Genomic DNA, 104,096 nt, shown 5'->3' with positions numbered 1-104,096 from the left:
AGAGTTAATGCTAATCACCTGTCTTTGAATCAGCAAAAATTGTTCTCTTTCCTGATTCTATAGTAGGGGTCTTCAAATTTGGCACTTTTATGATTTGTGGACTTCAACTCCCAGAATTCCTCAGCCAGGCATGCTGGCTAAGGAATTCTGGGAATTGACGTCCACAAGTCATAAAAGGGCCAAGTTTGAAAACCCCTGCTATAGAGTGACCATTTCAGGTTACTGCCAAATAGTGCTGCTCTGATTATGTGCCTGCAATGCATGGTTTTGGCTTTGCATCTTCCCCTTCAGTTTGCCACCAGTCAGAGGGAAAACCATCTGCACATCAGAGCACTATAGTAGGATTTTTTTTTCTATAATTTCTAGGCTTATTTTTCTATGTTCCTCTTCCATTTTGTCATAACCCAAATTCAATAAAGTGAACACCAAAACGGATCCGATCAGATTTAATAAGGGAATTAAGTTATAAGCAATACATACTCCAAAATTTTCTTCCCTTCGTTTTTCCTTATATAGACAAATACATGCAGACTTCCAAATTTCTCTGTGTTCTGTTTAGGTTGCAATGATGGTGGAGTTCTAACAATTCAACATTACACTAGTTGAGCCTGATATTCTATTTCCCTCATACACAATTCCACTGTTTTGCTACCCACCTTTCATTAAACATTAAAGTTTAATACTGTAAAGCACTTACTGTTAATAAAGTAGTCTAGATCTGTTTTGTAGTTTTGATCTACCAGCAGCACAATGTTGCTATATACAGGTATATGCAAAGATTAATTGCAGAATGACAGCTAGGAACTAGAGGGGAAGGGGTATACCCATATCTGCCCGAAACGACAAATAAGAATTCTTCTGATTCCATCAGCTGTTGATTGCCTGGCTTTACCTGCAGAGTAATGGTTGAAGCATACAGATTTTAAACTTTGGACTACAGTTGAAAGCTGTTGGTGTAAGAGAAAGAACTTATGCCTATTTCACACACAGAGAGTGGAGACAAGATGAATACAACATCATGGTAAAACAGAAGGAAAAAAAGATGTTGCCAAGGCATATTGGTACTGTTCCTAAGTGAAAGTGGGAACAACCCAAAGATTCTTATCACAACTGTTGCCACCATTGCTACCATACCTCAACTTAAATGTCAGTGGTGTATAACAACATATAACTGGTAGCAGTGTCAGAAGCAACCCTTGTAAGTTTTTCATATTAATTTTTATGCTTGTTGAGTTTGTAATTGTTTCATCATGTTGGTTATTAGCAGTATTTTTTATTAAATGGATCCAAGGTCATAAGCTGGTACTGCATATATGCAGAGAGAGTTTCACAGTACCAGTTTTGGAGAAAACCCCCAACTATGATTGTAATTTAATTTTGTACATGGAGTCTGAGAAGGCACTATATTGTTCTAAATTTCTGGCAGCAAAATGGCTTGAATTAGCTTTCAATGGATTACACTGTTTTAACATATATTTTTATTTGACATCTGAACCCATAAACCATATAAGATTTGATCTGAATTTTTGGTAGTTCAGAATTTCCAAGATAATATCCAAATATCCTGACAAAATTAAAAATCCATATTCCATAGGTTAATTCATATGGAATTAGCTTTTATAAAGTTGGTGCACAAACTATTTTGTGAACTCAGAATTTGCTAATAAATTTGTCTTAATGGGAATTTTATTTTCCTCCCGGTTTGTATAGCTGTTTATATTAATTCACTCCAGATGAACACTGCTTTTGAAAACACCATATTTAAGATAAGTAGCATTAAATTTAAGTTTATAAATACATGAAATATAGGTCAGACTGATAAAACGTACCTTTTAGTTCTCTGGCATTTCTCCCAAATATTTTGGAACTTAAATTAATTTGAAAAGACTTCTAAACACATTTTGTCAATTGGGCTGATTCTATTGACAACTGTGTCTTTCTTGTTCCCCAAGAATATTGCCTTTTACTGCCATTTTGTAAAGAATCTGTAGTCCAATTTGCTTTGGATGTTGGTCAGTAAAAACAAAATATTGATACAGAGAATTATTCTTCTTATTGGCTTTTTTTGCATTTTAATAGATTCAAAGAAATAAGAAAAAGATACAAAAAATACAGCATATTGAACAGGATACAATATATAATTATCTTATATGTTGCATCTATCCTTAATAAAAGAAACAACAAAATTAGTTCCCATAGTAAATTGTATCTTTCTCTCTGCAGCATGATTTCTGACAAAACTACTTCCGCTACATTACTAAAAGTCTTAACTAGTGATAAATTAAAAATACAATCACCTAATTGGACAATAAAGTACAGTAGAAGATATTGGCTGAGATTAATACTTCATAAAATAGTTAGTGAAAGAAACTGGGTAGTCTTCACAATCTTTCCTAGCATTCTCAGTGCATAGAAGTGGAAGAAAACTCTTTAAGCTTAGATTCATAGCAGTGGGAAAGGGAGATTCTCAGAATTACACTTTGTAGCAAAGTGGGCAATCTGTGACCTGCTTACTGTCCTTAATCCCTTCCTTTTTTCCCCCTTCAGCCATGAGTCTCCAGAAATTAGGCCACTGAAATTTAGCAGCAATTTTTTTTAAAAAAAGGAAAGAGCGATTGGGGCAATTATTTTAAACAACAAAAGCCAAAGACAACTTTGGGAGAACTACATGTTAGGGAGAAGCAGACTTGGCTTGGACTACCATAAACTATATCTAACTTGTAACATAAAGAGTAGCTACAGGAAAGAAGCCATATTCACAAGCAGCTCCATAGCAAAGGAGCTGCTACTGAGATTGGTTCCTTGTCTCCCTCCTCAACTTGTCACAGAAGATGGATTTCAGCCTCTGCTTTCAGCTTGGGCAAAATGGATGGGCAGACTTTGCCTGAATCAACCATAATGGACTTTAACAGGTGATAATCAGTATTTTGAATTGGAACCAGAAGCCTACTGATAACCAGTGCAGTTCCTATTAGATTGATTTTATTGCGCTGAACTCCTGGACCAGTCACAGGCTGGCAGATGAATTCTGACTAGTTTTAGCTTCTGGGGCAAGGCCATGTGGAGTGAATTGCAATAATCCAAATATGAAACGGGAAGGACAAGAGTTGATGTCAGAACTTGCTCAGCCAAAAATAGTTGTAAATGGTGCCCCTGGCTAAGGCTAAGAAAAAGCCCTGACAGGAGCCATGAGCTTAGGACCTCCAAATTGCATTTTTTTTTTAGTGAGAGTTCTACCCTATCCATAATTTTAAAAATGAGGAGATCTGTAACACAAGATGGGAAATTTAGAAATATTTCTGCTGTTTTGGAATATATCTTATCCCTATGATCAGTGGTGGGATTCAAATATGTAAACAACAAATTCTCTGGGTGGATGACGCTTCCCAAAGTCCATTCTGGGCCTGGGGAACAAAAATTTAGCTACCGGTTCTGCCGAAGTGGTGCAAACTGGCTGAATCCCACCACTTCCTATGATAATTTATGGGCTCAATTAGCAGGTTTGAGGGCTCTCCTTCACCCCATCTGTCCCATAAGCATGCAAACTGGTACCAAGATGACCTTAAGATCAGCCACATTTCCTTCCCTCCACTAATCCCATTGACTAAGCAAGAACTGTGAAAGCTTTTCTGTTTGGAAACTTTATAGTTTTCACATCCTTATTATTGAGGCCCAAACTGGTTTTTACATAGAAAAGTAGATTTGTTTTTCTTAATATGATGTAACATTTATATATGGAAGCTATTTAAGCCTGAAATAATGGCTTCATGCCTTTACTGTTCTCATCCGCACTTTTACTGCAGCAGCACTCCCATGCTGCCTATTTTTACACAGGGTGATTTCATACATCCCACTAAGCTATCATAAGCTGGCTTTGATTTTGCTCTATAAAAACCAAAGTACCTCTTGGCCAATTCTACATATTACAGGGTTTGGTGTTTTTTTTCAAACAGCCACTCTCTGTGTCAATCCTTCCTGATGCCCAGAACTTTTAAAAGCAAACTGAGTATGGCAACGGGGTGGGGGGAGGGGGAATCTGCAGCTCAAAGAAAATACTGTAGTCCAAATCAAAGGCCCCATTGGGAATGTTTTAATAGATGATTCCAGGAAGAGCTACATAGCTCGACTCTCTGAAAATTATGTTTTTTTCTATGTGCCAAGTTATCTTGAGAAAGGTGGTGGAAGTATCAAAGGTGATACTAAAGGCTGACGCTAAGAGGAGACCATTGGCAATGCACCCCGCGCTACCCAGGAGTCCGGAGAGTCGGAATTAGATTTCAGGGCTTTTAAGCACGCGCAGAGTTCTCTTCCCCGCCTCTGGAGCGAGCCTGGAAGGTAGGCGGTTTTACCCGTTGCAACACGTCGAAGTTAGACTTTGCTTCTGCCCTGCCAACTCGCGGCTGCGACCTGCCGCCTGAGTACGCTCGGTGGCGGAAAGGGGGCGCTGAGAAGACAGCAGGCTGGAGAGGGCGGCGACTCGGGGTGGGCGAGGCTGAGCTCCGGGCCGCGGCTGCTCCTGGGGCCAAGCGACAGGGAGATCTGCTGGGCTGGAGCGGCCGAAGGACCGCGCAACAGGTAGGGGCTGGCGGGGACGGCAGAGGAGGAAGGAAGGATCTCGCGGAGATACCCCTTTCCGCGTCCGGTCTCAGTTTCTCTGGTGGTTCAGTTTCGCTCGCGTTCAAAAGGTTCTCGCGTGGAAACTCCTTCGATGGGGCCCCAATTGTCATTTCATGGCTTCTGTAGTCCCATTAAGCGGCGCGGTGCTGCTTCGGTCACCTCAGCGCTTCATCCACCGTGGGAGACCCCATCTCCCCTCCCCCCATCGCGTCCCGCAGGCTTTAGAGGACGCGTCGGACCCGCTTCCTGTACGATTCGTCCCTCACGAACACACACTCATTCTCTGGACATCATATTTTCCCACAGTGCCCTGGTGCCATTGGCCCACCTGGTAACCATCCCTCTCCCAGGAAGAGTGGGAATACGACTTTCTGTCCCTTGGTTTTGGTCCTATCGATTGGAGATTTTGCTTTACTGCTCATCTTATATCAGTCCTGCAGGTACAGGAGTTACTTTAAGAATATAGACTTGGAAGCAGCACTCGAGAGGTGACTGTCTCTTTCCACTTTTCCCTTTTCCTTCGTGTTGACAGGGTTTGTCAATATCACTCATTCTTTAATGCAGTGTTTCTCAATCTTGGCAACTTGAAGATGTGTAGATTTCAACTCTCAGCATGCTAACTGGGGAATTCTGGGAGTTGAAGTCCACACATCTTCAAGTTGCCAAGATTGAGAAACAGAGGCTTAATATAAGACACAACCTACATCTAACATTCATTCTGCCTTTTGGATAGTTAATTCCAGCATCATAATTACTGATGCTTGTTGAGCATTGTAAATCTGAGACAAGATTCAAAAATTGTGTCATAGTTGCCTATCTTTTCTGACAATTGAACTTGAAAATAAAAATCAGTGTTGCTGCTATAAAATTATAAATTTATGTTTGTAAATTCATTAATCCATGATTTGCTTAATCATGATTTAGTGAACAAATGACAATTGCCTGGGTTCACATGATACTTACACTATAAACACTGGTTAACAAAAATGTATTGACTTGATTCACATAACACAGTAAAATACAAACAAACCAAATTTGGTTTGGTGTACTGTGTAAATCCAGGCTACATGTTGACCAATAATAAAATAGCAGAAAGGAATTGGTTGATTAAAGAAATGCTAATTTTATCTGATGTTACTAATATAATCACTATCATATGCCCTAGTAGAGATAACTGGGTATGAATAAGGTCAAAGAGCATAATACAATTGTATGAGTCTTTTAAAAAGGTATTTATAGTTTTTTTAAAAAATGCTGCAACAAAAAGGGGGAAATTCTGCAAAAAATTATTGCCATTAGGAACATGACCTTGTTTGATTTTGGCTTGATACTTCAAGTATTTTTTGTTTTTAGTTTAATATCTCAAAAACTAGAATGTACTGAGCTAAACTTTTCAAAAAATACTTTTTTTCCTTTAGATAATAGTACCCAGTTAACATAGATTCATGCAGCAACTTCTTAGAACAGGGATGCATTGAGGTCTCTTGAACCCCATGTTTCAGGGGTTTTGAATTGTTGTTAGTTGCGAAGTTGTGTCCGACCCATTGCAACCCCATGAACAACGTTCCTCCAGGCCTTCCTGTCCTCTACCATCTTCTGGAATCCATTTAAGCTCACGCCTACTGCTTCAGTGACTCCATCCAGCCACCTCACTCTCTGTCGTCCCATTCTTCTATTGCCCTCAATCTTTCACAGCATTAGGCTCTTCTCCAGTGAGTCAAGGTTTTGAATACATGTCTCTTAAAATGATGTTGGAGTTTAGACCTCAGTTCATATTTTCTAGGTTCAACAGTCCAAACCAGTGAATGTTCTATTAATTGTAACATTAGTACAAATATTATTGTATCTTAGTGAACTGTGAGAAATACTTAAGGCCTCCATTACCAAGTTAAAATGCCACCCACTCACCACTGAGTCAGTTGTAAACAATGCCAGCATACAATTTGCTACCCTTATTCCTTGTTCCTGTCCTGACTCCCTCCAAGGTAATGGAAGATAGATTCTGATAAATTTTACAACTGAAGATGACTTAAACTTATTTCATTTGTGGTATGGGGATGAGATGAAGGCAATACTACAAAGGCCAAGCATCAAAAAATGTTGCCAGGGCATATTTATGCTGTGAACATAACCTTAGATATCCATCTTCTTGAAATTGCATCATGTATTGTCAAATTCCTGGTCTGGGCACCCTTAAGCATTTGTTATGATGATACCCATGCTTTTACAACAGTTCTCTTGCAGGTCTCATTTCTGTTTCTCACCATCATTTGGGCCTTGTGGGCCTATCAGTTCTAGAGCAGTTAATTTTTTTCACATTTGATTTTCAAACACACTTATGAATGTACCAGAGATGGCACTTTAATAAGTTTTTATCTTCTTCAGTTAAGCCAATTCCTTCACATACTCTGATAAATTTTATCCTGTGACAGCAAGTTTATCATGGTGAATATGCAGCTGGGTAAGCCTGCTTGCTTGGAAGTGTGTGTATGAGGGAAAGGGTGTGGTGGGAGCAGCAATAAGATTGCAAGGAGGCCAAAATGTCTGCGGGTGCTGAAGGCCCCACCAGTCAGGCCCTGTAAACATTAAGCATTGGGCTTTTAAATGTGTATGCCACATGTTACATTATGACCTGCAATTTCCATGTAGAAATTTGTTAGACAGTGAACTGATCCTGATTGGCCTAAGTTTTTATTGCTTTTCTGTAGCTGTTCATCTGTACAAAGCAATTCCTTTGCAAATTTTGGGAGAAGTTGTAAAGAGTTCCTAAACCTGGGTTGTTGCTTATTCAGTATTTCTGAATTCATGCTTCACAGGTCTAAAAGTGGCATATAAGGTGACAAAAAAGGGAATAACATTTTCTTCAGCTTATGTTTTGTAGGCAGGAACCTCTCTGAGGTTATAACTAGGAACAAATTTCTCCACAGAGTTTTGTTAAGCATATTTTCTAGAACAATATTGTGCCTGTTGATTGCTTGTATATTTGAATGGTGTCACTGGCACCATTTTAAAGGACATCTCTCAGTGTTTGCCTCCTTCATCCCTGGACTTTTAACAGATAGCAGTACATCCATTTATTTAATTTGGAGAGCCTATTATAGTAATATATGATCCTTTCTTTTTCTTTTTTTTTTTTGAGGAAAAAATAGATGGTTTCTGGGTTTTGCAGGATTTCCCCCCCCCTTTTTCCCCCCAGATACTAAAGTTATTCACTAGTCTTTCTGTTATGTCCTGTATCAGAGGCAGTGTGCTTCTCTAATAACCTCTGTGTTAATCTAGCAGGACATCTCTTATTTATGTGCTTGCTTGCCTTCTCTGTTTCTAGTAACTTTGTTTTTAAGTTTGCATCCTTGGCTTACAAGAAACTAGATACAGTTGTATAGATCTAAGTATCCAGGAAGAAGAAACATGTAACTGTTGCTTCACTGTTCATAGCCCATGAAATCTTTAACTTTGGCAACTTAGCACTTCTATCCCTGACCATAACTGGCTGGTATTAATTTTAAGGCCCAGATCTACTGGAAGGCATTCTTGCAGTTGAGCTTCTCAGTAAGAAGTGCCCCTAAAGTTTGTGATGATTCCACATAGTTTTTGACTTACCATCATTTGTTTAATGATGGTTCAAAGTTATGATGGCCTTGGAAAAAGAAAATTGCAACTGTGCTTATGACTGTCACATCATGCCCATGGTCATGTGATCATTATTCAGATGTTTGGCAACCAATTCGCATTTACGACTGGTTGCAGCATCCTGCAGTCACATGATCATGATTTGTGACCTTTTTTGCTGTTTTATGGCAACAATCAGCAAAAAATGCCCCATGGGGAGGGAAACTGAATTCATTTAACAACTGCATGATTTGCCTGAAACAGTGGTTCTCAACCTGTGGGTCGGGACCCCATTTGGGGTCGAACGACCATTTCACGGGGGTCGCCAAACAACGCAGTCTGCCATTTTTCCCCCTTTTCCTTAGCTGTGCTACTCCCTTTTATTCTATTGGCTTTTGAAAGCCAATAGAATAGACTCTCTTGAATAGAGTCTAATTCTATTGGCTTTCAAAAGCCAATAGGAATTGTCCAGGCTGTCTCTGCCCTGCTGAGCCCGCCAAAAGTCCCATTCTGCAAATGGTGTTGCACCAGTTGAGTAGTCCTCAACTTACAACCGGTTGAGTAGCCTTCAACTTACGACCGGTTGGGGGTCACGGCATTAAAAAGGTTGAGAACCACTGGCCTAAAAACTGTGGCAGTTTGCGTAACAACCATCATAAAGTATTGTTGCAAAATTGGGTCTAATTTGACTTAACAACCACAACAACTTACATTGGCAATTCCAGTACCAATTGTGGTCATACGTTGAGGACTACCTGTATTATGATTCCTGAGGGAAAATTGCTTTTGTTTCTCCAAGTGAGAGATGCTTTGGGTTTCCCTGATGGGGACCAAGCACCTCTTTTCTTTCCTCAAGCTAGTTCTTCCTAACCAAGTCAATGGAGTGGGCTCCACCAGACGGTGAATATAATTATTATTCCTTCTTTGAATATAATTATTATTCCCTCTTTGCTTTGCTAGCCAATGATATAAACTGGATTTTACAAGATGGCTTGAGAAACTTAATGAAAACAAGTTAAATAAATAAGAGCCCTAACCCTTACTCTACCCATAAGATCCAAGATGGAGAGAGAGATGCATTTTCTACAAGTAGTCCTTGACTTACGACCACAGTTGACCACAAAATTTCTTTTGCTAAATGAGACATCTGTTAAATGAGTTTTGCCCATTTCACAACCTTTCTTGCCACAGTTGTTAAGTAAATCACTGCAATTCTTAGGTTAGTCCCATGGTTGTTAAGTGAATCTGGCTTCCCCATTGACTTTGCTTGTCAGAAGGTCACAAAAGATCAGAAGATCTCATGAACCTGAGACGCTGCGACCATCATAAATAGGAGTTAGCCAAGCATCTGAATTTTGATCACATGACCAGTCGTAAATGTGAAAAATGGTCATAAGTCACTTTTTTCAGTGCCATTGTAACTCTGAATTCTAAAATGAATTGTTGCAAGTTGAGGACTACCTGTACTTTGTGGAGAAACAATTTCTACATCTCATTTTTTTTAAATATGGAAATTTATCTCAGGGCTGGAAAAACCCTTTCTGTGGTGTTGTCAGATGCTCTGTATATCCTATTCCACACATGCATACATCTAACCGTTATCAAATATAGAATACTGAGCATAACTTTGGTGTGTTGATAGATTAAACTGTCCATCCTCAGCATCAATTCCAGATGTTTGGACTACAGTTTCCTTTAGCCCCAGCCAGCCTAATTGATGGTCAGGGTGATCGAAGTTCCCTATTTCAGAGCCCTCTAGACCAGTGGTTCTCAACCTTTTTAATGCTGCGACCCCAACCGGTCGTAAGTCGAGGACTACTCAACCGGTCGTAAGTCGAGGACTACTCAACTGGTGCAGCACCGTTTGCAGAATGGGACTTTTGGTGGACTCAGCAGGGCAGAGACAGCCTGGACAATTCCTATTGGCTTTTGAAAGCCAATAGAATTAGACTCTATTCAAGAGAGTCTATTCTATTGGCTTTCAAAAGCCAATAGAATAAAAGGGAGTAGCACAGCTAAGGAAAAGGGGGAAAAAATGGCAGACTGCGTTGTTTGGCGACCCCCGTGAAATGGTCGTTCGACCCCAAATGGGGTCCCGACCCACAGGTTGAGAACCACTACTCTAGACGCATTGGAGTTCATTTGCCAGCTGTTTGGAAGACATTAGGTAGAGAAGGTATTGACACTGAAAGCTTTTGGAAAGACACACATAAGAAATATCTTTTATGGCCCATATAAGGAATGGTGTTATTCATATTTGGGTCAGTAGTGCAGCAAATCCCAGGTGTTACAACTTTGATGAAAATATATAAGGAGTTGGGATAATGGTTTTTGGATTTTTTGTGCAAATGCTTTACTCAAATTTGCTGACCACTCTTAGTTATTTATTTAATTTATGTTTAATATCATGGCAAGTGTTTATTGTCCATCATTTTGTATTTATGCTAATATAATGCTGTTTTCCAAATGTGGAACACTTGGGAGGAAAACTTACCACGACACAATTGGCAGATAGCTTATAGATGCACTATCAGACTAGAAAGTCACAGCTTTGTTTCTGTCTCTCATAGTGTTTAAGTTCTGTGTGCACATATTCATATGGAACAGTGCACATGTACTGATTTGTGGAGGTAGTTCATTGAAAAAGACATGGATCTTTTGCCTAGGAAAATAAGTGATTAGATCCTTCTTTAAAACCTTAATTGGTCTAATCGCAGCACATGTTGTCCACCATCTTATCTCTGCTTTGGGGAAAAATTAATAATCAAGCAGCTATTGTAATTTTGAAAATGTTGCTGGATCATGCATAAATTTGTATTCCTGCTATAATTTGATCCAAAAACTGCATTATTAGCATGACTGAAGAATATTATTTTTCTGTGGATGGGTTGGTTTTTCTGGACATGTCAGCTCTTTTTGTTATGGCATATTAATGGTTAGGAATAAGTAGCTATTCAACTCCCTATGTCACATTAGGTTACTATTAATAATTGCCTTGTGCTTGTCAAGTTTAGTGTTTGATAAGCATCCTCATTATCTGGCAATCAGGTTTGCCAATCATATGGATGGTTCAGCTTGCATTCAGTTTGAGTAGGAGCCTAGAGTAAATTTTTTCCAATCTGGAAGGGCTGATTGAAGTGACAAGGATGGGGACATTGTTTGGCATACATTCCCACAATCCTGCTATAATGTTAAACTTCACAAAAGCTGGTCAAAGTTGCAAAGACTATGGGGTCACGATGGGTCGGACACGACTTCGCAATTAACAACAACAACAACAACATTTCCTTATACCTAGGAAGAAGAGGACTGGAGCAAGAGTCAGAGAAGGTTGTTCTGTGACTAGGGCAACTTTCTACATAAATGGGAAAGAGATAAAGGGTTTATTTTCTATTCTATGCTTCCCTGGTGTATTCTCCTGTTAAACTGATACAGACATTCCCAAATTGCAGAATAAGAATTATGGAAAGTTTGGTGAGAGCTAAAAGTGGTTAAGTCCAAAAGCTATCCAAGATGGACTTTACTGTTGTCCAGCCCACAACTGTTGAAAAAAGATGCTTCCTCTGAATTTCCATAGGTCTTGAAAAAACAAAAGCCACCTTTCCCCTTAAAAGACCTGCTACAGTACCGGAAGTCTGGGTGCCTGGAGCCCAATGATGCTGAGGTTGCTTACACAAACTTCACAGAACTGCAGTGTTTCAAAGATGACTCCAGGTTTCAGAGGCAGAGAAAAAACTGATTCAGTTCATATATTAACTGATGTTATATGATTGCAGAGGTCTGAAACTGGTTCAAAATGGGTATTGAGTTTGTGTGGAAAAACTCATAAACTTTGAAATGTAAGGGTTAGTAACATCTATGTATACCTTTCTCAAATCTGGTGCTCTACCAATGTGTTTTATTTATTTTCATTTATTTGTTCCTGTTTTTCTTCTAGAAGCTGAAAGTAACTTATACAAGGAATATATCTTCATTTTATTCTCGCAATAGCAAGCTTTAGAGGTAGGCTGGATTGAGAGTGATTGGGTCAAGTAAATGTTTATCACTAAGGGTGGAGTTTGTCAGGTGCCCTGTGTTATTTTCAAAGATAATTGTGACACTTTTAGCAGAAGAAATGGAAGTGCTGCAAAGGATAATCTAAATCTGTTGTGTGGGTTTAGATTAGCATTACTGAGGGAACCATGGAAAATTAAATTCAATGAAGTCTTGTCTATCAGCGTCTTCTGTAGACCGGAGGAATCCAGTCATCTTGCATATATAATAAATCTCTCTGAACTTATACGGCAAAAGGTTGATAGGGATTCTTCTATTATTTCTATTCTTTGTGAATGTCCCTGAAATAAGAGAGGAGGGATATTGGCAGGGGTTAAAGCTGGTGACTCAGCTATGGGCCAAGGTTTGGGTACATAACATGCTTCTCCACCTCCTCTCCCCTGGATTGCCTTTTCCTGCAGCACACTGGCCTGTTATGTTTGGACTGAATATTGCTGGTCAAGAGAAGGAAGCTGGAGGCAAGAAATCTGGGAACAGTTTGCTGTTTAGGATAGAAGGCTAGGCTCTCTAATGAGGCAGCCGGATGAAGCTGAGAGATTGTTTCCTCCCTCTAGGCATTAGTTTGGAAGAAAGATTGTCAAGCAGATGTTCCTGAGGAGACAGCGATCTGTTGATGTTTTATCATGGAATAAACAATGGTTTTTGGAGCCAACCTACCAAACACAAGGGAGGGCTGGCTGCAGAAGACACTCCTACACAATGAAAAAAGTCCCAAGAGCCAACCCTCTTGTAACTCGCCAAGCTACAAGTTATAGTATGCACATATTGTTATTCTTTTTGTATGTACCTGTTTGCATAATTAATATAAGATATGAAAGTCTTTGAGCAATCTTTTACATTTATTTTCTATGTTACAGTAACTAGAGGGTTGTCTGCCATTGGCATTTCTTGTAATCATCATTTTTTGCTCATTATTGCTCCCCATTCTTATGCAGCTGATTGAGTCCTTTTCTTAGCAGGGTCATAATAGTACATGGTTTTTTTTATACTTTAGACATGATTGGTTGACTGCTGTCAAAATAGTAAAGTAACACTGGATGGCTGTCTGTCATGGAAGTTTTAGTTTGGATTCTTGCACAGTGATGGAGTTTGCACAATGGTCCTTCTATGATTCTATGCTGCAAGGCCACCTTGATTTGTATTATTATATCTTTGGAAGGCAGCAGCTTCTGTCCTAGATTATCAATATTTATGAGTTAGGACACTTCCAAATCTATTTAAGCCTTCTTACTCTTCTTCTGGCATCACAAGAAATCCTGCCCAAAGGAAAAGAGTATATCATGGACAGTTTGCAGTACCAGAGCAACCTTCTGTACAGTCAAATCTACTTCATTACTGTCTGCACTGACTTTCTATTGGTTTGTCAGAGCCTAAAATGGAGTCCAACACCCGGACCTGAATCTAAAGCTTTGCAAGCAAAGCACGGAATCCACCACAGAATTATAGCCCTTCTATATATTGTGCCAGTTTGGTTTTTTTCTCCAAAGTGGAGAAAAATGTGCTTCTTTTCTTATCCTCTGTAATCATTTCAGATTTAATATTCTTTATTGGCCTTGTAATCTGTGTTAAGATTATTATATTATTTATAGCTCTCTCTCAGTGGCTGAGTATTCTATAAGGTTGTGATATGAATAAAGAAATACATATAAATAAACAAATAAATAACAAATTGCCATACATTTTAGTCACCTTTCCATCATTAGCTTGTCCACATTGTCACTGTGAATTTGCAGCTCTTTTAGTGCTTTTATACTTGCAAGGTAATTGCAATTGATGCACTCCATTGTGACTCCTTTACACAAAGAGTGAAAAAAAAAGCTGAATGAATTGTTAACTCTCAGTTCAAAGCTTCTCAAATAATCCAGCTCTTTCGGACTGATTGTAAAGTGTTGGAAATAGTGTGTGGTTGCCTATGAATGACATTGTGCCAGTTATGTGCAGGGATTAAGTGTCTGGGGTGCAAAGGCAGGAACCAAAGAATGCCAACAATGCTATAGGTCAAAAAGATGGCCAGGTAGGCAGGGAGAAATATGCTGTTCAGTGTGTTAGATGACAATGCTCAAGATAGCTTCTATTTAAGCAGGCTCTGCTAAAAGATCTTAAAAGTGATATCAAGTATTTTACAATTTGAAGAAAATTCTATATGATCTTTAAAGAAAAGAGTGGTGTTGTTCTAGGTTAAAATCCTGCAGTTGGTAGTCATCTGGACACTTCAGTTCAGTAGAATACTACCAAATGGAGTTTCTTCTCATTGCTACAGACTTTGATTGGAAAATCAATTCTTAATCTGGTAGATCCTTTCATCCCGGAATCTCTAAAACAGGGTTCTCCAAAATGAGACATACAGTATTGACTCCCAATAGTAGCATTAGTCAAGATTTCTTAAATTATTTTCGTATAATAAATATTTGGGAGTCAATAGACAATCTGGAACCATGAAAGGGTTGATGAGCTGAAGAATTTGGGGACTTCTGCTTTATATTCCTCATACCAGTTGCTTCCTTTCTAGCAGAAATATAGAGCACCTAAACCAGGTGGTGGGATTCAGCCGGTTCGCACCACTTTGGCAGAACCCGTAGCTAATTTTTTGTTGCCCAGGCCCAGAATGGACTTCCGAAATGGCATCCACACAGAGAACTGGTTGTTCACATATTTGAATCTCACCACTGATCTAAACTCTTCAGTTAAGATAGATAGATAGATAGATAGATAGATAGATAGATAGATAGATAGATAGATAGATAGATAGATAGATAGATACCAATCTTTCTTTTATCCTTCTAATAGATATACATTTGTAATCCTCATGGGTTTTTAATTCATGAATTACTGAAAAAAATAAAAAACCTGGGTTATATATTGCTTCATATACCAAAGCATCCCAAGGGAGTTTATAGTAAAAACATAAGAGCCGAGGTGGCGCAGCAGTTAGAGTGTAGTACTGCAGGCCACTTTAGCTGACTGTGTTCAGTAAGTCAGCGGTTCAAATCTCACCGGCTCAAGGTTGACTCAGCCTTCCATCCTTCTGGGGTAGGTAAAATGAGGACCCAGATTGTTGGGGGCAATGTAAATATATATATATACATTGCTTACTGGTGTACACCGCTTGGAGAGTGCTTGCACTTAAAGCGGTATATAAGCCTCATAAATAAATAAATAAATAAATAATCAATGAATACATTAAACAATACTAAACAACAATGTAAGAACAATATTCAATAAAACACACTCTTTTATAAGATCAGGAAGGGGAAAAATATTTTAAATATATATATATAACTTTCATATCAGACCTTGGTGGAGTTTTGAAGAGGTGGCAAAAATATCCTCCAATGCAAGGATTTTCAAACTTTTTCAGGCCACAGAACCAGGTTTATTTAAGGGGAGAAATTCCTGATGAAAAACAAAGCTCTAAAGATAGAAAAATGGTTACCTTCAGGTGAACCTTTTCTCCCGTGTTGTTTTATTGAGTCATTTTGGATCCTTAGAATTCTGTGGAACATAATTTGATAAACTCTAGTCTGGTGGCTGCTTCCTGTATTTGAGGGATGAGCATTCCAAAGTTTGGGGAAGAGCTGTTAAAGCCCAACTGCCTAATGACATTGAGCAGCCCTTGTAGCAAGATCTTTAATAACCAACCATAATGGAAAAAGCAATTAATCAAAATCTTGGTCTTAAAACCAAATCTTTGAATCTGACAGTCAGTGCAGATGCTTCAGTACAGCTAGGGGTGCCCAAGCAGGTTCCTCATTCAGTAACTTCTCTACTGCATTCTGTAGGTTCCCAGTTCAAGAGCAAGGATGGTCCTGCACAGACTATATTACAGCTATCTCAGCGTGAGCCTATTTGTTACACAAACCTGACTTGCCTTTTCTGTATTGTGGTCTGAGTTGTCACATATCTATGGAGAGGGCTTGATTAATTGAGTCTCACAATGAGGCAAAATACATGGAGATCTCTTATAGCTGTGATTATTTTGTTTCTAAATATATCTATTGAATTCTCCTACATTTTTTCAATATATATCAGCAGCTGTTTTACTGGATGAAGTTATCTTTTAAAGTTGATGAGGCAGCAAGTATTCATTTGATGCAATCCAGTCTAAAAAAAACACAAGGAAGGATTTGTTTTATATACTGCATGTTGCAGTTGGGGGTCATAGTTGAAATACAACTGGTAACATTGTTCTCCATCTATCAGCAATATAAAAGCTAGGAATTGCCAAGGCAGCATTTCTGAAAAAGGCAAGCTTCACATTGTTGCCATGTCAAAACCCATGCCTGGTAACGAAGCAATGCCATCAAAACAGCATATTGTTCTCTGCAGTCCCTCATTCAAACTTACTTCATCCTGTTTTGTGGGTTTTGATACACATTTATATCAATACACATCCAGTTATTTCTTTTAAGAACTACACAGCTAGAATTCTGCATGTGCAAATGGACACTTCCCAGGCCTGGCAACAATCGGGTTGGGAGTGGGGGACATATAACTTATTTATGGTCTAAGAGGGGGCAAGCATGTCACCTTATGAAAGTATGTGCTTTCTCCCTCTTGATTTCTAATGCTGAGGGCACAGGATTGTAGGAAAGTCCTACATAAGCCTCATGACATACAGCAAAGGAACACAGCCCGTATCTTTGGCACAATACAGTATAACCCCTCTTTTTAAAGATTTTTTGGAGATCCCTCTGCTCAAAATTGGTGATCTGTTTTCCTGCCACAAAGGAAAAAAATATACAAAAATTGTAAGCTTCAGAATTGAATCAAAACAGCAAAAAAGAAAGATCTCACCCCTCCCCCCCAAAAAAAACACTCTAGGAAAAACAACCTTGGAAACCCACTCATCCAATGCAGCCTCTTAATACTAAAACATTGTCTATTCCTGGCTTTTTTCACTATTTAAACTAAAGTTATAGTGACTAGGATAAAAGCTGGAAGACTAGAACCGCCAACTTTCCAGAAGCATCAGGAGAAAGTTTTTCATACTAGAGTAAAACTGCTCATATTAGTGGAATAAATGTTGTACGAGGGATCCTTGGTGCTCTCTGAGCTTGCTTGTTTTCTTGCAGACATTTCATTATCCAACACCAAGGACCCCTCTTGTCAACCCTGAATATTCTCCTTTATTAATAAATGTTATAATCTGCTATTATTTTCCAGTCCAGTTAGTTAGATAACAAAATTGTTGGAAAGGTAGAAAAAATGTGATAGCCAGATTAGTTTTTTCCTTCTTTGTGTCTATTCTCACCAGCCCACAGTCCAGTGCGTCAGGGAAGTGCTAAGCTTCCGTCCTTGCTTGCCCTTCTTTCCTGTGTGTCATGTTTCCTTCACAAAAGCTCTGTGATTTTGGAATTTGGGGAAATGTCTATTAAGCTGGAGCTCACAATAAAACAACAACAACATAATACTGGCTGTATGAGCATTTGGAAACTTTCCACATACATCTGACCCATCAGTAGAATTGTTCATTCTCCACATATACTGTGATAGAGCTGAGGTAGCCCTGTTACCTTTCTGACTAAGCTCACAAATAGCATTATGCTGTGGTTTGTAATCCATGGTTTATTGAATCTGGGGGGGGGCATGAAACATGTTAAATCATAAGCACAGTTCACAAATCATAAATGGTTGGGTTCATAAAATATTTTAGTAGTATATTTGAAAAATGAAAAAACCCAGTTCATTTGAAGAAATGCATTCCTTAACCTGGGAATGAGCCAGAGAAAGGTATGCCAAACAAATGAGCCTCTTCACAAGCTTTAGACTGGTTTGGTAATGGGAGAGGCAGATAGGCAGAACCCAATCCTTTGGGGTGAAATGATAAGAATTAAATTACATTATAGCTTAGTGCAATGTGAGAATCCCATAACTATATGCTTGGGTCACTCTTTGCATATTACACCCAGTTTTCAATACACAAACTTTTATCATGTCACCATTTACAGATTATGTTTAAAACCTACCTATATATTTTTAACAATATGAAGTCCTAATAGTTTTGTGATTTCTGGACCTAGTACATCCTTGAGATTAGGTTTCTCTAATCAGAAGCTTTCCAGGGTTGTTGAATTCCATTCCCATAATCCTAAACCAATGGGTATAGCCCGTACATTTCAACTTGATTCATATTTTGCAGTGCCACCATTTTTAAAAATATGATTTATTGAATAAGTGTCAGTGGTTGAACTCACACAATGTACTACACTAAATTATGGCTTAGTTCAAGGATGCAGTCCCTGAACCCTTTTACTTGGCTCCTGAAGCCTCCTCTGGCGGTGAATTTTGAAAATCCAAAGTATGGTTTTTCTACTGTCTTGCACCAGAACTGTTGTGCAACCTCTCCACACACCTTTAAAACTAATGAAAGACTTGAAAACGTGATCAAAAGCCCTACCCAATTGGAACAATTGCTCTATATAGCAATTGATTCTTAGAAAGTGATTCCTTTCTGACTGAGAAGTGTGTGTGAATTAGTAACAATTTCACGAATGGAATGACTCCCACAGACTTCTTCCTCCCCTAGTACTTTTATGTCAGCTTTTCCCCATGATCTTTATATGCATTTAAAAAACTATTGCTTGGGACTGGGCAGAACAATTTATCCATGGGCATGCTAAATCTGTCATGGAGCTCATCAGTCCTGTTTAACTAATGACATTTACCAATGAAATTTACACCTACATTGGTCAGTAATGTATAGTGAGCTGATTAGGATTTAGATTGCAATTGTATGTGAAATATTTTCAGAAATCTTTACCAATCTTCACTCTCAAAATATTTTGGCTGCAACCACTACTTTTCTCAGAGCTGCTGATCATGAGGAAATTCACCTAGGACTCTAGAGAAGGCTGGTCTAGGATAAGATAGGACTTGTGTCAGATTATTCATGTACATCTACCTCGTAATTCCCACCTCATGCCAGAGTAGTACTTCTCCATTTAATATAGTACTGCTAGTTTCATGGTACATCAAGCAGATATCTTACATATCACTAACTACAGATGCTAGAGTTTGAATCTCAGATTTATCTTATCTGAAGCAGATAGTTTACTTGTGAACTTAGCTCCTTCTCCCCATCCCTGTCCTTAGATGTACATGGTTGATGTCGAGTCTTCTATGAAATTCATCCAAGATCAAAGTGAAACAGGAAAGGATTAGAGGAAGTGCTGATTGAAAATAATACTATCTGAAAGCAACTAGGGAACAGAGGAGGCCAGAAGGCCAGGAGGCAGATGATATCAGGAGGAAGTAAAGCAGAAAGTAAGGCCAGGATGATGAAGGGCAACATCTTATATGAAGGCTTTTTATTAAAAAAAAAATAGGAGTGAGTAACTAAGAAAAGGACAGAGGTTTGTGGGAAGAGACAGATGAAATGTATTTATCTTTTATTTATTTGACTTAGATGCTGAGTGGTAGTTACTGGCCTAGTAAATCCCTTGTGTGATTTACTGGCCTAGTAAATCCCTTGGATCACATAGGCTTGAGATGTAACAAAGATACTTTACAACTATAAATCCATAGGCCCAGTATGATAATGTTGTCCTTTAGCAATCAGGAATGTATGCTGAAATAATTTGTATGACTGGACTTGAGAGTACCTGAAGAGCACTCTGGCTGGCTAATAGTGCTGGCCTTATAGTTTTAATGCAAGACAATTAAAGGCAGCAATTAAAAGTGGATTCCTTTGGTTGAATTTCCTTTCCTTCTTAGCCTCACCTGCCATTAGGAAAACCAACTGCCTGTTGCAAGGTGGATTGGATTTGAATAACTGAAGGCAAGGGCCTGGGATGGAGGCTTTAACCATTTTTCAAGTTGCTAAGTGACTGGCTGCCAGTACAGAGAATTTCTGCCCTCAGGCTACAGTATTTCTCAACACGGAACTCGTATTCTTCTGAGCATTTAAACCCATGTACCAAAATAACTTGACAAGTTATTGGAACAGGGTAAATATTAAGATTGTTGGGGGCAAGAGGAAGAAATATAAAGATGGTTTATTTGACCAAATTTAAATTATATAGGTATTTCTGAAAATTTTTAATGGATTTTTTTTAACCAGGACTGGATGATGATATTTTAAGATTTTGTTTATTTGCTATATTTCAAATTTATCTGATTAAAATTAAAATAGTTGTTATCTCTGATAATTTTTCTTGGTTTTCTTACTGTCTACATTTGGATGATGAAATTTGTGGATTTGTTTCATTATAAGAAGTGAGATATAAATGTAAAATAAAGGAATAAAATAGGCTCATTAGATCAAATTTATAATATATAGGTTGTTATTTCTGGTAACTCTGAATGAATCTTTTCCTGATTAGAATGGAAGATGAGGTTTTAAAGTCTTGTTTATAGAAAATGGGATGAGAGTATGTATGTATGTATGTATGTGTTTGTTTATTTATTTATTTTATTATCAAAGTTATTGGCCACCCATCTTATCACAGCATAACTTTAGGGCACTTACAATATTAAAAATAGAACTATGTAAATAGAATGCTACACAACAATAAAAATATAAAATACAAAATATGATAGCTAAAAGATGGGGAGAGGGGAGTTGATGTCGGATGAAGAGGTTGTTTATTTGTATTTTAAGAGATGGTAATAAGTTGTTATAGATGCTTATACTTTCTGGGAGGAAATGGGGAGTTATTTCTTTTCTTTTAATTTTTTTTCTTTCTTCCTTGCACTTCTTTCTTTTTTATTTTGTATTATCCATATATTGCAATATTTAATAAAAATTATTATAAAAAATAAAAATAGTTAGCAAGGCATTGTTGTGCTACAATTAGCGGGATGTGGAAATATATTTTGTGTTCTACAAAAGAATAACTGGCACAAGACTTTGGATGATTTCTGGAACAAGATGGCGTTCTTGCATTTCTGCAGCCAATTACATGCCTTTTTCAATCTGTAACATGTTGGCATTGCTGTCCTAATCTGGATTTTGTATCCTTTTATTGCAGATTCCAAAGATGGAGACAGGCTCTCTGGTTCGGGCTGTCTTTGATTTCTGCCCGAGCGTATCTGAGGAGCTGCCACTGTTTGTGGGGGATATCATTGAAGTGCTGGCTGTCATAGATGAGTTCTGGCTCTTTGGGAAGAAGGAAGGAGTCACAGGTACTCAGGTGTTCAGTTTATGAAGTTGGTTGCGTCAAAACCCAAAGGTGCTTTTCAAAATGCAACTGGACTTTCTTTGTTTTTTCTTGAAAACGTTTTGCTTCTCATCCAAGAAGCTTACTCAGTTCTGACTGAATGGTAGGGAATGGAAGGAATTATGTTCTTTGTAGTCAAGGGACATAAATCCTTCCTGTCCCTATCATTCAGTCAGAACTGAAGAAGTTCTTGGATGGGAAGTGAAACATTTTCAAGAAAAAACAAAGAAAGTCCAGTTGCATTTTGAAAAGTCCAGTTGCCTTTTGACCTGGATGATTGAGACTCTCCATAGACGGTTGGGGTGAAAGTGCTAGAAAAGGAAATATCCTAAATAAAGATTTAAAAATCTTAAGCCTTTCTTTATTACTATGTAGCGATTGATAGGTCAATAACTCTGATGAAAAATTAGAAAAAGATGTGATTGGACATACATAAGCACCTCCACAATGCCCTTTCTGCGTGTTGGTTAGTAGTAGTGTTTCCTGCGGTTCAGGAACTGGACTTTCATTCAAGGAAACCATCAATTCCTGCCTTTATAAGTATTACATGGTAGACCTCTGCAATGCAACACAGCCTCATTCTGATATGCCTGAAAGATATACTGCGCAATTTATGCTAACATAAACTCTTTTTGGTTCCAGGACAGGAGGAAAACTCAGCAAAGTGATTATATGGATGAGGCTATAGTCTTGTAGAGCTGTTCAAGGAAAATTTTTATCCCCTCCCTCACCCTTTTTTGAGGAGATGTTTTGGTTTCTCTATCTAATACTTTTTGTCACTTCTGTAAATGTTTGGGCTCCCGCACACTTCCTGACACCTCTCTGTTGTACTGTTTGGTCTTGCAATTAGAGAAATGAGATAACTATTATTATTTCAGAAGCTTCCTTCTCTTTTTCTTTTTATAATTCTTGGTTTCCTTAACCAGTCAAACGGAATATAAGTCTCAGTATACTCAGTGCTTCATGACATGGGATCAGCTTGGCCACAATACCCTGAACAATTTGTGTTAGTTTTTAGGGCATTGTCTGCTTTGAAAATTACCAAAATGACCTGAGATTCCTGACCTCATACAAGCACAATACCTCTCTATCTTTCATTGGAACTGCTCCACTTTCTCTGTGCAAACCTGAAAGATAATTATAATACCGTACTCTTGGTCAAATTTACCTTATGGCATGTTTAAAGGGCATGGCCACTCATAAAGCTCTCTCTCTCTCCCCCTCCCCCATTCCACTACAATTCCTGTATTTTGTAACAATGCAAGTTATTAATTGCAAAAGAATTTTATTATATGGAATTTTAACTGCCACATTAATAAAGGAGCAGGCTGGTTTGCCTTCTCAGAAGGGATAGGGTTCCTTTTATCTAAACCTGTTATGAACTGCCAGTATTTACAGTTCACATGCAAGTAAAAATAGGGGATGCTGAGATGAAAAGAGACAAATAACAACATATACATTGTGATGCAAGCTTATTGTATTTGTATCATGATGTTACAAGGAAAGTTAGTAACAGAGTTTTCCTTGTGACACCACAAGGTCATATTTTATTAATCTGATGAAATCATAGCTTGCTGCAGATGCCTCTGGCTTATTGCTTTCAAAAGAATTGAATTGTGGAAATTAATCATTAAATATGGAGATAATCCTGAAATGGTAATGTATTATTTTGATTTTTGGTGTATAACAATTGTTCTGTTATAAAATTTAAATTATGAAAATTATTTACAAAAAGATGAGTGTACAGGTATTTATGTTATGAAACAGCAATTCACAATAATTGTTACAGTTCAGGAACTTAATACTGGAAAAGCAGGACAGAACAAAAATTTGTGGAACTTTTTGCCGGTAATTATTATTCCCAGTGTGTGTGTGTGTGAGGGGATGCGCATATGTCTGAAAGACAGAAAGAGAACAGATGAAATAAATTAAACGGGCTGATTAGTGAACAAAAATGGTAACCTATGGATATCATGTTAATTTGCTGAAATGAACTGTGCCTATAAGAAGGCCATTTTGAAATAGTTTTCTCAACATAAGAAAGAAAACATAAGAAAGCAACCAGGAGAGGGAGCCATTCCCAACTCTCTGCATTCATTGATTGCTCAATCTTGTGGCTCCTCACAGAATACAAAATTATTTAAGATGTATCTTGCCTTTTCCACTAACAGATAGGGAGAGCTAACCATCAGCTGAACCACTTGATTTAATACATATATTCCAGAACCTATTTTTAAATGTATTAGAACTAAGACAATCGTTAGAGATATTGACAAGTACAACATTATACTTGATGTCCTGGCAGTCCCACATGTAGACAGAAAATATCAATGCTTCTTCATGGACAAAAATTCTAGATATTATCTACTGTAGATGAATCACATTTCCAGTAAAAAGAACAACCTGATAATGGATGGAGGGAAGAGATTGTCCCATACAAAGGAAAAGCAACATATTTCTCTTGTGTGACAATCATTCCTTTGAACCTAGAAGAGAGTGCTTAGAATTTTCTGTAAGGGTATTAGGAATCAGATCCTTTGTTTAATTATATTTCAATCCTTCCATGCTCATTATGGTCATCTTGTTTTATGCCAAACTGGATCTGACTTATGAATTTGACTCCCATTTTCTTAAGAAGATGCTGGGAAATAATTTCATCATGAAGGATGGGTTAGATCTAAGCAAAATAGAAGCCATACTAAACATTTCTCATTTGTCATCCAGTTACGAATGCTTGCTATTCTAAGAAAAAGAGGATTAATGTAGAAACTTAACTTGGTGCTTCTGTGGAATTTTCTGTTTCAATTAAGAAATTTTAATTTTCCTTAAGGGTACAATTGTGATAGTAGACAATACGTAAGTAAGGTGGACCAATGATCTGGTAAATCATAACACATTTTCCTTACATTTGCATACTGAGAATGTTACCAATGGGAGTTTTCAAAGTTTATCAATTCTCACGTAGCAAAACTCAATTCATGTTTGAGGTTTCCAACACTGCGGAATTTCTTTCTCTTAGCAAATGCATATTAAATGAAGAAAACAGTGTACAAATCCCTCAATTTTATGGAATTGACAACAGAATAGTTAGCACTAGACAATGTACTATACTGCTTTATTTCCCACAATATTTTCAGTGTGAAAGACTGGGAGAATCCCGATGAAAAGGATGGCAGCAGGAGAAAAATTTATGGTGTTTGTATGTCATGATGAAGACTGAAATACATATTAGGGGACAGATCCATGTGTATAATTTTCACTATTTAGATTTTTTTTTCTGTTCTATTGAAAATGCTCTTTGCTCTTACCCATTTTAGGTCAGTTCCCCAGCAGCTTTGTAGAACCTGTGGATGTTCCTGTTATGAACCAAGGGGAGAAGCTGTTTGTTTGTATCAGCAACTTTACTTCCCAAGAGCCTGGCAGCTTGGCCTTGCAGAGAGGTACTGGCAATTTCCATGCATTCCTTACTTGAGCAAAAGAATACTGTAATGCACTGCTCTTCTGTAGATCTCTCTGTCCATCAAAAGGGATTCTATTCTGTGTCCTTTCTCCCTTGCAGTTCCAATCATAGTGGCTTTCCAGGGCTTTCTGCTTCTGTACCTTGGTAGTCTTGCTATATTTGGAACAAAGGTCTGATAATCTCCTCAGTCACTAGGATAGCCGCCATTTTCCAGCACATTTGGTCTAGTGGTTAAGGCACTAAGCTAGAAACTAGGAGACTAGTCCTAGCTTAGGCATGAAAGCCGGCTGGGTGACTGTTGTTGTTGTGGAGAACTAGGAGGAGGAGGGAATGTTGGATTTGTTTGCCTCCTTCAGTTATTCATAAAAATAATAAAGGCAGACTAAAAATAAATAAATATAAATGTAAAGTTGTTTGTCAGATGCCTTGAGAACAATCTTTATGACTGCCTGCTCTGAGTTGAAATCTCAGGTTGGGCTACAGCCATTCATTTAGCAACCATTTGAAGTTACAACAACACTAAAAAAAAGTGACTTGCTCCCAGTCCTCACACTTACAATTATTGCAGCATCTCTATAGTCATGTGATCAGAATTTGGACTGTTGGCAACTAGCATACAGCTGTGACAGTGTAGCATCCCAGGGTCATGTGATCACCATTTGCAACCTTTCCAGATGGCTTCCGACAAGTAAAATCAACAGAGAAAGCCAGATATGCTTAATAATTGTGTGATTCACTTAACTGCAGTAATTTGCTAAACCACAATGGCAGAAAAGGTCTCAAATCAACTCAATTAACAACCACCTGGCTTAGCAACAGAAATTTTGCTCCCAGTTGTAGTTGTAAGCTGAGGACTACTTGTAAAAGGAGAGGTGACCAGGGGATGCCTGAGCCATTTTTGGGGGGGGATGACCTCTGGCAGGAGTGGGTTGGGTCAGGGCTCCTGGCTTTGTTTGACCTCTTGGCAGCTTTCAATACCATCAACCATGGCATCCTTTTGGGAGCTGGGGATGGTGGATACAGTTTTGTATCGGTTCACTTCTGTCCTCCAGGTGTTGATAGGAAGTGAGAGGTACAGGCTGCAGCCTCTGCTTTGTAGAGTGCTGCAGGGCTTGACCTCTCTCTGCTCTTTTTAAACCTCTGAATGCAGCTGCTGGGTGAGATCATCCGTCACCACAAAATGATATATCATCAGTGTATGGATGATACCCAAAAGTATATCTCCATCCCAGGTGAAATAAACAGTGTTATGATGCCCTTTCATGGTGCTTAGAGACTATAGGGGTCAGGATGGGGAATAACAGGCTTCAACTGAGCCTTGGCAAGACAGAGTGTGGCTGAATGGATGAGGCTCCCCTGTATCTGGGGGTTATCATTTTTAGTCTTGGATGGGGTTTGCATCCTCATGGACTCAAAACCCCTGCTAAGGAGCAGGTGGCAGTCATGGCTAAGAGGTTTTTGCTCAACTTCCTGTTGTGCACTAGTTATGTCCTTTCCTGGATCAAAAAGCCCTTCTTTCAGTCATTCATGCCTTGGTCATCTCACATACAGACTACTGCAATACAATTCGTATGGGTCTACTCTCGAAGAGTATCTGGGAATGTAGAATGTGGGGGCAGAAGCAGTCTTAGGTGCCTCTATGATAAAATTCCTTGGCGATGCAAAATGAATTGGGTGTCAGTTTGCTTCTGGGTCCAAATCAAGATGTTGATTGGTTAGTGTTGAAATTTGATAAATAAATAAGATAAAATAAAAATGTGTTCCTTATCCCTGCAGGAGACCTGGTGATTTTGAACGATTCTATAGCCTCTCCTTGGCTCAAAGGTCGGAGCAGTTGGGGAGCTAGTGGCTTCTTCCCGTCATCCTGTGTTCGAGAACTCAGCCTCTCAGGTTTTGGTCCCCAATTCCCACATGGCGCAACACTGGAAATGCCATCCTATGCTCTGGGTCAGGCTCGAGCACTGATGAGCCTTTCAGCGCAGATGGAGGAGGAACTTGATTTCCGGGAAGGGGATGTGATTATCATTGTTGGAATTCCAGAACCTGGATGGTTTGAAGGGGAGATCCAAGGTCGCCGAGGCATCTTCCCAGAGGGATTTGTGGAGCTTTTGGGTCCCCTAAAAACCAACAGTAACCCAGATGAGCTAACTTCATCAGAGATTCCAAAGATAAATGGAATGAAAGATACATATCCCCAGGAAAAGGAGAAGCCGTGGAGTGATGAGGTAGCATTGCCAGGGCCTTATGGGATTGCCCTCTATCGGTTCCAAGCCCTGGAATCCGCAGAACTAGACTTTGAGGTGGGGGAACGGATCCGAATTCTGGGAGTTCTGGAAGATGGCTGGCTAGAGGGAGAACTTCGAGGAAAATGCGGCATCTTTCCACACCGGTTTGTGAGGTTGGAGGAGAACTGCCTACAGCCTAGAAAGCAATGGAAATCTGGATATTTGCCAAAGGAGGTGGATTCTGTTACAGCCAGTCTTCACAAAGTAGGTTCCCCTGGTGTGTTGGAGGAGCCTGGCTGGAGCTCAGACCATACTGAGGAAAAGACTTGTCAACTTTCTTTGATACAAAGGAATTCTTTGGACTCAGAAGTGAAACAGAACAAAATACCAAACCACCAGAAGGAAGGCTACCTTGGATCTGTTCCCTTAGAAGTGTTAGGCACTTCCTCTCTAGATTCTGATAAAATTGTAAATGGTGTTTCTTCCATACCTCATTCTCCACTTCAGGTAAAAACCCAGTACTATGACCAGTTGGATAAATCAGAGCCCATTCAAACCCCCCAAACATCATGGGACCATTTGAAGGGCTGCAAGCGCTTAGAACAGGATGGAGAGGCTCATAGTCTGATCCACCAAAACATTCTTTGTGAGGACTTAGTTGTTTGCACAGATCGTCAGCAGCAGAAACCTAAATCTCATTCTTCCAGCTTCAGTGGAACTCAGGAGAGCTTGGACATTTGGCCTGTCTGTCAAGGTACTCAGAATGAAGTTCCTCAAGGTGTGAACCATGGGGAAATCTGTGGGGACCTTGACTCAAAATTGACAGAGCAGTTGGCTCAGTTTGAACAGAGCCTGACGAATCCCATAGACCATGGTGGCTGTGATACTATTGAGCAGGACAATATTGCCCGGCATTTTTCCATTCTGGATTTCAGTTGTGAGAGAGATATTGTACGTGGTACAGTAGAGAATACTTCACAGAGAAGAAAGGTGCTACGGCCACCCCCTCCTCGACCTGTTACCCCTGTCTCTGCCTCACCACCTGTGCCAGTACGGCTCAGCCCCAGCACTGCATCTATTGCACAGAGTATTCCACCTTCTATGCGGCCTTCCAGGCCAGCACCACTTCCACCTCTAGGGAGCCAAAGGAAAAGCCCAACTTCAATTAAGCAGCAGCTGGAGAGCAGGGAGAGAAAAGGGAACACTGTTGAGTCTGGAAGAACATCTCCATGTCCTTTCTTATTGAATCGTATTCAGGAATTAGAGCAAGAACTTGATTTTTACAGGAAGACTCGCACAGAGCTCAATGAAACTCTGGAACAACCACAGGATGAAGTTGGACAAGCTGAGACATTAGAGAACCTGGACCTCTGCGACTGTAAAATGTCATCTCTGTGCCTGGAACTACAGGAACTGAAGGGTGAGTACTGTCAGTCTTGGTGAGGGTGGATAGAGAGGAAAGACCCTACCCCATATCTATCTTTTGCATAGGTGGAGTTTAAAAGGGGGAAAATAATATATGTAGTTCAGGGTTGAAATTTGGAGTCTTTGATACTCTTTGAGCTTAGCTGTTTGCTTGCAGACATTTCATTACCCAATCAGGTAACATTATCTATACCAGTGGTTCTCAACCTGTGGGTCGGGACCCCATTTGGGGTCAAACGACCATTTCACGAGAGTCGCCAAACAATGCAGTCCGCCATTTTTTCCCCCTTTTCCTTAGCTGTGCTACTCCCTTTTATTCTATTGGCTTTTGAAAGCCAATAGAATAGACTCTCTTGAATAGAGTCTAATTCTATTGGCTTTCAAAAGCCAATGGGAATTGTCCAGACTGTCTCTGCCCTGCTGAGCCCGCCAAAAGTCCCATTCTGCAAATGGTGCTGCACCAGTTGAGTAGTCCTCAACTTACGACCGGTTGAGTAGTCCTCGACTTATGACCGGTTGGGGGTCGCGGCATTAAAAAGGTTGAGAACCACTGATCTATACAGATCTGTACAGTCTACAAGCAAACATCCAAGCCTAGAGAGCACCAAAGACTCCACAAAGAAAGAGAACGACATCTCACGACATATTTCTGGTTTTTAAGGGGCACAATAATCTAAACTGTCTCTTGCTCTTCCAGGATCTTTGGCTGGGGCAAGTATTTACAGAAAATATTTTATTTTCAATATCTCATAGTGTCTTTCTAAAAGAGGTCTCAGGCTAGGAAGAATATGCCAGATATTAGGATACTTGTGGGGGAAATATGTTTTAGATGTCCACATTTCTTGCTTACAACCATAATCAGATCAAACTGTAACTTGAGCAGTGATATTGTGTAATGCATTAGTTGTAAAAAAAATTCCTTGGCTTTTGAACATATTGTTTACTCATTGGCTGTTTCTGTGCAACTACCATGGCGTGGCAATTTTATTACCACAGATTCACTTAACTTGTTTCAGGTGTTAAAAAATAAATATGTAAGAGTAATGGGGAAGTAAATTCCTTTTACTCCTCGCTCCTTTTACTCTGATTCTGTCTGTTAACAGTGAAACCCTGCAAAAAGAATGCAAACAGGTAAAGAACATGCAAACAGCCCTACAAAATGAATACTGTATTTAGGCCAAATGCCCAAACCAGTTCTTGTATATATCCTACAGCTCAGTATGAAGCAGAATGGAATAGCAACCGCAATAGCACTTAGACTTATATACCACCCTATAATGCTTTATAGCATTATTGCTCCCAACAATCTGGGTCCTCATTTTACTGATTTCAGAAGGATGAAAGGCTGAGTCAACCTTGAGCTGGTTACGATCGAATTTCAGGCTGTGGGCAGAGTTAGCTTGCAATACTGCATTCTAATCAGGAGGGTCAATATCAATTAACTAGAAAATGAGAGGTTAAGGTTGGGGAAAGAATACCGTAAAAATAATAGTTCTTCTGAATCTTAGGAGATTAACTTGCTGCCAATCACTGTGTGGATAAATTATGATGTAAAAATGCTTTCCATTTTTATTGACTAAAATGCTATTAGCGCTTGGGTCTTTAGGAAGGTACACTTTAAAATGCCTGGTCTCTCAAATCCACTGAATAAATAAGCAGTTAGGCTCATCTGAGTGCTTTGCAGAGCATCATAATTGTTTCTTGGTGTTTTTCTCCTGCTCCTGCTTCCTCCCCGATAATGATTATGTGATTTTGATCTTTTTTATGCAGTACAGAGACTTGAGAAAAATAGACATGGGCTAATAAAAAAAATTAGTGATCATAGAAAGATAGAAAACATCTTGTTCCTGTTATCTTCTTAGAAAATCTGCTAATTAGGTATTTTTGTGTTTTTCTTTGAAACCTGTGAAATTAGTTGGCTGTTGAATTCTGCATTAGATGCCAGAGTTTTATTTTCTGAAGTTTAATCATTCCCACGCTAACTTTCAGAGACTTAGAGTTTCCATCTAGGATTTTGTAGGCTTGAGACGATGAATTAACTGAATTCTGAGATATGAAAAGCATTTCAGGCCCAGTGCTGTATTATTTGTTAAGTATTTGGGCTTTTGGGATAAAATAGAACAATTCACTGGGAAAACATGTCTGTGGACTTAATAATGTTAAAGGGTGCATGTTTATGACTATCAGTGTACATTTATGAATAACTGTTGATGTGGGATATCTTAATAGCCAAGACTATCAATGTTTCCATTACAAGAAGACCAGAGAGAACTAAGAATCCAGAATTCGGCAATTCTCCAAAGCTGCGTGCTTTATAAAAAAATTATTCCCACACCCAGACAAGTCCTTGGGTGATATAAACACATAAACCACTTGCTTAGTTTCCCTGAACCTATGAGCCCTAAAGAGAGGTCACTTACTCCTGCCTTTAGCATTATAAAGCAGAGAAGCCGGTTTGGGCAGGGCACTGGTCCAATCCAAACCGTGGTATTCTTGTTACTCATTACCTGCCAGCAGCAGGGAGCGGCTGTCTGAACTGGCAGTCTATTCGGTACGAAGGTTACACAGCTTCTCTGCTGTAGGCAGTTAGTCAGCACCATCTCAGGGGTGAGGTGCAGGGAAAGGCTAGTTCTGAAGGAATGGTGAACTTCTGAGGAAGGGAAGGGGGTGGGGTGGGAAGGAGCATACCAGGAAGAATATGAGCATTTATTCTGAATCCAGAAATCAGATAAACTCTCCAGGACAACAGGTCTGTCTGTCACAATTCCACAGCCGTGAGTACAAAGACTACAACTCTGTAAAGAGAGAAAAGATTTCTAAGGAACATAGGCAAAATGGTGGTAGCGAAAACTGGAAGAGCGAGTATAGAAACAGGGACCTGTATAGCACCATCAGACCTGTGAAGAGAGTCTGTGACCATTTCAAGAAGGAGGATAGCAGATACAGGGTTGACAGTGTGAGCAGAAACTGCAAGGACTATGTGGAGGAGGATAAACAATCCGTGGATCAGAGGAAGATGAATCTGTATTTTGAGCATGAGACAGGAAACAATGGTTATCTGGAAGAAGACGGCTACTACACAGACTTTGAAAATAACACCCAAGTGGTTCATAAGAAATCTTTTGTTGCGCATAAGGGTGGCCAGGATGCCAATTTTAGATTCTCCAGAAATGCAGAACATTTGGATACAAACTGTTGGAAGGGAAATTGGAATTTCAGTGACCGTCCAACAGAGGAGTGGAACACAGGTGGCCATAACTTGGATAGGAATGATAAGAAGAAAAATGACAGGTATGTGGACTATAGTACTGACTGGAAGTACTTTGGGAATCCAGAAAGCTTATTTATGTTGTGTGAAGTCTCCCACAATGCGCAACATTCAGGAGCAATTTCTGGGTGCTGTACCACAGATGTTATAAAACATGCTGCCCTGGAAGATCCACCACCTTGGTCCCTGAGAAATGAGAATGGTAATCGGGAGCTAGACCTTGGATGTGAAATTGCTGGGGCCCAATATGTGGCAGATATCAAAAGAATTGAAACTGCAGCAGGTGCACAGGTTTGGAAGGGTGGGTGTCCCAGGACACGTGCAGGACGCTCAGACTGGAGCCTGGACTGGGAGGATAAAGCTGGATGGGCAGGTGGCACAGAAGCCTGGCAACGGAACAGCTGTTACCGTCGTACAGCTCCCAGCGCCCTAAGGCACCATATAAAAAGAAAGCAAGGTAAGTTATGGGAAATCATCAAAGGACTGTGGGGCAAACTCTGCAAAAGAGCCGAGGTGGCGCAGCAGTTAGAGTGCAGTACTGCAGGCCACTTTAGCTGACTGTGTTCAGCAGGTCAGCGGTTCAAATCTCACCGGCTCAAGGTTGACTCAGCCTTCCATCCTTCCGGGGTAGGTAAAATGAGGACCCAGATTGTTGGGGGCAATGTAAATATATATATACATTGCTTACTGGTGTACACCGCTTAGAGAGTGCTTGCACTTAAAGCGGTATATAAGTCTCATAAATAAATAAATAAATAAATAAATAAATAAATAAATAAATAAATAAATAAATTTCCCCAGACAAGCAGCCCTAAAACAAATGCCTGCATTTACCACAGCATTTGAAAATGAAGAACTGCCTGTCATTCATCAGCTGTTTTGTAGAAATTAAATAATTGTTTCTTACATTGTAAACAATAATCTTTATATATTAGGCTTGGTTTCTTTTATGCTTGCCCCTTTCTCCTTCCTGGTTGGGATAAACAACTACAAATTAAGATGCCTAGCATTAGTAAAGTGGTCTAAGCTCCCTTTCTCAGTATAGCTTCCAAAAGAATGTTTGACTTCAGGATTGGATCCTATGCAGTTCTTTGAAACTAACTTTGTATCTCCTTTATTGGTTTATTAGATAAGGTGTTGAACAAAGACCCTGAATCTAGTTCCCCCTCATTCATGGACCTCACTGAGATACTTGGGCCACTCCTTCTCAGTTCCATTTACCTCTCAGGGCTGTTGTGGAAGAGATTAAATAAAAAGTGATCTGTGAATAAAGTTTCATAAATTTCAGAGTTCTAAATCTAAGACAGGTGTGGGCAATTAATTTTCCCAAGGGGCCACATTGAGAAAGTAGGACTGCTGTGAAAGGCCGAACCAATAGGGCTGTGAAATGTGTAGGCAGGCAGGCATGCAGGCACATACATAAATTGAAAAAAAAAATTAGTAATCTCCTTCAAAATAAAAGCAATGTAGTTGTTTTGTGTGCACAGTGTACAGTTATTTACATTTAATTTCTAATTTCCCATTGATCTCACGTGGGCCAGACAGGGAAAGCTGAATGGTCATATGTGGCCCAGGGGCCGTAAAATGCCCAGGTTTGGTTTAAGTCAGTGATGGCGAACCTTTTAGAGACAGAGAGCCCAAAAACTGGCCCTGCCCTTGCTCCACCCCCTGCCCCGCCCCTACCCCATCTACCCGCAGGGCCATTCACCGCCTCCAGGGCCCGGTTCAGATCGCCCAGGCAGCCCAGCAGCACCATGGTGGCCACGCCCTCTGCCTGCGCCACACAGCATCAAGTGTGCGTGATGGGGCGTGAGGGCAGAGTCTTGTCTACGCTGCCTGGCTGCCATGTCCTTGGCTGCACTGCTCCACGTGGGCCACACTCGGGGGCAACTCTCCTCCAGGGGCTTGCTGGTGAGGAGGGGGTCACAGGGGGAGGTAAGGCTGGGGCAACAGCACGTGTGCCCACAGAGAGGGCTCCGAGTACCACCTCTGGCACCCGTGCCATAGGTTCGCCACCACTGGTCTAAGTAATACATAAGGTAAATATTCTGCAGAATCTCTTGGAAATCTTGGGCTGTGAGATAAATGTATAGATTTAGAGGCTGACCAACTCCCAGACTATCATGGAGAATTGTCCAACTGTTATGGAGAGAATATGTTTATGTGGTCGCTAGGAGTCAAATACAACTTTGTGACACATAATCAGTTAATTAACTTTCAGACAATTCTAGGCAATTTATATTTTAAAATAGAAAATTAGCACCACATAAATGTTAAATAAGTAGAAGAATTACCTGGTTCATAGTTTGCCAACATTTGTTAACCAGGACTTCTTAAAATACAGCATGTTAACAGATTGTGCTAAACTACAAATACATTATATTTTAATACCAGGATAAGCCAAGAAGTATTTCTTTGGGCTGCAATCTTACCTTAATTTATCCTTTTCCGAACTGGTATCTTTGGGATGTCTTGCTCTGCAGTCCCCATAATTTTAAGCCAATTTATTTGAGAAAATTATTTTAGCTGGGTTTCTCATTTACTGGTGAAGCATTTAATTTTCCTTGCTGTGAAGCTTGCTTTGCTTGCTGCTTTGAGCTTGTTCTTTAGAACAGTAGCACTTGCATACATGTCTTACAGCATGCCTATTCACTTTGCTTGGATTAGCGATAAGGAAGTTATGTGTACTTGTACAGAGAAATGCTAGTGAGAAATGCATTGAGTTTTCTTTTCCCTTTAAAGCTAGTGGCATCTTTAAACTTCATGGAAGTTATCTATGAACAAACAAAGTGTCTTTTTTTTGTGTTCTGTGCTAGAAATCAGCCCCGTTTTTATGTTTGGCATTTGCTAGATGCATGCCATGTATAATGCTGTAAGCAAATGTTATTGTTCCTTTATTGCCATCAGAGTGCATAGACATTTGCAAAGTGACTCAAGCAAAAAGTCTTATGCTCTGGTCTTGTTTATCTTAAATCCTCCCTTACGGGTTCCTTTGGAATACAAAACAAGGGATGGGCTCAGATTTGAAGGCAGCATTGTGTACTACTGGTAAGAATCTGATAAAGCCTTCCTGTATTATCAATCAGATCTTAGATTACAAAAGGAGAAGCAGAACTGAAGTGTGATTAAAATTTCGGCATTTGACAACTGGCAGGTATTTGTAGCATCCTGGGGGTCTTGGGATGATGCTTATGATCTTCCCAGAAAGTTTCTGACAAGCAAAGGCAATGAGAGAAGCTGTATTTGCTTAACAATCATGATGGTTTGCTTAAACGCAGAAAAATAAAGTTGTAAAATTGGGCACAAATTACTAAATGACCACAACATTTAAGCAACAGAGGTTCTGGGCCTATTTGTGGTCATAAGTAGAGAACTCCCTATAACACAGTTTTTTTTTTTCATCTTTTACCACCTCCTAAACAGATACTTATGTGTCCAACCTATACATCTTATTACTCTGTGTGTTCTGGGTATAACAATGGTAAATTAAGTGGCTTGTGTTCATCTGCTACTGTAATACACACACACACACACACACACACACACACACAAACAAATAAAGCATGCACTTCTTCTATATGCCAACATTCCACTGTATGATAGGTTATTACCTACTTCATCTCATATTACTCATCTCTTGGCTTCTGCTTTTATTGTCAATTATACAATAGTCTTAGTATTTGCTTCAGACTACAAAAAAATTGCTTATCTTTCAATAAAGCAAATGTTTTAGACCTACATTCATGTTAGTCTGTCTAGAGTGAACTTTGTAGCCATTAACCTGAACCAGTGATTTTTTCCCCATTCTAAAACATTGAAATAATTGGTTTTCTTTCTTTATAGTGCATTATTATGCTTATTATTCTGGTTATTATGCTTTTAACTTGCTTTTCATTTAACATTTCTCTGTCATGCATTCCTTGACTTTCTTTACACCAAGAAACAGGTAGCTATGACATGAAGTACTTTTTTGGCTCTTCTAATGTTTTAGGTTGCAAAATGTTTGGTCATCCCTTAGTCATCCCTTATCTGAGCATAAAAAAGGAACTGTTCTTGATTTTCTTTATGAACAAATGGATATTACTCTTACAGTTTCTAGACAACCTGGTGGAGGTTATTGGCCTTAATCTTTTCTCAAACTGGCATTTAATCCTCCTATAGCTGTTTGTCCATCTGCCTCTATGATGTTTAAATCTTTCTCAGGTTTTCATAGTTTACAGCAACTAAAAGGTTGAGAATGACTAATGAATCTCCCTACTTCCCCCCATGCAGCATTCCAGAGACAGTACTTCATATTTCAGTTTCCACTGGAATAATATAGAACCATTGACATTTATGTTGTATTTGTAATCTAAATTCTAATTAGAGAGAAAAACATTAAGTTAGTCTCAAGATGATGGAAAATATATATTATGCAATAATATCAGATTTTAAGAATAAATATGCAGATTTCTGAAGATTCCATCCAACTAAACTACCATTCTTTTTTTTCTTTTTTTTTTACTGTTTCCCAGAAATTCAAATATTGTCTCCCATTCTGTCTGAAAGGTTTCCCTTCCAAAGTTCAGGGAGAGATTTCCAACATCAAGAAATGTTATTCTTTCCAACCCAAAGTATTTGTCTCAGAATTCTCTCTGTTTACCTATCACTGTGATAACCCTTTGAAAACAGAATCAAAATTGGTATAGGCAGAGACAATAGTAAAAGAAAAATCTAGCCCTTTCAAAAGTTTGATAAAGGGCTAGATCAAACTGGGACTGTAAAAGAAACCAATATCCTGAATAATATCTCAGTCCCTATGGGAACTGCAACTGGAGAGTGGCTTGAAAGGTGAGCAACCAGTCCATTTGAATTTACCTCCTTGTCATGTGACCACATGCACACCTACAAGGGGTTGGAAAAAATCCAAAATCCAAGGTGTTGGGGGGGAAAATCCAAAAATCTACATGTTTTAGCCACCTTTTTTTTCCAATACAGTTTTTGACTAACCATTAATTACCAGCACATTCACAGAATTCCAGACAGTTATATTCATACCTGTAAAAACAATTTTGCAGGAAGCATCCATGAATGTCAAATGTGTCATATTGTTTGTCTGGATTAGTTTTGGATAACATAATCAGAAGAATTAGGATGTAGTCAGTTAACTTGTGGGACAATTACCTGAGAGTTTGAAACTTGCCAGTTATCACTTGTTTGCTTGCAAGATCTGGGTAATTTTGGGTTAAGATGCCAAGAATTATCTGATGGAAGTAAATACCATTTTTTAGAAGAGGTGTTTCATTTATGTTAGGTAAAGAACTATCGCACCATTGCACTCACTTCACATGCTAGTAAAGTTATGCTTAAAATCCTACAAGCTAGACTCCAGCAGTATGTGGATTGAGAACTACCAGAAGTACAGGCAGGATTTCGAAGAGGCAGAGGAACTAGAGATCAAACTGCCAACATATGCTGGATCATGGAGAAAGCTAGGAAGTTCCAGAAAAACATCTACTTCTGCTTCATTGACTATGCTAAAGCCTTTGATTGTGTGGATCACAACAAATTGTGGCAAGTTCTTAAAGAGATGGGAGTACCAGACCATCTTATTTGTCTCTTGAGAAACCTATATGTGGGTAAAGAAGCAACAGTGAGAACTGGACACGGAACCATTGATTGGTTCAAAATTGGGAAAGGAGTCCAGCAAGGCTGTATACTGTCGCCCTGCCTATTTACAGTAACTTATATGCAGAGCACATCATGAGAAAGGCAGGGCTAAATGAATCAAAAGTTGGAATTAAGATTGCCGGGAAAAATATCAACAACCTAAGATATGCAGATGATACCACTCTAATGGCAGAAAGTGAAGAGGAACTTAAGAGCCTCTTGGTGTGCGTTAAGAAGGAGAGTGCAAACATTGGCTTGAAACTCAACATTAAGAAAACCAAAATCATGGCATCTGGCCCTCTCAATTCCTGTCAAATAGATGGGGAAGAAATGGAGGTAGTGACAGATTTTATTTTCCTGGGCTCCAAGATCACCTCAGATGGGGACTGCAGCCAAAAAATTAAAAGACACTTGCTCCTCGGGAGGAAAGCTATGGCAAATCTAGACAGCATACTAAAAAGCAGAGACATCACCCTGCCAACAAAAGTGCGTATAGTCAAGGCCATGGTTTTCCCAGTTGCAATGTATGGATGTGAAAGTTGGACCATAAGAAAGGCTGAGCAACAAAGAATTGAGGCCTTTGAACTATGGTGCTGGAGAAGACTCCTGCGAGTCCCTTGGACTGCAAGGCATTCAGATCGGTCAGTCCTAGAAGAGATTAACCCCAATTGCTCTTTAGAAGGCCAGATCCTGAAGTTGAAACTCAAATACTTTGGCCACCTAATGAGAAGGAAGGACTCACCGGAGAAGGGCCTAATGCTGGGAAAGATTGAGGGCAATAGAAGAAGGGGACGACAGAGAATGAGGTGGCTGGATGGAATCACTGAAGCAGTAGGCGTGAACTTAAACGGACTCCAGAAGATGGTAGAGGACAGGAAGACCTGGAGGAACGTTGTCCATGAGGTCACGATGGGTCAGACACGACTTCGCAATGAACAACAACAACAAAAGAACAAGTTTCCCATAACTCAGTATAAAAAAAAATTCTGAACAAATCAGTTTTTCTATATTGCCAGCTCATACACTCTGCAGAATTTAAACCCCCATAACATGCTATATGAAGCCAATCACTGTAGTTTATAAACCAGTTTTCAGCATGACTTGTTATCTCTAGCCATGGTAATTTATTTAATAACCATAATTAAACAAACTATAACTTAGTAAGGGCCATGTTCTTTAAGATTTGTATTTTTAATATGTTGTAAACCACTCTGCAGTTTTTTAAAAGGCATAGTATATGTAAATTAAAACTTAAATATAAATATTGAATTATGGAACAAGCCATCCAATGAAATACTTAAGATTTACAGTCTACTAATGGCATATTGATCCTTTGTGTGAAATTACCGCAAGCATGTCTAGCACGACTGCCTTGTTTCTACATCCTTCTAAAGTTGATTTGCTTGACAAACGAAGTATATACTTGATTTTACATGTGATAACAGCGGCAAGAATCATATTTGTACAATATTGGAAAAAATGAAGAAATACCACCAGAGGAAGGAATAATTTAAAAAAATACTAGATTGTGCAGAAATGGACAGACTTACTCTGAGGTTGAAAGAAAAAGAAGCAAAATATTTTCAAATTTAGGACTTATTTTATCAATGGCTGGAGAAAAGAATAAGGGGTTAGGAATTCAGTTTGTACTAGTGAATGATAGACAACACATTTGTTGAATAAGTATTTTTGAATACTTCTGAATTGTATTTAAAAAATCATTTAAAAAAATAAAAATAAAGTTGATTTGCTGTGTTGGGCAAAGTTTTCTGCTGAGGGGCTGTGAAAGATGCGCCCGTGTATGCTTAGAATTTTGCCTGTGAATGTGGTGCAAGATAATTTCTAATAACTTCAACTGCTGAAAGATTTTCTAGGAAAAGGTACTCCTATAATCACGGAACCTGCCTCATAACTATGCATGACCTAAACTCAGAAAATCTTGTTACAGCTCTGCCCTCTAAGAGTTTTGGCCCTTCCCCCCTCCTTGAGTGGGAAATCCCGACAGATTTCTAAGGGAGAATGCCTCTTGGCAGAAAAAATGTTTCCTGTCATAGCAGCTGAAGGAGAGCAAACTCAGTGCCTAGATTCACATGTTACACTAAGCCTGTTTTACCCAACTTTGTGCCTTTTGGGTTTGTGATGCCACAATGGGCAGAACTGCACTTCTCCAAACGGGGTGGTTTCATTAATCATAATTATAGAATAAATTGTGGCTTATTCAGCTAACCACAAGTGGGTAAGTTGGGAACACTTTAAAGCAATATACAAGGTTATAAACCATGGCTTTGTAAGCTGCTATAATTATCTATGCTATGTATGTACCCAGCTACTCTGTGAGTAGGATTTCGTCTATAGCTGAAGAAATACCCCAAAGAAGGGTATCAACAGGTGTGGAGGAATCCAGAGTTTTACAGAAGTAGAAAACAGGATAGGAAGGGAAAATTCTAAGAATGAATCAATAAGGTGGGGAATTGGAGGAAAGGGGAGAGAGGAAGAATAAAATAAAATATCCTGGAAGGATATGTGGTGGACTAACTTGGCAATATTTTGTTGCCAGTTTTAGAAGTCCAGAATTACATACTGAGAGTTACAATCTATTGATTCTTCTGAGTGCCCCTCTCCAGCAGAAATTCCTCTCTCCCACACCCTCTCAGTGCCTGTGCCTCAGCTCAGTGGAGGCTGGTTCTTTGTCTCCTTGTTTGTTCTGCCACTTTTTAGGCAAAAAGCAACGAAGCCTGAAATGGAAGCTTGCTTTCAATTAGATATTGTGGTTGTGTGCAGGTCATATCCATGGAATTTTCCCTGGGTTGTAATTTTGTAGTTTCACTGGGCAGAAATCCTGGGATGCTTTTCCCCTGCAGATGCAGGAGTTACTCTATTAGAAGGGTCCGTGATGCTCTCTGAGCTTGGTTGTTTTCTTGCAGACATGTCATTACCAAACCAGGTAACAATATCATTGCATTGATGATATTACCTGCTTGGGTTATGAAATATATGCAAGAAAACAAGCTCAGAGAGCACCAAGGATCCCTCATTTCAACCCTGAACTACAAATATTCTCCTTTATCATTACTCTACTAGTTTGCATCATTGTTTGTTTCCTGACACTGCTCACAGTGTGAGTACATTCGAGTGCGAACCACACCTTCTTGGAATTTCTTACACAATGCACTTGCTATTGGCTCAGAAGGAGAGATATGCAAAGAACAGCAAATCCCAGCTGTCTATTGCTTGAAAGACAATGCAAAAGGCTGCTTTCGTTTGCTCTTCCAAGTTCACATACAGGGCTGGATATTTCAGTCTTGTTTTCCATTGATGGAATCGTTCCCAGGCTTTTTCATTAAAGAAGCTGTACAATGGGTGTGGAGCCTACCCTCAAGAGTGCCTTAGTAACTGCTGCCGGATTACAGTGTTGCTGCAGGACATTTCTAACACAGGGACCTTCGTTCTCTAGTAATTTCTGCCCATCTGATCAGATCTAATAGGGAAGGAACTCTTCAGGTCCCATTCTTCAGGAACCCTGGGAGTGTGTTTTCTATAGCTGAAATGGCATTCCACTTAAAGTCAGAACAGTACCAGACTGTTGACATTCAGGATTAACTATCAGTAATGAGAAATCTCTGATTGCACTTTTTGATGATCTGTGGTAGGAACAGGATCGTGGTGAGGCATCTATCTTGGCCTTCCTAGTTCTTTCAATGACTTTCAGTGCTGTTGATCATAGCATCCTTCTGTACTGGCCTAAGAACTTAGGAGTCGGGACATGGTGTTGTAGTGATAATCCTTCCTCCAGGACTGATTCCATTTGGTGTTGATGGGGGCCTTGGGTTCTGTTCTTGCCCTGGTCCTGTTTAATGTGTACATAAAACTGTTGATTGAAACTTTCAGCAGAGGTTGAAGTACCATTAATATAATGATGATAGTCACTATACATCTCTAACCCTGGCTGATGAAGTGATGCGCTCAAGATTCTTTCCTAAGCTTAGAAGGCCATGGGATATGGAGGAGATCCAGTTTAACTCTAGGAAAGCCAAGTGGCTTTGAGTTTTAGATGTTCCCATATCTGGGCACTTCCCATCATCAATTCTGGATGGGTTAATATTCTACCAGATAGAACCAGCATGCAATTTTGGAGTCTTTCTGGACTTATCTTTAAGGACTGGGTAATAGCAGCATCCTTGAGGGCCTGTGTCTAAATCCATCTTTACACAAATTCCACCATACTTTGGTCCCCTCCCATTTGAACTCTTGCAACTTGCACTACATGGGGCTACCCTTGAAAATCACTTAGGTTAGTTACAGTTGGTTCAGAATTCAGCAGTGTGCATAATTACACAGCTGTGTAGTTCAGAATTCAGCAGTGTGGATAATTACACACATCACAGCTCATTGATTCCCAGTCAACTTTTAAGTACAATTCAAAGTGCTGGTTATCATGTAAAAGGCCTTCTTAATACAGGACTGGGTTATTGGCAAGAATACCTACCTCTGATTATTCTTTGAAAGAGATTGGCCTTGGTTACACTATGTTTTGGGGAGTCTTTATTATTATTGTTTTAACTCATATTGTTTTGTGGATCATTTGTTATTCTCATTTTAATCTGACATTAACTAGCTGCTGGAGTCATATTCTACTATTGGAATGGGCAAACAAACAAACAAATAAATAAGTAAGTAAAGCCTCCAAGACCTGGATGTTCTGGAAATCATGATAAGACAGCTGGTGCTCTCCCTGCAGTAGGCAGTTTTTGTTATTCAGTCTATTTTCTTCTATGTGTTAATGGTTAGGTGGCTTTAATTTGGGACATTGGTTATTCCCCAGCACCATCATACCTTTTGTATTATTGTTAAGCTGCTCAGAGCACTTTTGGAACTGGGTAGCCTATATATTCCAGTATGTCCCAGGAACATATACCATGTTTTCCCCAAAATAAGACCCGGTCTTATATTAATTTTTGCTCCCAAAAATGCATTATTTTCTAGTTAGGGCTTATATTTGGAGAAATATGGTACTAAATGCCGTCTGGCTGATGATCTTAATTGGGGCTTATTTTTGCGGTGAGGCTTATATTACGAGCATCCTGAAAAGTCATGCTAGGGCTTATTTTCCAGTTGGGTCTTATTTTTGGGGAAACACGGTATATTACTATCTGGGGGGGGGTGAAAAGGAGAGGGAGGAACAAGATATTTATATACGTTCCCATCAAGCTTAGACTTGGGAACATGCACTTTTGCATTCCTTTCTGTCATACAAATCTTGTGAGACCAGTGCTTTTATTAGAAAAAGGATTTTTTTTGTTTCTTCTGTGACTATGAAAGGGACTACAGTCCAATGTCTTGCTACACAACAGAGACCATATTTAGGTTCATAACTTTACAATTGGTGGTTTCTTCTAGTTGTATGAGCATTAAAAAAGGGATGGGAGGAAAATGTCTTATTTTATGCCTTTAACATAAATAAGAAATCGGCACAAGAAAGTGTTGATAGAAATTAATGCACTTACCATCTATTAGGTACCGTAGCTGTTAAAGGTTCAGGAACTTTGCCAAGAAAAGAAGTTCCATTGTGAAGCACAGCAATTTGTTTAATTTCTGTATTTTAAGAGCATGCCTTTACTAAAAACCCAGGTACTTAGGAGAAAAAGTAATGCAATTAGGAACAATGTTGGGCAACAGTTGCAGAGGAAGGCAACATCTTCTGCATGCTATTGGACTGGCAGCTTTATGATGACTAGGTAGTAGAAGGGCCAAAGGATGTCAGTACTTGGTTCATCCACTATATTCCAGCAGGAGGAAGACACTAAGAGACAGGGATTTGGAAGACAAGGGGCAGATATGAGGACGGCTCAGAGTCCAAAGCTGGAAATGTCTCTCTCTGTCTAGGAAGACAGTTTAAGAAGAATTTTAGCTAGTATTGACAGAATAGAGATAACTGGACAAGTGGAGCTACTGACCCCTCCCCCCAAAAAAACAGTTACTTAATCAAAGTCTTTGTCAATCAAGTGTCTATGGCAGTGTTTCCCAAACTTGACAATTTTAAGGCATGTGGACTTCAACTCCCAGAATTCCACAGCCAGCGTTGCTGGCTGTGGAATTCTGGGAGTTGAAGTCCTCATGCCTTAAAATTGTCAAGTTTGGGAAACACTGGTCTATGGTGTCCTTTATCTTCCCTATATTCCACCAAGTTATCTTAATTTAGACAATTAAGGATAATTCTAAACCTTCAAAGAGGTTTAACAGCAGCAAAGGAAAAAGATAATGAAAGAAAATCTCCCATCCAATAAGGGGCTATGCAAAAAGTATTTGGCATCCTAGTTAGAGTTGATATGCAGTAAGAATTCAGGATCGTTGCAGGATTACATTTTGACCTAATATAAAACCTCCCTAGCAAGACACAACATATTTTGACCTCTGTAAAACTATATACCAAAGCTGTGGCCATTGCAATTACCAGGTCTCTATATAAGAAATAACTACATCTCCACAGAAATAGAGTACAACAATGATAAAAACTCTCTTGAATGCATTTGGGTCAATATAAAAGGGGGGGAAATGACATTGCCATAGGTGTATACTACAGACCACCCAACCAAACAGAGGAAATAGATGAACTTTTTGCTAGTCAGCTAACTAAGGTATGTAGGAAGCACACCACAATAGTAATGGGGGACTTTAACTACCCTGACATCAACTGGGAGACAAACTCCGCACCAAGTGGAAGATCAAACAGGTTCCTGGCAAACCTAGCAGACAACTTTGTCTCCCAAAAAGTAGAGAAGGGAACTAGGGGATTAGCCATTTTGGATCTAATTCTCACTAACAGAGATGAAATGATAGACGGTGTTGAAGCCATAGGAACCCTGGGAGGAAGTGATCATGCAATATTAGAATTCAACATTATAGAAGCACAACCAATAGAACACAGTCAAACTAGAGTCTTGGACTTCAAGAGAGCTAATTTCAATAAACTTAGAGAGGGCTTGGGAAGGATTCCATGGATGAGAATCCTCAAGGGGAAAACAACTCAAGAAGCTTGGGAAATTTTGAAAAATGAGATAATAAAAGCACAGTCTAGCACAATACCAACCAAGAGGAAAAATAGCAGCTCTCAAAAGAAACCAGCATGGCTGCATAAAGAACTCTCTGACAAATTGAAAGATAAAAAGGACAAGTACAGAAAGTGGAAAGAGGGGAACATAACTAAGTCAGAATATCAGCAAATAGCCCGAGCCTGCAAAGATGAAGTGAAGAAAGCCAAGGCTCAAAATGAACTAAGGCTTGCGACCAAAGTCAAAAATAACAAAAAAAGCTTCTTTCAACATGTAAAAAACAAGAAAAAAGTGAAGGAAATGATTGGTCCATTAGTGGGTGGAAGTGGCAAGAAGGTGACAAGCAACAGGGAGAAAGCAGAACTATTTAACTCATTTTTTGCATCTGTCTTTACACAAAGGGAAAAAACAGACCAACCTATCAAAAATAGTGCCATAAAAAACAAAACAGAAACACAAGTTAAGATAGGCAAGAAAATGGTTAGGGAGCACCTGTCCAGCCTAGATGAGTTCAAATCGCCAGGACCAGATGGATTACACCCCAGAGTTCTCAAGGAACTGGCAGATGTGATATCGGAGCCACTGAACTATATTTTTCAAAGATCCTGGAACACAGGGGAACTACCAGAGGACTGGAAAAGAGCTGATGTAGTTCCCATCCTCAAAAAAGGAAAAAAAATGGATCCAGGAAATTACAGACCTATCAGCCTGACCTCAATACCTGGGAAGATCCTGGAAAAGATAATCAAACAACGAATCAACGAACACCTAGAGGCAAACAAAGTCATTACTAAAAGCCAACATGGGTTTGTCAAAAATAGATCATGCCAGACAAATCTTATTGCATTCTTTGACCAAGTGACAAAATTAGTGGATCAGAGGAATGCTGTGGACATAATTTACTTGGACTTCAGTAAGGCATTTGATAAAGTAGATCACAACCTACTACTTGACAAGATAGAAAAATGTGGGGTAGACAGAACCACCACCAGATGGATCCGTAGCTGGCTGACCGGCCGTACTCAGCGAGTGGTCCTCAATGGAACTGCATCTATATGGAGGGAAGTGTGTAGTGGGGTGCCCCAGGGCTCTGTTCTGGGCCCAGTACTCTTCAACATCTTCATCAACGATTTGGATGAAGGGATAGATGGGGAACTCATCAAATTTGCAGATGACACCAAGCTGGCAGGAATAGCCAACACTCCAGAAGACAGGCTTCAGGTACAGAAGGATCTGGACAGACTTGAACACTGGGCACTAACTAACAAAATGAAATTCAATGGTGAAAAAAGCAAGGTTCTACATTTAGGCAAGAAAAACCAAATGCACAAGTACAGCATAGGTGGCACCATGCTCAATAGTAGTAACTGTGAGAGGGACCTCGGAGTCCTAGTAGACAATCACTTAAATATGAGCCAGCAGTGTGCTGCAGCTGCCAAAAAGGCCAACACAGTGCTAGGCTGCATTAACAGAGGGATAGAATCAAGATCACGTGAAGTATTAATACCACTCTTCAATGCCTTGGTAAGGCCACACTTGGAATACTGCATCCAGTTTTGGTCACCACGATGTAAAAAAGATGTTGAGACTCTAGAAAGAGTACAGAGAAGAGCAACAAAGATGATTAGGGGACTGGAGGCTAAAACATATAAGGAACGGTTGCGAGAATTGGGTATGTCTAGTTTAACGAAGAGAAGGACAAGGGGGGACATGATAGCAGTATTCCAATATCTCAGGGGCTGCCATAAAGAAGAGGGAATTAAGCTATTTTCCAAAGCACCTGAAGGCAGGACAAGAAGCAACGGGTGGAAACTAATCAAGGAGAGAAGCAACCTAGAACTAAGGAGAAACTTCCTGACAGTGAGAACAATTAATCAGTGGAACAGCCTGCCTCCAGAAGCAGTAAATGCTCCAACACTGGAAGTTTTTAAGAAGAGACTGGACAGCCATTTGTCCGAAATGGTGTAGGGTTTCCTGCCCGAGCAGGGGGTTGGACTAGATGACCTCCAAGGTCCCTTCCAACTTTACTATTATTATTATTATTATTATTAAAGTATTACATTGGGGCAAGAAAGTTGTTGATGAAAAGACAAAGAGCATTGAGCAAAGGACAGACCTGTGTGAAATCACACAAATTGTGGTGTTCTCACCGCCCTATTAAATGTTGCCTTCCCAATGGCTTGCTTTCAGCCATTAGGATTGTCTGCCTCCTTTCATGCAGCAAATTCTTGACCGAAACTGTACATCTATATGCATGTGTCTCTGCCAACAGCACTGATCACTGGCAGTAGGCGTGAGATACAAACTGCATGCCGGTAAACTTCCAGTAATGGAAGGCAAGAGGGTAGCAGCTGCCAGCCTCATTTTAATTCAGCCCACTTGATCAGAATAGTAAGATCTGGTACCAAGAAAACAAACCTGCTGTTGTGCCAACTAATGCAGTGACCTCTACTCATTGGGCCTACTTTTTTTTTTTAAATAATAGCATTTATTGTAAAACACTGTTGGTAGGTTTTCAAAGAGAGAGGAGGCTGTTTTCTAAGCGTCATTTGGAGAACTCTAGAAGAGGGATGACAGAGTTTGCTTTGATTTAATTGATACAATTTTCTAACACGTAAAATGAAGGGAAAGGCACTGTTAGTGTTCCTGGAAGTGTTTGATTGCTATCATGCCTGAGGGAGAAATTTCTTCCTTTCATTTTACACAACTGTATGTATGGGATGAAATTATGGGAAAGAGCCTCAAGAGGGACCTGCAGGAATGCTGCTGGGAAGAGCACGTGACTTTTTTTTTCTTTTTTCTTTTCTTTTCAAAAGACTCAGTGCTGAGGATTTGCCAGGCGGGGAGAGGCGGTGGTATTGTTCTGGGACCCAGGAATCTCCATGTGAACGTGAGGGGGGGGGGGGGGCTGGCTTGAATTAATCAACAGCAGGTGCAATAGAAAACCAGGAATCGTTTCAGGACTAACTACCAGGAGCCAACCTGGATCACACATCTGCAGCCTGGAACCTCTTTTCCATGTCGTCAAAGTCCAGGCAAAAGTAGCTTCGCTTTAGAAGCAGATTTACTTGAAGGCCAAAAATAAAAAAATAAATCTCGGTTAGGAAAAGCTGTTCTGTTATTTTGGTTTAACCAGCTGTGCCCCAGCAGTATTAAATTGTGCAACTTCATACAGCTGGGGTGCAGCTGGTCAAATGTGGCCCTTAGCTCTTTCCTATTAAGATCAGGATTCGCCCAGCATTGCCCATCGGATAGCAAAACTTGTTACCCGAGAAGCCCCGAGGCCTTCTTTCAGAGGAAAGGAGAATCGGATTTGAAGAACTGGGGTGGTCGTGTCCACGGCCGGATATTCCCGTCTCCGGGCTTTGATGTTGCTCGGATCTAGATAGCCTCTCCCTCCCCGGGCCATTGAGATGCAGAGCGAAGAGTTACGGGTAGGGGTCTGCTTTGTTCTGGCTACCCTCGATTTCTCCTCAGAGACAGGCTCCAGTTTGGAACAGCAAGTGGAGACAGGGATGGCCTCGGCATTCGGCTTGGTGAAAAGCATAGGGAGGTGATGGCAGGTAGGATCGGGGGAGGCGCGTGGCTGGGTTAGGGCTCTGCGCTCGGGGGGGGGGGGCTGAAGTTGCTCGAGCCACTTGCGGAACCTGCTGCGCGCTCCTTTTGGGCGAGGCCACGCCTTCCTATCTCCCCTCTTCCCAGCCGTCCCGGGAAGAAGGGCTGCAGCTTCAGCGGCGCTTACTGCAAAGCGCAAGGCAGCTGCTCATGTTTGCAGCACTCTCCGTAGGAGGGAAAGCCAGTGCTGGGAGTCAGAACCTCTCGAGACGTGCCAGTCCCGTGCTCAACGTGTCCCCCCCCCATGGGCTGCATCTTGCGAAAGTTCATTTGCTCGGGCGTATTGGCAGACGCTGTGTTTTATTGTTTGCTTCTTCAAAGAAACAAAGTCGATCATGCTCAAAAAAATCCCTTAACATTCACTTCCTTAGGGTTATAATAAGTCCATTCAAAGGTTGTCTCTGTTAATATTCATCCACTTTTCCCCCAGGAAAATGTTGACCTTTATATAGAATAGTGCTAATGGAACACTTTTTGCATATTTGCATTAATCCGTGATTGCAGATTTATCCTTCTTGAAACTTTTACTATGACTTTCTTTTTCTTTCCCCAATTTATATGCCAAAGTTTATTTGCAGGTTCAGAATTTGTTTTGCATAATTCATCTTTATTTCCATCTCTCTCACTGTTAAACAGAAGTTGCCCTTGGAAAGCTTAATTTGGCAAGTAATAGTTATCATCCTTGGGGTTTTTTTTATAATTCTTCCTTTATTTATCTCATCCAAAATCATTTGTATTTTTCTCCTGCGTCTTCTTTTGGAGTTCATTATTATATTGTATAAAGTATCCTCTTAAAAAGCTTCACTTTCATCCCAACCCATTCTTACTTCTGTGCCTTTATTAAGATTATTCTCACACAATTTTTTTAAACTTTTTTTTGTAGTCCTCCACCACCCTTTGGTAATAGCATCTGATTCAATCTCCACATAAAAGAGCCATTTTTTCTTGCAAAATTAAAGCTTGTTTGTGACCTGAAAAAATCTGTCTCCATCTTATGAACAATAGTAGCCAAACCTTTGAATCCAAACCATATCCTTGAAAAAGATCTAGGTCTTTCAGTAAAATAAGTATATTCCTTTGAGATCATTTTTAATAACAGAATAACTGAGTTGGAAGGGACCTTGGAGGTCATCTAGTCCAACCTCCTGCTCAGGCAGGAAACCCTGTACCATTTCAGACAAATGGCTGTCCGTCTCTTCTTAAAAACGTCCAGTGTTGGAGTATTCACAACTTCTGGAGGCAAGTTGTTTCACTGATTAATTGTTCTAACTTTTAGGATATTTCTCCTTAGTTCTAGGTTGCTTCTCTCCTTGATTAGTTTCCATCCATTGCTTCTTGTCCTGCCCTCAGGCACCTTGGAGAATAGCTTGACTCCCTCTTTTTTGTGGCAATCCCGGGAATTATTGGAAAATCAGGGGAAATATAAGATGAACTGTAGCAGAAAAATACAGTTATCAATGGTTTTCCCATTTATCAGAAAGATGCAAAATGGATAAAAAGACTTATGGTATGGAGCAAATTAAGGAAGAATTTGAAATATAATTTGAATCAGCTTGTTACGGTCAAATGTTGGGGCATGACCAACCTGATTTTATGAGCATTTTCGGGGTGGTTGTTAAGCACTCTGATCATTAAGTGAACCAGCTGTCAGTTTGCCTAAAACCAAAAATAATGGGCCATAAATGTGGCTGTATTGCCAAATGCCAAAGTGTGATCATGTGACCATGGGGGGTGGGCTACCATTGGAACTTCGGGACTGGTCACAGTTCTCTTTTTCCAGGTAGTTTGTAATGTTAAATGATGTCTAAATGACAAGTCCTAAGTTAAAGATAATCACATGCAGAGAGATGGAAGGATTGGACACTATCCACCCTGGAGGAATAATGAAATTGACAAAACTTGCTATGACAGACAAACTGAAAATATAACATATTTAAAATATAACAATAAAATATAATAATTAAAATATTAGTATTTGTAACTGCTGTGAAGAATATCAGAAGCTACTTCTCTGAAACTTTATATCTTTAACTTTTTGCTTTTTATTTTTTTATTGCACTTTTACTTTTTTTCTATTTCTCTTTTTTGCCTCTCTGTCCTAATTTGGTTTGTATTAGATCTTGTTATTGTTCTTTAAACATTTAATAAAAATATTTTTAAACCCCCTTAACATTAATTGCTGCACTCAGTAATAGGACAGTTTTGCATTCTTTTAATGCCCATTGCACACAGATTTCTGAAAAATTAAACTTCCAAGCAGTTTTGGAGCTGAGGTGGTGTTCTGTTTAGTGTGTTGCTATGAAAAGAGTACTCACGTCTACCCTTTCCCATTCTCTCAAATCTCCCAGACAACAGAGTTTCATTAGGTCTAGACAAGCAGAAGTCAGCACAATAGTGATCCATCTGTTCCATTATAGGATAGTAATAAATAATGATTTTGTTGCTTCCATTAGACAAAAACTTATTATATTGTTACAGTGCCTGATTTCATTTTCTGGAATGAAAAAATTAAGAATATTTTTGGAATGAAAAAATTAAGAACATTGAGGAAGGAGGAATTGAACACTCTTAATATTTTTTATCCTTTCTAATTTTTATGACTTCTTGTTACTGTGGATCCATAGCCCAGTTCCATTTAATATGAACACAGGATTGAAAAATAACTCCTACCAAGTTAAGATTAGATCTATTTAATCATATCCTTTCCTCATTCCTTTTTGCTTAATAGTTATTGTATACAGCACTTAAAATACTTGTTGGTTACTTATAGTGTTGCATGGAATGAATAAAATATGGATAGATGGATATGGTTTTTTAATTCATTATGTTCTACTTGCATTTCAGTAGCTGCCAGTCATTAAACTATAATTTTAATTAAAACTGTAAATTATATCCAAGTATATTAAAAAAAATTGCAATGACATACAGTACTTTGTCTGTATCCCATCTTTATTACCTTATAAGTAACACAAGGCAATGAACATACAAAATACTCTTTCTTTTCATGTTTTCCCCACAACCCTGTGGGGTGGGTAGGAGTGAGAGAGAATGACTGGCCCAAAGTCACCTAGGAAGCGAGCCTTTTCCATGGCAGTCCCTGACTTAGGGGACATCTTCCCCCTGTAATTTGGCAGGCCCATCTTTTTAACTTTCCAAAAAGCACTTAAGAGCTGGCCTTTCCTCAAAGCCAAGGGATAGAGTGAAATTGATTAGATGAACATGTGGGCTGCATGTGAAAGTTTAGCTATGGTGCTAGGTTTTAATATTTTTTTCCAATATTTTTATTGTAAATGTATGGGGTTTTTTTGATGTGAGCTGTCCAGAGTTTGGCATAAGATGGGCAGCTATATAAATGTTTTAAATAAATACATTAAAAATTCTTGATTGAAAATATATTTGTTTTCTTAGATGGAAAACCTTGTATAAACTTCCCAGTGTAAATCTTGTCAAATGGTCTCAGATACTTGGCCCTTGCCAATCTCAAGGCCCAGAGGACACTTTTCTTTCTCTCTCCTAATTAATTGTTTCTACTAACACAATCATCATTTACTGAAATCCTCAGACTAATCACAAGTGGGAGAAGGCAGGAAATATGTGGGCAATACAGCTTGTGTGAAGAGGCTGTTCAAGACTAAAAGACCCTTTTATCTGCTAAATTCCAGCTGATGGTCTTGTGTAAGTTGGATTTGGCTGAGAGCCTTCCAGATACCTTTTGCTGCTTTATATTGAGCTGCTGATTCCCAGTTTCTGTCCTGATTGCCCTTCTCTCTTTCAGAAATGACTCTGCTAACTTCCCAGCCAACATCACTGGAGTCAGCACCCCTTGCAGCCACCACACCAAACCCAGAACAAAGAATGCTGGAGAAGAGAGCAAAAGTCATTGCAGAACTGTTGCAGACTGAACAGGATTATATCCGGGATCTTGAAATGTGTATCCAGAAGGTCCTGGTGCCATTACAGGAGGAACAGGTGAGAATAATGTGTAGCTTTTCACTAGGAACAGAATATAACCGAATCATACTGAGCCACTGAGTATAGTGGTTATAGCACTGGATTGCATTTTTGGAGATAATACAAGAAATTAAACCCAAGCTTGCTTGCTTGCTTTTTCTTTCATCTTCCTGTCTGTTGTCTGTCTTTCTGTCTATCATTATACCTACCGTATTTATATAGTTGCCTGTCAAATGGATGTGATTGGACAATGTACAATAGAAAACAAATCATAAAAAGACACAAACATTAAAAATTTTAATCAAAGCTTATTAGATAATCCTGAACCAAATTACTTGCAGATTTCAGGAAGAGACAAAGGGTATCGGCGTGATAACTTGAGTTGAATTAATTGTATTTGTATAATATTGTATAGAAGCAGAGGTGGTACTTCCTCTGTGATCTACAGAGGAAATATTTGGTACAGGGTTGAAAGGGCCATTTTCAGCGGTTCTTAGTATCTATACCACTGGTGGCGAACCTAGGGCACGGGTGCCAGAGGCAGCACTCAGAGCCCTCTCTGAGGGCACATGCGCCGTCACCCCAGTCCTAGGCCTTCAGCTGGGTTTTATAAAACCTTTTCGCTTTAGGCTTCCGCTGCCATGTGCAAAAAAAAAAAAAAAGTTTCAATCAGTCAATTTCAACTTCTTGCGGGAAAAAAAAATCTTGCAAAGTTGGAATTGATTGATTGAACTTTTTAGTCCCACCCAGTCTGCCGTTACCACCACAGCCACACCCACCCAGTGGGCCATGCCCAGCCAATGGGCCACACCCATCCGGCACCCGACGATGCATAAGTGGGTTTTGGGTTGCAGTTTGGGCACTCGATCTCTAAAAGGTTTGCCATCACTGATCTATACCATCAGTGATGATGCTGTGTAAATTTATAGGGTGTTATTCTTGGTGCTCCAGCAGTATTATTGTTTTGTAGCATGCTTTATGTTAATGGGGAAAAGGTCACCGAGATAAATTTCCATATGAAAACAGTGTGCCCCAGGACAAATTGACCTTTGCTTCCTCCTAGGTGCCACAGGTAGATTGTGAGCTGTTGTTTGGGAACATCTGTGGGGTGATTGATTTCTCAAAGAAGTTGTTGAGCTCCCTGGAAGCCGCAGATGCTGTTGGTATGTGTTTTACCTATCGGTACTTGTGATAACAGTGTTCTGTGATAACCATTCCATGGTAACAGCATTTCTTGCACCTCGGAATACAGTCATGCTGGCCACATGAACACATAAATGTCTTTGGACAACTTTGGCTCCCTTGGCTAAGAAATGGAGATGAGCACTGCCCCCTAGAGTCAGACACGACTGGATAGGGGAAACCTTTACCTTTACTTATGGGATATCTTAACACTAGACTGGAAGGAAGGAGAATGATTAGAGGGGGCAAAGATAAGCCTTGCTTGGTGGATGCCTAAGGCAGTCTTCTTCAGCTGTTAATCCTCCAGATGTGTGGTCTGCAATTACCAGAACATCCAGGTGCGAAAGGCTACTGCTAAGAATTCTGGAGTTCATGCTTACATCTCTGGATGGCATCCATACTGGAGAAAGCTGATTCACCTTCTGGTATCAGTGGCGTTTAGCACCCTTAAGCTGGCGTAGTTTTGCTAATTCTAATTAATTTGTCAAGAAGTGCTTTTTTCCAAAAATTATATTGATTTTATATAATGTTCTGAACCGAAGCGATTACTTTCACCCAACAGAGTTTTTCTTATGTCAGTGCTTGGATTCCCCCTTCCATTATTTTGAGCGGATAATAGACACAGAGCAAATAATAGACACAGAACTTGTATCTTTTTATAAGGAACTGAGTGTGAACTGGGTAACTTGAGAAAATAAATCAAGCTAGAATAATTTGTGACTTTATATATGGCAGTTGTTCAAGTTTCAGCTGAGTTGTATTTTGTCATGTCCAAGATGAGAATGGAAAAGCAGCATATTTTGTGGTAGGAGCAATCACATCCGAAATCCTATGCTGATTCTGGTGGCCCACAGTTAAAGAAGATGTTGTCTGGTACAATGTTCTTAGATAATATTAAAAGTGTTCTTCATTGAACTTTGGGCTTATTTCCTACCATATCTGTTACATCAAGAAATAAAAAGATTGGCTTTTTGCGTTTTTCTTTCAGAGAAATCAGCATTACTATATTATTAATATATAATATTACTATTATAATCAATAATCCCTAAAATTCTTAAAGTATGATTTCATACACTACAATAGGGACACTAAAAATAGAAAAAAGAGGCCATCAGAAGTACATTTTTTCTTACTGGAAAAAAGTATGAAAGAGAATACTAAAATAATACTTCTTAACATTTCTGTAGAAATTATTTACTAATCTGTGTAGCCTGGAATACAATTTTTGCAACTGAGATTCTGTGTGATGAAGAATACCACACAACAATCTTTTTTGTAACGGGAACAATCTCAAAACAAACCTACTTCCATTTTAGATATTTATTTGTTAAATTTAGATGACCAGAATCAATTGTCATAAGGTTCATATTGTTTTACAATTTCCAGAATTACTGGATTTATATTTAGTTGATATTTATATTGGCTCGCATATCTGTTTACAATATATATTGCATTATTTTATTTTATTATTTAAAACAAATCATTGCTTTATCACTGAATTTAATGCTTGATGCTTTTTATGTATTTCATAAATATGTTGATAGTTATAAAAATAAATAACTCCATTCTTTAAGCAATATATACAGTCTGCATGCTACCACATTAACAATTTACTTCTGTTTCTAAGGCCCAGTCTTTCTGGAGCTGCGGGCTGAGCTGGAGGCTGTGTATAAGGTATATTGCCAGAACCACGATGAAGCTATTGCACTTCTAGAAGCCTATGAGAAGGATGAAAAGGTGCAGAAGCTTCTGTTGGAATCTCTGGAGGTCCTCAGGTAAAAGGGCAAGATGGACTTCTAAGCTACTTAGACATACTGCTGATTTGTGCTTGTGTAGTATTTGAGACACTGCCTCATGTGTCTCTCTTATCCTAGCATAATTGTGACCTTATGAATTAAAGCAGAAGGGGATGCATACAATGGCTGCTTGAAATGTCCATCCACTGATTTCACTGCAATTTAGTAGCTGCAAGTCAATAAAATAACTGCATTCTCATCATCTACTCTTTCTTGTGTCTTTTTCTTCCTGCTGTGGGCCTGCCAGGAGTCTGTACACTGAATGGTAAGCAGCTTTATATACTATTGACTTACTTGATTAGGTATCTAAAGCAGCAGAAAAGGATTTGGAAATACAATGGGGGGTGAGCCATTTGTAGGAGACAACTGCAGAAATCATTTGCACAATCATTTCTTTGAAACGATTTCTTTGAAATCGTTTCAAAGACGCAGACAGCCACTTTAGCCTGCTTAGACTGAGGACAGTGAGATTGGGAGGATAGGGAGCGGCAAGGTGAATAGTGTAGATGTTGAGCAGGTGCAACTAGTTAGCAAGTGTATATTGTTATATTAGCAGGAGGATGCATGTAAAGATTATTGGAATTTAGTGGTTGGAATCGCTGGTGTCATGTTGTTTAGCTATGAAGAGCAAGAAAATGGCTTGATAGATGAGGAATAACTTGGATGCAATAGTTATATAGAGAGAAGTCTGTTTTGAAGGTGAGTGGCTACCAGAGTGCATGTATATGTTAATACATATTGCTAGGTCATGTATGATATGCCACATGCCAAATAAATACTAGAGAGCAGTACTTTTAGCAGTAGAGTCGGGATATCACCTGATTCTGAGTGCCCCTTTATGTTCTGACTCTGTCAGGGGCTGCACCAACTATATTGACCTGGGCTCCTTCCTGATCAAGCCTGTTCAGCGTGTGATGCGCTATCCGTTGCTGCTGATGGAACTGCTGAGTGCTACTCCTGAGTCACACCCTGATCATGCTCCTTTGACAGCTGCTGTCTTAGCTGTCAAGGAGATCAATGGTAACCTCAACGAGTACAAGCGCCGGAAAGATCTAGGTGAGCTGCATAGCAACCAGCACAGGAGTAATACAGTCAATGTGGATAAGTGGGAAGGGGCTGTGCGATGTTGCTTTCAAAGATTGTCTGTACCACGTAGGCTGCTGTGAAAAAAAATGAAAGACTTGCTTTCCCCACAACAGTTCTCAACTAGCTGGGGACTGTATTCTTTGAGTTGCATTTTAATAGATATAAAATATGGACCAAGTTGGGAAGACTGGATTCACCTGAGAGTTGTATGAATTGAAGTCCACATATTTAAAGGGTATCTGGGTTGGGAAAAGCTATTCGTGTGCTCGTTGGGAATAAGAACAAAAAACCCACTAAACTTTAATATAACTATCCTGTGCTCACTAACTTTAATGGTGTTGTTCCAGTTTAAAATTAACACTCAGGTGGAGGTAGAATCAGATAGTGAGGAATTAATGCTTGGGATCTGTAGCAAAACACCTAGGAAAGCACAATTCTAAGGTCAGCTAGCAACTCCCCAGCATGGAACTAATTTTGTCTCCTGCCTCATTACTTTTCAGTGTTGAAGTACAGGAAGACTGATGATGACAGTCTAATTGAGAAGATCTCCAAACTTAATTTCCATTCTATAATCAAGAAATCCAATCGGGTCAGCAGTCACCTGAAACATCTCACAGGTTTTGCTCCCCAGGTGAATAATGCTCACATGATTTAAGGTTATTGTAAGGATTTGGCACTGAAGGAAACTTCATGGTGTTCATAGCCTCTCTCCCTCCCTTCCACCCTTTCTCTGGCAGCTCAAAGATGAGGCTTTTGAAGAGACTGAAAAAAATTTCAGGATGCAGCAGCGTCTGATTAAATCTTTTATCCGGGATCTCTCCCTTTACCTTCAGCAAGTACGGGTAAATACGTTTTATGCGTCTATGTGTCTGTGTAAAGGGGGAATGGTACCTTGAGAAGGATTGTGATATCAGTCATCTAATAAAGCTGAAGATTGTCAAAGCAGTGCATTGGAAGATTCTCCCTTAGCTAGGCTTCTATAATACCAGGCCCACAATTCAAGACTGTGCCTGCCTCTGGAGCTGGTTGCTATTGAGCAATACTTCAAGCCAGCTTATGCTTATGTTTTTTTTTTTTTTTTCGGTTTTCAGGAGTCAGCTAGTGTTAAAGTGACAGCAGCACTGAGTATGTGGGAGCTGTGCATGGAGAAGGGTAGTGCCGAGTTGGAGCAGTTCCAGAAGATTCATGGTTTCATCAGTGATCAGCTGTTCTCTGATTTTGTGAGTGACAGCTTTATTCCTTTCTTCCACATGAAAGCTTCGATAAAATGTCTACTACCAGAAACATCGGGAAAACAATTCTGTTTAGAAGGGATTAAAGATCCTTTCACTAAGCAGTAGACTGAACTGGCTTTTGGCTATAATAAAGTGTTAACTAAGCCTCCTTCCTCAGCCTGTTGCTCCCTCCAAAGGCTTTAGATAAGTGGTCCGCTTTTCCCAATTCACTGGTCGTTTTGGCTGAGACAGTATTTATAATCTAAATCATCTGGAGAACACTACGTTATTACTACTACTACTGCTACCACTACCACCATCACTACAGGCACAGAATTATAGAATTCCTAGAAATATTAAAATGTTCTTGAAAAAAACATGAAAACTCTAAAACATTGTAGACAGCAGCTAGCTTGTAGTTTACTGAACAAAGAATACTATGAAATATGGAGAGGAGAAAATATTTGATGTTTTCAAAATTGCTGGTAAATATAGGAGAACTTGTGTTCAGGGATTAAAGATAGAGGGAAAGAAAGAAGAGACTGGATAGCCATTTGTCCAGAATGGTACACGATTTCCTGCTCAAGCGGGGTGGGTGGGGGGTGGATTAGAAGACCTCAGAGGTCCTTTCCAATCCTATTATTCTATGTTCTGTTTTATTTTGCATTAAAATCTATATGGCAAACCAATAAAACCTATTTGGTCATAATAGCAACAGTACTTGGACTTACATACCACTCCATAATGCTTTACCGCACTCTCTGAGTGGCTTACAGAGTCAGCATATAGACCCCCAACAATCTGGGTCCTCATTGTATCAACCTCGGAAGGATGGAGGGCTGAGTCAACCTTGAGTCCCATCAGGATCAAACTCCAGACTATGGGCAGAATTTGCCTGTAGTACTACATCCTAACCACTGCATCACCAGGGCTCCTGAGGATACCATAAATGAAATACTATCTAATACTAATACTATATACCAGTGATGGTGAACCTTTTAGAGACCAAGTGCCCAAAAATTGGCCCCACCCCCACTCCACCCTCCTGCCCTGTTCCCGCTCTGTCCCCCATCCCCCCCCTGCCCACAGGACACTCACCACCTCTACAGCCTGCCGCAGATCGCCCAGGAAGCCCAGCAGCGCTATGGCGGCCACACCCTCTGCCCGCGCCCTGCAGCATAAACTGCATGATGGCGTGTGAGGGCACAGTCTTGCCTACGCTGCCTGGCTGCCATGTCCTTGGCTGCGCTACTCCATGTGGGCCACGCTCAAGGGCGACTCTCCTTCAGGGGGGCTGCTGGAGAGGAGAGGGTCGCGGGGGGGACAAGGCTGGGGCAACAGCACATGTGCCCACAGAGAGGGCTCCGAGTGCCGCCTCTGGCACCCGTGCCATAGGTTCACCACCACTGCTGTATACTACTATAAATGAAATGAGGATACTTTTGTATACTTTTTTTCTTCAGTTTACACTGAATTCATCAAAGTAATTTGGCAGAGTGGGAAAGGCTACAGTATGATGCATAGGTCTGATTGTTGCTCTTTGCTTTGCAGAAGAAGCGCACTGAGCGTCTAGTGATAACCCCTCTGAATCAGCTGCTAAACATGTTTGCTGGGCCTCACAAACTGGTGCAGAAACGCTTTGATAAGCTCCTGGATTTCCACACATGCACAGAGCGTGTGGAAAGATTGAAGGACAAACGGACCTTGGAAGAATTACAGTCAGCCCGCAACAATTACGAAGCCTTGAATACCCAGCTGCTGGATGAACTGCCCAAATTTCAGTGTTGTGCCAAGGAACTTTTCACTAGCTGCCTGCGCAGCTATGCCGAGGCTCACTGTGACTTTGTACGCCTAGCACTGCAGGAACTTCAGCCTTTGCTCTCAGTAAGTACAGAAACTGCGAGTAGCTGGCATGGCTGGTGTTCTCCCTGAGAACGGAAGGAAAGACCATGATACTTCCTGGTTTTCTTCTCCATCTTTTTCATTTTTAAGGCATGTTTTCACTGAGCACACAGACCTTTAAATGAAATGGAGGAAATCCATAGTAGAATTATTATTACTGATTACCTCTCCACTAACATGGAAGAGAGGAAAAGTAATCCTCACTGTTTTGGAATCATTGAATCATCTTCACCATTACTCTGAATATAGTGGATTGTTACTGAGCAGAATTTATCTAAAATTGTCCTTTGCTGACTTGCGTCTAATATCGCTTTCCTCTCTCTCAGCTGCTGCAAGTGGTTGGCAGGGAAGGGAATCTTATTGCCATCTTCCAGGAAGAGCATAGTAGAGTCCTCCAGCAACTGCAAGTCTTCACCTTCTTTCCGGAGAGCATTGCTACCACTAAAAAGCCCTTTGAAAGAAAAAGCCTGGAGCGCCAGTCAGTGCGAAAACAACCCCTTCTGGCCATGGTGAGCTCTATGCAAGTAACAAGAGGTGAAAGGCTGCCCTCTAGAGGTGGAATTATGTCATTAACTTCAGTATGGTCAGAGTGAAGAGTAGTTGAGGGCTTAATGCATTCTTCCTGATACTGAGAAGCGTAAATAAGAGAATCTGTGGGATTCATTGCCATCAGATACGCTAATAGTCACTAAAGAAGAAGGTTTTAAAAAAAGATTGGATAATTTCATGGCGGTCCAGGCTATTACTAATCACTGGTTGTACTTTACCTTTTGACTCACAAATAGTATACTCTAAAAGCCCATTGTTGGAAGCAACAACAAAAATTCTGTCATCCCAGCCCCTCAATCATGTGTGTGAGCTTTTAAAATGTAATACACCAACTGTACTACATGAAGCTCTTTGGCTGATCTAATATGGTACTCACATTTTAAAGATGAGTCTAAGCAAAGAACTAAAGATGCCTGGATTATTCCGTTCACCTTCATTGAAGTTGTTGTTTCCCTTGTAGCCCAGTTACATGCTACAATCAGATGAACTGCGAGCATCCATCCTGGCCCGCTATCCTCCTGAGAAGCTATTTCAGGCTGAGCGTAACTTCAATGCAGCTCAAGAGCTGGATGTGTCATTATTGGAGGGGGATCTTGTGGGTGTTCTCAAGAAAAAGGATCCTATGGGCAGTCAGAATCGTTGGCTTATTGACAATGGAGGTGAGTGAAAATGTTTCTGAACCTCAGCCTAGGCCAGGGGTAGGCAACCTTGGCTCTTTTATGACTCGTGGACTTCAACTCCCAGAATTCCTGAGCCAGCCGTGCTGAGGGGAAAGGGAGTTTCTAAGCTGAGCCATGCTGGCTCAGGAATTCTGGGAGTTGAAGTCCACGAGTCATAAAAGAGCCAAGGTTGCCTACCCCTGGCCTAGGCCGTTCCCAACTTTATTATGTTTAGCATTAGTGATTATTTTCTTCCTTGCCCCATCTATACAGTGACAAAGGGCTTTGTGTACAGCTCCTTTTTGAAACCTTACAATCCACGCTGTAGCCACTCAGATGTCTCTGTGGGCAGTCATTCATCCGGTGAATCTGAACTAAGCGGTTTTTCTTCATCTCATGGAATCAGTACACCAAACAGCATTTTGACTATTACATCTGGTAACAGCCCGCTCAAGCCTCCAGAGGACTCTGGCATCCAAAGCAATCTGATTAATTCTGTTCAGACTCTCTCAGAGGTGGATGCTGTTTGCCAGCTCCAGATGGGTCCCACTGTGGAATCTGCACAATCATCCCGCAATCTTCCATCATCTCGGCGAAACAGTAATCCAGATGCACGAAATGGGCACCAAGCCCGATACAAAGCAAGGCCAACCCCATCAGTGGACAACTTAAGGCTGAAGAACAGTGAGTGTGTGGGAAATCAGGTGAGTGGGGCAGAAGCATATGTAGACACATGCCCATTGCTCTTAATGGCCTGATTCATATATATTTTAAATTTTGTTTAATCAAAATTTACCAAAAGCCAGAAATGATTGGATTCACACATTGGACAAAGCCAAAGTGAGTCAAACCCAATTCTATTTTAAAGTTTGAACAAGACTAGTATGTCAATTCTAAATTGGCTACCTAAATTCTACAGCAGGGGTCTTCAAACTTGGCCCTTTTATGACTTGTGGACTTCAACTCCCAGAATTCCTCAGCCAGCGTGCTTGGCTGAGGAATTCTGGGAGTTGAAGTCCATAAGTCATAAAAGGGCCAAGTTTGAAGATCCCTATTCTATAGCTAACATCTTCTTAATGATGCAATATTTTGGATGACTAACACTTTGCTTAAAGAAATGCAAATTTATATGGATCTACTCTGGAAACAGGTTTTCTACTTGAGAGGGGGAGGGGGAGAGAGAGAGAGATCCCAAAGCATTTTATAGCATAATAAAAAGAACAATTTGGGTGGTGCATGGTTGTTCTGGTTGGCCCAGAGTGAAGATAGCAATTGGTTTTGTTCTGTGTTCTTTCTCACCTCCTTCCTATATTTTCTGCTTCCAGGTCTATTATGCCCTTTATACCTTTAAGGGCCGCAATTCAAATGAACTGAGTGTAACAGCCAATCAAAGACTAAAGATTCTACAATTTGAAGACATAACTGGCAATCAGGAATGGTGGCTGGCAGAGGCACATGGGAAACAGGGCTATGTACCATCCAGTTACATTCGCAAGACTGAGTACACGTGAGATGCTGGCATAGATGTCACAAACTGGTGCCTTTATAACTATCACGCAAGGGCATACTATTGCATCCACTCCATTCCTCTGAAAGTTTAGATTTCAGTATATTTCTGTGGGGAGTTGGACCTAGTTTCCATCAAAGTTGAATGCAATGCTCTTACTGGACAGCCTGAGACAGCCTTGTCTTCCTCTTAGCAGTGCTGTGTGGAGCTCATATTTCCATTTGAGGTAGACATTCAGTCCACTAACTGGATTGAAAACTAGCTGGAAATCCTGCAGCCAAGAGAAAAATCTGACTATTGGTACAAAAGCATGAGAAGGGAGCCAGTTAAGATAATGAGGGTCTCATTAGTCCAGTATTTCAGAAGGATCGCCAAAGGAGTATTAGGTATGTTTGCTGCCTTGAATTATTTATAAAAATAATAAAGGCAGGATATACAGAAACAAATAAAATAGCCTCTTAAGGCCCAATCTTACTGTTGTCCTCCAGCAGCTGGTGATCAAAGGTGTAGTGTAGCTGAACCTAATAGTTATGGCAAATAGCTGTTGGTATTTCTGCCCTTTGTGAAACCATGTCTCTTCAGCCCTGTAAGGAGAGAGCCTAACAAAAAGACGGTTCAGAGAAGTTGCTGAATATTGCCACCAAGAAGCAAGTATTCCATGTGTCATTTCCCTGTCTCAGTATTACTTAACACTGTTTGCTGTTGGGCAAAATAATTCTTTGGTTCAACCTTAGATAGGTTTGGTGCTCATCTTGCACGCTGCAGTATCTGAGTAAGGGCAAGGCTGCAATTATTTTGTCCCTGACTCAGGTCACAGTTGGAAGGGGAGCATTTATGCTCTGGGGGAAACAGCAGAATGTAAAAGCTGCATTTTGCTTTCTGAGTAACTTGCTTGAGTTGCTGTTGTGTAAATAAAATATATTTCTCACATTACTTGTATTTATTTTGGACAGAAACAATGCTCCTTCTCCTAGTATACAAATTATTTTCCATATTCAGGAAATCTAACTAGAGGCTGTTATGTGTGCTGCCCAGAGTCTTCTTTGGGGGAGAAAGATGGCTAAATAAATTTTATAAATAATTATAAAAGGTTACTTTTTTAAGTCCAGTAATAACTGGTCAAAGTATATATCAAAAACTAAATAAGAGAAATTTATCTTACAAGCATTATGATAAGTCCAAAATACTTCTGGAATCTTTTTATGACCTTCAATTTTTTTTAATAAAGACCAAAAGTTTGAAAATAATCTGCTAGTAGCCGGTTTCACTATGCTATCTCCCACTGTTGGCTTGCATCTTCTAGATCTTTAGCCAGCAAGGAGGACAATAACTCAGCCTATCTTGAAGACACCTCTAAGGATAATAATATAAAAGCCAACCTTCAAAAACTATATACAACATACATGCAAGGAGAGTATGAAATCTGGATTGCTTACAATAGTTTCCCACATTTTATTCCTTGTTTTCACATAGTGACCCTGTGGTAACATTTTAGCATGATGCCTAACCTCTATTTCTTTCCAGGTAAACAAGCACATGCTGATACTGACCAAAAAGTAATAAAGCTGCCTTAAGTATCAGGAAATGCTCAATAAATTATTGTGTTTTAAGAGTATATGGCACTAGCAGCGTTGGTAACATTTTTCATATATGGCAGATCAAGCAAAATTGCAATGCCACGGACGATCTTTCTGCCTTGAACTCCCATTCCTCTAAAGTGCCGTGTCCTGACTTCTTGTTATGCCAGCTTCCCTGACCATCCCTGCAAAGATGCCTTGCTGTTGAAGCAGCTGTTCAGGGCTGTCAAATTCTACAATCTTTCCTTCCTGAAGTACCATCACCCTAGAACAGAAAAAAAACAATATAAATTTGGGAATGTTTCAATATTCAATATTTACATGCATCATGTAAGTCATATAATTTTTAAAGGGTAATCAGAAGAAAGAAGTTGATTGGATACTATCAATCCAGTTTCAGCAGGAATCAAAATGATAAAGGGAAACCAAGTGAAGTATGCAACAGGACATTTGAGTGTATTCTAGCCATCTAACTGCTCCTGCTCATGGTCTTAGCAAGAGTCTAGAGCTTAATGGTGAAAACAGCAACACTACAATAGTTTACTCCAAAATATTGTGTTGGGTTTTCTTTCATTAGATGCCAGTCCCCTGTTATTTTAGATAACAGCAGGAAGGAAAGATGGGGCACAGTTATAAATTATTCTTACATAGCCTAACAGTCAACAAAATTTTAAAATGTGGAACGCCTTTGGAAGATGCCTAGGAAATTTTAACCAATTACCCCCTTAATTAGGTTCTCCAGCAAGTGGTACAGAGAGGCTTACTACCTGGAACACTGTATAGTCAGCATGACAGATTACCAGTGATAGCTTAATCTGCTTAGAGTTTGTCTAATCCACTTTTAGATTTACTTGATGGCCACTGTTAACATCTGATGGTAGAAAAGTGCATAGCTCAATTTTTGTTTCAATCCTCCGGCATTCAATTTCTTTGGATGTTCTTGGGCCTTATTATCGAGAACCAACAGTATTCATACCATATAGAATTTGATGTAGTCACATGGCCTACACATTTCCCAATGTCTTTCCAGGTGTCTTAAGCTAACTTTCCTTCTTGCTTGCTTTTTTCAGTTTTTGTTTACAAAAGGAACAGACATTTCTATAGTTGATGTATACTTCATCGTGTCAGTGAAAATGAATACTGACTTGCATTCAAGAGCTAATACATTATTTATGTTAACTTATAAGGTCAAGAATGTATCTATACCAAAGCATTACAGGTTCAGTGTTTCTGCCAAAATGTTGAGCTCTGAAAGCTTCTGTGCCTTCTTTATTGCTTTCTACTTACGAAGCACTGAATGGTGTAAAATGGACTTAATGAGATCAAGGCATGTTTTCTAATACTGCTTTTGTAGCAGCTTACCATCTTGCCATAAATACAAAATAAAGTTAAAATACTTGAGAGAAATCCATAATTCTCTTTTACTTTTTTGTGAATTTGTTGCTAGAATCCAACCTGAAGAGAACAGCTTTCCTCAAGGGGGGAAAAAATAGCTGGTTTGAACAGGTTATGTACATTCTGGCTTTCAAGTATTTTTTGTTGTTATTGTTTTGCTAAGTATGTTTTAATTCTTTTTCTAAAATGTATATTCTGCCTGCCAAAGTAGTTCTCTGCTGGCTTATCTCAGAAATCCATCCATTTTTAAAAAAACGTATCAATGGATCTCAAATCTTGTTTTTGTTTTTGATCCTATTTCAACATATGTATATTTGAAATAGATTATAATTCTTTAGACTTCATGTTATTTTTAGAGCTCTATACTATATTTATATTTCTTTTAGGAGCATGTATGAGGGAAGGTGTACTTTAACTACTTTTACTACAGAATTTTTGGATGCTCCACACAATCCTGTTGTCGCAGAAATTTCATCCCTGTATATCCTCTATCATGGATTTTGTTGCTGCCTCCCACTGCTATATTCTGCATGAAGTTTTGGCCTTTTGGGTGTGCATGATAGAAATACTCCACTCCTGTCTACTTGGCTATGTAAATGTTGGTACACACACACACACACCCATACTTTACCTATGGCTGTCCATGATGGTATGTAACCGATGGGCAATGGTGATTACGGTGCAGTTGGCAAACTCACTTCGGATTGTCTCTTGGATCAAGTGATCAGTTTCCATATCTACAGCAGCTGTTGCTTCATCCAGAATCAAGATTTTGGTTTTACGAAGCAGGGCTCGTGCCAGGCATACAAGCTGCCTCTGCCCCACACTGGAGGGTGGGGGAGGAAGAGGGACACAAATAATATTGATTATTGATGCTACTACCAAAATGAATGCAAATAATTTACAGGAAACTGAAATAAACATCAGTCCAGAAATACTCTCCATCGGTCAAGCCAGGCTGAACTAGAGAATAATGCCAAATAACGAGGTACTTGAATAGCTCAAGCATGTATGGTATCTTAAGATGACATCAGTTCTTGGCCATTTTCACTAATTTCCTATACCTCAAGTTCTCTCCTCCTTCACTCACTGGAGAAGACAACCCTTCAGGTAGAGCTTGTACAAAGGACTTCAGGTGTGCCAATTCTAGAGCATGCCAGATGTCTTCATCTGAATACTGATCAAATGGATCCAGATTCATACGCAAGCTCCCCGAAAAGAGAATAGGATCCTGAAAATGTAGATACAAGGCACTTTAGTTAAGGCTACTTTGGTTAAGAACGATGGCTAAGCTAAGTTGAGGCAAGAGTAGAAGTAGAGAAGCATTAGTATTTAACCAGCTGAAATTGCTTTCCGCTACTGTAATGGTATTGGGAATGACAGAAGGAAGATCTGCAGGCTAGGCTATGGTCAGATAAGAGGCAGCTGAGTCCACACAAAAAAGGGTAAGTGACAAATATCTCAGAAGTGACCCTCCTTAGTTCTTGGATTGTAAAGGCTGGGGAGATAATGTAACTTACCGTAAAGATAGAGCTATTACTCTTGGTGTCTGGACTACCTTGCAAGGCTCACAGCTATACCCAGAGCAGGTAATACACTTCATGTAATAGCTGAATTAGCCTATTGTGTTATTCCTTTCATAATACGTTGTATCATAAGTTACCCAAATGGTGTGGGTTTGCAGAACAAACTATCACACAGACATATCTCAACTCTTTTAACTGATAAGCCATGTTGTGTAAACTCAGCCTATATGTAGAAGAATTAATAAGTTGAATAATTGAATAATACAATTAATAAGTTTCTTCAGCTCTTCAGCCTCCTTCACTCACTTCTGGAATTAAAAAGAGTAATTTAAATTGCCTAGATCCCATGTTAGCACCTATTCCAAAGGAAGTAGTAATTGCAAGCTAGTAAAAAAAGGAACACCTCTCTTATTCCTTTTGCCCCCATTACTGCAATCTGCAGATGGAATTTGGTACAGTATTCATGCAGTCAAATCCTGTATCCCAGCATTTTCGGTCTGATGCTCTAGGTTTTTGTTTTTTTTTACCTGTGGGATGATAGTGAGTTTCTCACGTAGGTCATGAAGGCCAAGTGTTGCTATATCAAGTCCATCGATTAAGATCTTTCCTCCAGCTGCTTCCAAAATGCGAAAGAGGCAATTTGTGAGAGAGGATTTCCCAGCTCCTGTTCGGCCCACCACACCAATCTGAGAAGGCAGAATACCAGGAATTATAAGCCGAAGTGGCGCAGCAGTTAGAGTGCAGTACTGCAGGCCACTTTAGCTGACTGTGTTCAGCGGTTCAAATCTCACCGGCTCAAGGTTGACTCAGCCTTCCATCCTTCCGGGGTAGGTAAAATGAGGACCCAGATTGTTGGGGGCAATGTAAATATATACATACATTGCTTACTGGTGTACACCTCTTGGAGAGTGCTTGCACTTAAAGCGGTATATAAGTCTCACAAATAAGTAAATAAATAAATAAATAAATGTCTGATAAAGCTTTAAATTTCTCTCTTCTTGTGGCCTGTTTCTGTGATCCAACTCAGTTTACAACCTCCATTCCTGTTCTTGTCAAGTAACTCCATAGCAGATTGCTCAATAACTGTTGCTTTGCTTTCAGGGGAAAAAGGTCATTCTTGATATCTGAGCAATTTAGCATAAATTAGTATATGGAATGTAGGCCCAGTAAGGCCAAGCCTTTTCCCATTTCATCTCCCCTTGATTACATTCTTCTTTCTCCTTCTGGACCATGCCCATCCTCAATAAAACCCTGAAAGCTCCATCAATGTCTTTCCCCAAGACATCTCACCTTCTCAGTACCTTTGATATCACAGTTGATCCCATTTAGAACTAGCTCTAGCTCAGGCCGATACCGAACCTTATAGTCCATAAAAGTGATCTCTCCATTGTTGGGCCACTGAGAAGGTGGTCTCTGTGTTGTCACCCATGGTGCCTACACAAGGGAAGATGACCATTAGAAGAAAATGCTTAGAACAATTTCACACCTCTCTTCATCTCACACATGTATACAAATATATCTTTATTGTTTGCACAGCTCCATTTTCTGTACCTCGTTTGCAATTTCTGTGTATTCATGCACTCTCTCTACAGCCACAATGTTTGTCTCCAGCTCCGATGTCATTCGCACCAACCAGTTCAGAGTTTGAGTTATCTAAATAAATTAATAGAGGTATCACTATAATCATTCTGCTTCTTCAATTCCCTCTCTCTGATCAAATACTTACACTGAATATATTCCACTTGGAGGCAATTTATAGACCCCCAACATCATGTCCATATGCGCTTATTTTACTACAAGCATCATAGTTTCTTCCTCTAAGGCAGTGTTACCCAAACTTGACAATTTTAAGGCATGAGGACTTCAACTCCCAGAATTCCACAGCCAGCGTTGCTGGGAGTTGAAGTCCACATGCCTTAAAATTGTCAAGTTTGGGAAAGGCTCCAGGGGAATAACTTCAACATTTTGGGCAATGCAAATATGGGGAACTTGAAACTTTTGAAATGTTCCTAAACTAGAATTTTCGGCATTTTTCACTATTCAGTATTTGGGTTACACTGGGCTGCCGGGAGTTCAAATTCAGGGGATTTGGAGGGCTTCAGTTGCATGTGGTCAGAGTTAGTTACCAAGTTTCCATGAAAAGATCTTATTTGTCTCATTCCACTTTCTTCTCAATGATTATGAACTGATTTATAAACCCATTGATTTCATCCGAGAATGTCTAATTTCTAATATATGAATTTTACTGTCAGAATTAATCATATGGTCAATTGAGCATCACATTTAAAGTTTACCTGCTTGATATTTCTCTTATTGTTAGTAGTACTGTACTATCACAATGGATTTGCAATAAAAATGGTGCCTGAAGCCCAGGCTTAGGAGGATTGCAGCCAGATAAATTTACAATTAGAACTGATACATCAGTCATATCAGTACACATACACCTCCCCCCCATTCAGCTATCTCTTTGTCTTAGAATATGAGTCTCAGTTACTCACATTCAGAGCCGAGGAGATTGAGAGTCCCACAATGCCACCGTTCAAGGAATCTTTAACAAAGACTGCTAGAAGTGCTGCAAAGAAAATTGTAAAATTCCCCACCAATTCTAGTCGCACAGCCAGCCACCTTTAGAAAAAGAGAGATAATGAGAATCTATGACATCTCATAAGCAATCTTGACTGCTTTGTAAAGGAGTGATTGTTTCAGAATAACCTCAGATTAATCTCCTCTCATTGGCTTGCTACAGAAGCGGCCCCTATATACCTTCTCCTGACCTCCTAAATATCTGGTTCATACCACAGAGAGTCCTCGACTTATAACAGTTCATTTAAGGACTGCTCAAAGTTACAATGGCACTGAAAACAGTGGTTTATGACCATTTTTTCAAACTTATGACTATTACAGCATCCCCATGGTCACATGATCAAAATTGAGATGCTAGGCAACTGCTTCCTATTTATGACGGTTGCACTGTCCTGGGATCACGTGATCCCCTTTTGCAACCTTCTGACAAGAAAAGTCAGTAGGGAAGTTAAGAGACTCTAGCTTCTGTGATTCACTTAATAACTGTGGCCAGAAAGGTCGTAAAATTGAGCAAAACTCACTTAATAAGTGTCTCACTTAGCAGTGAAATTTTGGGCTCAATTATGGGCATAAGTCGAGGACTACTTATATATTTCTCAATAAAGTATTATTTATCTGATTATGTCTTATTTCTCCCTTCTACTGGCTGCAGTTTTAGTATTATTTTTTTCTGTGTTGTTTTGTGTCTATTCTATTCTATTCTATTCTATTCTATTCTATTCTATTCTATTCTATTATTATTCCATTCTATTCTATTATCTATTCTGAAAGCTAACCTTAGGAAGATTATCTACTGATGCTACTTGAGGATGAATGGCCCATATTGGAGCAAAGGCTGGAAACCAGCTAGATGTACCTATCAGATCATGCTTCCAACTAGACTAGAATATTGCAAAATGTCAGACGATCTGGGGACTATTCAGTAGTTGAGGATGGGAGACCAATTGTCTTTCATGATGGCAGTGAAAAAAAACCTGGCAACCTATGTCCTAGATTTATATCTTCTACAGGAGAGACTTGCCTGTTGGAAACAAGCCAAGAGTAAACAGACTTCTGATTCATATCCACAATCTTCTCATTGTGCTGCAGGAAGCGCTCCTGGTGCCCAAAAGCCCGGATGACAGAAAGACCAGATACTGTCTCACCAAAATGGGAATAAATTGGAGACCTGGTGACAGAGTCCAAACGTCGTAGCTGGCGGGATGTAGCCACGTAGAATTGCTAGGAAGAAAGAGATAGCTCAGCAAGATCCTTGAAACTATATTAAGACACTTCATATTGGCGTTTGCTTTTCTCAGTTTTAGCTAATATTCTTATAAAACAAAATTGTGGCATCCTATAGTTTCAAGTGTACATTATATTGGCACATAATTCTTGTATCTGAGCAATTTGTTTGTAATTAATATTCCTAAAGCAAAGGTCTATTTTCCCACAACATAGATGTGTATGTTTACATACAATTCACCTCAGAGTCTGGCCATGTTCTTTTAACATGTTCTTTGCTATCTTATGACTATCATAGCTACAGGGGAATATCATTTCAGAAATGAACAAAACAAACACTAGGACAAATCTGTGTTATGAGAGGAAAAGAAGACTATTCCATTTCAGGAATATGTGATTTAATTTATCTTTTGTTTTATACACCCAAGATTCAAACAATTAGTTCTTCAATTTATGGCATTTCCATTATCATGAAGACTCATCAGAAAATTCATAACAGGATTACGGTTTAAGATTATTTTATAGAAAGATTTATAGGGAGTCAAATTTTTCTGATTGAGATCCAAAAGAGTCAAGTATATTTAAGAATATTAGAATGCAATAGTTATTGAGTATTGAGAGTACAAGAAGGTATTAAGTATTCCTGAATCTGCCTTGTTTTGAAACCTACAGGACTTTCACTGACTTTTGTTTCACATTCTACAAGGCATCACAGAATTGGATCTAAACAGGCAGCAGCCATTTTGGAAATGAATTTCTCAGTAAGAGCTCTAAGAACTCTGAAGGTTTTATTGCAAGAATATCCACTCCCACCCCTATTGACAACTCACTAGAATGAAGTAGTACACGATTCCCAAAGGCAGGATGATAATTGCAAAATAAGGCGTAGCTAAGCAAATTATCACTAGAGTACTGAGAATCATAAAGAAGCAGTTCATCCAGGAGCGAAGTGATATTGGAATAGTCTCGTCCACAGTGAAAATATCCTGTAAAAAAGAGGATGAGAATAAAAATAAAACTAGTAAAATAAGAATAGTCAGCAGAAGCCAATGGATGATGCAATCTAACCGTACTTTTATACCAAATTCAAGTAATTTATGCCTCTATTCTAAACTTTTCATACTGTAAGCCCTCTTTCCAATAATGCAGTGGTGAGGGTATCTCTTAACTGTTCTTGGATTATAAAAAAATAACTTTCTTCATTCAATTCAAGGATCTCAGAGTACAAAATGTTAAAGGTAGTATTGGGCATCAGTGATGGTTGACGAGCTTATAAGAAAACTAGTTTAAATTTCCTCCATATAGAAGATATCAGAAAATGCATCCATGGCCGGTTTTCTGTTTATTAATGGGTTTATTCTTTTGTTTATTCAGATGTACAAAAATTCCATGTTCACATGTTAGCAAAGGTTGGCTAGTTATGGACGGTTCATTACTACATTATCTGTAGTAGATGGAGCAATTGGGTATGTGTGAAACAGCACAGCATGAAATCTAAACTGGTCCAGAAAGGAGAATATTAGAAACCCAGTATCGAAATGACTGAGCAAGGTATAATGACTGAGCATCAGTATAATCAAGAATTAAATTCTTGACTGGTGATAGGAAATAGATCAGTGTTTCTCAACCTTGACAATTTTAAGGCATGTGGACTTCAACTCCCAGAATTCCACAGCCAGCATTGCTGGCTGTGGAATTCTGGGAGTTGAAGTTCACATGCCTTAAAATTGTCAAGGTTGAGAAACACTGAAATAGATCAAAGAAAGGCAAAATCTCTAGCCTAAGAGAAAACATCTAGGAAAGACTCTTTTGAAACACAGGAGGGAAGGTGGAGATTAGATGTCTGCAGGGAGGGAGTCCCAAAGCCTAAAGGCCTGTCTGATTTGATCAGACAAGCATTTGACTATAGGAGAAGGCAGTCCTGAAGATAACTAGGTCATAGCTATGTAGGGCCTGGAAGGTAACAAGCAGCACCTTGAATCGCATCCAGAAGCCAACTAGCAACCAATGCAGCTCCTGAAGCAATGGAGTCACATAAGTATAATAGGAAACACCCATCAGCACTTGGCCAGTCCCTTTTGTACTAGCTGTGGTTTCCAAATGCTTTCTGAGGGCTCCATTACAAATCCAAAGGAGGGATGGCTAGAGGATGACAGATTGTGAGCAGAGTTTTGCGATCCAGAAATTATTGTAATTACACATTAGAAATAGCTGCATTATAACCCTCCTGAACACAATTGCCACCTTCTTATCAAATAGGAATTGCACCTAGGAGACCCCCAGATTCAAGATACTGGCCCACTCATGATTAGTACTTAGGCTGTATCAATTACAAGGTCCCCACAAAGCCAGAGTTTTGACCTTGGCAAATCTGTTCACTATACGACCAGTTGGTGTTGAGTCAAAGAAACTCATAGGCACGCGCAGGATATTACTGAGGAGCTGTTTGTGCAGGATCCGGGAAGCTCGGATAGTACCAAAGGAAGCAAGAACAATTGAGATCAGCAGGAAGAAACCTAGAAGAAACACAAGCACCGTTCAGAGCCTGATGCAGGTGGGGATGTTGATAAGGTACTCTGAATAAAATACATTTGGCTTCTGTTACCTTTGTGTTGTATCTTGATATTATAAACATTCAACTCAGTCTTCTGCTATGTTCTCTCAATTCATTCTGTTTTGAAGTACAGAATTCAAACCTCTAAAAAGAATCTACCAATATATTTGTATAGCATAATTTATTATGCTGATGATGGGATGGCCTTTTTTTGCTGTTTATGATAATTCTCTGTCCCTCCAGAGTGTTTTTTCCAGTCTGAGGAGAGGGGAAGGGATAATAGCAAGGGGTCAGATTTTGGGGAAACTTACTGTTGCTTACACCCAGCACTCCATAGATTCCAACACGCATATCACGTTCTGTGACTGGATAGGTCTTATTCTCATAGCGTAGAGCATCATTCGTCCAGTCACTAAGCCAGAGGTTGAAACCAACGGAGGATGCAGTTTGCCCAATATAACCGATGAGGATGCTTAATGAGAGGCCCCAACCGACAGCATGAAAGTATCGCAGATATGTAAATAGCTTCACCTGTATAACACAGCATTGTTATGAATCATACACTGCACAATTGTTTTGTACTTTATAATATCAGATCCTACAGACTCCTTACATTCCAGTAAATATGTATCTCACAAATATATTGACATGGATATAATAGAAACAGCTTAGAATATCATAACTAAAGACAGAGCTATTCACAGGAAGGTTGTAGTGGAAATCCCAAAGTTCTTATACTAGGCATCAGATAATGGCAAAAAAAAGAGTACAAACACACATAGACAAGAATCGAGACCTCAAAACTAGAGTGTCATTACACTTTCTTAGGGGTGTGAGAGGAAGAAAATAAAGGAATAAAGTTGAAAGTGTGGTCTGCACTTAGGAAAAGCAATGCTGAAAACATGGGTTGGAATTGGCTGCTGCTAGGCAAAAACAAAAGCCCTCCCAATGCTAGATTCAGTTCATCCCCCAACCCCCTAAGGCAGGGGTAGGCAACTTTGGCTCTTCTATGACTCATAGACTTCAACTTCCAGAATTCTGGGAGTTGAAGTCCATGAGTCATAAAAGAGTCCAGGTTGCCTACCCCTGCCCTAAGGGGACATGGTTGTTTTACAGTCCTGGCTCTGCCAAGAGATCTGAGGGGGAACAATTGGGGAATCTGCTGAGAGAAAGGCAGACTGAGCCACATGGCCACACTATTGGACTGATATAATGGTGTCCCCAGCCGGCTATTTTAGCCACAGCTTGGCCTTTTCGGGGCCTTGCTGAAGCCCATAGTCTGCTTATTAGCATACCTCTCAACCTATAAAAGGGAGAGCTAATGCAGAACATAGCAAGCAGATGAGGAAATAGAAAATGACGTCTAGGTAAGTGCAACAATGACAGGCAAGACATAAGGTAAACTGCTAGAACCACAAGCCACAATAAGCAGCCAATCTTGGCTTGATCCTGCCTGGAGCTTAGGAGCTCAGCTTTGTTGCTTAACAGCATCATTGCTTAGAGTAGAGTTGGAACCTGGCTTGGAGCCTAGCAACAACTTTGTAGGCATATAAGGAGCATCCACATTGAGGCAACACATACTTTCCAATGAATGCAAGAATTTTTGAAGAGGACTATATTTCAGTTTAGTAACTTTAATAACAATAAGGACTAAGCTCTAAAGCATTGAGAGAAGAGAAACTGTCTTGGGCCATATATAAAATACATAATTTAGTTAATGTATATAAGTATATTACATAATGTTAAAAGTTCACGATCTTGTGGAACTGCATTACTAGCTCTCCAGAGCCATATATGGCCTGCAGGCCGCAAGTTGGACATCCCTGCTTTAAAAGGTTATGTGGTTAAGCCAACTCATATGGGCTAGGACAGGGGTAGGAGGATGAAGTTAGAGCCCTGCCCAGCCAATGCAACAGCCTTTTATTGAGGAAGCTGTGTGATATAACGATGTGTTGTGTAAATTTATCATAGTGTCATTGCAAAAAGAAACCCCCACAATGCTTCATTCCTTCACTACCATCCATAAATAATCTCTATATAGTTCTTTGAAAGGGATGCAAAATTCCCATGTCTTCATCTCTTACCCTGCCAGTTTCCATGGCTTCCTTATCAATCAATCTCTGTCCTTTAAACTCTGTCATTGTTTTCTTGTCATTCAAATGCCCTTGATGACTCTTCCTGATAGATATGTTACTGCTGGTACTGCGGCTAGAACAGAAATGTTAATGGTAAAAGGCAGAATTTCTAGATAGCGGCTGCTCTGGCACTATATTGTCTTGCTCTTTAAAAATATTTCTGAAAAAAGAATCTTCCAAAGGGTTCATAATGCCTATGCACCCTTGCCTAAAACAGCTCAGAAAGGAACCCAGTGATGAAATTCTAGGTTGGCTAATAGAGGTCCAGAGGAACACGTTGCTTGATGGCTCTTTCCCAGAGGTTCTGCCCAGCCAATATAACCTAATGGAGTTGCTTTGTTCAGAGTTCATTCAATTAAACAGTGCCATCTATCAGGACACAGGCCCTCTCTATTGCGTCACCTGCCCTCTGGAATGAGATCTCCTATGGCTCCCACCCTGATGCCATCCTGGAATCTCTAAAAGACCTGAATGTTCTCCCAAGTTAGGTTGGATGGGGCCCCTTATTGGATGTTTTATACAGTACGTGTTTTTGTGTGTATGCGTGTTTATGTGTGTGTTAAGTGGTCAGATTCCCATCGTTTATCTATTTTGTACTGTGTTTTTATTTTGTTTTAGTTGTATTATGAGCTGCCAAGAGGTAGGCTGTGGAAAGGAAGGAAGGAACTAAGCTATGTAGTGTTCCTTAATGAACCTATGGTCCACAATAGAACAAGACAGCACCAGAGCAAAGCTGACAGAGAATTGCACAGAAGATCGGCTTGATTAGCTTGCATCCAAGCAAATTGATAGAGAAACCTTCTCAAATCTAGGTGCTATCAAGATGTGTGGATGAGTGAATGGCTTCAATCCTACTCTTCAAAAAGATTTATTGAATTTACTTTGGTCCTTAGCCGCATTTGGTGCCTTATTGTGTATTTTATTTTTTTCCCTCTGTTTTATCTTATTACTCAGCATGTTAGGATTAAGGTAGGAAAAATAAACACATATCCCATATAACTAGAAGATGCCCATATTAGGGCAAGCTATGATAAGACAAGACTATGATTTACTGGGTATACGGGGGCTGAGTGTCATTATTAGTTACTTCTGTGGCCCAACGTGTTAGAAAGGAACAGTTTCTTGAAATTGCATACTTTGGAGAATTTCCCACTGCTTCGTCTGAGAACTTTTCCTTAACCACAAACATTAGTGGAAACCAGGCATTACTGTAGTTATAGATAAGAGTTGTCACTATAAAAATGAATTGTCCAAGATCCCTTTTCTATCCTTTCTATTTGTTGCCAGTGGATGTTCTGCAGTATGGTAAACAGTGGAACAAAGCTTTGTAAATTATGGTCTGTGGATGACACAAACCAGCATCAGGAGGACAAAGATAAATTTTAGGTTGCTGAGCTGTTTCCAGTGATGCTTCAATAATTTATTTATGAAGAAAGATAACCAGACCAGGTTCAGGAGATATGCAAAAATCACAAAAGGGCAGGGAAAAAAAGAAGGGGAAAAAACCAGTGACTGAAAAAAGCAGAAAAAACAAGTGGAGAAAGGGAATAAAGGAACAATGGGCTTGTAAAAGAACTGACCTGCGGTTGAAGATTTTTTGTTGGACACTGGCCTCATTCTTCTGTGTCATAGTCACCACATCAGCTGGCACCTCTTCAGTTACAAGTTCAGGATAATCATCCAGTTCCTGCTCTTCTTCTATGCCTGCTAAAAATAATCAAGAGCATGGGACGTTTGAATAGAAGGAAGGAAACAGTTCTCAGCGGAGCAAATCTGAAGTTCATCAAATTACATCTTATTGCCATGAGAGTAATTGTAGATGCTGTATCTTTGGTTATTGTTACCGTACCCATAGCTTCTTCTTCATGTATATTATCCTGCTGGTTGCCATATGTGTTGAGCAACTGAGCAAATGATCCACTATTTGCCAGTAAGGTATTGTAGGAACCACGTTCCGTGACAGATCCAGCCTCTAATACGACAATATCATCAACTTGTGCAAGGAAGCTTAAGTTATGAGTCACTAGGATCCGTGTCTGTAGCACAAATAAGTGTAACAAATTCAAAGAATAGTTTAGCATTCCTAGTCATGCTATCCCAGATTTAGGTCATGTTAAATAAACAATGATTCTACAAAGCATTCAGTGCCCTCAGTATTTTTTTTTCTCTTTCTCTTTTCAAAGGATATTTTTTAAATTTATAATAGTTTATTTATGTATCTTAAGTAATTTTATATGAATTTTTATATGAATAAATACTAAGAAGTAGAAAAAGGAAAAGGAAAAGAACAAAAGAAAGTAGTAACAAACATTAAAAAGGGGGAAACTATGCATGTCACACGTCTCTCACATATCAGACAATACTAAAACATATCTAAATTAAAAAACTAAATGATAACTTTCTATTGTTACAAAGTTTCTAAAATCAATGGCAAAGGAGCAAATTTTCTGACTGATTATGTGCCAGCAAGTCATTTTTAACTCCTAACAACCAGATAGGTAGATTTTCTCCATGAAGAAGAAAAGCAGAAGATATTGCTTTTATTTTTTTTATTAGTGGATAAAATTGCCGTTTCAAAAACAGATAAATTAAATATCTCTTGAATCAAAATCTTAATATCAGAAATACTATTTCTACTACTACTACTTTTCCATTTCTCAAAACAATAACCAAAGCCCAATACAACCATGGCTCCTCAAAAATAGAGCATTGTTGCTCAGATACTTAATTCTTTTCATGATTAGGTAAGTGTTCTACCCTTGGTCTCTTTACCCCTCCCCTATATTTTTCAACCATCTGAATTTCAGTATGCAAAATTGCCAAATGTTCTGTGGCCCCCTCAGCATATGCCATGGCCTGTTTCTTACATTTTTCACCTGAGGCCTCCTTGAAATATCCTACGGACCCCTGATGAGAACTCCTGACTTAGGCAATCAAGCCTACTCTTTTCCTTCTCTTGCCTTTGGTTGTAAGGGACAAGAGCCAACCATCACAACCTTATGTCATTCGTTAGTAATCATTCTTCTTAGGAATCCAATCTGAGGGAAATGGTAAGGTTAGGATTAATGGTCTGCCATTTGAATAGTCTTATTGACTTTTTAAACCAGCTGGAAAACCAAATCTTTAAAAAATCCTTGCACCCAAGCCAGCCAATATCTTTTAGGGATGGGGATTAGTATTAGTTTTGTTATGTCCCTGCCAGAGGCCAGCTCGGATGAGGAGGGCGAGCTGGACTCAGGACCATCAGAAAGGGGAGATGTGGGGTATCCAAAGACTGAGGAAAGCACATGGATGGGAGTCAGTTCTGAGAATGTCAGGGAGTGGGTAAGTGTTTGACTGGACGAGCAGCCACTTGCACAAGCATAAGAACAAGAGATGGATCAGCAGCAGGTCAACTCTAATGAGAACAGCTGCTGTTCCCGCCTGATCCATGGACAAGGAGAGCCAAATGCCAAGAGGCACAGAGGAAGTTAGCAAGGCTACTTGCAAAGAAGCAGCCTCACCCCACCTAATGAGAAACACCAGCCGGGGTTGATTTAAGTAGTGGACACAGGGGGTTGGTTGGTTGTTGGAGGCAACCATTCACAATTAGTCATTTTGTGCATGCTCTTGACTTCCTTCTGCCTTGAACCTCCTTGCTACTTGCTGATTTCATTGTGCCTTGACTCCTTGGACTGCATGACGATTTCCTCGTGATTTGAACCTTTTGACTTCCCATTGACTTTATCGTGCCTTGACTGCTTGGGCTCCGTTTTGTTTTCCTCCTGCCTTGAACCTATTGACTTTGCATTGACTTTGTTGTGTCTTGAACTCATTTAACCATGTTTGCCTGTGCTGTGCTTTGAAAGAAGACAGTTGGGGCAATTTACCTGGCTAATGTTACCCCCCCACCCCCAAGCCTTAGAAGCAAAGAGGACTGTGGTTTGTTGGAAACAGACTTCTGAAGGACTGAACTTGCGGTTGGGACCTGGGGAATGACAAACGGGTTTGACAGAGTGAAATAAACATGTTGAACCCCGTTTGTGTGCTTGTGTGGACTGGGACAGGACAAGCTTCCTATATGGGCTATGTTCTGGTATGGTTTATTATTTTCTTCTAAGAAAGAAACATATATTAATTTTTATAATAATAAATAAAAAATATCTACTATACTCAAAAACACAACTCATAGTGCAAATTTACCTTATTCTGTAACAGTCCTTCTGGCCCAAGCACTTTGTCAAAAATGTGCCGTCCTACATGGGAATCCACAGCTGAGAGGGGATCATCCAATAAGTAGGTATCCGCATTGTTGTACACAGCTCTAGCCAGGCTAACGCGTTGCTTCTGACCTCCACTCAGGTTAATTCCCTATGGAAGAAAGTACAATGAACCTCTCCATGATCCATACTAGTGACATTGTTTGCACAGAAAGCTAATTCCAGGGCTACTTAAATCAAGGATGATTACATCATAAATCCTATAGTATTTGTTTGCTAGGCTTAAGATTTTTTTTTTTTGCACAATTAGAGAGTTAGCCAGTTATTCTTCAAGTTAGAAGAACAAGATTGGTTAAGTTGTGAAAAATTTTCCTGATAAATCTGGCAGAAATTAAACTAATTAATATACTGGCTCCTACTACTCTACCTCTCAGTGTTTCTTTGATTATTGAGCTCAATGGTGATACCTTTTCTCCAATCTCAGTCAGGTCTCCTCCTGGAAGCAATTGTAGGTCAGGAAGCAAAGCACAGGCCTCTAACACTTGTTGATATCGAGCCTCATAGAGGGGGGACCCAAAAAGGATGTTGTCTTTCAAAGTTGCATTTTGTATCCATGCTTGCTGAGGCACATAGGCCATAGAGCCCTGAAAGAAAAGGAAAAAAAAATATCCAGCTACTTAAGATAATAACTGGAAAGAACTATTGTCTTTCGTCAACAGTTGGGTCAAGGAGGAATGCAAGGAAAAAGAAATGATGTTCATTGAGTACTTAAGACTGGCAAAGTCTGTGGCAGAGTAACTTTTTAAAAACAGTCAGGTGAGGGATTGGCCCGAATCCCTTTCAGACTGCAGGCAACAATTCACATTTTCGAAGGTTCAGATGTGTGGGAAATCTCTCTACAAGGGAATAAGCTAACATAGTAACTCTCTGATAGAACTATCTATTTACTGGGAATGGAACAGGATGTTTGTTTTATTGCTGTTTTTAAACAGAGATGAGCTTCCAAACAGTAACCTTACTTCAGGATTCTACCAGAGTACTTAGTTCTATTTATTACATAGTCCATATTTAATTCAGGAAAAAAGGTTTTCCCTTCACCTGAATATTGATGTGTCCCTTGATGTTCTCCATCTCGCCCAACATGGCAGATATCAATGAAGATTTTCCTGATCCCACAGACCCCACTATGGCTACAAGGCTTCCACGAGCAATTTCCAAGGTGATGCTGTAGAGAAGAATGCCATATAAACAGATGTGAAGTAATGCCTGGAGACAGTTTAAAAAATGGTTGTCAGTCCCTATGCTAAAGAGCATGGTCTCCAATGAAGCAGTGCCAGATATCCTCTAAGAACAAGAGAATGTTTTTGTTTGTTTGTTTTGCCCAACTCAGTATGTCACTGAATAAAAAGAACACCATTCCACCCACAACCCAACCTGTGCTCTATATGGTGACTTACTCTTTTACAGTGACATCAGAATCCTGTTCCCAGGCAAAAGAGGCCTCGTGAAATTTCACAGCACAGGCTGGAAGACAAAGAAAGGGTAACATCAACATTAAGGAGAGAGAACTACTCGGTCCAGACCCAGTACACAAACAGACTTGTCCTTTGGCATATTTTTCCCCAGAGCTTTACCTGTTTTGACCACCCAATTCTGAACCCTAAACTTAATTTACCAGGGGTGGAATTATGCCATATAGCTGAAGTGTTCAGGTCTGCACTACCCAGGTATCGCTCTAGTCGATCAGTAGATACTTTCACCTGTAAAATTTAAAGACAAAGTCAGAGATGGTAGCTCCAGAGCCATCAGGCAGTCTTGTTGGATACTTCTTAGAATCTATTTGATAGTTTTTAATACTTCAAGTCAGACTGAGGAACATATATAGGTGACTGAGCTTAAATTTATAACTTCTCATGCTGTACACATATTCTAATGGAATTTCTTTGCCAATGGTACAAAATAAATATGGGAAAGAGATCAGCACTAATTCTGAAATCAGGCTCCTTCTCCCCAGATGTATATATTCCTTGTAAGGCTGCTCACTTGCACCATGGAGGACAGTGTCAATGGAAACATGGAAAGCGGGAAGCGCAAGATATTGAAGAGAGCTATAGAAGTAAAGGCCTTCTGTGCATCCAAGATGTTGTTCTCATCTATCATCACATAGACAGCAAAGGTAGCCACAGAGACCTAGGTGACAGAAGTGGAAAAAGCAAATGAAAAGTGATTGAGTTGGGGTTATTTACTTTCTAAAGAAATGTCTTAAAATTCTGGAGAAATGCTCACTAAGGAAAGACTACAAGCTGGAGACAGATTTAGAATAGGAGGGCGAGATATGGATTTTTCCACTTTTCTCCCATATAAAAATCTTTCCTGCTTTTTTTTTTTTTTAAAAAAATTGCATATATTTCTGGTAAGCATTTGTAATGCATAATTTTTGTACATACTATTTCTAGTGTGCACATTATTTGCAAACAAATGTTTTCATAGGAAATGCCCGTTCATATACAGTATTTCTATAATAATATCTGCATTAATATAGTTAAGACTTTTCTGTGATATATATTAATGTATGTGTTGATGTTGGTGCCTAGCTTTTAAGCTGTAAATTGCATTGCAAAAATCAGGAAGGTGCATATTTTAGTATGTTCATATGTTCTGAGTTATCCTATATATGCAGTAGGTCCAAACTAGCATATTTACTTAAACATCTTAATAAAACAATGTTCCCATCCATATCTAGTTTGTGCCACAAGAATTATCTTTCTACACCAGATCAAATCTTATCAGCAATAAAAACTATAATTGCTTCTCTAATTCATGCTTAAAAATATATTGTTGGTTATTAAAATGGTTATCAATAAAGTACTGTTCTCTAAAACAGCTAAAAATTAATCCTTTGCTAATTACTTCTAATTATAGTTAAAAATAATTATTTCTGAAAATAATCAGCCTATTTTTATAGACTTATCTCAAAAGAAATGCTTTAATTCTACAGCTATAGTTGGCAGTCCATTTATGTTTGCAATTCAGAGTCTTTAGTCTAAATCAGTCTTTCTCAATCTGACGTGGTATCTAGAGAGCAACAAATATGGGAAGGCAAAATGTTTCTAACTGTGTCGCTTTGTGAGTCAGACATACATTTAACCTTCAGTCCTTGAGAATTTTTTTTTTTTTTTTTTTTTTTTGGTAGTAGTAGGATGGTTGTGGATTTGCACTAAGTACATTCAGCTTTTCCAGTCTTCAATCCAAACTCATAGTGTAATGTTTTGTTTTAACTGAAGACAGGCAATTGTCTTGAGTCTAAGTCAACAAACTTTGGCCATCCCTCTTAATTAAAATTAGTCAGGCTAGAGACTATCCCTCCGTAGCCGGCTGTCCTGCACATGTGTTAAGACCAAAGCCCAGAAAGACAAGGCCATGTGAGAAATTGCCAAGTTGCTGCTGGACTCATCCTCATTAACATCTATCAGTATAAATAGAATCATACTGATAGGTACTGCAAAATTTTTATTTGTGTCTCACATTTCATTTACTTGTTTACCTCTTCTTAATGCCCCTCCCATTCCCTGGATTGCCTTACTAGGAAAGGTGCACAAGAGAAGAGGAAGATGCCAACTGATTGTAGATGGAAAAAGCGCAGCAGTCCTTTCAATTCCAAAGCCCGGATCTTTTCAACTTGCTTCTGAAATGAGAGCTCCCAAGCAAAGAACTTCAGGATCTGAAAAATATTCATCAATAGAAGAGAACATATGTAGCTCAGAATGGAGTCATTGGTGCTCTCTGAGACTGGTTATTTGCTTGCAGATGTTTCATTACCTGACTAGGTAATATCATCAATACTAATGATTGTGGGGGAAATGGAGAAAATCACATCTTCACCAACCAAGCTCAGAAAGCACAAAAGACTCCAGATATTCATCAAATGGTGTGTGGGGGGGGGAGGCAGTGCTCAGTCATACTGATATCCCCAACAATTCAAAACAAAAGAGATGGCTTCTTTCTACTCTGCTTCCATTTTTAAGGTGGGCAACATCCAGCTCATTAGACTAGCATGTACACTGATAACACTCAAAGGAAACTTTGATACTGTCACATGTTTGTTTCAGGATGGCATCTAAGAGAGACTTCAGGTAAATCATAACTGCTACATATCTTGTCTGGCTAAACTGAGACAAACAATTCAGAAATCTTAAGACACCCTTAAGTACTCTACTGCAAACAAGTAATGTGGTGTTCTGCAGAATACACACAAATAAGTTGTTCAGTCCTTGAAACAGACTTAAAACATTTTTAAATTTTCCAATATCTCAATCCTAAAAATCCCACCCCACGCACTACAGCCTCAGGTCACCCCCTCCCAAATATACAGAGAAAAAATCTTTGGCCTTCAGAAGGTTATCCACTCTTACACCATGATTACAAAATCTACAATCTCTGGTCTACTGTGGTTTCAGGTTTATTTTTTCTTTGAGCTTCCCCACTTTTGCCTTTGGCCCTATCCAGTGATGTTTATAGACCAGGGTACAAGTGAGGAAATGTGTACCCCAACAGGAAAAAGTATTCTATTATAACCCCCTAGTGGTCTGACCAATGCAAGATATAGCAATAAAACCCCACTGATGGCAACCAGTTTATTGCTCACCTTGATACCATTAAGAATTTCAGTCATTATTTTCATGCGTTCATCCTTGTGGTTCATATTTTTCACCTGATAAAATAAATGAAGTACATATCAGAGCTGAGAATTACAGAATCATATAAAAGATTAGATGCTTATGTGGATACCTCCACTGGCTGATTAATTTTATTTTCCTTAGAAAATAAAATTCTGAAACTCTTTGACCCAATTACTCTTTTTCCCAGTCTCAAATAAATAAATAAATAAATCCACCTAGACTGTTATTAATTAATTAATTAATTTTTAAAAAACACCCAGACTCTTTTTTTTTACACAAGCATCTCGGCAGCGGCATCAGAGTAGGTCTACATTACCATCAGGTTAAGAACCAATGCCTTAAAAAAGTGAAAGGGGTTGGCTGCTGTGTCTGAAAGGAAAATGAGGGATTGCATTGCCTAGGCCAGGGGTAGGCAACCTTGGTTCTTTTATGACTCGTAGACTTCAACTCCCAGAATTCCTGAGCCAGCATGGTTCAGCTTGGAAATCTTTCCCTTTCCCCTCAACATGGCTGGCTCAGGAATTCTGGGAGTTGAAGTCCACGAGTCATAAAAGAGCCAAGGTTGCCTACCCCTGGCCTAGGCTGACCCAGTGCCTAATCTGGGAGTTCTTCTGGACTTGCAACTCCTGCTCGAGGTAGGACTTGTAGCCAGGAAGGCCTTGCACAGCTTTCAGTTGTGTACTAGTTATTTCCATTCCTGGACTAAAATGCCCTGCTTACAGCCACCCACTGTCTCTCCTGTTTTGACTATTGTAATGCACTCCACATGGGACTGCCCTTGAAGAATATCCAGAAGCTTCAGTTAGTTCAAAATCCAGCAGCTTTAATAGTTTGTGTGGGCCTAGCCCTAGACTTACATATGTGTTGCCTCCTCTGCGGGAGCTGCACTGGCTGCCAATCTGCTTCTGGGTACAATTCAAGGTGATTTACATGGTTTACATGGCTTGGGGCCAGGCTATTTGCAGGACTACCTCTCATCTGATATATCCACCTCATGCATCAGAACAGGAAGGCAGGGTTATGGGTCCCATTGATTAGGAACATACATCTGGTGGAGCCATGAAAAAGGGTCTTTTTACTGGTAACCACTTCTTTATGGAATATCATTCCCCCTGAGGTAAGGTTGGCCCCACCCTGTTGCTTTTCCAAAAGGCCATAAAAATGCAGTTTCATCACTAGACTTGAGGACAATGAATGGACATAGAGCTGATCAACAAGATGAGAAATTGCTGCCATAGAGGATGGAGGGGGTGTATATATATATATATATATATATATATATATATATATATATGTGTGTGTGTGTGTGTGTGTGTGTGTGTGTGTGTGTTTTCTCCCACGTAAAATTGGAAGTGTCTTGGCGACGTTTCGACGAAGTCCCATTCGTCATCTTCAGGCTGGTGTTTTCAGCTTTGTGAAGCACGAAGCTGAAAACACCAGCCTGAAGATGACGAATGGGACTTCGTCGAAACGTCGCCAAGACACTTCCAATTTTACGCGGGAGAAAACCCGAACAACCAAAGACCTACATACAAATACCCGCGAAAACCTCAGAAAACAGATATATATATATATATATATATATATATATATATATATATATATATATATATATATATATATAGCTTCTCCTCTTATTAGCATTGCTACCAGATTTGCTGTTTGTTTGCTTATTTTCCTTCAGTGCAACCAGTTACTTACTTCCAGATGGAAAGCAAAGGAATAAGTAAACATCTTCATTTATTGTTCCTCCATCAGACTAGTATTGTTTTTTGGAATCAGAAAGCTGACTAAGCAAAGTGCAGGGGTAAAAAGGAAGAGCGTCCCTGAGAAGCATTTCTCAAATTGGCCTCTGGTGAAATATGGGTCTTCAGCAAATTCCAGTTAGGCTAATCCTTTGTGACAGTATCTGAAAAAGAAAACCTGTACTTACCTGAATAGTCCTGGATTTAGAGACCAGCACACCATTTAAAGGGATAAGTAGCACCATCACACCAATCCCAGCAAGCACAGAGGGCCCCAGCTCAGCCCACAGAAAGACAAGAGATATAATAATCTGCAGTGGAGATGACCACAGCTGATGCATATAGACTGCGAAATCCATGAAACGCTGGGCATCTACAGACATCAGATTCACTGTCTCGCCCACTGTTGATTCCTTCCGTGTAACATTGGAGACTGTAAGTGCCTGAGAACAGAATTGATTTTGAGGTTTTGAAACAGAATATTGTTCAAATGCATTGATCTGCATCCTGATGCTCTTTATCTTTGCTTTGATCAATGCCCCAGTTATCCCTAACCAAACAAGGCACTGGCCAGGAATGCTGAGAATGAAGGGAAATTGAACCATAACGTTTTGATGGGTACAAGGTTGGGGAAGACCATTCTAATATATTAGTTAGGAGCAATATTTTATTCAGCTAACCTCAAAGCAGAGGTTAATAATAATAATAATAATATAATATTATAATATAATAATTAATATAATATAATGTATATATATAATGTGTATATATATATATAATGTATACATTATGTATATAATGTATAATATATATAAAATGTGTGTGTGTGTGTGTGTGTGTGTATATACACACATTTAATGTATATTATATATTATACATGTCTTGAGTGTTGTTGTTTTTTTTATGCACCCTGTTGGCCCAAATATGGGAAGAAGAAATCTTTTGCCTGTATTGGTGGGGGTGTGTGGAGTGCTGGCTTAGTTGCTATAGGTGGATTGGTTGGCTGTGTAGAAGCTATTGTTTGTTTGGCTGTTTCGTAACATCCTGAGTAGTTGAGGTGCTGGCTGTGTGCCCATTAGTCTTTTGTGTTGTAACGACCTGGGTAATGGGTTGTGTGATGACATCCTGAGATCTAGTGTAGTGATATCCTGAGATCTGTGTTGCACCATCCTCGGTGGTTGGCTGTGTTTGCATTGTAGCCTCCTGAGTTCTGTGATGTGATGTCCAGGGCTGAAGGCTGTGAAGTAACATACCGGGCTTTGGTTTGGCTCCGAGTTTGCGGTCTAGCTCTGTGTTCATGGCGTGTGTCCCACACAAAGCAAACGGACACACAGCAGCTCCGATTACACTTTGCTCGCACAAGCACGAAGCCAAAGACCCCAGCCTGAAGATGACGAGTGGGACCTCGTCGAAATGTTGCCAAGATACTCTCAATCTTACATGGGAAAAGACCCGAATACACCAATACCTGCATACCTATACCCATGAAAATCTATGAAAACACATATACATACATACATATATATACACACACACACACACACACACACACACACATCAATATAAAGATCCAGAAACAACAGATTTACAGCAATGCTGAACAAGCCCAGCTTTTACACATAGACCCAATAAGAAGGAAGCATCCTATTAGCACAGATTGGCTAGCATTAGGAAAAACATCCACTACCACCAATTCAAGAGCCAACTGACCTTTTTGTAGATGGCAGCCATAAGGGAAGTGCGTAAATTCATTCCAACTTCAAAACACAGCTGGAAATACTGCTGTAGGCAGAAAGACTGCACCAATGCAGTCACAAAGAGCAGCAGTGCAAACAAATACCCCTGCCAAGGGTAGGCTTTTGGATCAGATACAAAGTTGATCATCATCCTACAAGAAAAGAAAACCTGTACATCACCCCGAATGCCCTATAGACTTCCAGAGACCCTATACCAAGAACACTTCCTGCTGACTCTATACCAGTTTTGTCCTTCATGGGGTCATTTTTTCTTTTTCCGAGATTTAAAGAGGTGGGTTGTTTCTTTGTTTTCTAAACCATGTTAATCCTATTCCAGGGCTTACATTATAGTTTCTTTATGTTTCGTGACTCACAATGGTGAGAAATGAGGCCCCTACAGACTGAAACACCACTATTCAGGAATACAAAGATGTTTCAAGGGACAGAAGGTCAGTGGGTGGGTGAGTCACACTGGCAGGGGTCAGAAGGAGCCCTATGGCCTTGGGTTGCTTACCTGTAACATATCCTACAAATACTTAAGTGGGATTGAAGCTGCATTATTAAACCAGGACAAACTTGTTTTCAGGCCCTAGTCACAGATATGAGACATGCTGTGATAAAGTCACTTATAAAACTATCCTAGAACAATTTTAAAGCAGAAATCTGGAATGAGATATTTGTTTTTCAGGCTTACTTTAAAGTCTATAACTGGCATTGGCAACTTTTAAATCATTGAAAGCTGCAGTTAATTGGGGGGCTAAAGACTGTAAAATGGATGAAAGCCACAACATATATTGCGAAGGGCTAACTACTGGATCAAGTTTTGTTTTATCTCCTTTTTATACCTATAGTACATCTATTTCAGGGGTTACTCCATAGTTTTCATGTGTTTTCTACCTCAAGGGAGGGGAAATTGCGCTATTAAGTTTTTAGCAATCATAGCAAAGGGGGGTCTGAGGCTACTGAAAAATAGACTTAAGGGCTACAGGTTGCCCCCTCCTTTCCACTGACTCCCAGAACAATTTAAGATATGATGCATACTTGACAGTTCATATATCCTAGGCAGAAAGAGAACACAAGATCTCAATTTGGTAGCTTGAGATAGTATTAGAAAGAGCTAGACAGCATAAGACAGCAAAATACAGAGAGCAAAATATTGGAAAAAGCAGAAGAGACATCACAGAATAACACTGAGTCTCTGTCTAGTGACTTTGACAACAGAAATAAAACAGCAACATGAATGAAGGCAAATTTACGTGTCCCAGGATAATATGGCAGGATCCTATCTGCGTCAATCACCAGGACCACAGGTTTAGTCTTTCAAGATTTCAGACTGAATATGTAATCACACAATTTGTTGAGAGAGACATTCCCTGAGGATGGGCTTCAGCACAAATCCAAAAGTTTGGAAGATTAAACCTCTGGTCTCAGTGACTGACCCAGATAAGATCCTGCAAAACAGCAAAGCATAAAGATTTGTCTCAAAATTATGGAAATATTTAAGACATTTTTATTTTCTAATTTTTATCTAGAATTTTGAGCAGTATTTGACACAATCTTACACCAAAACTTTATTAACTGCCATTCCAGTGGGGTTTTTGTTTTGTTTTTTTGTCATCTGTTCCTCCAAGCAGTGTTTCCCAAACTTGACAATTTTAAGGCATGAGGACTTCAACTCCCAGAATTCCACAGCCAGCATTGCTGGCTGTGGAATTCTGGGAGTTGAAGTCCTCATGCCTTAAAATTGTCAAGTTTGGGAAACACTGCTCCATGGGATCAGTGAGGCTTAAAATAAAACCTGAAATAAGGACTTACTTCAGCAGTTGTGGATTCACAAACACCAGAAAATCATGTACCACCTTCAGTGCCACAGATTTCAGAAGCTTTCCAGCACAGGTTTGAAACAAAGCAACAATTAACCAGTGTTTAGCATAGTAATCTTTGGATTGTTCTCCAGCAATCACCACTTTCTTGGGCTTTTTCTCCTTCTCTTCCTAAGTTCAAAGCAAAATTTGGTATCAAGCATCTGCTTATTTCAGTCCTCCAACCAGACCACCTACGCAGAACCAATCTTATTGTCACCAGGCTCTCTAAAACTGAGATACAGCAGATAGTGGAAAAATTCATGTGCTAAATTTCTCCCATTTCCACCATTGCTGTTTTTCAGAAATAAAATGTAAGACTTCCCACAAAGTAGTAATATTTACCAGGACTAATGCATCTTGACTCTGGGCCTTGCTCAAGCCATTTGTCAGGTCAGTGGCTGTTAAATGCTGTTTCCTCTTCCGATGCCAAATCTCTAGTTTTCGTTGAGCCTTTCTGACCCCAACCTTCATACTCTTCTCAAATGTGCAAAAAACCTGTTGTGTCTTCTCCGAATCCCTCAAATCCCAGAGGTCATCAATCTCTAGTGGTTTCCGATATCCCTTTACCACCATACTGAAAGGTATAGCAAATTCTATCAGAGTGTGAAATCCAGACATCCTGCTTACTCTGTACAGCTTTAACAATGAAATGTGAGGCACAAGGGATGTCAATCCTGAGCAATAATAAGAGTCTACCCTATTTCCATTTTGTTCAAGTTCTGTATCCACATCTCCACCATGACCATACAACTGCTAAGAGTTTGAGAAATGTTGTATTGTTCTTTGCTCTTCACTGTAATCACTATATAGCCAATCCATGGCAGCATCCATATTCACCCCCTTGTCCCTGCATCCACGGGTAACACTGTAATGACATGAACTGCCCAGCATCTCAGATTAAAACATACATGCTAATGCCTATTGTTGACACTCCCTTGTCTTTTTCCAAGTAGAACTGCGTACCTGTTATACCAATGGAAAGTGATGGAACTCAGGAAAGAGGCTGTGATCTCGGGGTTCTGTGAAATAAGGGAGGCAGAACTTACAAAGTTAAACATTTAGGGACCAAAGTGATGATGCAGTCTGATCTTCCAAACAAGGATTTCAGTCCCTCCCACCCTACAATGCATGAAGTGGGTGCTATGGCAAACTGCATTTAAGGCTCCAGTAGAACTGGTAGGTGGAAAGATCTCTATCCTACTGGAAAACTGTCTGAAAGCAGGTATCCTCCCTAGAAGGCCCATGACTATTCTCTACGTTGACAATTACTCTGCAAATTGAAACATTTGACTAATGACTCTCACTTTCTTTGCAGCTTCCTTCATTTCAGGAGCAACATCAGAAATAACTGAAATAGACAATAAGAGTAGTTGAAGTCCATAGGACCCAAGGAAGAAGCTGAAACGTGGTACATCTGTAATGGCACCCTGCAAGAAAGGAAAGCATATGGTAATTATGAGTGGAAGGGCCAAAAAATAAAATTGCCTTAATCTTCCCGGGCAACTAGAGCAGGGCTTTTCAACCTTTTTTATTTATTTATTTATTTATTATTAAAAGTTTTATGAATTACAATATAAACCCACCCATCCCCTCCCCCCCTCCCCCACTTCCCAGAACTGATTACAGGGTAACAAATAAACAAACATAGTCTAGCTAACATAAACCAACTAAACTATCAATCAAAACCATAATACACTTTAACTCCTTCTCAAAACAAATATTAACAAATTAAGACAAAAATAATACCATTAATACTATTAATAATTATCTAAAATCTATTCAAAAGCAAGATAATACTTTTCAGTTTCATACTTCTTCTGAATATAATCAATCCATCTTCTCCAAACCATAATATATCTTTCTTGTGAATGATCCTTCAAATAGGCGGAGATTTTCACCATTTCTGCTAAATTAGACACTTTAAGTATCCATTCTTCCAAAGCAGGCAATAAGTTTTTCTTCCAATATTGCCCCACCAATAATCTTGCAGCAGTTATGAAGTTCAACATCAAATTAGTTTCTTTAACATCCAAATCTACAATAATACCCAACAAAAATAATTGCGGAGTAAACTTTATCTTTTTCTTAAAAATCTTTTGAATATTCCACCAAATCTTAATCCAAAAAGCTTTAATATCTTTACAAGTCCACCAAATATGAAAATAAGTTGCATCTAAATTTCCACATCTCCAACATTTGGGCTGTAATTTCGGATACATGCGGGACAACCTTTGGGGATCCAAATGCCATCTATAAAACATTTTATAAACATTTTCTCTTAAATTTTGTGCTTGAGTAAATTTTACATTTCTAACCCAAATTGTCTCCCATGTATCCAGTAAAATTGGCTCTTGGATATTTTGTGCCCATTTAATCATACAATCTTTAACTAACTCCGTTGGCTTTTCAACCTTTTTACCGACTGTACCACTTTTAGGATATGGCAATATTCGAGTACCACCTAGCAAGGTGTCAAAAACTTGATGACCAAAAAAAAAACCCGTTCAAAGTTGCAATTGCACTGAAATGACTTATGACCATTTTTCACACTTATGACCATTGCAGCATGCCCAGGGTCATGTGATTTATATTTGGATGCTTGGCAACTGATTCATATTTATAATGGTCACAGTGTTCCAGGGTCATGTGATCCCCTTCTGCAACCTTTTGACAAGCAAAGTCAATGGCAGGGCTGCTGGTGGCCAAGTGCTAAGGCGGGACTTCCTTTCCTCCCTCCCTTCCCTGCCTCCCTTTTTCTCATTCCCAGCTTCTGAAGGAAGAATTTGAACCCCCCCCCCATATTTTCCCTCTTCCATATATTGATCAAACAAGGAAAGGCCTCCAGAGACAGAAAAGACAAGCTGCTGAATGAACTAGCTTAAAAAGACACATTCCCCTTTAAGAATTAGCTACTGGCTAGAAAGGAAAGTAAGGAGCGCAGCTGGCACTTAAGAAAAAAATATGTAAGTACTGGCTGCCGGCTAAGGCAACCTCCCCAAATGGCTCCATTCATAAGTAAAGGAATGCTACAGGCAAAATCTATTCAGGAGAAAAATACTTCAAAATCCCTTGCAGCAAAACAGCAAACAACAGCAGAGCAATAGAAGCTAACGTGAGACATCAGCCATCAGCCAAATAGAAATTGCCAAACACTCCTTAAGAACACAAAGCCCTCATTGCACAAATCCCAGAACTTCAAAGTCACAACAGCACGTAAGAATCCTTCCACTCTCCATCTCCTTCCCTCCTCCGTGCCTCACCTCCAGCCATTGCTGCCTTTTTTCATTCCTATTCGAGGGCGACCTCTCCCCCACTGCATTTCTTGCCTGTTTGCTGCTGCCAGCACAAGTGGCTGCCACAGCAGTTGTAGATCGGCTCATGGCCAGCCTGCTTAATCTCCTCTCCCCCCACCCTCCCCCTCCTTCTCTTTCTTCCCCTTGGTGCAGCTGACTCTGCCTCCTTCCAAGGCTGCTGCTTTTTCTCTCTCTCCCTCTCCTGCCCAAACTGCCTCCTTTTATAGGCTCTCCTGTCTCTGCCCTCCTCCTCCTTTCTCATGGGGGAGGGTGAGCCAGAAGTGAGCCTGGGGCCTTTGCAGCTCCAGGGGATTCTCTCACTGCAAGTCCTTGCCTGTGCTGGCTCTTTCCCTCTCCCACTACACTTGGCTAGGCAGGGCTGTGTACCACCTGCCACTCATTAATGTACCACAAGTGGTACGCGTACCGCCGGTTGAAAAGCCCTGAACTAGAGAACCTGGAAGAACCCTCCCATGTGTGGTTTCTTTCCCCACAGATTATATTCCCCCAATCTCTACCCCTGCAGCATTATGTGGGATAAGCTACAATTGATAGATGGCTAGCTAAACTGAATGTAGTATTTTTATTTATTTGCAGTGGAAACATGGCTAAAGGAAAAACTACTACCAAGAGGCTTTATTACTTCATTTCTCTTTCTCTCTGCTTAGCTTCTCACCTGCACTGCTTGCCGGATAAGTGTCTGGAGCTGAAATATACCATTGATTAAAGAGAAGTTGAGGAAAAGGAAAAGAATCCCCGAATCTCTGCACACAGTGAAACGACAGCTATCATGGATCAGCAAAACAAGTATCTGTAGTGTAGAGAAAAGCAGAGAGGTTATAAGTCTAAATTGGCTTAAGTCCTTCAGAAGAAAATAGTGCCCCATAAAATTGTTCTATCAAGGGGACATGGTACTTTTTCATGTAGAGCAGTTTGAAGATTAACTTTCTTAGGTAACAAAACATACTCCATTGAGACAAGGTCAGCCGTACAATGCCTGGTTACTTGCATTTAATAGAAATTGCAGAGGGGATGAAGCAAAGGACAAGTTGATGAAGTTAATGATGGGAAAAAATATTTATTTTAAATATATTCAGGGCAAACCCCAAAGTTGTCATTTGATCTACTGATGAAAATATACTGCTCACAAAAATAAAGGGAACACAAACGTTTAGGATCCTATATGTTTGTATTCCCTTTATTTTTTTGAGCAGTATATAACAGAATAACAGTTGGGAGGGAAATTGGAGATCTTCTAATCCAAACCCCCTACTCAAGTAGGAGACCTGGCTTATACCGTTTCAGACAAGTGGTTGTTTAACCTCTTTTTTAAAACCTCCAGTGATGGAGCACCCACAACTTCTGAAGGCAAGCCATTCCAGTGATTAATAGTTTTAACTGTCCAGAAATTTCTCCTTATTTCTAGGTTGGTTCTCGCCTTGATTAATTTCCATCCATTGCTATATGAAAGAAGCATCTTCAATGAAACCTGATATATCTGTTCTAAATCAGAATTTCTTTTTGTTAAACAACATAAAAGAAAATGACCAGACCCAGAAAACCGATTGAGAATCTTACATGCAATACTTGGGGGAAAAGTCTTTGAATGTCCTCCCCTGCCTCTCTAATGCAGTCCCATCTAACCTCACGCCATTAAATGTGCTGAATCAACAATTCCATCACAAGCGGCCACACTGGGGAACATTGGCCTAAAGAAAATCCACTCTCTAAGCTTTTAATGAGTACTAGTCTAAACAATGGGAATAGATTGGTGCTGAATTTATGTTTGGAGTCAGCAATTTGGAGAGAAAACTAAATAAAGAATGCTTTTGACTTGATACAGAGTAAAAGTATGGCAAGAAGTGACTCTCACCCAAGTGACGGAATAGAGTACAGGATTTGTATACTGGACAGCAGGTCTTCCATTACTAAAGATGGGGTACTGTAGGTTCCCTGAGTCTTCAACAATGGTAAAAACCACTTCAGTTAATGCCATCAGTAAGAGCAGTGAAGTCAGCACCTGATTAGAAGAAGAGAGAGTGATAGAAATTACTAATCATTGCTGCCCATTAGGTTTCAAAGGAACAAATGTTCAAAAAGTTTACAAAGCATCAAGGAGAAGAAACCACAATATAAAGGAAAAGTGAAAGACTGCAATGTATTGAGTTTGATCCTTGCTAAGGCAATGTTCCAGCAGCTGACAACAAAACAGTAGTGGTTTGCAACTGTATTTTTGGAGATATTTTTTTTTAAATAAAAAAACCTCCTAGTCTAATCTACAGTCCTAAGAATTCATAGAGGGCTAAGAAATCCAATACTAACTAGGTCCAACCCTGCATAGGTTTTCTGAGATAAGCCAGAAATCTGCTAAATGGAACCAAAGCTGGTACAACCCAAAAAGTATTTTATGACCCAATGGTTTTTCAAGCAGTACCTCAATGTGTCTTGACCACTGGAGAATTAAGTAGCATATCTATATAACACATTCTGTAATTGCTCCCACAAAAACTCCAACATGGCTTTAGATGCATTAGAGTAAGTTCACTAACATCCTCAAGAGACTTATCTATTAAATATATAGAGATGCTGGTCAACAACTACCCAACATGAGACCTGGTTGGAGAAAACTAACACAATCTATACATCAAACTAAGCTACAATGTGATTTTATCTGGTTGTGCCTTAATATTGCATGAAACCAGCCAATTAGGTTTTAGTCAACCAGTCAGTCTGTTTTGTTTCAACTGTAAATTATAACTAACAATACAATGCCTAGGTAAGGTGGTAGTCAAACATAATTAAAATAAAACTTCTGAGCAGCAATATATTAAACCATAAAAACCCAACATAAAATAAAGCAAAATTGGGATCTACTTGTTCTGTACAAAAACACATCCACCCAGAGGCTTAACCTATCTTAACCCAAGGTCTGGGAGAACATCTAGGTCTTCAAGGCTTTATGGAATGCCAACAGAGTAGGAATCATACAAATCTCATATCAGAGAGCAGGTACTAACACAAGAGAGAAGATATACTTGTTGCATTCCAATAGATAGCAATGTCTGGTACAGAAGAATATGAATTGCACTAATTCTGCTGGTATATGCCAGCCAGGCAAAAACTATGAGGGAAAGGCAGTCCTCAAATAACCTGACCCTATGCCATCTAAGGCTTTATAGGGTATGACTAGAATCTTGAATCACACCTAAAAGCATAGTGGCAACCAGTACAGCTTGTGAAATAGAGGTGTCACACCACTGCCCTCACTGCTGCTTTATGGACCAATAGAAGCTTCTGAGTGATTTTCAAGGGAAGCTCCATAGAAAAACATTGCAGTAGTGAAGTGACTAGAGTGTAAGTGACTGTGTGAAGGGTCTCCCATCAGGGAAGGAGTCTACCTGGCACACCAGATGTGGCAATATAGAAACAGACAGAACAGAAACATTCTGTTTACTTAGAGGTTCAAGTTGTCAACTTCCATAATATTGTCTCCTTAGCTAAAGTAATCTATCTATATAAACTATTAAAACAGTCATGTCTGTCTGGGTGTAAACCTTAACTGGTGAAATGGTGCCCCATAGGGCAAACAAGGTACCTCAAATGTGCTAATTTACAGAATTCAAATGACTCCCATGGAATTGAAATTTTGCAATTATACAAAATGTCATCGAACATTTCTTGTAGTTAGTTCCTGGTGTTTGACTATGCTATACATTTTGATATGAGCTATTTTCAAAGCAGATACATCTCTGAATATCTCTCTGAATTTTTAAGAACTTTTTCTGTGAAGGCATTACATTAAAAGCTCTGAAACAGTTGAAGGCATTGAGAAATCTGGTAAGGAAGTTATCTCTGAAATGATGAGTCGTTTAGTTAAATATTAAATTTTATGGGAATCAGGCTAAAAGATTTCCTCTTTAAAACAAGGTCCAAAAATTTTAGCAAACAACAAATATAATAATGTGGGAAGTTAGTTGAATTCATACTTAGCTTTTTAAGACCAGGATTTGAGATGCTTTACTCAAAGAAATCTTTCTAAAGCCACACAAAATAACATTGCCCCTTGAAATGCAATTAATAAAGCTGAAGTTGAATATGAGTTTAACACAGCCAGTTCTTACAAAGGTGGTTCCTTGGCTTCAGTTTTAAGAAATGTCATTGGTTATTAGGAATAGCAACTTTTAAAAAAACCATGTAACTTTTGCTTTGGGGTATTTTCTTGCAATTAGGTTTTATTTCATCAGACATAGCTAAGCAATCAACTGCTCCATGAACTATGTAAATAAGCGTTCACAAAAAAACCACTCAAAAATATGTAACTACAGCTCTGTTCCATAACAATCAAGATTGTTACAAAAGTAAATTAAGTTAATCCATAGAACAAGACATTTCAACAGTGCATACATTGTAGTAACATTTTTGGGAAAAATGAACACTTAACATTAATTAGCAAATTAAAGAATGCTGATTCAAGAACAATTCTAGATATATCATATCTGGATATTTTTTATTTTTCTTTCTCTCTTTTTAGCTACATTTAAGTGTATATTTCACATACACCCATACACATATAGTACATCAATTAACTATATAGAACATGGGCACGTTTTAAAACAAGAACAATAATTTCATACTATATAGGAACACAACATAAGGGGAGATATAACATTTTAAGTGATCATCTGGAATTTTCTCACATCTCTAACACCTTATCTATTTCAAGAGAATGAGGGTATCCTTTGAGTTGAATATCCTTCTACCGTTTGACAACCCTGAGAAAGAACTTTTTCTCCCACCTGCTTCATGACATACAGCCTGGTGACTGATGATTTCTTCAGCTTAGATTTGCACATGGGAAGAAGCTTCCATGGGCCAAAGAGCCAAAGGAAGCCCAGAGGGATCCAGACAAGAATTGTCTGTTCAAAACAAAGTGGCAGATCGGCATCATTGTGGTCCAGGAAAGAGGAATTCTGGGAGTAACAAGAAAGAAACAAAAGCAATTTATGCGGAAGGCTCACTTTGAAAAGGATTGTTAATATCTAAAGTCTGTCTCTTACACTTCTTCCCAAGATTCCATTGTGTCTTTGCTCTGCCTATAAATACAGCAATTACTGCAGTTTAAATGTTGCTAAACATATAAGCCAATAGCAATATGATATATCTCAAGGATTTATGTAGCAAAACACTATTTGCATTAATATCCATTTCTTACATCTTTTCATTATTTTTCATCCATTCACATCCTCTTTCATTCAACCTATATATACAACAGTGTGATTGAATTGTAATTAAGTTCATTTTAGAAGGTAAGACTGGAAAACGCTTTTTAAAGGATTTGCATTTTTCTACACATAGATGCTTAACACCACTATTGATACTGGATTGTATTTATTCGCCAAGTAGCAGCTAATAGCAGTTCTCAGTCTTATTTATCAATTACACATTACACAATTATTATTTGCTGTAGTAATTTGCACTAAATGACAATATTTAAATATCATTAAAATTACTGAAAAACATTTGTGAAGTCCCACTGATTTTAACTGAGCCTAAATTCAGTAACTTTAGATTGGACCCAATCCATTATGCTTAACTCCTACTCAAAGGAGCAGAGCTGCTGTCAGAAATCATGTTGTGGAATTATTTTGGTGCTTTACACTATGGTGTAGGATGTGTGTCCCAAGTTGACCAGTTGTTGCTATCATACATATGCTTTGCCTTTCTGTATAAACAGCCAATGCAGCTTAAAATAATAACATATGTGCCTGCTGTAATAATTTATGGACTATAGTAATATGAGTGGCTTGTGATCATCACTAGGAATAATCATATGTGAATTACAGCATTTTTCCAAGGGCTACTAGGCAAGTCTGCTATTTTTATGGCATTTTTTTAAAAAAGTTCAGTCTCTCGCCTCACCCACCAAAAACTGTTACTTTGCTCACAATATGTAATGCCCCCACCCACCATTGGATCAGGAAGATTATGATCCATCCAATATGATTGTTAGTTGGATTGCCTTGTTAGAAGGTTTATCTTCCTTTTTATTATAAGTTATATCTTATGGCAGTTTATTTTTGTTACATCTGTTCTTTAATTTATTAAATAAATTATATTTGAGTACCAGATCACCTTGATAATCTAAACCAGGGGTTCCCAACCAGGGGTATGGGATGATATTCCACGGGGTGTGAGAACTTGGGTTTTCAAAATTATAGTGTATATGCATAATTTGTTGCCGTTATTTTGAGCTTTTGTAAGGAGTGCAAGAATATATCAGAAGCGTTCTAGGGGTGCAGGGTATAGAAAACGTTAGGAACCGCTGATCTAAACCATAAGATGAAAACAAACAAACAAAAAGCCAAGTGTTAGACTTTTCTCTCTGAGTGTTAAGATAGGGTGAGATTAGCATGGTGATGAACATATGATGGGCTGAATGGGAAAGTTTAGCTGTGGTGCCAGGTCTTTTTTGTTGTTGTTGTTTTAATTTTATGATTGATGTATATTGTTTTTATTCAGGGTTGTAAACTGCCAGGAATTTGTTTTAACCTGGGTAGCAATATAAATGAGAAAGAAAGAAAGAAAGAAAGAAAGAAAGAAAGAAAGAAAGAAAGAAGGAAGGAAGGAAGGAAGGAAGGAAGGAAGGAAGGAAGGAAGGAAGGAAGGAAGGAAGGAAGGAAGGAAGGAAGGAAGGAAGGAAGGAAATTATCAAGTTCCCAGTTTATTTTGGAGGTATCTTTTATTTTGAATATGTTTTATATTTTGATTATTTTTAAGGAACATTGTACTTAGATAAAAATTATCCTCCTTAAAATAAACAAAATATAAAACAAAGTATTTCCAGAGTCACCATCCTATAAACTCTAGTAGATCTTTTCCCTTAGATATGATTTAGAAATGGTTGTGATAGTCTTCCCCAATTCATCATATGGAGGACTATCACTGCTTTTGGATTGCTGCTGGCTACAGTAAATGTTGCTATCTTCTGCCCATCGTGCCTTTTAAGAAAAAAAAATTGTCCTCCAATATTTCTCTAGGCAAGAGTGAAAACCTTGAGATGCACAGATAAAGATCTCATATAACAGCATTTGCATTGCTTCCAGTTGGAACAAGAGGCCAAGATATCCCAAGACAAATAGACTCACCAAGATATTAACAAATAGGAACCACCAGTACACATTACAACATAGAATTGGAAAGCATAGCCAAGAGTTTCAAGATTCAGCAGAAGAAAAAACTGTAAATGTTTATGACACAGGAAGATTGAACATCCATAATACAGCATCTTCACACCATTATTGTCACCACTTTCCAGCTTCTCAAAAAGAGTTTGAAAATTATTTGAGATTGTTCATCTTCAATTTTGATTAACTCAGATATGCTGAGAATAAGAATTAAAAATAACAGCTCTGCATAAGCTGCTGCATGCAAATCTGCAGCAACAGAAGCCTAACCGTGAAACGGACAAAATCTTGTAGCTTCCTTGTCTAAGATGAAGGTAAGGGGTTGGGGCAAAGTTGTAAAAGTTATCAGATCAGCATTGTTCTTAGAGCTCCTTTCAGGATCCAGTTCAGGTTATCAGACGAGCAAACAAAAGTCCATTCTTCTTCATTACGGTTGATCATAATTTGGCTCTACTGATTAGGCCAGATTCGAATCAACGGTGCAAACACCTTGAATCGAAATGTCCATGACTGATGGACATTTTGACATACACTACAGTGACCATTTTAAGTTACAACAGCACAGGAAAAAGTGACTTATGACTGTTTTTCACACTTACGACCATTGCAACATCCCCATGGTCAAAATTCAGATGCTTGACAACTAAGATGTATTTATGGTGGTTGCAGTGTCCGGGGATCATGTAATCACCTTTTGTGACCTTCTGACAAACAAGGTGAAGCCAGGTTCACTTAATGTGTCACTAACTTAACTACTGCAGTGATTCACTTAATCACTCAGGCATGAAAGGTTTTAAAATGGGGGGAAACTCACTTAACAACTGTCTTCCTTAGCAATGAAATTTTTGGGCTCAATTGTGGTTGTAAATCAAGGACTTTAAATGCCGGCGTACAAGGCGACCCGGCATATAAGACGACCCCCGTCTTTATAGCTGGGCTGCATTCCTAGAACGTCGTCTTATACGCCGGAAACTACCAGTATTTCCGGCGTATAAGACGACTCGGCGTATAAGACGACCCCCGTCTTTGGCGCCGATTTCAGCACTCGTGGAAGTCGTCTTATACGCCGGCATTTATGGTAACTGTATACCTAGCTCTGTCTTAAAAAATACTGGGGCAGTTTTATGCCACTCCCAGTGCAGTAAATCTGAAAAGATTTTTTGTTACTTAGTCTGGGCTTGTAAAATTGAACTATAAATCAGGGCGATTACAAAATACAGAAGAGGTGTTCTCTTCCCAAAATTCACGAGACAATCAGAATTATTCATTCATTTATGTATACTATTAAGCAAAACTTGCTTTTCTGACATGCTTTCTTTACAAGAGTGGGTTGTTGGTTTTTTTGGTGGAATCAGTCAACCATCCAATCTGTATTACTGCTCACACTGATCATCCATTTTTTCTTCTTTGCGAAATAAAAAAGAATTTTAATTTTAATAAAAGTCTAAAGAATTTCTCTTCTTTAGAATGAACGTATTTATAAATGATTGTTACAATGTGCATTGAAAACAATGTAAACATTTTCCTGTAACTAAGTTCTGAAGCTCCCACCAATAAGACACTGTAAATTAACACCAGTAAGGTCAATGCTTCAAAATGGAAATACAGTGAGTTTGTTAATGCCTCATTTGCAATCTTATGTACACATGAGTAACTATCCCAAAACACAAATTAAATTGCTTTGCCGTTATCAAATGTCTTCTTAGAATTCATGAAAATTACATTCAGCATAATCCTGACTAACAGATGAGCAAATAACTCTGAGAGAAGTTGCCACTTACCCAGAAAACAGAGCCACAATAATGTTCTAAAGCTTCTGCTGCCATGGCCAATGTTCTCTCCTCCAGCTGCTGCCAAACTATTCTGTCTAACTCAGGGAGCCAGGGCAAAAGTCCCAAATGTTCAGCAAAGCAGTATTAGAAACCTGATAAAATGCCATTAATCTTTAACCCTATAATCAAACTCAGGAACTATGGAAAAGAGCTGGCTGGCTTTTTCCTAAGACCTGGGAGATACAAATTAATGGTTTTGGCATTAATTTTTCTTGGCACCTTAGCACTACACTAAACTCACTCTTTCTCTACTTATTCTCTTCCTCAATTTATTTCTAGCCAACAATGGTGACACCAATTTCAAATAACTTCAGAAAGCATTGAAAAAAACTAAACATAGTGAAAAGGTTTTTCTTTCATATAAAATAACTAAACCCAGAGCAAATGATGATTCAATTCTAAGGAAAGTGTTAGGTGCCCACAGGGTGGGGAATTTATATCCCTTGGTTAATTAGTTAAATAAATATCAACGTATTTTTGAAAAATGTCTACACTACCGACTGGCATTTGGTTTGAGGGTGAGATATAATCAATAACTGGCTGTCCTGTGGCATGTTATAATTCTTCTGAAAATTTTCTAAGAATGCAAAGCCATTGTTCTTTTCCCCATGTTCCTCTATGTTTGAAGGGAAGGGAAAGAGTTAATTTTATGCAGCAAACAGTCTATCATCATCTTTTTACAGTGTGGTGACTTGCACAATATAACATTTGGCTCAAAGTCTCCTGAACTCTTGCAACCTTAGTTAAATGAAAACGCAATTATTTTTTGAACTTTTCTGACTTTGTTTTGCTCCACGTATTCGTCTTGCACAACATTACTTCCACATACTATTTGTATGATGTGTTTTATACATTACGCTATGACATTAGTATTTGGGCATCTGCCCAAGCTGACGCTTCATTTCTAAACCCAACTGATCAAATTATATTAATGGGATGTGCATACGAAGCCAGTGGACTAACATCAATAAATCTTCAAAATAAAAAAAAAATATGTCTTGTCCTATTTAAAAGTTCAACAGGACTTGAGACCAGGTTATTTGACAGGACCATCTCCTATATGACCAACCTGATACAATCATTGTATCAAACCCTCTTTCAGTTTCCCTAGCTAAATGAGTCAAACCTAGTGGCAACAGGAAAGTGATAAGTGCTCAATGATAAGTCCTCACTTATGGAATGTTCCTCCTGGAGTTCCTTGCTTGGCATACGTTGTGATCTTTACAGAAGCAAGAAAAGCTATTTTTGTTCTCTTGGACATTTCGTTTTTTTAGTTCACGAACCACTTCGATTAACTTTAATTTTTTAAAATATTTTTATACTATGTAGATAATTCAGACAACTCTTGAATTATGACTATTAGTTCAGAGAATGTCCAACATTGTGAGTATTGTACTGAACAAAGAGACTTACAACTTGAAGTTCTGGCCGTTGCAGCTCCCCATGATCACATGAACAAAATTTGGATGCTTGGAAACCAGTTTGCACTTACGGCCACTTACGAAGATCTTATTGTAGACCTTCTCAGCCAACAAGCAGGTCAATGGGGAAGCCAGCAGAGAAGGACCCAAGCCGCTTGGGTAATTCTCCCCCTCACCCAGCCTTTCTTCACTCAATGCAGTGCAATCTTCTTCCCCCTTTTCTTTCTCTCATTCCAATGCCCTTGTTCCCCAGCTCCCTGCACTCAAACACACATATGAACTCACCAATGCCCTTTGTCCTCAGTCTCCCTGCACTCACACAGGCACGCACTCACCAGCACCCTCATTTCCTGGCTTTCTTGTATTCACACAGACACACAAACATAACCATTGCTCCCCTTCCCTAGGCCTCTCTACACTTGCACACATGCATACCTGCACTCCACGTCCTCTTTCCCCAGCCTCCCTGAGCTCACACTGCACTGCAGCAGCCCTCCCCCAACTTGCCTACAGGCTACCCAGGCCTCCCAGGGGCTTCCCCCCACCCCACCCAAGGTATCCTTATGCTCCTTATCTTGGACTCCCTCCACTTTCCACTTAATGGTCTGCATGTTTTGGGGTTATGACAACTAGGCCTGTCTGGGTTGCTATTGCAAAGCGATGTGGTCACAAGACATCACACTTTATGAATGCATCACTTAGTGACAGCAATCCCAGTCCCAATTACCATCATAACTCAGGGACTACTTGTAAAGCTATTGGAAGGTTTACCCTGGTAACTAACAATTCAAGGAAAAATGGAGGCAAACTTTATATATAAAAAAAAGTTTGCACTCTTCCCAGGATCATGTCTGAATAGAGATACTGACTCCTACTAATTTCTTCATCATTTGTAACAGATGAAATAAATGTGCCTATGAGTTTGGATATGGCAAAGGTTACACTGCTAGCTCTTGCCTTACTGATCTTTTGCTATACTTCCCAAAGGATGGGACATAGTTAAAACACCTATCAACCTTTTCTTTCTTGTCCTATGTGAAAGGATCCAGTTTGTGGAAACATCTAAGCCAGGGGTCCCCAACCTCCAGTCTGTGGACCCCATGCAAGCAACCGGGCCACACAAACAAACAGATGCAGGTAACACACAAAACCACACCCCCTCTGGTCCATGGAA

The 104,096-nt window shown here is 39.4% G+C and overlaps 2 protein-coding genes across 4 annotated transcripts; one reads left to right on the top strand and one right to left on the bottom strand.

The window, feature by feature from the left end:
• Positions 1 to 4,384: 4,384 nt before the first annotated feature.
• Positions 4,385 to 62,904, top strand: LOC120314216 (dynamin binding protein). 2 transcript variants are annotated; one of them, XM_039357068.1, is made up of 18 exons: positions 4,533 to 4,575; positions 12,164 to 12,228; positions 21,249 to 21,402; positions 24,755 to 24,877; positions 26,674 to 28,542; positions 51,904 to 52,097; positions 53,143 to 53,242; positions 54,889 to 55,036; positions 55,305 to 55,322; positions 55,914 to 56,113; positions 56,644 to 56,774; positions 56,881 to 56,985; positions 57,235 to 57,363; positions 58,909 to 59,241; positions 59,586 to 59,768; positions 60,269 to 60,467; positions 60,741 to 61,171; positions 61,793 to 62,904. In XM_039357068.1, the coding sequence occupies exons 3-18, from the start codon at positions 21,258 to 21,260 to the stop codon at positions 61,976 to 61,978; spliced, it is 4,494 nt and encodes a 1,497-aa protein (XP_039213002.1). In that variant the 5' UTR covers positions 4,533 to 4,575; positions 12,164 to 12,228; positions 21,249 to 21,257; the 3' UTR covers positions 61,979 to 62,904. The 2 variants fall into 2 exon arrangements, with proteins under 2 accessions (XP_039213003.1, XP_039213002.1); XM_039357069.1 differs by lacking the exon at positions 12,164 to 12,228 and having other exon boundaries at positions 4,385 to 4,575.
• Positions 62,143 to 103,432, bottom strand: ABCC2 (ATP binding cassette subfamily C member 2). Of its 2 annotated transcripts, none has more exons than XM_039357067.1 (32): positions 101,451 to 103,432; positions 97,282 to 97,455; positions 94,359 to 94,505; positions 93,162 to 93,296; positions 90,497 to 90,619; positions 90,156 to 90,211; positions 89,535 to 89,766; positions 89,143 to 89,321; positions 87,302 to 87,479; positions 85,780 to 86,034; positions 83,813 to 83,878; positions 82,751 to 82,888; positions 81,211 to 81,357; positions 80,843 to 80,927; positions 80,625 to 80,691; positions 80,266 to 80,392; positions 79,635 to 79,811; positions 79,151 to 79,318; positions 76,818 to 77,004; positions 76,549 to 76,672; positions 74,918 to 75,041; positions 73,145 to 73,364; positions 72,641 to 72,795; positions 71,110 to 71,265; positions 70,077 to 70,276; positions 68,971 to 69,097; positions 68,024 to 68,125; positions 67,763 to 67,906; positions 67,000 to 67,158; positions 66,011 to 66,177; positions 65,578 to 65,772; positions 62,143 to 63,816 (listed from the first exon to the last, which is right to left on the bottom strand). In XM_039357067.1, the coding sequence occupies exons 1-32, from the start codon at positions 101,493 to 101,495 to the stop codon at positions 63,687 to 63,689; spliced, it is 4,689 nt and encodes a 1,562-aa protein (XP_039213001.1). In that variant the 5' UTR covers positions 101,496 to 103,432; the 3' UTR covers positions 62,143 to 63,686. The 2 variants fall into 2 exon arrangements, with proteins under 2 accessions (XP_039213001.1, XP_039213000.1); XM_039357066.1 differs by having other exon boundaries at positions 76,549 to 76,675; positions 101,451 to 103,430.
• Positions 103,433 to 104,096: the final 664 nt, after the last annotated feature.

Source organism: Crotalus tigris, unplaced genomic scaffold (genome assembly GCF_016545835.1).
Source record: "Crotalus tigris isolate CLP2741 ecotype Arizona unplaced genomic scaffold, ASM1654583v1 scf7180000018862.1388955, whole genome shotgun sequence".
In the NCBI taxonomy this organism is placed as follows: domain Eukaryota; kingdom Metazoa; phylum Chordata; class Lepidosauria; order Squamata; family Viperidae; genus Crotalus; species Crotalus tigris.
The sequence above is the reverse complement of the archived record's forward strand: the minus strand, read 5'-3'. Positions and strand labels throughout refer to the sequence as shown.

What these genes read in the sequence shown, in the direction of transcription:
- LOC120314216 (XM_039357069.1), top strand. Translation starts at nt 21,258, where the DNA reads ATGGAGACAGGCTCTCTGGTTCGGGCTGTCTTTGATTTCTGCCCGAGC. An exon ending in TGCCATTACAGGAGGAACAG is followed by an intron (nt 52,098 to 53,142) that starts GTGAGAATAATG and finishes GCTTCCTCCTAG; the next exon opens with GTGCCACAGGTAGATTGTGA. An exon ending in AACTTCAGCCTTTGCTCTCA is followed by an intron (nt 59,242 to 59,585) that starts GTAAGTACAGAA and finishes CCTCTCTCTCAG; the next exon opens with CTGCTGCAAGTGGTTGGCAG.
- ABCC2 (XM_039357066.1), bottom strand. Translation starts at nt 101,495, where the DNA reads ATGGCAGCAGAAGCTTTAGAACATTATTGTGGCTCTGTTTTCTGG. An exon ending in TGAAGGAAGCTGCAAAGAAA is followed by an intron (nt 90,212 to 90,496) that starts GTGAGAGTCATT and finishes CTTATTTCACAG; the next exon opens with AACCCCGAGATCACAGCCTC. An exon ending in GTGAATCCACAACTGCTGAA is followed by an intron (nt 87,480 to 89,142) that starts GTAAGTCCTTAT and finishes CTTTTCTTGTAG; the next exon opens with GATGATGATCAACTTTGTAT.